Source organism: Colletotrichum lupini, chromosome 1, assembly GCF_023278565.1.
Source record: "Colletotrichum lupini chromosome 1, complete sequence".
Taxonomy (NCBI): domain Eukaryota; kingdom Fungi; phylum Ascomycota; class Sordariomycetes; order Glomerellales; family Glomerellaceae; genus Colletotrichum; species Colletotrichum lupini.
In genome coordinates, this window is record NC_064672.1 from 6,022,161 (window position 1) to 6,161,032 (window position 138,872).

At 43.7% G+C, this 138,872-nt stretch overlaps 34 protein-coding genes and 3 non-coding genes across 37 annotated transcripts; 19 read left to right on the forward strand and 18 right to left on the reverse strand.

The window, feature by feature from the left end:
- Nucleotides 1-2,073: 2,073 nt before the first annotated feature.
- On the forward strand, nt 2,074-4,637 carry CLUP02_01795 (OPT family small oligopeptide transporter; the record flags this gene model as incomplete). Its single annotated transcript, XM_049280832.1, has 4 exons — nt 2,074-2,343; nt 2,400-4,317; nt 4,374-4,498; nt 4,554-4,637. 4 exons carry the CDS (start codon nt 2,074-2,076, stop codon nt 4,635-4,637), a joined length of 2,397 nt encoding a protein of 798 aa, XP_049136789.1.
- A 788-nt stretch (nt 4,638-5,425) lies between these two features.
- Nucleotides 5,426-9,382, forward strand: CLUP02_01796 (uncharacterized protein; the record flags this gene model as incomplete). The annotated part of the gene is made up of 11 exons (XM_049280833.1): nt 5,426-6,372; nt 6,681-6,729; nt 7,161-7,320; nt 7,533-7,551; nt 7,647-7,738; nt 7,817-7,962; nt 8,276-8,291; nt 8,359-8,548; nt 8,616-8,982; nt 9,052-9,095; nt 9,157-9,382. The coding sequence occupies 11 exons, from the start codon at nt 5,426-5,428 to the stop codon at nt 9,380-9,382; spliced, it is 2,256 nt and encodes a 751-aa protein (XP_049136790.1).
- CLUP02_tRNA022 lies at nt 7,485-7,631 on the reverse strand. The gene has a single exon. It is a non-coding gene; the product is annotated as a tRNA-Ile (tRNA).
- Nucleotides 9,383-10,832: 1,450 nt separating the features above from the next.
- On the forward strand, nt 10,833-11,254 carry CLUP02_01797 (uncharacterized protein; the record flags this gene model as incomplete). Its single annotated transcript, XM_049280834.1, has 2 exons — nt 10,833-11,062; nt 11,143-11,254. The coding sequence occupies 2 exons, from the start codon at nt 10,833-10,835 to the stop codon at nt 11,252-11,254; spliced, it is 342 nt and encodes a 113-aa protein (XP_049136791.1).
- Nucleotides 11,255-15,503: 4,249 nt separating this feature from the next.
- CLUP02_tRNA021 lies at nt 15,504-15,581 on the reverse strand. Its single transcript has one exon. It is a non-coding gene; the product is annotated as a tRNA-OTHER (tRNA).
- A 2,874-nt stretch (nt 15,582-18,455) lies between these two features.
- Nucleotides 18,456-19,136, reverse strand: CLUP02_01798 (uncharacterized protein; the record flags this gene model as incomplete). The annotated part of the gene is made up of 1 exon (XM_049280835.1): nt 18,456-19,136. One exon carries the CDS (start codon nt 19,134-19,136, stop codon nt 18,456-18,458), a length of 681 nt encoding a protein of 226 aa, XP_049136792.1.
- Nucleotides 19,137-20,904: 1,768 nt separating this feature from the next.
- On the forward strand, nt 20,905-22,414 carry CLUP02_01799 (uncharacterized protein; the record flags this gene model as incomplete). The annotated part of the gene is made up of 3 exons (XM_049280836.1): nt 20,905-21,325; nt 21,386-21,597; nt 21,659-22,414. The coding sequence occupies 3 exons, from the start codon at nt 20,905-20,907 to the stop codon at nt 22,412-22,414; spliced, it is 1,389 nt and encodes a 462-aa protein (XP_049136793.1).
- A 1,493-nt stretch (nt 22,415-23,907) lies between these two features.
- On the reverse strand, nt 23,908-25,221 carry CLUP02_01800 (dioxygenase; the record flags this gene model as incomplete). The annotated part of the gene is made up of 5 exons (XM_049280837.1): nt 23,908-24,087; nt 24,143-24,223; nt 24,283-24,395; nt 24,454-24,692; nt 24,746-25,221. 5 exons carry the CDS (start codon nt 25,219-25,221, stop codon nt 23,908-23,910), a joined length of 1,089 nt encoding a protein of 362 aa, XP_049136794.1.
- Nucleotides 25,222-25,843: 622 nt separating this feature from the next.
- On the reverse strand, nt 25,844-27,701 carry CLUP02_01801 (CoA-transferase family III; the record flags this gene model as incomplete). The annotated part of the gene is made up of 4 exons (XM_049280838.1): nt 25,844-26,392; nt 26,445-26,939; nt 26,989-27,287; nt 27,347-27,701. The coding sequence occupies 4 exons, from the start codon at nt 27,699-27,701 to the stop codon at nt 25,844-25,846; spliced, it is 1,698 nt and encodes a 565-aa protein (XP_049136795.1).
- A 1,513-nt stretch (nt 27,702-29,214) lies between these two features.
- Nucleotides 29,215-31,476, forward strand: CLUP02_01802 (fungal specific transcription factor domain-containing protein; the record flags this gene model as incomplete). Its single annotated transcript, XM_049280839.1, has 1 exon — nt 29,215-31,476. One exon carries the CDS (start codon nt 29,215-29,217, stop codon nt 31,474-31,476), a length of 2,262 nt encoding a protein of 753 aa, XP_049136796.1.
- A 368-nt stretch (nt 31,477-31,844) lies between these two features.
- Nucleotides 31,845-32,650, reverse strand: CLUP02_01803 (uncharacterized protein; the record flags this gene model as incomplete). Its single annotated transcript, XM_049280840.1, has 2 exons — nt 31,845-32,236; nt 32,293-32,650. The coding sequence occupies 2 exons, from the start codon at nt 32,648-32,650 to the stop codon at nt 31,845-31,847; spliced, it is 750 nt and encodes a 249-aa protein (XP_049136797.1).
- A 1,032-nt stretch (nt 32,651-33,682) lies between these two features.
- CLUP02_01804 (mannitol 1-phosphate dehydrogenase) lies at nt 33,683-35,038 on the forward strand (the record flags this gene model as incomplete). Its single annotated transcript, XM_049280841.1, has 2 exons — nt 33,683-34,427; nt 34,485-35,038. 2 exons carry the CDS (start codon nt 33,683-33,685, stop codon nt 35,036-35,038), a joined length of 1,299 nt encoding a protein of 432 aa, XP_049136798.1.
- A 188-nt stretch (nt 35,039-35,226) lies between these two features.
- Nucleotides 35,227-37,351, reverse strand: CLUP02_01805 (uncharacterized protein; the record flags this gene model as incomplete). The annotated part of the gene is made up of 10 exons (XM_049280842.1): nt 35,227-35,763; nt 35,834-35,956; nt 36,020-36,366; nt 36,421-36,541; nt 36,598-36,632; nt 36,691-36,881; nt 36,940-37,015; nt 37,068-37,116; nt 37,173-37,193; nt 37,253-37,351. 10 exons carry the CDS (start codon nt 37,349-37,351, stop codon nt 35,227-35,229), a joined length of 1,599 nt encoding a protein of 532 aa, XP_049136799.1.
- Nucleotides 37,352-38,289: 938 nt separating this feature from the next.
- Nucleotides 38,290-40,279, forward strand: CLUP02_01806 (cytochrome P450; the record flags this gene model as incomplete). The annotated part of the gene is made up of 6 exons (XM_049280843.1): nt 38,290-38,771; nt 38,833-39,014; nt 39,067-39,173; nt 39,384-39,773; nt 39,839-40,017; nt 40,069-40,279. The coding sequence occupies 6 exons, from the start codon at nt 38,290-38,292 to the stop codon at nt 40,277-40,279; spliced, it is 1,551 nt and encodes a 516-aa protein (XP_049136800.1).
- A 1,415-nt stretch (nt 40,280-41,694) lies between these two features.
- CLUP02_01807 (taurine catabolism dioxygenase TauD) lies at nt 41,695-43,754 on the reverse strand (the record flags this gene model as incomplete). The annotated part of the gene is made up of 3 exons (XM_049280844.1): nt 41,695-42,166; nt 42,245-42,891; nt 42,948-43,754. 3 exons carry the CDS (start codon nt 43,752-43,754, stop codon nt 41,695-41,697), a joined length of 1,926 nt encoding a protein of 641 aa, XP_049136801.1.
- Nucleotides 43,755-45,132: 1,378 nt separating this feature from the next.
- CLUP02_01808 (FAD monooxygenase) lies at nt 45,133-47,989 on the forward strand (the record flags this gene model as incomplete). The annotated part of the gene is made up of 7 exons (XM_049280845.1): nt 45,133-45,271; nt 45,817-45,879; nt 45,941-46,006; nt 46,064-46,183; nt 46,243-46,797; nt 46,896-47,231; nt 47,547-47,989. 7 exons carry the CDS (start codon nt 45,133-45,135, stop codon nt 47,987-47,989), a joined length of 1,722 nt encoding a protein of 573 aa, XP_049136802.1.
- A 1,917-nt stretch (nt 47,990-49,906) lies between these two features.
- On the forward strand, nt 49,907-51,740 carry CLUP02_01809 (major facilitator superfamily transporter; the record flags this gene model as incomplete). The annotated part of the gene is made up of 3 exons (XM_049280846.1): nt 49,907-50,372; nt 50,529-50,904; nt 50,993-51,740. 3 exons carry the CDS (start codon nt 49,907-49,909, stop codon nt 51,738-51,740), a joined length of 1,590 nt encoding a protein of 529 aa, XP_049136803.1.
- Nucleotides 51,741-52,012: 272 nt separating this feature from the next.
- Nucleotides 52,013-54,375, reverse strand: CLUP02_01810 (uncharacterized protein; the record flags this gene model as incomplete). Its single annotated transcript, XM_049280847.1, has 12 exons — nt 52,013-52,060; nt 52,124-52,193; nt 52,339-52,507; nt 52,650-52,776; nt 52,830-52,908; nt 53,055-53,136; nt 53,240-53,292; nt 53,353-53,637; nt 53,695-53,756; nt 53,783-54,094; nt 54,201-54,271; nt 54,336-54,375. 12 exons carry the CDS (start codon nt 54,373-54,375, stop codon nt 52,013-52,015), a joined length of 1,398 nt encoding a protein of 465 aa, XP_049136804.1.
- CLUP02_tRNA020 lies at nt 52,543-52,635 on the reverse strand. Its single transcript has one exon. It is a non-coding gene; the product is annotated as a tRNA-Pro (tRNA).
- Nucleotides 54,376-55,743: 1,368 nt separating the features above from the next.
- Nucleotides 55,744-56,698, forward strand: CLUP02_01811 (uncharacterized protein; the record flags this gene model as incomplete). Its single annotated transcript, XM_049280848.1, has 2 exons — nt 55,744-55,879; nt 55,941-56,698. 2 exons carry the CDS (start codon nt 55,744-55,746, stop codon nt 56,696-56,698), a joined length of 894 nt encoding a protein of 297 aa, XP_049136805.1.
- A 968-nt stretch (nt 56,699-57,666) lies between these two features.
- Nucleotides 57,667-58,477, forward strand: CLUP02_01812 (uncharacterized protein; the record flags this gene model as incomplete). The annotated part of the gene is made up of 2 exons (XM_049280849.1): nt 57,667-57,780; nt 57,860-58,477. 2 exons carry the CDS (start codon nt 57,667-57,669, stop codon nt 58,475-58,477), a joined length of 732 nt encoding a protein of 243 aa, XP_049136806.1.
- A 181-nt stretch (nt 58,478-58,658) lies between these two features.
- CLUP02_01813 (uncharacterized protein) lies at nt 58,659-59,132 on the reverse strand (the record flags this gene model as incomplete). Its single annotated transcript, XM_049280850.1, has 4 exons — nt 58,659-58,729; nt 58,771-58,834; nt 58,884-59,041; nt 59,108-59,132. 4 exons carry the CDS (start codon nt 59,130-59,132, stop codon nt 58,659-58,661), a joined length of 318 nt encoding a protein of 105 aa, XP_049136807.1.
- A 36-nt stretch (nt 59,133-59,168) lies between these two features.
- CLUP02_01814 (uncharacterized protein) lies at nt 59,169-59,619 on the forward strand (the record flags this gene model as incomplete). The annotated part of the gene is made up of 2 exons (XM_049280851.1): nt 59,169-59,280; nt 59,360-59,619. The coding sequence occupies 2 exons, from the start codon at nt 59,169-59,171 to the stop codon at nt 59,617-59,619; spliced, it is 372 nt and encodes a 123-aa protein (XP_049136808.1).
- A 224-nt stretch (nt 59,620-59,843) lies between these two features.
- On the reverse strand, nt 59,844-61,805 carry CLUP02_01815 (aminotransferase class I and II; the record flags this gene model as incomplete). The annotated part of the gene is made up of 6 exons (XM_049280852.1): nt 59,844-60,238; nt 60,320-60,637; nt 60,701-60,870; nt 60,931-61,003; nt 61,067-61,326; nt 61,447-61,805. Coding segments are annotated over 6 exons (1,575 nt in total), but the record flags the coding sequence as incomplete, so codon positions are not given.
- An 814-nt stretch (nt 61,806-62,619) lies between these two features.
- CLUP02_01816 (uncharacterized protein) lies at nt 62,620-63,800 on the forward strand (the record flags this gene model as incomplete). Its single annotated transcript, XM_049280853.1, has 7 exons — nt 62,620-62,777; nt 62,819-62,982; nt 63,015-63,060; nt 63,110-63,209; nt 63,385-63,427; nt 63,490-63,575; nt 63,741-63,800. 7 exons carry the CDS (start codon nt 62,620-62,622, stop codon nt 63,798-63,800), a joined length of 657 nt encoding a protein of 218 aa, XP_049136810.1.
- Nucleotides 63,801-64,806: 1,006 nt separating this feature from the next.
- CLUP02_01817 (uncharacterized protein) lies at nt 64,807-66,303 on the forward strand (the record flags this gene model as incomplete). The annotated part of the gene is made up of 1 exon (XM_049280854.1): nt 64,807-66,303. One exon carries the CDS (start codon nt 64,807-64,809, stop codon nt 66,301-66,303), a length of 1,497 nt encoding a protein of 498 aa, XP_049136811.1.
- Nucleotides 66,304-67,072: 769 nt separating this feature from the next.
- CLUP02_01818 (FAD dependent oxidoreductase) lies at nt 67,073-69,195 on the reverse strand (the record flags this gene model as incomplete). Its single annotated transcript, XM_049280855.1, has 2 exons — nt 67,073-67,890; nt 67,971-69,195. 2 exons carry the CDS (start codon nt 69,193-69,195, stop codon nt 67,073-67,075), a joined length of 2,043 nt encoding a protein of 680 aa, XP_049136812.1.
- A 178-nt stretch (nt 69,196-69,373) lies between these two features.
- CLUP02_01819 (uncharacterized protein) lies at nt 69,374-70,078 on the reverse strand (the record flags this gene model as incomplete). The annotated part of the gene is made up of 1 exon (XM_049280856.1): nt 69,374-70,078. One exon carries the CDS (start codon nt 70,076-70,078, stop codon nt 69,374-69,376), a length of 705 nt encoding a protein of 234 aa, XP_049136813.1.
- Nucleotides 70,079-70,623: 545 nt separating this feature from the next.
- On the forward strand, nt 70,624-73,289 carry CLUP02_01820 (uncharacterized protein; the record flags this gene model as incomplete). Its single annotated transcript, XM_049280857.1, has 10 exons — nt 70,624-70,670; nt 70,715-70,789; nt 70,851-70,934; nt 71,036-71,086; nt 71,132-71,424; nt 71,547-71,728; nt 71,834-72,479; nt 72,557-72,656; nt 72,756-73,146; nt 73,236-73,289. 10 exons carry the CDS (start codon nt 70,624-70,626, stop codon nt 73,287-73,289), a joined length of 1,923 nt encoding a protein of 640 aa, XP_049136814.1.
- A 1,588-nt stretch (nt 73,290-74,877) lies between these two features.
- CLUP02_01821 (MIP family channel protein) lies at nt 74,878-76,251 on the reverse strand (the record flags this gene model as incomplete). Its single annotated transcript, XM_049280858.1, has 3 exons — nt 74,878-75,051; nt 75,244-75,784; nt 75,941-76,251. The coding sequence occupies 3 exons, from the start codon at nt 76,249-76,251 to the stop codon at nt 74,878-74,880; spliced, it is 1,026 nt and encodes a 341-aa protein (XP_049136815.1).
- Nucleotides 76,252-81,079: 4,828 nt separating this feature from the next.
- On the forward strand, nt 81,080-82,793 carry CLUP02_01822 (glycerol kinase; the record flags this gene model as incomplete). Its single annotated transcript, XM_049280859.1, has 3 exons — nt 81,080-81,240; nt 81,321-82,479; nt 82,554-82,793. 3 exons carry the CDS (start codon nt 81,080-81,082, stop codon nt 82,791-82,793), a joined length of 1,560 nt encoding a protein of 519 aa, XP_049136816.1.
- Nucleotides 82,794-82,958: 165 nt separating this feature from the next.
- Nucleotides 82,959-83,655, reverse strand: CLUP02_01823 (uncharacterized protein; the record flags this gene model as incomplete). Its single annotated transcript, XM_049280860.1, has 3 exons — nt 82,959-83,090; nt 83,178-83,280; nt 83,342-83,655. 3 exons carry the CDS (start codon nt 83,653-83,655, stop codon nt 82,959-82,961), a joined length of 549 nt encoding a protein of 182 aa, XP_049136817.1.
- Nucleotides 83,656-83,751: 96 nt separating this feature from the next.
- On the forward strand, nt 83,752-86,989 carry CLUP02_01824 (uncharacterized protein; the record flags this gene model as incomplete). The annotated part of the gene is made up of 7 exons (XM_049280861.1): nt 83,752-83,898; nt 84,003-84,214; nt 84,356-84,505; nt 84,630-84,691; nt 84,733-84,889; nt 84,960-86,790; nt 86,897-86,989. 7 exons carry the CDS (start codon nt 83,752-83,754, stop codon nt 86,987-86,989), a joined length of 2,652 nt encoding a protein of 883 aa, XP_049136818.1.
- A 37-nt stretch (nt 86,990-87,026) lies between these two features.
- CLUP02_01825 (uncharacterized protein) lies at nt 87,027-87,462 on the forward strand (the record flags this gene model as incomplete). The annotated part of the gene is made up of 3 exons (XM_049280862.1): nt 87,027-87,057; nt 87,116-87,202; nt 87,263-87,462. The coding sequence occupies 3 exons, from the start codon at nt 87,027-87,029 to the stop codon at nt 87,460-87,462; spliced, it is 318 nt and encodes a 105-aa protein (XP_049136819.1).
- Nucleotides 87,463-87,627: 165 nt separating this feature from the next.
- On the forward strand, nt 87,628-88,827 carry CLUP02_01826 (gelsolin; the record flags this gene model as incomplete). Its single annotated transcript, XM_049280863.1, has 1 exon — nt 87,628-88,827. The coding sequence occupies one exon, from the start codon at nt 87,628-87,630 to the stop codon at nt 88,825-88,827; it is 1,200 nt and encodes a 399-aa protein (XP_049136820.1).
- A 1,064-nt stretch (nt 88,828-89,891) lies between these two features.
- On the reverse strand, nt 89,892-90,226 carry CLUP02_01827 (uncharacterized protein; the record flags this gene model as incomplete). Its single annotated transcript, XM_049280864.1, has 2 exons — nt 89,892-90,029; nt 90,137-90,226. The coding sequence occupies 2 exons, from the start codon at nt 90,224-90,226 to the stop codon at nt 89,892-89,894; spliced, it is 228 nt and encodes a 75-aa protein (XP_049136821.1).
- Nucleotides 90,227-90,300: 74 nt separating this feature from the next.
- CLUP02_01828 (uncharacterized protein) lies at nt 90,301-99,279 on the reverse strand (the record flags this gene model as incomplete). The annotated part of the gene is made up of 13 exons (XM_049280865.1): nt 90,301-90,487; nt 90,605-90,703; nt 90,780-90,906; nt 90,964-91,036; nt 91,103-91,293; nt 91,419-91,488; nt 91,539-92,060; nt 92,172-92,228; nt 92,323-92,474; nt 92,535-92,574; nt 92,685-92,802; nt 92,853-93,028; nt 99,271-99,279. The coding sequence occupies 13 exons, from the start codon at nt 99,277-99,279 to the stop codon at nt 90,301-90,303; spliced, it is 1,821 nt and encodes a 606-aa protein (XP_049136822.1).
- Between the last annotated feature and the right edge of the window lie 39,593 nt (nt 99,280-138,872).

Genomic DNA, 138,872 nt, shown 5'->3' on the forward strand with positions numbered 1-138,872 from the left:
ATCGTGTGGGGCGAAGGTCACCCATCAGGAAAGTCTCCAAGCGCAGTCGGACGAACCAACCCTCTCCAGCAGCTCGGATCCTAAGCGGCAGGCATCCTTCAACCGTGTCAACCCAGAAGGGCGCGCCTACGGAGCACAGAGGGACGTTTGTCACGCCTTCAGAGGGGCCATTTGCGGAGGGAACGAAGGGGTGGGAGGGGTCTCAGGAACTTTTTGTTCATCCACTTGTGTCCAGAATGCTCAACTTGTCAGTGCTTGTGTCATTAACCTGACAGCCTCGAAGCCAACTCGACGCAATGATTGGCCTTGCTGCCGACAAACCATGACATGGGTGGCATCATTTGCCGTCTCTTCCGACGTCCTTCCCGAAGAGTGCAGATTGTCGCTCTGTTCCCGCGTCTCTGAGTGGCCAGCAGAGTCGGAACTCGCTTCTCCAGCTACTCTCGCGTGCCTTTGCAGGGATTCAACTCGGGTGATTAACTGAGAAAGTCTTGGCCTCGAAGGCTTGAGGGGGGACAACCGCGCTAGACAGGCATCATCCTCGGACCCCAAGGTCCCTTTGCTATCGGCAGATCCACTGAAAGCAGGGCCCTTTTGCATTGAACGACTTTTTGTCGGAGGAGTGGCGACGCGGGTTGGCTAGCTCGCAGCCACCAACGCGTTGGTCTTGTTGCCCTTTTCCTCCTTTTGGCTCTAGCGGTCGAGCCTGGGGTACGACTTGCAGCTTCTGGCGATGCTTCCCACGCTTCCCCGACCTTGGCCACCCGTCTTGGACATTGCTTGAGTTGCTTGAGATGTGCTTGGCTGCCAATTTCTCTGCCACACCCGGCGACGCCATGCCCTCCCGCGGTGACTACCTGCTCTTCTCGTGCTTGGCGCCCAGCCCCCTTGGCGATCGATCAGCAAGGCGGCTCTTTGAATGGCCTGTTGAGGGCGGAACGACTCACCTCGATGCCCTCAGTCAGCTCTCCGGCTCCTGTCAGTCTGACAACCCCGACGTTGTGCGCCCCATGTCGTCAAATAAGTGTGCAACTTTGGCGGCTGGAAGATGGGAGGCGGCGGTGGCCGGCGGCACGACGGCGGAGGAGGGTAGCGGGATGGATCAATTGCCAACGCCCCAACGCCATTCCCGCTCAAACGGCGCTCAATGGCCCTGGCCTAACCATCGAATGACAAAAGGCCTCTTGGTCATTTCTGGGAGGCGGACAGACTCCGCGACCGCACCGTCGAACAGTACATGAGTACCTAATTTGCTCCAGTCACCGAGAGAGGCCTATCAGGGGGTGGAGAAGAGACGGGCGGAATGTGTCCACCCCCAGAGCACCCCACCACTCCCACAATCCAGCCCGTTCCTCCTCGAACTGCTAGGTAGTTCGTTGCCTGCAGTTCTTCGGGTGGTCCTCATCTGCGAGGATATCGAAGTATCGAACGCGGGTTGGCGGGTTGGTCGGTTGACTCTCTGTGCCGTGGTATCCTATCAAACGGCACGATCACACCTCTTACGAGCAACCAGAACCGTCCCTTCCCACCCTTCTAGACGGTGGCGAGGAAGGATAGACCCAACAAGAGTCCTCTCGAGACGAACGATTGGTGCATATCAGGGGCGATTTCGTTTATCGGTCACGTCAGTGCGTCTGTCAAGGACAAGCTACCGCCCGTTCCACGGCTCCAGGTGTGTGTACTCCATAGGAGACACACACACCCTCTCGTCCAAACAAGCTTCCGCTTGCATCCAGCGCAATATCTACATAGTAGCCTTTTCGTATCGCCCGATACTCCTCCAGGGGTTGGCCCGCTTCGCCCACGACTGACTCCATTAGGCAGGTCAATATCTCGGCCCACTGGTCGCCGATATGGCAACCGATCATGGAGTCCATCAACGAGGCCCTGGATGTGCGACGCATCTAAATACTACCCGACGCGCTCACCCTCGTCGTGCTCGATTTTGGTTTCTTCAGCCCACAAGCTCTACGACCAGAGATTCCCCCCTTTGAGTTCCATTCTTTTGAGAACTCAGGGTGCAACCCGAACGCAACACCAACCCGGTAACCAGTACCTGAAAGACTGCCAACCATGGCCTTCAGCAAGCGGAGGGGCAAGGTCGGAGAGCGGCCCATCGTGGTCGACGCCGTCTCGACCGGCGTCGATGCCAACGGTCTCGAGACCGTCAACCCCGAAGCCGAACTCAAGAAGTTCAAGAAGATTCACAAGTGGGATCCCTTTTTGGACATTGACAAGCTCGATGCCGCCGACGCCGCCGTCCAGTCTGGTGACTACGAGAAGGAGGCTGCCGTTGAGGCTGCTCTCCACGAGGACTCTCCCTACCCCGAGGTCCGCGCTTCGGTGAGTTTGTTCAACGTCCCGAGTCGAGCAACGGGCGTCATGACTAACAAGCTCAGGTTCAACCTTTTGACGATACCGAGCTGCCCATCAACACTATCCGCGCCTGGTCGATTGGTGCCCTCATGTGCACAATCATCGCCGCCTGCAACATTCTCCTCGGTCTCCGTCGCTCACCCATCATCATCACCTCCACCGTGGTGCAATTGATCTCCTACCCCCTCGGCTGCTTCTGCGCCAAGGTCATCCCGGAGATGAAGTTCAACCTCTTCGGTCACGAGCTCAACACCAACCCCGGTCCCTTCAACGTCAAGGAGCACACCATCATCACCATGATGACTGCTGCCGGTGCCACCGCCAGTTACGCCATTGATATTCTCCTCGCCCAGGAGATCTTCTACAAGCAATACTTTGGCTGGGGCTTCCAGATTCTGCTCATTATCTCGACCCAGGCCATGGGTCTTGGTATCGCCGGTATCCTGCGTCGCTACCTCGTCTGGCCCGCCGCCATGGTCTGGCCCGCGACCCTCATCACCACCACCGTCATGCACTCACTTCACGACCACTCATCCTCAGATCCCGCCCTTACCAACGGCTGGAGGATCGGTCGCTACAAGTTCTTCCTCATTGTGGCTGCCGCTACCTTTGTCTATGAGTGGATTCCTGAAGTGTTTGCTCAGTTCCTGCAGATCTTTACATTTGTCTGCTGGATCGCCCCCAACAACGTTGTCGTCAACCAGGTCTTTGGTGGTCAGACTGGTCTCGGTCTTATCCCCATCTCCTTTGACTGGAGTACCATTTCCGGTTTCTTGCTCTCTCCCCTGCAGACCCCGGCTTTCGCCATCGCCAACGTCGGTGCCGGTATCATCATCATGATGCTTGGCTGCATCGGTCTTGCTTGGGGCGGCCCCGAGTTCTACCGCTACCTCCCCATCAGCGCCAACTCCAACTTTGACCACTTTGCTCAGCCGTACAACACCAGTCGTATCTTGACTCCCGAGTTCACCTTCAACGAGACTGCCTACAAGGAGTACTCTCCTCTCATCTTGGGTCCTGCCTTCTCCCTGTCTTACGGCATGGGTTTCGCTGGTCTCATCAGCACCCTCGTTCACGTCGGTCTCTTCTACGGCCGCGACATCATCGACCGCACCAAGTCTGCCTCCAACGAAGAGGCTGATATTCACCTCAAGCTCATGCGCCGCTACAAGGAGGCTCCCGAGTGGTGGTTCGCGACCATGTTCGCTGTCAGCTTCGCCTTTGGTATGATCGCATCCCAGGTCTGGAACACTCACTTGACCTGGTGGGCCTACATCATTTGCATCATCATTGGTGCCTTCTTCATTCTTCCCGTCGGTATCATCCAGGCTGTCACCAACCAGCAGACCGGTCTCAACGTCATCACTGAGATGATTGTTGGTTACATGACGCCCGGCCGCCCCGTCGCCATGATGCTGTTCAAGTCTTGGGGTTACATGCTCTGCTACAACGGTCTCCAGTACGTGTCTGACATGAAGGTCGGCCACTACATGAAGATTCCTCCTCGCACCATGTTCGCTGCCCAGACCTTCGCCGTCGTTTGGCTGTCCCTTGTCCAGATTGCCTCTTACAACTTCCTCCGTGGTAACATTGACGGCGTCTGCACTTCCCATCAGGCCCAGGGTCTCACCTGCCCCAACGCTCGTACTTTCTACAATGCCAGTGTCATCTGGGGTGTCATCGGTCCCCGCCGCATGTTCGGTGCCGGCCAGCTGTACTCTTGGGTCAACTACTTCTGGCTCATCGGTGCCATCTGCCCCGTCATCCAGTTCTTCCTCGCTCGCCGCTACCCTCGCAGCATGCTCCGCTACGTCTTCTTCCCCGCTATCTTCGGTGCCGCTGGTATGATCCCTCCTGCCACCACCTGGTGGTTGGGCCAGTGGGTTATTGTTGGTCTCATCTTCAACTGGTGGGTTCGCAACCGCTTCTTCGGCTGGTGGAGTAAGTCTTTCCCCTGTGGAGTTCGTTCTCATGTCACTCACTAACCTGCTTCGCAGCCCGCTACAACTACGTTCTGTCTGGAGCCCTCGATATCGGCACCGCTCTTTGCATCGTCATCTCCGGACTTGCTCTGGGTCTTTCAAACACTGAGTTCCCCGAATGGTGGGGGAACACTATCGCGGTATTTCAGTCCCACTTTTATTCTAAATTGTCCAATCAGCTAACTGGTGATATAGAACAACAACCTGGACGCAAACGGCGCCGCTGTCACGAAGATCCTACCCGACGATGGATCCACCATTGGACCTACCCACTGGTAGTTTGGTAGGAAGCATATATGCGGGTGGAAGCATTGTGTTATGTACATACATTATGAGAACTATGTCGATTGAAGCTACAGTGATGCCTTGTAGCCTATTTTAATATACATTGTTACCAATGATAATCCATGATCGGTAGACTTCTATCATGCTGTAGATGAACATCTCCCGCAGAATCGGGCGGAGGCTTGTTGGATTCTCCCTGAGATATACACTGACTCTGAGTCGCAAACTCTCAAGTTGGACGGCCGCCACGAGTGACGACTGGGCGTAACCATTCAACGCATTGACCTGTCCCCTGGTTTTTCTCATTCTGTGATAACACCTGCGCTTTTCCAATGCCTCCAATTATAGAGAAAGCTGTAAGAAACATTATGCGGAGAGGTAGTTGTTTAATGTCAGCTGCTTAGGTCTGCATCAGTCTGGTCACTCCGGTCCTCGGTGGCGGCTATGAGATCATCGCAGCGATGGCCTTCGGCAACGAGGAGCAGAGAAGTTCCCGGCTCTTCATAATCTAGTGATAGGCTTGTTCATTCACCAAAAGCAGAAAACGAGTAAAGCTGGGCGAGAATGAAGTTGTGAAGCTGAGCCAGTGTGTCGACCTAGTTTCTGTCACAACTCACACGTGACGCGGGGTGTGTTCCATCATCATTACGTTTTATTGCACTTTTCGCCATATCCTCCGTTCTTATACTCAGCCGTAAGAATGCGGGGTACTCACAAAGGTTAACGTGGTCCAGCTTACCAACAACGCTTTCTCATAATAGCGACGGCTATTCACAATCAGTATGGAAAATCCAAGAGACGGCCGACCAAGCACAGTTATCGAAATCGCTCCTGATGGCGACCTCCTTCTGTTGGTTGGGCCAGACGAGACAAGAATGCGCGTTCATTGTATGTCATTGATGGCAGTATCGAAACCATTCTCCGTCATGCTCGGCCCAGACTGGAAGGAAGGCCGTGATAGGCACGATCAGGGTAAAGCTTCGGAACTATTGCTACCTGAAGACAATGTTGCTGCATTGAAAATCATCTGTTCCGTCATTCATCATAAGAATAGTGAGGTACCTCGAACTCTCGCTGTTGGCGATGTCCTCGCAGTCGCTGTCGCCGCGGACAAGTATGATTGTGGCAATGCTCTCAGATTTGCCGCCGAAAGCTGGCTTCGACCTTCTGGGAAATCAGCTAGCAATCTTATGCTTCTCACTGCCGCAGCATATCTCTTGCAGAGTGCGCAAGCTTTCAAGGAGATCACGAGAGCATTGATACTTGACCATGATGGTCCTTATCTCGATCTCTATTGGAAAGATGCCGAATCTCTCATGACATGGAGGATCTTCAGTAAGTATCATGAAGATCTTTCGAACCTACAACTAACAAGTAGCCGGGCAGGTCTGCTAGAAGAGCAGAGAGGGCTCGCAAGGCTGAGGCTAGCAGAAATACTTACTGCCGGGGTGAACGATGCGACTGGGCTGTGCGTTCACAAGTGCGGGTGGACGAGCAAATATGCATATGCATACATGAAGCTGTTGCAAAAGGAAGACCTTTGGCCAGCACGCCTATCTCATACTTCTATCACTAAGGCACTGGAGTTAGCACACAGGATGCCTGACCCGATCCCTGAGGAATCAAGCACTTCATGTGTTTATGAGTACAAACACACTGCTCCAGCCTACAGGCGAAACCGCAGCTCGAGTCTGGACACCTTTCAAAAAGGTATCGGACTTTGCCTACGGTGCGTTCGCTCAGGCAGCATAAGTTCTAGTTGTTACGAGCCCTCCCATAGCTACATATAGTAAAACCGAGCGTTGGAGACAAGTAGTGTTATGTTCAGATGATGGGACCCTCTCTATTGATATCTCTGGCTTAGCCACGAGAACTTCACCAATTTAGTTTGAAATGTAGCGTGCTGGGCAGGCAGAAAAGTACATTTTTTCATTGATGACTCATACTCTGTATTTATTTATGGCCTTGGTGTGATACGCGAGTCCCAAGTAAACCCATGATAATCCACTAGGAACATCTGACTTAATGGTGTCTGAGAAAACACGTCATGATGGCCGAGAGCGATGGTTGGGAGCTTGTCGTGATCGTGAGTAGCTTCTCAAATTGGTCCTTGAATAGGTCCCGAAGACCACTTCCCAGCTGAGGAATAACTCATTCTCGCCCTCTTCTGTGGTATTTTTGAAGCTAAAAGATGACGGACCGTCTTACGTATACTAGTATATGGCTTCTCGAACGACTCGCTTGATCCCGGGGTGGGAAAGAAGTGTCAGTAGGAAGAAGACCGCCGGCAAAGCCCGACAAGTAGCCACCCCATCGCTTCATAACCTATACTATACATTATACATAATCGATAAGGCCAGAAGAGTTGGGCCATCCGAGATAAGGTGTAAATAAGAATAATTTACCCAGTCAACTTTCCCTTAGCTCTATATCGAGGCATGAAATTTAATAAGCTTACGTGGACCACTGGGTGCTCCTATTATTATAGCCATGCTGGCGTCTGCACACGCCAAACAGGGCTGGCCAGGCGTGGGCCAATATGTGGCAGACATCATGTTGGACGGCCACATATGTCTAGTTGAAAAGGGTTGCCAGAGAACGTCTCTATCACCTTCTGGTCACGTGGGAAGGCGCATTCAGAAAATTCAGGAAGCTAGGCAGGCGCGAGGGTTTTATGGTGGGGGGTTTGGAAGCTGACTGATTGGACGTTTGGCAGAGGGTAGGCAGTTCTACTCACAGGAAGAGAATCCCTTAAGACTCAGTCGTTTCACGTCACGAGCCGTTTGGGTGGCCAAAAATAACTCTGATAAATAGAAAGGATAAAAACAAAACAAAAGTGAATGGACATGGTGGGAATCGAACCCACGCTTCCTCTCATTGTCTGCTCAGAACCTCATTACCGCAAGCGGTGTATAGTTTGAAAGAAGTGAGCGAGCTCGACTCCTCTAAGCATATAACGGAGACGCTCTACCACTGAGCCACACGTCCGTCTGTTTTTGTTAGAATGGAAGGCGCATTAGAAACTCAAGTACTGCCCAGCGCAAATTCCATCGCAGAAATTTACCTCGACACGGACCGTATTATTGCGGGTTATGGTGTGTACCTACTCATAATTGCGCCCCATTCCGGTATTTTGATTAGTATAAGTTAAGTTAAGATCTTTTCTGGAATAGGCGTGTACTTTCAAGAATCTCCTCTTTGGAAAAAGAGATATTTGAATGAGGTCAAATGGAGGGAAGGAACTGTCCGCAGTACTGCTCTACCTGATCAACCTTACAAATCGAGCAAGGTCGAGGAAATCATGCACTCGAGCTCACTTGTGCTATTTTTTTTAGATACAGCCTTTACTGTTTAAATATTGACTGCACCGACAAAGACCGAGTGAAGGTTTTCCGAAGCCATGATAAAATTGTGCTGACATACACCAAGAGGCACTAAGCACTTATAAGTAAGTAATACTCAGAGTCTGATCGTGGAGTCTTGGGCTGTGCCAATTAGTTTCCTCCTTCTGCATACGTACGCATTTCGATAAACGATCAGTGAGCATCGTACTGGCCGAAAGGCTTTGCCCTACTGACGTGTATAATTACGCTGATCAGTGCTTTGGATGACCCTACTTCGTGTAGTGATAGGTTCCATTACACACCAGTAAGTCGACAGAGAAGACATTTCCGAACGAGCAGTCAGCTCTTTTGTGTATCAAATTCTGTAACAGAGGCTCGTTTGCAGTATCACGATCGACTCCGTGCTACATATTCTCGATTGCGGAACCTATACGGAAACTTTGAGAGCGTGTTCCATCACGCGAGCTTACTTCCGCCAGTCGACCGCCACGAAAGGATCGCTTCAACAAGCCCTCATTCGCCAAATCGACCGCCAGACCGCTGGCCGCTAAAACGATATTAGTTCACAACGCTATAATTACGACTTCTTTGCGCCAGATATCCACTACTGAAGGCTCACTTCGACAAGCTCTCCTCCAGCGTCAATTGTGCTCGATTTCTTACGCATGCTTGCCGCGAAAAAAATACTTTCACTACCTTCTTTCACCATCTCCTTTCATGGGAAGCCAACCTCGCCGCAGAAAGAGCTTCTTTTTGTCATTGTCAGGGTTATTCCCTGCAGAAGAGCTCTTTCGACACGCTCTCTGCCGGCAGGCCCCTGGCCGCCACGGAAATCTCGCTTCGACAAGTCCCTAAGCCCACCAGAGCGTTGGTTCAGACCGCTGACTGATGAGACAGGGCGTCTCAGCACACCGACTCCCACTTTCTCATGCCAGAAACTCGCCGCGGAAGGATCTCGAAAATCCAACTTCCGCCAGATCTCTTCTAGGGCAACCGTACGGGTCGAACGAAGGTCCTGCCCACTGTGACTGTCCCCAATTGCTGCGTACTTGCGGTCAACATAGATCCTCAATTTTCCCTGCCTTTATGACTCTTTGACAAACGGCAAGTGCCTCGACAAACAGAAACGTATCAAAATTTCCGTCAGTACGACAAACGTGGTGGCCGAGTACCTCCACTTCCTCCAGCCACTTCGACGGCAAACCCCTCGGCCATTTCGACGGCAAGCTCCTCCTCGGCCACTTCGACGGCAAGCTACCTCCTCCAGTCAACTCGATGCAAATGACCTTATTCTACCGCTTCAATGGGCAAGAGCCAAGTCCCGCAAGCGTGATTGAGAAAGCAGCATACTATGGGCAAGTCTCCCAGCGAACATATACACCTCCCTTGCTTTGACGTGGACAGGAACGCACGGGTTTTCGTCGTTTGCCGAAGAATTTGGGCATTCGAAATGATACAAGTGGGAGGATCAGGATACGATTCGGAGAGGACCAGGACAATGGGATTATTGAGTTTTAGCACGGCAGTTACAGCGGAAACTATGCCAAATTTTGGGTAATTGGTATGGCACCTCTGGACAAGGAATCTTACTGAACCCGACAGCCGTACGAAATCACCAACTCACCCTAGTCCGCTGCCCTTTCTACCCACAATCGAGGCACTGCTGGTGTTGGATTACTGACGGCAGAGGAGGGAATCCGGAAAGTGGCCCGGGCTCGTGCCCTTTCCACTCACTTGCACGAAACAGAGAAATCGTGGGCTCTACCTGACAACTTCCTCCCGATTATTGACCTTTGTACTGGCCGAAAGGCATTACCCGATGTGCTTGCCAACACTCCCCTCTCCCTCACATAGCTGGCAGGGCTACAACACCGGTAAGTGACCACAGTGCGTTCTTCCTCATACTCTAACAAATCATCCAAGGCAATTCAGCTTCATCTCTCACACAAACGGTATCCAGACTCTCGTATCTTCCCGTTTCTTGAGATCTGCAGTCACGCTTGCCACGGGCCCCTGGCAAATCCGCCTCCACCCCAGTCTGACAGAAACCGGGATATCTCAACTTTCAGCAACCGATCAAAAGCTGGCGAAGGTGACACTGCCCACTGCAACTGTGTTTCCTACTACTTGATGAGTACATGGAGCGAAGCGTTGCTGCCATTGAGAACCCTACCCCAAGCGGAACTTGTGCCTCGAGCGACTCGTGATGCGCAGTCGAGGCTACGCTCAATTCACGATGCAGCTTCCTGCAGCTGAAGGCGAAGATGCCACCAGTCCTGAAGAGACAGGGTTGTTGGCAGCTGTCACAGAAACTCCACACCATTTCCGTCCTTTGCCCAAGTTGTCACATTTGCCTGGCAAGGTCGCCCGTGGCGAATACATTCTGGCACGCCCATGCCTGGTACATGATTGAGAACGTCGGTCGAGGTCTTTCGGCAAGTCTCAACGAGGGATCATGGAGTAGGTCACATTTCCTTTCCTATTGGCAATTGGATAGCTAACCGATACCGAGGTTCAGGTCCCAGCAAGACAACAGAGACGACCAATGATACCCTCGCAATGGAGTACAGACTGTCACAAGACCACCACCGATGACAACAAAGGCCCTTTCTATGGAACACTGCTTTGGCCCCGTCTTTGGTAGTACACAGTCTAGCGTCGCGTCACCATGTTGGCATTTACGATGTCGAGTCGTCGACCTGAGCAGAAATGCCGCCCCAAAATAGGCCAGAGATTCGGCGCCGTCGTGATTGGTGAGGCATCCCAAACAATGCGACTACCTTCATTGCATCACTTAATTCTAGAGGCGTTGAAATCCAGACTTTCCCTAAGAAGAGGACATCGGATGACACCTGCTTTTACACAGGAAATCGTGGGCCACGGCGATCGAGCCACATCCCTGGACAATTGGGGCGAGGCTGCTGAAGGGCGGCATGATGCCGACCGAACCAGATACAATCGCTCACGATACTGGAAAAGCTCGAGAATGGTGCAGTCAAGACAAAAGGAGCAGGCCGAGAGCCCAAGACTCACGAACCTAGACATGCTCTGTCTGAGATTGGAGATGCCGACCTCGTCAGTTCAACTCTCATCGGAGAGCCCCAGAGAGCCCTGTATCAAAATATAGCCGTCGCTGATGAAGCATCTCATGCCAGAGAACTGAAGACTCCGGACAACACGGCTCCCGAACAGCTATTACCTCAGGGACCTCAACCAGAAGATCCACTTGGTGCAACAAATCAACCAACAGTATCATGGGTGCCTTGATGAAGGAGCGTAATTTTTACATGGCTTCGGCCTCGTCTCTCGGAACTTGAAGCGCGTATCTGCAGTCGGTCTACAGCCGACTGAATGGGCCACAAGAGTGTCTACAGCAACTTCGTCGAATTGTGATCGCTTTCCATTGGAGCTTACGACAATTTTCGGTTGTCCTTAGGCAGGAAAGACGGCACGGAACGCCTTCATCTCTGCCATATCTTCTTCCCGGTGTCGCAATCTCAGGCACGACAACGAGAAGAAGATACGCAAGCCAGTCAAGATTCCTTATCTTCTCGATGTCAACTACCCCTGCGACGATGCAGCAGACAGAGTGTACTCAGCGCAGATGTTTACTATCTAATCAAACATACTTGGATCACCAGTTAGTGGTACTGTCCAAAGTGAGACGTCTAGAAGTATAGCCACAATTTCTAGTAGTAAAAAGCTAGATCTTAGTAAAATATATAAATAGTAGTAATAGTTAAATGCGAAGTAGACGGCCTAAGGTGGGCGTCTGAAACTAAGTTCTAATAATAAGCTAACGGGTTTTAATTACGTCTAGGGCGATGATATTCTGCCACTAGCTGCCGCTATTCTGCTACTAAGTATAGCTACGGCCGCTACACGACCGCCGGTCTCGGGTATATATATAAGCTAGGCTCTGCGTAGTTAGTATTTAAATAGGTTAGGCTAATCAGAGGCCGTTAATTAACTTATAGTTAATTAAATTATTTTAGTAAAAAGTATGGCAATCGATAAATTGGCCTAATTAACTACTCAATTAACTGCCCAATTAACTACCTAATTAACTACCTAATTAACTACCTAATTAACTATTAATTACTTTATATAGCCCATAGCCCGTAATTTAGCGACTTCCTCTACTTTAGCCTCGTCCTCTACTTTAGCCTCGTACTTATTAATAAGTTTATTTATTTTACTTTTTATTATAGGATTAATATCGTAAGTATAATCCTCGTTAGCTAGATCCTATAGTACGTTTAACTACGTAAAATTACTAATTAATTAAAATCGCAACTTTATAAGCGTTAGTAATTAAAGAGCCCCTATAAGATTAATTATATTGCCGTTAATTATATTAATTACCTCGTTAATAATAGCCCGCTAATACCCCCGCTATATCTTTATACTAAGCTCGTATATATTAAAATCGTATATAATCTCGAGGCCTTATCAAGTAGAAGTAGCCTTACTTAGCGCTAGAAATACTATTAATAGTAGTAGCGCTAGTACGAGTACTATTTTTATACGTTTAGTAGCTTTTTTATACTTAAACATAGAGGGCTCTTATTTAGAAAAAGTACTTAGATTAACCGCTAGCTTTTTTAACTTAAGTACCCTAGTACCCGTTATAATTATTATGATACCCGCTATAAAGCCCTATAGGTAACCTTTACTTCGGACTTATAGGGGATTAAGTAGGGGGGTAAAAGTACTATTATTAATAATAAGCTCTAAGCGTTACTAAAACTAATATAAGTAGATCTTTTTTAGTAATATTAAGGTACCGTCCTTAGTATATTACTAAAGGATGTAATAATAAAGTAGCTTATAAGTAGTTCGAATTAAGTAGGGTACGCACTCTCTTAATAGCTTCTTATATAAACCTAAATTTAGTTATTTACTTAGCGTACGGAGTTCTTATAAGAGGTACCTAAGGGTATCGTAATATATATATATACGGACCTTTTTTTAAAATAATCCCGTAATAGTACTTAATACCTTAGCCTAGCGACGGGTTTAATAAGTATTAATTATAGCCGCTTAACCTATTTAAAAAATAACTAATTTATTAAATACGGCTTTAAAGTCGCCCGTATAGTAATAAATTCGTACTTTAATACTTATATATAAGGATTCGATAATTAACGTAATTACGTAACTAAAATACCTAACTCGGTTAACCTAAGTAAGTACGATTTTTTTATACTACGGCTTAAGCTAAGTATTAATAATATAATTAACTACTACCGTAGGGTACTTAATAATCTTAAATTTAAATAATTAGTCGTAGTATATAGCTATTAATTCGCTATAAAAAAGATTACCCTAATCTATAAGGAATTATTAAAAGCGAGGGTTATGTATAACGACGCTAGTCTCGTCCCTCGTAGCTAGGCCGAAGTAGCGCCGGGTCTTAGCTAGTACGTTAAAGTTAACGTATTAGTAGTAAAGTACGTATAGTACTACTTTAAATTAAGTATTATTATTAAGGGCGTTAAGTAAAGTAGTCTCGCGATCTATATACGTAACTTATAGAAAGGGAATTTTATAGGCCTAGAGTAATACTAATAGCTAGTTAATAGCCTAACGGTAGTTAGCTTCCTTCTTACTAAATAAAAAATAGCTCGTAACTTAAAAAATATAACTATCGTTCGTAGCTCTATAGATATTAAATAGTAATATATTAAATCAATTAGTTTTATATATAGAATCTATTAATAGAACATCCGGATATTATTAAAATAGGGAAATCGTAATAATAAGTATAGTAAATAAACTTATAATATAGCCTGCGTTGTTGCGTTAAAAATAGTACTAATACTTCGTAAAATCGCGTAATTAGTTAAATAACTACTTAATAAGAGATCTACTACCTAATTCGTTACGGTAGTAAGTAGTTAATATATTAAGTATATCGTAGTTAACGATATTGCTATAATCGCTACTTTCTAATTAGAGGCTTAAAAAGATTTAGATAGGTCGAATACTCTTATTTTATTAGTTAACGATTTAGTCCTTTTTATTATATAATAGCGCGCGGTAATAACGCGTAAAAGCGTTAATATTATTAAATAAGTAGTTATAATAGTTACGGAAGGCGCTAACGACGGGATAGAAGAGCTAATTACCGCTCGAAAGGCTAGTAGCGATCTACTAATAGTAGTCTATAAATAAGGTTAAAGATCTATAACGCTTATTTAAATAGGTTAATTTTATAAAGCGTTACTATTTTCGATCGTAACGCGGGCTATGAGTATAATAATAAATAATAGTAATTAGCGCCCTAGCGGAGGGTTTATATTAAATAATTTAAACCGTAAAGCTAGCTTTATAAATAGCCTCGTTAAGTACTACTCTAGCCTTAGGTAGGCTAGAGAAGCACTAGCCGTAAAGTGAGTAGTCGTACTCTACGTAACTATAATTATCGTAATTAATAATATATTAATAAATAAAAAGATCGTTAACTTCGTAATTATTCTCTTTTTATAGTATATTAATATTAAAAATAGCTTTAATTAGTAGTAGCGGTAGTAGTAGTGATAGTAAGGTTAATAAAGTAGTAGTTATAGGTAGGTAAGTAGGTAGGTAGGTAAGTGGGTAGGTAAGTGGGTAGGTAAGTAGGTAGGTATAGGCAGCTGGGCTCCGTGGTCGGAGGCAGGAGCGGCCGCAGCCACACTTGGTGGCGGGATATCGGCAGGTGCTGGCAGAATATCATCGCCCTACGTCTATAATAGCGTGCTGGGGAACATGAGGACGCGTCGCTGACGTTGGTTGTTTTCGCCTATTGTGAATGTTTCGTTTGCAATATATGCTAGCTGCTTAGTGGACAGCGATGGTTTCAGCGATAGGAAGATACCAGGTGGGCTACTAAGATGCACGAGGTGCCGCAAGAACGGTCAGTGAGACGTTACGTTGCTCAAGAAAAGGTAATCAATGATGCACCGATGGGTTGTCTGATCATCGTTATCCAGGAAAATGGCACACTTGGTAGTCTTACGAGCTTCATGCGTGGCAGGAGTGACTTGTGTGGACACCAAGATGAGGGCGATGTTTAGTGACTCAGCTGAAGGACTCAGCCGCGAAAGATGATTCGGTTTTTTTTGATTTCATAGTTGGACTTACCTTGGCATTTCACTTTACGGGGATGTTTTTTGGAGAGCATTAAGAATGAAACAAACAATATTCTTCTGCAAAAGAGAACTCTATAACAATAAACTTAAAATATTAAACGTTGCTTCTTCTTCACAGGCCCTTCGAAGTCCTCCTCCTCGGCCTTAACCTCGATCTTCTCCTCAGCGCTTATACCCATTCAAATTAATTAAATAAATAAGTTAAATAAACAGTTAAATATAAGAATTTCAGTAAGTTAAATAATTAAATATCGTAAGGCCTTATATTTAACGTATTTAATTAAATATAAGGTCGCCCGGAAAAAAGAAAATCCGGGGCCGGGCTAATTAAAAATTAATATTCTTAACTATACCCTATAGAAGTTTATAATTAAGAATATAAATACCTAGAGCGGGATTCGAACCTGCGACTCCTTATTTATCATTATAAGTTCGGTATTATACTACTTAACTAAATAGATTATTAGTAATTATTATAAAAAAAAAAAAAGCCTAAGTATTATAGAGCCTTAAATTTAATATCTTACTATATTTAAAAATCTAAAAAACCTCTAGTACCCCCTTTTTTTAATATTAATAAAACTAACGAAGTTACGTACTACTATTTCTAACCCTTTACGATTATTATAATTATTATTAATATTAATTAAATTATATATTAATCGATTTGCTATATTATAATTAATTAATTAATAATAAGTTATGCGATCTTTAGTACTTAGCTACTATTTTAGATTACTTCGTAGTTATAGACCTTAATTAATACTAGCCTCGTATTATTAACTAATTTTAATAATTACGATAGCCTCTTCGCCCTTTTAAAAATAATTTAAAAAGGTAGGACTTTTATTAATAATAATTTAATATTATAAAAAGATATAAAATTAAGGAAGTTATAGATTTACTTAGAGGGGGTCTTTACTTAAGAGATTTATAATAAAAATATTCGAGACAAATTTTTCTAGTTTTATTATTATTATAACAAAATAGGTATTATTACTTATTTTAAAATAGTAGCTATAAGCTTAGTAATAGCTTATTTAAAGTTAAAATACTAAATAATAGATCTAAGCTCTAGCCAGTTATTATATTTATTAAAATCTTCTAAGTATAACTTTATATTAAAGAGACGGAAACTTACTTTTAGTATTATTACGAAGGGCTAAGTAATAAGAATTAAGGAATTAGTAATCGGGTATATTATTAATAGTAATAGCCTATTTATAACTTTTTATAATCCTTACCTCCGGGCCCTCCTCTATTAATTAGATTGTAGTATTATTAACGAACTTTTATTATTATATAAAAATATAAAAAAGGAGCTAAGTAGGATTTTTATTAAGAAAAAAGATATAATTAGGGTAAAAATCCGGAGGTTAATAACGAAAGTTTATTTATTATTTAATTTATAGACCTCGCTAATATAAAATACTATTATTACCGTTTTTATTTACTTTTTAAACTATACTAAGTAATAGATATAATATTTTATTATTTTACGACGATAGTATAGTACTTATAATAGGGCTAATATTACTTAGATTATAAAATCGGTAATAGACGACTAGGAATTAGGTAACTAAGTTAAAGTAGTTATTTACGATAATACTTTAAATAATAATACTTACCTAGGTTATTTATATCCTATATTATTTTATATTTATACTTGAGAAGATATTCTTAACTAGAGGATAAAGTATTACGGTTATATTCTTAACCTTATTAATAGGGCCTTTTTATTTAATAATAATAAAGAGGTATTTAAATAAGAATTAAATATATTAATTAATACTGAGTAATTTTAAAAAGATTTTAATTTTTAATATATAAAGGGCCTTATTAATAAGCTTTAGAACGTTATTAAATTTATTTACTTATTATTTTAACGATATAAGGCCTTCCTTAAGGTTAGTAATAAGACTAACGAGAATAATATATTTACTTTTTTTAAGGAGTCGTCATAAGAGCTTATATTAATACTTAATAACGATATAAAATAGAATTCGATATACTTTATAATATAGCGCTTTTTATAAAAGAGAAAGTAGATTTATACTTTTTTAATAATTAGTCGAGCTTATAAAGATCTAAAGTAACGGATCCTTATTAAGGACGTTTTTAATAATAACGATTAATAGCTACTAACTAAGCTAAAAATAGTACTTAAGCTACTTTATTTTTAAATAATAAAATATTAGGGCTAGGGTAAAGGAGACGGTTATAGCTATTTATAAAAAGTAATAATAAGTCTCGAGTACTTTATTAACTATCTCGAGGAGTAAAAAAAGTTATATAATAAATTTTTTAAAAAAGAGATAGATCTTATAGCTTTTTAAATCGTAGCGTTATAATTATAATTAACGTAAGTAATATTACTTTATTAGCAGTTAGCTCGTTATTAATTTATATCTTAACTTCTTTTTTAACCTCTAACTTTAAATAGTATTTTTTATTATATTTAATTCAAATATATACTTAGGGAGCGGGTAGAGCTACTTCTTAGTAATAATTTTAACTTGCGAGGATATTTTTAATTATTAGTTATTAATACTTAGTAGGTCTTTAATAAGTATTATATTAAGTTAAGTAACTCTTTACTCTATACTATAGTAATTATTTTTTACCCTAAGTAAGGATTAAAATAGTTAGAAAAGAGGTAAAATATGCCTAAGTAAAGCTATTAACTATTTAATATAAAAAAGGGACTTTATAATTATTAATAAAGATAGTATATAAACGAGATAATAAGTCTTCCTCTTCCTTATTATCTAAGTCCTCTTTTTTTATTACGATAATTATAAGCTACTTTTAATACTCTTATAATTTTAAAAAAATATTATAAAAGATTTATAATATTAGTAATAGTTAATATCTTGAATAATAAACGTAGTAATTAACTATGCGCCTAAGCTTAATTAATATTACTTATAAATTATCCCTTAGCTAGTCCTTAACTTAATTTAATAATAAATTAATTATTAACTAACCTATTTAACGTTAAATAAGCTTATACTTAATATTTTTACGATCTTTATAATAATAATAAACTATAAGAAAATATTTAGCCTTGCGAAGTTAATTTTAACTTTATAGCGATTATTAATAAGATCCTCTATACTAAAAGAGGTCTAATATCTTAAGAACTAGTTTTATAGCGGTATTATAAAAGTAAAAAGTTAAGTTTTTAATTAAAAAAGCTAATCGAGGTAAAGTCTATAAGTTAGTACTATAAGGACTTTTGCGATAGCTTTATTTAATTCCCGATTAAGAAATTAGTTAAATCTATTAATTAATTATTAAATAATTAAATATAGCGCGAGAAATGAGCTAAATAATCAAATACGAACCTTATATTTGATTTGTTTATATGGGTATAAGCGCTGCTTCTCCTCCTCTGCCTCCTCCGCCTCCACCTTCACCCCGCCAGTCTCTATGTCTACATCCTCATCTGCTTCTCTAAAGAAGCTACACGGAGATGCAGAATGTTCTTTCTTGATGCCGTGACTGCCATCATTCGCGGCTGTTTTGCCAGACATGGTCACCACCCTGCCACTCTTCCATAACAAAAGCCAGACCTGGTGTTGTTCACGCGCCGTGTTTCCCCTGGTCCCTGCGATGCCCTTCGAGATGTACTGCGGGGTTTTCGGCAATGTGAATTCCGGTAGAGCTGGGAGGTCCAGCTGAGGCTTGGTGCCGAAGGCCTTCGGGCTCATCTTCCCGACGACGTTGATGTCGCCAATGATAACGAGACCGCATCGCTGCCTCGTCAGGAGGATGTTGAGTTGGGACCATTTCTTTGTGAACCCGGGACCAGGATCTATGGCCTTGGTGCCCATCACAACAAAAATAATGTCGTTTTCCCGGCCCTGGTAACCATCAATGGTCGATGCGGGACTCATCGTGGCGAGTTCGGGGCAGTGCTTCTGCGTCAATTTGTTCAAGAGTTCCACGTTCGACCTGTAAGGCGATAAAATTACCATCTTCGAAGCGTCAATGGACTTCTCCTTGTTCGTCATGGTACAAAAGTAGAGTAGCAAAAGATATTTTACCAAAGAGGATATACGAACTGAATAGGTATGTGTAATCAATGTCTCTATGTTTAGTATCTTCATGTCTGGTACCTCTGTGCCTGGGATCTCTGTGCGTCATGGCTCTGTCCTTCTATATATTTTCCCGTAGCGTATTCTACTGTGTATAATACGTAAACCATGACGTAATCTTGGGGTGGCGGCGGCAAAGACGATCTGTCCTTACTATGTGTCAAGGTAGTTAGCATCCGGAAGACGCTCTATTGTCGATAGCGTGCAGAGATGACCTGAGTGCGACACCCTCCAGACAGGTAGGGTTCCGCCTGGCATTACTAGATCAACTTGAAAGAAAAAAAAAGAGCAAAAAAAGAACGGGTATCTCTTGCTGAATGTCGCTGGCCACGGTGCATTATTCATGCCACCATCAGTTACCGCGGAACAATCCGTCGCTGGATAAGATACATTCATCGTGCGTCGGGTCCATCCAGAAGCCATCCTCCTCGATTACCCTCAGAGGGGGACAGTTTGTGCCTTGATGGCATCGGGTCATGCACTCACGCAGAAACCTCTAAAAATTTGATACCTAGTCACTGGCTCGGAAATACAGAGGCTGGCTAGATTTCGCAATAAACTTCTTAGTGATGAGGATAATCTTTCAGTCGTCTTGCCGAAACCTGGCCCCCGAGATTGGTTAGCATTACAACCATACATGTACTTAGGAAACCGTCAACCACACCCTGGTGATTGCGACCGTGAGAAATCGTCGACTTCGCCCGTGGAAAACATGTTTTGCGACCGTCAAGTTGCGAGTCGACGAGGCGCGATTACATAAGTGCACTCGCCAGCAGCTAACAGTGGCACATAGTCAAAATAAGGTAGCCGGGCGTGCCGGGCTCATAGTAGAACACGAGTAAGCATTCAGAGCAAACAGTGCCCGCAGCTTATCATCGCTTTTACCACCAGGTCCGCACCGTAGACTCACGTGATTATAGGTTGTTCCTCACTACCTCAGGTGAGGTATGTTAGGGATTTAGAATTGTGCGGGAGATGGAGTAATTAGTAGGGTGGATAGAAGGGCAAGGCGGAGAAGGTGCGGTCTTATGTGCCGGAGGTGGTGAGGTTCCGGCTCAGGTTCCCTGTGGCCTCGACGGGCAGCACGCCGACGCTGGCGCTCAAGTGCGTGAGGTACGTAGTCTTCTCAGAGCACCAAGCTTTTTGCTCAGGGGGCTAATGTGGGTACGACCAAGGCCTCTGATTCGTCCCGTGTCCCGCTAGTCAAAATAAGGTATTGTGGGACCATGTCGGAAAAAGCCCACTCGACCACTTCACCTTACCCAGCTGGACTTCGCCTCGAGTCTTTCTTTTCCTCTTGATCTCTCCAACGCACACCGGTTACCGAAATTTTCGATCGCTTCCACGTCGTCAAGTTCGGGTCTAAGGGTATCTACAAAATTGTGAAGCTAACAGTCTACAGATATCGGATTCCTTCGTTTTTTGCCAAACCGGAGTCAGAGGATTTAGACGTTAGTCCTCGACTACGACTAAGCCCTGGCAATAGTTTTCTCTGAGAAACGAGGTGAACTCAAAGGGGTTCGTATCGGTACGACCAAGGCGGGGATCTGGTTAGGATAGTAGGTGGTGAAGTCGGAGGGGCACAGCGAGAAATACAGAGAAGTATTTGGTCTTGCGCCATCAGTAAGTCCCCCCTTCGTGGAATGCGTGGGCACATTTCTGACAATTTAGCTGCGAAGGAAACATGGCGAATGAGGACAGAGAGACCGAGAAATGGAAAGCCAAGTTTACGCCATTATTGCACGCATACTTGAGCCGAAAAAATCCCAGGACGCGACCTACCATCGAACAACTTGACAAACTCGAGTCGTTCCTGACGTCCGAAACAGAGCATGTTCAGCACTCTCATTACCTCGGAGATCTGGAACAGAAGCTACCTCTCATCAAAAAGATTTACGAGTCATTGCCGCAACCCAATCATCACAAGAATCTCGATACAGCTCGTTTTTGGAGCGGCCTTTGGGCTCTAGAGGTTCACTCTTTAAAGGACATTGAAGCAAGGTTTGAAGCAATCCGGTCCGAGAAGCGCAAGGTGCGAAAGCTTCAAGAGTACCTTAAAGCTCTTGACGATGCAGCAGCCAAATATCCAAAATTGCTCAGAATGTGTATGATCTTCTCACTCCAATTTGATCCACAAAAACTGATTAGATTCTCAGTCACAAAAGGGAAAGACCAGGAGAAGGATTCCGGCGGGGCACAGCTTGGTGAAGGGACGCCGGGCGACACTGCATCAACTGCGACAAGAAAACGCCCAGCTTCAACGTCTGAACCGTCGGCGACGCCGCAGAAAATACCCAAGAAGACGGCCAAGGAGACGCCCCAGAAGACGCCCCAGAAGACCCCCAAGAATACGCGCAACAAAGCAAAATCTGCCGAAGTGAGTATTGAATGTGACACAGGACTAGGTGCGAGCCATCACTGACTTTATTTCATTGCAGGCACTCAAGCGCGACAACGAACGATGTATTGTCACAAATATGGAAACACCTCAAGTCTGCCATATCATTCCCTTTGGTTTGTTGAACTGCGAAGAAGCGTTGTGGCCCTTGCTTGATGCAATGCAAGCCTGGTTTGGCAAGGAAGCAGTGATCAAAGCTCAGAGAATCCTGTGCGAAGAAGACGACGATAACATCATTGATGAGCCGGCCAACATGGTCTGCCTAAATCCCCACCTGCATAAGTGGTGGGCAGACGGCAGGTTCATGCTTAAGCCAAGAGGACCACCATACAAGGAGCCTGTGGGAGACGACGGCGTTGCGACGGACCTCAAGACTGCCAATCAGGCGAATCCTCGTCACTCTATGAGCACACGTCGCGCAGAAAAACAGCCGGCCGAGAGATTCCGATGGTGTCAGGAAATGACTTTTCATTGGCTTCGAAAGACAGGTTTCCACATGCCGGATCGTGCCGACTTCAACTGCAATCCCCGTGACGCGTTCCAGCCCATAGATCACAAGACACTTGGGGCAACGAGATTAGAGCCTTGGGAACTTGTGGTCGACGGACAGCTTATCAAGGTCTACGCCGATCGCGAAGCCGACCTGCCCAGCTACGATCTGTTGCAACTGCAGGCCAACCTTCTCACGGCATTCTCGCTCACAGCTGCCGCAGACCCGAAGCTTTACGAGTCTGACGACGAGGATATGGATGCGTTTTCTTATCAAAAGCAAAAGAAACGCCTACTAAAAGAATAATATTATAAATAATTAAAAGAGGTCCCCTGCGCCATTCATAGTCTACGAATTATACATAGTAGAATACTTTATGAAAAAGTAGTAAAAGGACAGAGGTAAAAAGTACAAGGACACTAAGCGCAGAGATACTAAGGGCAGAGCTGCTAAGGACAGAGATGCTAAGGATAGATTTAATAAGAATAGAGATATTAAGGATAGTAGATATATTAATTAATGCTATGTATATTATTATAAGAGGCAATACCTTAGATAACTTAGCCCCAACCCCTTCTACTTTGAGCTAGCTAGCTATATAGGCTTAACTTACTTATACTATATACGATTATATATACCTATTTACTCCTCGATAACGATAATCTTTCGCTCAATATAGTTTAAGATCTTGAAAGGTAAAGGGCTATATAGTTTATTATATTATCTAAGCTATAGTACTATCTATTTAATTTTTGTAATTCATAATAATTTAGTAATTTTCGGATTTATGATTATATAAGTATAATAAAAAAAGGTATAATATTCGATTTATTAAGAAATTAAAGTTCGAAGATTTAAATATAGCTTATAAAAGCTTGAAACTATTTGATTTATATATATTAAATTTATAATCATAAAGGCATTTTTTATAGATATATATATATTTTATATAGTTAATAAAATCTATTATTTAAGAAGCTTTTTTTATACAGGCCCGGACTAATTTATTAACTCCTTAAGAAGAGGAAAAGAAGTAAAGTAGTTAATCTTGCGTTTAAGATTAGGAACGAAGTAGGTACGTAACTTGATAGTAGCGATAAGTTAAGCTTGCTGCCACATGTATCCCATTGAGCACGAGTTAACGTCGGTACACCATTCATCAGAGTAATAAGTAGCTAGCAGTAAGATGATACAGCCCTATTCCCGCCATTCCCATCACACACGAATTCAAGAAGGACGTTAAATAAGAGAAAATATGGGGGCATGTATCCGAAGTTATTGTGCGCTTAATGGGACAGTTGTCCTAGAGCAGCGACTGCGTTGAAACGGTCAACATCCACTTGGCATCATGGAAATTGTTGATAATGTTATCCCCCTCGGCAAGATGTCTCCTTGCTGCCCCACGTTTATATAGTGGCTCCATAAAGGAGATGATACAGCTTTGAGATCAATGAACTGAGGCTCATAGCTCGGCGCAGCATTGGTAGTATCCGACAAGCTATCAAGAGCGGTGCAAGTACTGCCAGGAAAGGCCACCCATGATGCGGCAACTTGAGGCAAAAGAATTCCACCAGGAACTGCTTACGGCGGACTCGGCGTAAGGCATCCGAAGATCGTCCTCAGCGATTGCAGTCTCCGCAGTCCTCTAATTCTAGCTGATCGCTTAATGAGTTGAACACAACGGTTGGATTGCCGATCCCCACGAATGCGGAGCAGACTTCAGCAAAGGCATTTTCCCTGGTATTTATGCTTCAGCCTGCCATAACAATTAATGAACAAGATACAGTCTCCTCTCCAGCTTACTCGGCAGCCAACTTGATGTTGTACTCGAGCTCCTTGGCAGCCTTGGGGTCCCCTTTTCTCTCAACAAACTTCACAGTCAGACCATCCTTCACCGCAAACACAGAGTCGTCATCCAAGTACTTTGAGTCCTCGTCAAAGATTTGTGTTGTTACCGACTTGAAGCCTTCTGATTTGACCTGGAGAGTTGTTAGTACCCGCGTTGGGATGTGCGCATTCGAGCTGGTCACTTACGATGAGATGAATGTGAGCAGGTCTGAAGTGGTGGCGGTGAAGTAGGTCCAAAAGCTTTCCAGCGGGGCCATCACCCGGTACCTGAGAGGTGTGGTCAATAACCAAGAACAACTTCATCAATACATCCCGAGAAGACTCACTGGGTAGGGCGTGGGTCGCAGGCAGTAAAATCCATAACGTCCCTCCGCATCCGTCTTGAAGACTCCGCGGAGGTTGTGCTCGGGCTGATCGGCATCTTGCTGCTCGTACAGACCTGTGGCGGAACATCAGACGACATGTGCAAAAAGCTTAGCCTGATCTTCAAAACTTACCGTTTGTGGATGCTTGCCAGACATCGACTGAAGCATTCGCCAACGGTTTTCCGGTGTTGGAGCACGTCACTTGGCCGTACATGAAAGCAAGCTCGCCGTCCTCGGGGCACTTCACGGCGATTGTGCTGCCGTTGGGGCGGACAGGGGTGTCGGCCCGCCAGAAGGGGCCGAGAATGGCTGTTGCTGTGCCGGGTTGGCCGTTCTTTGTGGCCACTCTGTTGGTGATATCGTCGACGAGCCTGACAGTCTCATTAGCCTCACTGCAATTTGCATCGTTCATCATGAAACTCACGATTCGAGTCCGAGAACATCGCAAAGCAGCTGGCCCTCGTTGCGTCGGTCATTTGACATTTGGCCCGCCCAGTTAATCATGTTGACACCCATCATCCACTCATCTGTCGTAAGATCGACCTCGCGAGCAAAGTCATGGATGTGCTGGATGAATGAAGTGAGAATCTCACGGAGTCTGGGGTTCGTCTCCGATCCCATGGAGGCGATGACCTGCTTGGTGAAGTCCTGGCCGAGGCCTTGGTACTGGCCGTCTCCGTTCTGTAATGAGCCCATGGTGAAGAGACGTAAATGTGTGTTGTATGATGAGTTTCTGGTTAACTCTAGGGAGTATCGCTGATGATGTAGATAATGCTTTTCTCGGTGAGACGACGTGATCTTGAAAGATGAGCTAACTTCAACTACCCCGACTGCCAAAAGCGTCCCGCAGTTCGATGGAGGATACTTATTCCCAATCACAGCGCGTGCATTACCCGCCATTGCTTTGTAATTGCACGTGCGCTGTTACTGGGCGGGTACCACCGGCGCTGGGCTTCTACGCTCCCGGAAACCGCCCCCCGGGTCCGGGAAACACACGCAACTCTCTTTTCGGGTACGGGGGAGAGATCCGACGCGAGGGGTGTGTCTGCCGAGACTCACAAACATACTCATAGAACAAAGAACATGCCATGTTTGAACTCATTATGCACCTATTCCGGTCGGCTTGCCCCGGGGACCCCGCAGTTTGATGGCTCCAGGCTTCGTTTTGGCGGAGTCACGCGCGCGGGAAGGATCATTGGCTTCGGCTTCGGGCTGTGAGATGTGACTCTGCTGTACCCCTAAATCCGTGCGGATTTACTCCAATGATACGATGGTCATCATATCTATCATTCAGTAATATCTCGTGATAGTAGACGTGAGATGAGTGTTCACAGCCGCTCACGATGTGTACGCGAAGCCCAACTTCACAGTCTTAAAGCGCTGGATCCATGGGCCAGTTCGCGTGGTTCAGCTTTGTAACGAGCGTACTACGAACAGCTTGAGAGTTTGGGGCAACTTTGATGGTCACTGAAACTCATTATTCAAAAGTCTAGATGAGGTTTTATTCTATTTTGACATTGATTCACGCCTTCTTAACCCCATTTGTCTGCGCAACAATGCGGTGATCCTCCTCTGGGCCAAAATCCCAGCTCGCCTCATCTGAGCCGTTCGGCCTGCTAGCCCTCTTGAACCCAATCTCAACGCCCTCAATCTCAACCACGGGGCTCACAGCCTCAACCTCTGCCTTGTAGCGCCTCGCGTACCACTTCTCGCGAACGTTGGGTGAGCTGAACAGTTCTGGCGCATACCCCTTCATTGCCTTGAGCGCCGTGCCAGAAATCTGATCGACGCTGTGACTGTGCCGCAACGCAAGGAAATCGTCGCCCGCGAGCTTGCGCAGTTTCTCCTGGACGTCCTCTGGGTATTTTCCGGCCTTGATAAGAAGGAGATCATACTGCAACAGCGATGCCTTGCCGTGCCATGAACCACCCTTCGTCGCTCTGTTATAGAGACCCGTGAGAGCGGCGATGGCGCCCATGCATCCCGTTCCGTAGTCGGAAATGGGGAACGGAGGGACGACGGGCTCGTCAAGCCCCATGAACTGACCCTGCGCCCACGCCACGCCACTCACCTATAACCCAGTCAGCGATTTGCAGTCTCAAAATAAAAATGTGTTGACTTACACAATCGGCAATTTGCTGCCAGCCGGGCCGCTGGCACCACTCCCCTTGGTATCCAAAGCAGTTTTCATTCACGTACACGAACCCCTTTCCGCGCTCCTTGGCCAGCTTTGTGAGGGCAGTAGCACCGTACCCCAGCTTCTCTAGGGCACCAGGGCGGTAGCCATCCAGCACAACATCCGCCTCGGCCAGCAGCGCCTCAAAGTGCTTTCTCCCCTCCTCAGTCTTGAGGTCGAGATCCGCGGCATGCTTGCCCATGTTGCCATCTACTTGGAAGAACGGGACATCGCTTAGGTTCGGGCTGGTAATCTTCAGAACGTCTGCGCCGTACTCTGCGAGGATGCGTCCTATGACGGGCCCTGCGATGATGCGGCACAGCTCGAGCACCTTGATACCCGACAGTACCCGCTTGTCAGATGTAGTCGGCAAAGGTGATGGTGGTGTTGAAGTCTCAAGATTGTCCACGCTCCACGGAGGAAGTGCGGTGTTAGTTTTGCCCTGTAAGCTGATCAGCAGTGATATCGCAAACTCAACAAGCGAGACTTACATGAGGCGTCTTGATAAAATCCTCATGCTTGAGAACAGGCACTCCAGCTTGGCGCTTATCGGCGTTCATCCGCTCAAGTTCATCGACCGAAAATTGCTTCACATGAGACTCTATCGCCTCAACAATAGCACTATGATCTTTCAAGTCTGGCCTAAATGGCTCGAGACCGATCATGCCAAGCGTTGTCGATGCTTCAAGAGAGCCATGAATGTGGTAGTACTCACCCGGCTGCTTTGTCTCATACAAATTCGCCGACATGCGGCGATAAGGATCTGACTGTGCCTGAAGCAAATCCGTATCTAAGGGCACAAGTCAGAAAACTTCATGTTGCTTTCAAAATTGCAACAACATAACTCACCTTTTAAAAACTGCTTCACTTCTTTATCGAGTTTGCCATATCCTCCAACAGTTGCCAAATACGCCTGAATCAGGAACGCGGTGCTTTTCTCCAAGCTCACAGACACCTTCTTGCCGGAGGCGACGCCATCCTTGGTGGCTGCAAGGGCCCCTGCTACACCACCTTCAATAGCCTTCAGAGCTGAGGCCAACTCCGTTTCTCTGAAAGGAATCGGGAAATAGGGCAAGTCGCGGGTCGCCGAAAACTGCACAGCCTTTGAGATCTTTTCTGCCTCTGCTGGTATCTGGACGGAACTCAGGACGAGATCCAAGATTTGTTTCGTCTCAGCGACGGATGAGTATTTTGAGTCCGCCATTGTTGCTCGCTTGCTATTGTGAAAACAAGGCCGTTCGAAACGATTCTCAGTTGGCTCGCGCGTACAAGGCCTGGATTGAGTAAAGAGTAATCCAGAGAGTACAGCGTAACCAAACCGTTGAAACTACTGTTGATTGTGTGCAGCTATCAGAGTTACGATAATCGTCAATTACGAAAAAAGGATCATTATTTCTTCCGACTTTCAGCTCTGCGATTGCGCATCGTGCCCATATCCGCTCTGCAGTTCCCGTAGCTCTCGATCTGACTCCCCGATCCGATTCGGCGATTCGCGAGAGGTCGGAAGCAGCTGCGTTACAGCAGTGGACAACGAAACGTCGGACCCGCATCGGGAATCGGGCGGAAGGGTACATGTGTGCTGTCCCAGTGTCCAGCAGTAGCAACTCTAGAACCACTTCCAACAGACCCGGCTCCCGATGGATTCGGAAATGGGCGCAGCTACTGCGGGTCTAGCTTGAGGGGCTGGCAACTTAGGTGGCGCTTCCTGGGGCCGCGCTCAGGCTTGGGACAATGAAATGGAACCGTTTCCTCTCGGTCTTGGGGCGATCGTCGGATAAGGGCATCGGTGGGCTCGAGGTCATGTCGGGTAAGGGACAAGCTTTGAGTGTTTTATTGGTTAAAGATAGGTGCGTTTGACATTACAGTTTAATTGAAATGGTGTCCTCGGAAGGTGGCACTTATGCTAGTCGCTGCTGGCTTTTAGTCAGTTGTTTCCAAGCCAGTTTCACTGTCATATTTCTATGCTGGCCCTCTCTCGGTGTTACCAGCAGTGCCTTCCTTGCAGAGCTGACGTGGTAACGCAACGGTGGAGGGTAGTAACGATGATCCAGTCCGCATTGGATATCAATTGCATCGTCTTCGAGTCTTTCGAGTGAAGGCATGAGTTGAATAATGGCTCAAAATGCCGTCGGACTTGTAAGCGGTGGATATGTCGCGTGGGTTGACGGAATGGATGCGGGACACTGTTGGATGCCGAGCCAAGCGGTCGACGATCCAACCCAACAACCCGTTTCTTCAAGCAACCAACCACAGCCAATGGTAGTTACTGCAGAAGTAAGACCCCGACCATTATTGGCTACGCCACCGTGGGATTGACGACTCTTGAGTTCTGACTTGTTCCCCATTTCTCTTTGAACCTCCAAAAACCTCGGCATCCTTTGAGGCGCGGGATGGTTGAACTGCGCCGCAGCGGGCAGCAAAATCTGGGGAAACATTTGTGAGCTAGGGCCCCCTTGGAAAAGTGCTCCCCCGCAAAAGAAGCGAGAGAGCGCGCGCGCAAGCAAAGGGGGAAAGGGAAAGCCAAGAGCTCTGCCCCGGACCATCCTTTGCCTCAGTTGGCCGCCGCCGCCGTAGTCCTGTCTGGCCCCCCAGCCCCGAGGTTCAACGTCTCCTATCTTGCCACGCACTCGTCTCTAGTTGAATTGAGACAGCTTTGAGGCTGTCACTTTTTTCATATCGTATCTTCAATCAGATTGAACGTCGAAGGCGAGCAGACGATGCCTACGAAAAGAGTTCGTCAGAGCGAGCGGCGTAGATGCGTCAAGGCTTGCGGGAATTGCAAGCGGCGCAAGGAACGCTGCGATGGTCAACAACCCTGTCGGAGGTGCGTGATCCGCAGAGTCGAAGCCGACTGCACCTTCATCGGCCCGCCGACGAACTTTGCCGCTGCGGAGGACTCGTCATCCGTGAGAAGTCCTGATCGCCCGCAGGTTCATGTTCCTCCTGCTCCTCCTCACCGAGGCAGTCCTCCCGGTCACGGTCAGGATCTCTTCAGCTCTTATGGGCCGACTGCCTCCTTTCATGAAGCTGTCATTTCACCGAGTCATCACCATCAGCACCGGCGCGCGTCGTCGTCAATCAGCCACCTCTCACAGAGCACTGCGGTACCAAAGGTATCGCGACTCATCGCAGATGGCAAGGGACGGTTCATGTTCATCGGCGACGCCGCCAATCTGGCCTTCTTGAAAGTGATACGCCGGCTTGTGCGCGATCGCGTCGGCCTGTGCCCCTTCACTGATGATCCCTTACGGCATATCATGGTCGAGGCGACTCCTGAAGGCCGCCCAAAATGGATCATCACGAATCCCGCCGATATCCCCTCCAAGCCTAGCACTGAGCAGGCAAGATATCTGCTGCGGTGGTATCTCCGTGCAACAAACTGTATTCTCGATGTTTTTAATGAGTCTGAAATCCTCAAGGACCTCGAACATTGGCTGCGTGGAGAGCCCATGAGTCAAGATGAAGAGGCCATGAACTGTATCTTCTTTCTGATATTCGGCATCGGCGCACAACGATGCCCGGATGATCGGGATGCCGATGCAGAGAAGTATTTCAACTATGGTCGATTCCTGGCAGTCTCGTATGCCATGGAGAACCCAACAAACAACACGGTGCGCAGTTACATCCTCATCACCGTCTACCTCCTCGGTGCATCGCGACGCAACTCAGCCTTCATGCACCTGGGCGTCGCTACCCGTGCCGCCTACGCGCTGGGGATTCACCGGCGAGACGTCCCGGCGCTTTTCTCAACACAAGAGCAAGACACCCGGGATCGACTGTGGAAAGCCCTCCGGGTTCTGGATCTATTCTTGGCCGCCTCATTAGGTCGGCCGTTGGCGACTTCCGAGACCCGAGATACATCAGCAAGCGAGAACTACTCTGCCTCACTGGATCTTTGCGCGATCTTCGAATCGATCTTGAACGACGTCTACGCCAAGCGTATGGTGTCTACAGAAACACTCGAGCGTATCAGCGAACAGCACCGTCGATGGGCCGCGAAGTTCAGTGATGGTCTCGCGGCTGACGGGATGAAACCCAGCAAGTATGTTGACGCCGATGACGGTGAGAGATATCCGAACATAGGGCTTTACCACATGAAAGAAGCATACTACTGGAGTATCATGCTGTTATCACGGCCTTTTCTCATCGACTTTGTCTCGAGAAACATTGCGCGCACCCGGACGACGTCCATGTGGGCCGAGGAAACGCCCTTGTCATCACCGTCCGACCAACTTCTGGTCCATGCCTGCGTGGACTCTGCAATACGGACAATCGACCTCCTCTCAACCCTCATCCCGGACAAAAACGTAGCTAAACGACATCCCTTTGTCATCAACTCTGTCTTTGTCTCCGCCCTGGTCCTCGGCCTGGCCGTCTTTGGTGACCTAGACAGCACATTCCCGTTAGACCATGGCTTGAACGACGCGCAAGCGCTACTGAAGAAGTTCAGCAAGCACGATCCTGTTGCAAGCAGAGAGCTCGCCATCGTCGAACATCTCCAGAGCGCATGTGTCCTGTACCGAGAACGGAGGGCACGCCGGAAAATGGAGTGCCAGGGTATGCTCATCGGCGAGCTCTTTGGGAGTGTCCACGAAGGCGGCCCGTTATCGAATGAAGCTTCAAAATTCGGCTCGAATGCTGTTCAGCGAGACATCCGATACTTTGGCAACCATCGACACTTGAGCACATCAGAAGCGGGGGAGATCAACAGCCTGGACCAGAGTGTCTCACTGACGACCGGGAGCACCGATGGGCCACAAATGTTGGGTAGCGAAACTGGTCGAGGAACAAACGTGATCCAGGCACTTACTCCGTCGACCGATATACTACTTCCAATGTCACCACGGACGCTGCTCTTCGACTCTTATGGGCAAGATATGCCTTTCTTCCCAACGATGGACGCGAGCATGGCGCACCTGGGCTACACGGATGAGATGATGCTTGCCGATGCAGGGACTTTGATGGAACCGCCGTGTTAGTCTTGAAGGGAAGATGCGTGTTTTGAAGTAGACTATGTACAACCTATTAGCGACTAAATGACCAAAATACCAAGCGATGAACCACAACAGATGCCTACAAACAAGCAGATGGGACTTGTATGTGATGATGTATCGTTCAGTAAGCTCGATCACCCATGCACTGTCAAGCCCAGCGAATCACACACATAGCGCTCACGAGAATTGGACCAACGTGACTATACTTGTTTGAATTCATTAGATCTAGGTCTCCTCCAAACAAGAGCCGAGCTTCCGTTCCTGCGATATACTGCAGCCCAAGTTCGAGACCCTGCATATTACTTGCATGACGTATCTTCAAGAAAACCTAAAGAACCCCCACCCGTGGTACCTCAGAAAGTCTCGCCTGCTGATCTCCTACAGGCAGCAATGACCTCATCCGGCTTGCTCAAGAACGGAGAGTGACTCGCTTGAATCGTCTCCACGGTTACGTCTACACCAGCGGTGTCAATCATCTGCTGTTGGCCTTGATGAGGAATCGCGTTGTCGAGTTCACACTTGATGTAGGTTACTGGTATATCCTTGTACGCAGGATACGTGAGCTTGCTGTAGAATGTCTGGTAGCTGTGGTGCTTGAGTCCTGCGATTGCCTCCTTGATGGCGGCTTCGTCCATGTCGTTGTAGAAGATCTCTTCTGGGCGTGCGGGGTCGACCTTTGTCTTGTCGTCGGACACGATGAACCAAGGAAGAGGGTTGCCTTGAAGCATGTCGAATAGTGAGACTCCTGGAGGTGTTTTGTTAGTCACATGATCCTCTCAATATCTTTTGGCCAGAACCTACCTTCTGGAACCATAAAGGCCGCGCAGAATACCAGTCTTACAACGCCACCAGTCTTGCCCTCCTTCCCCCGAGCTGCCTTGCCCAGCCCACGGCAAGCTTCGCAGCCTACGATACCGCCATAGCTATGCATGAAGAGCACAACGTCTTCGCCAGCATCTACGCTCTTCTCAATCTCTTGTCGAATGGCCGCGACATCGGGCTGGAAGTCTGACAGCGGAGGCTCCGCACCATAGCACGGGAGCTGAACAGACTTGGTGGGATATCCGAGAGCCTCGAGCTTCGAAGTCACCGGCTCGAACTTGGTCGCGCAGTGCCACGCGCCGGGAACGAAGATGAAGGTAGGCTTGGTGGCAGTCATTTCGATAGCGAGAAAGTCTGGTGTACCCTTTAGCGTCGAAGAAAATGTTGGTGTAAACTGTCTTGATCGATTGACAGAAGCAGTGGGACCATTTGAATCATTTTTAAACTCTTTCCCCACGGGGAGGATCTCAACTCCGCGAGATGAGATCCAGGGACCAGAAGCAAATTACCCCAGACCAACGGCATGATGACTTCGGACCGGAGTCCGGGGTAGAGGCAGCATGACCTGGCTATTTGGTACTATTTTGGACACTAAAGCGCGTTGGCAGCTGTGGCGCCTGGGATAGACGGTGTTAGTGCTCAGTGGCTTTGAGCCCCCAGCCCCCAATGAGGGGATCTAGACTGCACAACAAACGACTTTAAAGTTTCGGGGATTCACATTATTGAAAGATAGTGAAATATGCGATCTACAATTCGTCCCATTCGTTTTCCCCTCTTCAGTGCCGAGATGATACTCCGCAGTCCACCTATGCACATGTGGCACGCTTGCGCCGCCACCCGAAGCTGACCTTCGGCATATGGTCCATTGTTTGAAGCCCCATTCCCGACGCCTGAACCCGTGATCCGATAGGCTACACCCCGTGCCTTGGGGGGAATTTGAGCTGCTGGGACCTTTAAGCCGAATGAATTTGCCCATCCGATGGGCCACCGATGCAGTGCTTCCGTTGTCGTTCGGGCACTTCGGCACTGGCGTAACGTGGGTCGCGGCCGGGGTCCGGGGGGAATAGGGTCAGCCAGAATCATCGAGAGCGTCATAGGTCCCAGCCGAGCAGCCGGTCTAGGAAGTAAGGGGCAGTTAGCCTTGGTAATTTGTCTGCTTTGTCGGCCCTTATTTCCTAGCACCAGCGATATATTCTTGCGTATTTCTTCATCGCTGTGATCTACGTGCAAGTCTACAGACTAAACACGGAGATCTGTTCCGCAAAGCTACAAGAAGTCGTTTCACGTAGTCTGAACTGCCCACCACCTCGAATTACCACATTTAGACTTTGCCCTTCGTTATCACAAGAAATTTTCTGCCTCAATCGACATGGCACCACCAGAAGAGTTTTGCCAGACGCCAAACAAGCCCTTCAATGTGGCTGTTGTGGGTGGTGGTATTGCGGGCTTGACCTTGACCCTTCAACTCCTCCAGAACAGAATACCGACGACGCTATACGAACAGGCGCCAAAGTTCGGTGAGATCGGTGCAGGCGTGTCTTTCGGTCCCAATGCGCTAAGGGCTATGTCCTTGATCTCACCCCACGTGCGGCAAGCTTTCGAGAACCAGGCAACACACAACGAATCAGAAGACCACCAGGACGTATGGTTCGACTTCAGGTACGGCCAGACTTGTAACGACAAGAACAAAGAGGGAGACCTGATCTATCGGCAAAAATGCGAAACCGGTCAGACTGGTATTCACAGGGCACACTTCTTGGACGAGTTGGTCAAATTACTGCCCGACGGAGTTGCCGTATTCGGCAAGAGGGCAGAAAAGTACGAGAATGACGGGAAAAGCGTTCTGCTCACTTTCCAAGATGGCACGACCGCTCGCCACGATGCTGTCATCGCCTGTGACGGTATCAAGTCTAGATTGAGGAGTTTGATGCTCGGCGAGGATCACCCGGCATCCAAAGCTGTTTTCTCTGGAAAGTATGCCTATCGAGGTCTTATCCCCATGGAGGAGGCGGAGAAGCTTCTGGGCGAGGAATTGGCAAAGAACGCCCAGATGTACTTCGGCAGAAATGGCCACATCTTGACCTTTTCTGTCGCAAAGGGTAAAATCATGAACGGTGAGCCAATTATTCTTCCACCTTCAGTCTTGTGACAATGGCTAATCAGGAATTTAGTGGTGGCCTTCGCCAGTGCTAAGGAGTGGAAGTCGGACAAGTGGGTTGTCTCTGTAGAGAAGGATGACATGATCCGCGACTTCGAAGGCTGGGGCGAGAAGTCCAGACAAATTATCCAGCTTATGCAGAAGCCAGACGTATGGGCACTATTTGAGCACCCGCCCAGTCCGACGTACTTCGAGGGGCGACTCTGCCTACTGGGAGACGCCGCTCACGCATCCACGCCTCACAAGGGATCCGGCGCGGGCATGGCGATTGAAGATGCGTACATCCTCGGCAACCTGCTGGGCTCCATCTCTGATGCTAGTCAACTTGAGGCAGCTTTCTCGACGTATGACAAGACGCGAAGAGAGAGATCCCAGCAACTTGTCGTCGACAGCCACGAGACTGGTCAGCTGTACGACTTGGAGTTCAGCGAGGACTCTGAGTGGGTTGCTGACAATCTATCAAAGCGAATGGAGTGGATTTGGAAGTACGACTTGACTGATGAGTTGGAGAGAGGGAAGAGAGAGTTGACGAAGGAAGGGTCCGCTGAGACAAGGGCGCAGCTTTGAGCATGGCGTTCAGGGGTAAGGCTTCATTAGCGAGTAGAGCGAAAATGTAGTTATCGGCTATTCCACCGTCCATATTATTTTCGATTACAATGCCTAAGTATCTTAACTAATTAGAGATTTCTGTTGAATTACAATTATCCGGTGAGCAAGTGTTTGCTACCATCTTCTCGCAGACAGCACTCTGCTGCCTACTCTTCAACCGGACGTTCTCCCGCAAGCAACGTCTCCTGGATTCTTTGAGACGGTAGCCATCTTTCTGCAGGAATGAACCACCAAGAAAGAATAGCGAAGATTGTGACGATGCCCATGATGACCGGGGCATAGTTGAGTGTCGATGCCTCAACCGGAAAAGCATAGGGCGAGAACAGCACAGCAACGACCCAGCCGTTCCACAAGACAGCAATTGCCTGGAAAGGCTTGCTCAGGCGTCCGAGACTCCAAGCAGGCTTCGGGAATTGCTTTGGTGTCAGGAAAAGGCGACAAAGGCAGATCAGACCGTAAGCTGCGGCTGAAGGAACACCCGCAGCCGAGACGAGGGAAGTAAAGGCCACTGATGACGGAAGAATCGTGCAGGTGATGACAGAGGCCACACCCCAGACGACCAAGACGGCGTTTCGGGGTTGGCCATCGACAACTTTGGCAACCCAAGGAGACCAAGGGAGAACTCCGTCTCGTGCCACGGCGAACACCAGACGCGACGCCGCCAGAATTGCAATCGCAGTGTTCTAAGCGAGGGTCAGCACGTTATTCAATAGACACGGGAATAAGGTACGAGAAAAGACAAAGATGACTTACAAACCACAGTGCGACAATGCAAACGATGTTCATGAAAATGTGGCCTCCCTCTCCGAGAATGGCTGCATACAATGGTACAAATGGCTGGGCGCCGCCAAAAGAGAAAAGGGTGTCCGCATCAGGCTGTGTCAAATTCCATTAGCAGGGTTCGTTCCTGCGCTGCATTTGAGAAGAGCATAAACTTACGACGCAGAACAGAAATAATATCACGACAACAAAGCCGCCAATCCCGCTGACCACGGTACTCCAAAAGATGCCGCGAGCGGCAGCGACGCTTGCATTCTTGGTCTCCTCCGCAACGTGCCCCGACGCGTCGAATCCGATGAGAATACCGGCAGTAGCGAGATACGAGAGACACCAATTCCAACCGGCCGGAGCGCCGGTCCCGTTGTAGGTGGTCATGAAAGCATCATGGGCAGATCGGAAGCCGTACTCGCTCTTGCTTGTCGCGACCGGTAGCCAGACCATGTTTAGAACAAAGTCCAGCAACACGAACCCGGTCGACAAGTAGAAGATCCATTTAAAGTAGCGGGCTGTGCTTTTGTTAGCTTGTCAATGATGGCACATAGGAGTCTAGGTGGTCTCACGAGGCAGGAGGTTCCAGATGGCAGCCAAGGCCAGCATGACCTCTGTAGTGATCCATTGAACAGCGCGAAATTTGACGCTTGAGGAGTCAGAAGGGAAGTCGAGATTGAAGACAACAATCTCCTGTTGCAAAGTCAGAGACTGTTACAGAGAAGTCAGTTCTTTGTGCCATCACTTACCGAAAGCATGTAGTTCACAGCGGCTTGTGTGTTGCCTGAGAGGGATCAGTGACTCAGATTGGGAAGATGCCTCAGAAGTTGTTGTCAACTTACTCGCACAAAAAGTTGTCCATGCTGTGGTACTCCACCATGCGACGATGAAGCCGAAGAATCTGCCAAATCGGGGTCCGCCAGCTTCAGCAGCCCATAGGTAGATGGATCCCGCCAAGGGTAGAGAGGAGCAGATCTCTGCAACGACTGCGGCGGTGATGAAGGTAAAGACGCAAGTTACGATGAAACTCGTCCTATCTGAATGTAAGACGTTGCAAATGCACATCGGTGAGTGCAGACACTAGCACCTACCAGTAAGCCAGGTTACCTCCAGCAGCAATGCCGGTAGAGAATGTCACTCGGACTCCACCAATGAAGTAGAGGGCAGCTAAACGAGATCAGAAATGACGAAGAGAACCAGCAGACTGGATACGGCGTACCGAACGTTGTCGCAAAGTTGTGGAACGTATTGAATGTCCGGTGCAGCACCTAGAAGAATGAGTTATTTGTGTGAGATGGGCTGACTTTTGAAATCGTCTGCTCACCGGCTTGTAGCCTAGGTTTTCCTGCCGATTCTGCGGTTAGCTGACTGAAATGCAATGCTTTCATGCTGTGTGTTGCTCACCAAGACCCGGGCATCTTTTGAAGACTCATCTTCTGCGTCGCTCTGGAAGGTGTTCGCGTTCTTGGCGACGCCTTCGTCTTGGCGCTCAGTCGCAGCCATGTTGATGATGTTCTCGATGTTGGTCCAAGCTGAGCGAATTAGCGACGTCGGAGCGAACAAATGCGGATGGAGGGGACGTCGTCTTATGGGAGATGGAGTATTCGGGCCGCCCAGGGGCCGTTGAAAAATCTAATTAGTGGGACGGAAATGTTCGGCTTTTGCGTGTGAAGAAATACGAATCTTCCAATGATTGCCGCATGTGCCAATGGCTGACTTACTTAGTCGCGTGATGTGGGACTGAATGACGGCATCGGTAAATCGTACGAAATAGCCTTAGCAGCAACTTGGTGACACCAAACGAGATGAGTCTTTAGACAGGTCGATGAACAGATAATTTGCTATTAGATGTAGTATAATGTGTGCTTTGAACAACATTACACCCGGACTTGTGGTTTCAAGTCCTCTGCTTGCTCCATGATATAATACTCTACACTACTAACACATCGCACAATGGGGCGCTGAGTAAGTACATGTAGCATCAGGCCGGGTTTGACAAACGTTGAGAGACGATCACAACCATCCACACACTGAGGGACTGATATACTCCGCCTTTGGCAATGATAGCATCTTTCTCTCTTCACTTACCGCCATATTTCTCTCTTTTTCTTCGGAGGTTGAGATTAGATTGGGATGTCGCCGCGCTCCGCGTGCCCCTGCCAATCAGGTCAACGTAAGCAACCCCGGGTTGACTGCCAGTTGGGGGATGGTACGATAGGTTTCGGGCATCAGGTCCATCACGCAATCGGCACTCAAAGAACGTGACGCATTGGATCACAGGACACGGTCAGTCTTGAGTAGTTCTTCGACGTTCTAGATGCTCAGGGTTCAGTATTCACCGTAGATATGAAATTGAGAAAATTGGGCGAACTTCATTGGCGCCGACATCTTGTGACTCTCACTTCGAAACTCTCTTGGGAAACTGAAGGTTCAATGCTAGAATGGCGATCCTCGTTCTGACTTCGCTGGTTGCTCTATGCATTGTGGTGGTGACAGCGTTCAAGGTATTTATCATCTCAAAGGGCTCAAATCTTCAACTTGAACGGACGATTGACACTCTCCAGACCGTCACCAAAGCTCACGCATCTCCCCTATCTCGTATTCCTAATGCTGGATGGGGAGCAGACTATTCGAGGTTGATCTGGGCTTTTCGTCAAGAACACCGAGGCAACGTCACCCTTGAACTTCCAAGATTGCATGAGACCCTAGGTAGCTCCGTTTTCCCCCTCAAACCATTGACACGGGTGGCAACTGATCCTATTGTCCTCCTAGGACCTCTTATCCGAATTGGTCCCAATGAGCTATCGTTCTACTCCATCGACATCTACGATACAGTCCATAAAGTCAATAGCGGATTTGCGAAAGATCCCCGAAACTACGGAGAATTCGTCCAAGATGAACATCCCGCACTCTTCTCTATCACGTTCGTTACAACCCTTCTGAAAGAAACGTAGCCTTTCTGTTTATGTCCTAACAGCCCGTAGAGATCCTCAAGAGCATTCCAAGAGGCGGAGAATTCTTGGTCAACTCTTCAGCCGCAGCAATATTGAGAAGCTTGAAGGGTTAATGCTTCATCATATTGATAATTTTGTCTCGGCAGTCGAAAGAAGAAGCGTCTCTTTTGACATAGGCCCTGCCTGCCGTGCTCTTGAGGCAGATATCATATGTGAGACGCCACGGTATGACCCGGCTCTGCGTTCGTCAGCTGACTTCTCAAGCGGATTTCTCATTCGGTGAAGCCTTGTCGGCCGTGTCTGCCTGGTCAAAAGGAGAAGAAGTTGCTCTTATATCAAAGAACGATGAAAAAGCGACATTTTTACCTCTGGTACGTCTTAGGGTCTTGGAACTTGTGAAGTCTAGACAAAGCTGACCATGTAGATGATGAACTTCCCGCTTCTGTACTCAATCTGGGTGAGAGTAGAAGACTTCTTGTGTCATATGGAAGGCTTGCGTACATCCTCTAAAAAGGGACTACGGCAATACGACGAGGTTCGTTCAAAAGATACGAAACTTGTTAGCGTACTAATTCGAGAAGTGGACGCACAAAGCTTGGGTCCGAAACAAAGATCCAGGCCGAAAGTCACAATTTCCCAATCTGCTCAACGTCATGGTTTCAGCTGGCGTGCCGACTCAGACTGCCCTATCAGAGGCCAAGGAGAACCTGGGACCTGGGACCGACACCACCTCTGCATCCCTCGCCCATATCCTCTATGCCCTTTCCTGGAACCCGACTTATCAGCAGAAGTTGTATAAAGACCTAGCATCCCGCGGATTTCCCACGGATTTCAATACTTTAGAAAACATCCCTCGCTTGAGAGCTTGTGTCAAAGAAGGCATTCGTTGGGCTGGTGCATCTGTGGCGATGTTGCCCCGTGTGGTTCCCAAGGGTGGTGTTGAGCTATGTGGAAATTTTGTTCCCGAAGGCGTAAGTCACCACAGTGGCATGTTTAGTGATTCATTACCATCTCTAACGGTCAATGTGTTCCACAGACTATTGTAACTTCATCACCGGTCTGGTACCTCAGAGACAAGTATGCGTACCCGAATCCAGAGTTGTTTAATCCCTATCGCTGGATAGATGATTACGGCTTGAACACTACAGAGGATGTACTACGAGACAAGTTTTACATTGCATTCTCTAAAGGCGCAAACACTTGTATCGCAAATCAGTAAGTGCCGTGACCCCAAATGGGCATACAGTCACTGACAAGAAACCTCAGCTTTTCGTACCTAGAATTGTACATGAGTGTCGCGAAGATGGTCGCAAACTTTGAAATCAGTCCTGCCACTGAACGACATAGACCTGCGCAGGTTGCAGGACTAAATAATGCAGACTGGCAACCAGTGCAACTTCCAAAGAGAAAGGAATGGGTTTCAGCCGTAGTCACGGAACCCCTGCTGATCAAGACTGTGCCACGAAGACACGTTTAGCTGGCTTCGAGTGTAGTGTGGGGAGTATTCCGGCTCCATTTCGTTGTTGGGGCGGATAGATAGGAATAAAACATGTCCGTTACCTGTATCCGTACGCGTCCTCGATGTTCGTATAATCGCTAGCCCGAAGAGGTATGTGTTCCTTAGCCAATGTTTGCTCAGGGGGGGCAACAGGTGTTGGTTGTGCTGCGGGTTTGCAGGTTTGCGTGGCAGGGCCCCGGCCCCAACATGTTCTTTGAACCCTGGCTCGTCACATTGCATGCAGCATTGTACCTTATCATATTCACAATCTGCAAGCATCTTGTGGCTCCAGAGTCGAAGAAAAACCTTTGCCGCGGCCGGGGTTTCGGCAACCTAGTGTCTTGGCTTCGGACAGCGGTTTACGGCCCGTCCCCGGCAATATCTCGTTGGGCGGCTGAATCTCCGAACCTTACACATGCTTACGCACTGCTATACTTGACCTGCTTTCTATTCGAGGGCACGAAAAGTGGGCTTGACAAAGTCTCTAGAGCCTAGACTTTATGGGTTTACGGTAGTACGGTGAACTGTACAGCCTGGCCAACAATGGATCCACAAGCGAGTAGTAGCAAACTCATGTAGGTGGGTTATGGTGACTACAGCTATCCGCAATAATGCATCTCACCCATGAACCGGCATGTTTCACCATATGAGGACGTGTCTTCCTAAAATTTCCGAATGTTTTCCAGAGTAAACGCTTGACATCTGCCCACATGCCGGAAGTGCCTAGGAGGACGGCTGGTATTCTCCGCCATTGCAACTACGGCATAGCCGTGGCGTGATCTACTTACCAGCGACAACATAACAGACGTGACATTTGGCTTCTTGCACAGTATTATGATGCAACCCAATGACAAGTTCTTCTTGTCGTATCAGCGTCTCAGATGCATGGTCATCGTAACTTCGAATATGAAGTCCCAGAAGAACATCGCACACCTCAAAGCTTCTCCGAGAGGATCCAGTCCCAGAGTTTGATTCCGAGTCGAGATCGTCAGACTTTAAGGATGTCTTGGTCAAGATATCAAGTATGCATCATGCTCAAGTGACGTGATTAATGATGGCCTTTAGAGTCTGGTTGATGATTTTCCTTTTAAAATCACCAATCATTTGTCTGTTGTTCACGTCCGTACCGTGGTAACATGAAACTAAGATCACGCCACGTAGTATTATACGGCAATCAAATTTGCCTCTGGATCTCATCCAGCCACTGACATCGGTACTTGACACACTCTTTGTAATTTATCAGACAAAATTCGATTCAATCGCTTCAGACTAAAATGTATCTATGCCGAGCTTAATCAGAACAGAGAGGGAATCCTAAACTAACACCACTAATGCCAATTTTCCAAACTTTTCCTTGCATATCAAAACAGTCCCAAGATCAAACAATTCGTTCCTTAATCAAAGTGAATGCGCCACATCTCTCTGGGAGAGCCAGCCGTGAAATCACTGCGGGTGTGCATGGCCAGGATGTTATCGCTGACCAGCAGATCACCCTGTTGCCAGGAGAAGTAGAGGGTGTTTCTTCTGTCGTGGAGGAGGGAGTCAATGATGTTGCAGATCTCGGTGCTCTCGCTCTCGCTCACGCCCTCGATGACCACGTCAGTGGCGTTAAAGGCAGTCTTGGACTGGGGCCAAGGCTCGTGATATCGGATGCAGGGCTCTCCGGTCGTGGGGTGGTCGACGACGAGAGGAAGGCCACCCATCTTGGTAGAGTCGAAGGAGCTAGTCTGGACGCTCCAGGTGAGCTCTCTCAGTCTATCCACAGACAGGTGAGGAGGCAGGTTCTGGAAGAGAAGTCTGGAGGGCGTGAAGAGGGTGAAGCCGGTGTCACTCGGTGAGGGTGTGATGGAGGTGAAAAACTGGAACCTGTTTTCGGTGTGTTAGGGAAAGAAGCTCATGAAGGTTTTCGCTTGACAAGTTCGCCACAGCGGGGATGTAACTTACTTGGGAGGGTTGGGAAGAAGCTTCTCAGTTCCGTCCGCCTGGGGCACTTTGTGGGTCTTGAACAGCCCATCGAAGTGGAATGGCATCCACTCGGCTGACAGAACGTTGTTCAGACCACGGGTATCGGCACCCTGGTCCTTCACCTCCAGGACGAGACCAAACTTCCATGGCAAGGGAGTGCCGAACTCCTCCGACTTCTTGACGAACAAGTCGCGATCCTTGGTCTTGGTGAATCCTCTCATGACAACGGGTGAGTTGACCTCGGACAAAGCGCGGACCTTTTTGGCCTCAACGTCGTGGATGGAGAGCTTCTTGGAGCCGGGGGCCGGGCGGATGAGGAGACCGCAGGGGTACATGGGCTCAAAGACGACGTCCGACTTCCACTGCATCAATTCGCTCTTCTCGCGGAAGTAGCTAGGTCTTCCCTCCTCGTAGACGAGCTCGTACTTGGGGTCGTTCTCGAAGTCGGCGCGGGGGCCAGTGGTAATGGCGCCGCTCAGGTCGAAGGCGATCGAGCAGTGCCAGGGAGTGGTGTAGTAGGAAGAGGTGGGAAGAGGGCTGATGGAGATCTTGTTCTCGCCGGTGGAGGGGTGAATGGAGAGGCGGATGTGGTCGCGGAAGTTCTCACGGACGGCGCGAGCAAAGGCCTGTGTTTGGAAACTTAATAGTTGAAAAAAGCTGTTGATATCATGTTGCAACTTACATCACCACGCTGCAGCATCTGCTTGGAGATGTACTCGATGCCAGTCTTGAACTTGGTCTTGGATCGGTCCTCTCCGACGGGGTAGACATGGCGCAAATCGGTCTCGAGGAACTTGATGTATCCGCGATATGTCAGGCAGGTATCTTCGTTCTTGGAGATCTCGGTGGAGGGGTCGTAGTCAGATCGGCCAAAGGTGTTAAGAAGGGCGCGGCGGAAGTTGGTAGCGTTCGCAACATATGTGATCTCCTCAAGCTTGTTAGGGAGGTGAGGAAGGTGAACAAGATCCTGAAGGCGCGAAAAGTCGATGTTGAGCAGGTTCTTCTCGGCAGCAATGTCGCGGAGGGTCTCTCCATATGACCAAACCTCCTTGTCGGGAACACCGAGAAGGTCGTTGTACACAAGACCGTCAGAAATGATGGTCAACTTCGCGCCGGGCTCGTAGATGTCCTTGATTGCAGAGCAGAGACCGTTGAGGTTGGCGAGAGAGAACTCCTCAGCCTTATCCGGCAGACGGCTGAGGACCTTGTCCTTTGTGTTGGGCGACTTGAAAGGGAAAGCAGGAAGGCACATGCGGATGGGGCTCTGTGTCTTGACTTTTCTGTAGATCTGGGAGAGGAAGCCCAGTCTGCCCTCAAGCTGGGCAGGGCATGTTTCGTGTGGGCGTCTAAGGCGGTAGCGGCAGATGATGTCGAGAATGTCGGCTGCTTTTGAGAGGGCTTCGTCGTCCATCATCTGAGGTGCCACCTTTGAGATGAGCTGAACCTCTGGTGACGGTTGGCGAACCGGTGTTTCTACAAGAGAAGGCATGTCGTTGAATGTGGCTGAAGTAGAGGCGAAGAGGACTGAAAAGGTATGAAGAGGTTAGGGTAATGGAGGCTTGATTAACAAGATAAACGACGATCAAAGTAAGTTTAAGGCTGGCAGATGCAGCTGGGTCTTAATGCAATTTGAGCCTGGTCTAGTAGAGAAAAACCTTCCAAAGTCTCGGGAGACGCAACCGGCTTATATCCAGCTTCCTTTCGTAGCATAGCCTGCCAACGTTGCATCTGCATACAGACTTGCTCGGAGATGACGATCACAGGGAAAGGGTAATGGCAAGGAGCAGCGGGCCAAGTCGCGGCACTGGCCGTGATGGGCTCGGAGCTGCGTCAGGTCACATCTGGCCATCCCCCATATCAAGGCCCATAACGGTCTTATTCCGGTCCTCTTCATCCACAATTCCCGTGGTTGTTCGATACACAATGTCGCCACTAGGGGTCAATAGCAAAACGTCTAGAAGGATGGTAAGATGGTAAGGATTTGCCCACGGAATCAATATGCACCCGGCATCGTGGCCCTGTCGAAGGATGTCATACCATGCATGACCTTCTTTTCTTTTCTTTTTTTCGTACTCTACGTAGCATACGGAGTACTCTTGATTGTTTTTCCTAATCTTCACCCGGCTTCCATCGTCGATTGAGTCAGTGCCGCCACCCCACTACCCAGGAACGGCCCCATCAGGATCAGGAAACTCATGCGCTCCATCGGACATGGACCAAGTTTGAAGGGCTGACAGCTAAACGACCCACGTCACGGTGGACACCTGCCTGACATAGCCGGCTGAAGACTCGAAGGAGGAATCAAGTGTGTGGCCACTGGCCAGTGCAAGATCTAAGTTGCAGCCGCGCGGGAGTCGTCAAGGGAAGGTGAAAAGATCCTGGTTTGGATCCTCTGGGAGGCGTACCAGTGTGGGGAGGGTACCACTTGTGTGAAAACAGACAAAGAATCGAGCCACCAACGTCAGGCTAGGCTATTGACAGTCTGGTTCATCCCAGGTCAAGCCGCGGCAGATGGATGGCTGAACCGTTGAACATAGTCGTAGACCCCGACTAGTAGGGGGCCAGATTCCGCACCGGCAGGATCCTCCCGCGGCTGTGGGGACAGGGGCCCCCCGAGGAGAGCAAAAACGCGCCTTTCCCGATCGGCTTTCTGGACCGTGACACGATGCCTGGGATGGCATGGCGAAAGATTGGGAGTACCACGGCGCAGATTCCTCACTTGGGCAGGTCTAGCCAGATAGCCGGGATTACAGCTGCATTGCTACATTGGCATGTCGTGGCATGTCACATTAAGATCGTCGGAACAACATTCAGGTTTGTAAGGTCGATTGCTCTTTGCGGAGTGCATCCACAGTCGTGTGTGGTCGATGCGTAGCATTCGATTCCAGGTCAGGAAGAACCCCGGCGCGCTCCGATATCAGACGATTATCCGCGGTATTGCTTCGAGCATCGGTCACACCGGAGGGGGCTCGGCTCAAGGCACGGCGCACTCTTCGGCCGTCGACCGTAAGTAGTCCCGGACTTGGCCTTGGTTCATTGATGTCAGGCCTCGCCGGTCAGGCCTCGTCGGTTAAGGGATAGCTTAGGGGGGCATAAAGAGGGGGACCAAGCAACAAAGGAGCAGCTCAGGCATATATAGAGCGCTGGTAGTACACCTCGAGGGAAGGGCAGATTTCAGTAATTCCTCTTTTAGACCCTAACAGCAGTTGGCCTCTGTGAGCTTCTTCCCTGTGTCGTACACCTATTGACAATTGATGTCAGATATCAAGTAAGCCACCCATCGAACAATACCTGCTGGTTCCGCGTAAGACAATGCCTATGCCCCTGATCCGATCGATTTAGTAATCGGTAGTCGTTCGACCTGCATTTCAGATTTTTTTCTTCCGAACTCATCGTACTCGGGCAATCCTACCAATAACTATACTTATCTTGGACATTGACGACTTACACGGAGCTGAACCCTTGCGACCAACATCACTGCATCAACTTTAACCTTTGTCATTCACTCTCACAACCTCTCTTGACACCACGCGCAAGTAACATTCAGTCAGTAATCATGGGCTCTATTCCTCGCGAGACTCTTGAAACCGAGGTCGATCTGGCCATCATTGGCGGTGAGTATTCCTGCCGACTTACACAGATGAGTAGACAATGAAATCTGACTCAAGGGTGCAGGCGGGCCAACTGGTCTTCTCACCGGCTACCTCGCAGAGCAGCTTGGTGTGAAGGTATGCATTATTGGTAAGTTGGCGAAGATAAGCTCTTCAAGTTAAGCTTCAGTGTTAACACGCAAAACAGACAGCAAGAATGCGCCTCTTGAATTGGGCAGAGCCGATGCACTCAACGCTCGTACCCAACAAGCTCTTGAAGTCGTTGGCATCCTTGACGACCTTATCTCACAAGGCATCACCTGCAATAGTAGGCTCTGAACCACCTTCCTGATTTGATGAGAACGCAAAAGCTGACACAATTTGCAGCGAGTTCAACCTTTGCGGATGGTGAATTCAAGTCGCGCCAAAGCCAATGGTGGACTGGTCTTGAGCACTGCTTCCGCAAGAACTTCCTGATGATTGGCCAGCCCGCTGTCGAGAAGGTCCTTGCAGAGAGACTCAAGACGCCCGTCTGCTTTGGCGAAGTCGTCACTTCTATCTCAGAGGACAAGAACGGCGTGGTGACGACAACAAACAAGGGGCGAGTGATCCGCAGCAAGTATGCGGTGGGAGCCGATGGCGCTCGCTCCACAGTCCGCAACACGCTGGGAATCACCTTCACCGGGACCAAGCCCGAGATGATCTGGGCCGTTTTGGACACTTTCATTGACACGTCGTTCCCCGTCTGCTCCGAGATCATTACGTTTCAGCTAAACGGCCAGAGCCGAGTCTCGTGGATCCCCCGGGAGCGTGGCATGGCCAGATTCTACATCCTGCTTGATGGCGAGATCACGCAGGAGAAGGCCGAGAATTCCATCCGCGAGCACATGGCTCCTCACCGAGTGGACTTCAAGAAGACGGAGTGGTTCAGCACGTTTGATGGTAAGCGGCACCCTGGCACAGCGAGCCGGCGGCATAGCCCGCTCTTGCAACATGCCATCCAAATGCTGTTACATGAAGATAGCTGACACTGCATACAGTCAAGGAGCGTATTGCATCGACATTCGTCTCTCAGAACGGAGGCGGCCGCATTATCTTGGCAGGTGATGCAGCGCACGTTCACTCGGTGAACGGTGGCCAAGGCCTCAACACCGGTATTGCCGACGCGTTTGCGCTATCATGGAGGCTGGCACAAGCCATCACAAACGACAAGCTCAGCCCTGACGCGGCTGATAAGCTGATCAGGAGCTACGACATTGAGCGGCGCACCGTTGCCCAGGGCGTCATCGACGTTGCAGCGAAGCTTGTCAGAGACACAGTTCGAACGGCAAAGGAGTACGTCTCCACAATCGAGAAAAACGCTGGGTACATCACAGGTAAGCTTGTCTTGCATGTTTATTGCGCTGTATTCTCCTAGCTTCCCCCCCCCTCCTAAGTCCCCGAGCCGGAGTCCTCTTAGGGCTGCGCTTCTGTTCTCCTAAACTCTGTTTGAGTGTCTGGCCCCCTTCATGGATGGGACATGGAGACCACTGCAGATTCGGGAAGTCCTTCCAGAATCCCTAGACCACCCTACCATGCGACAATCCCTCTACTCCACGTTTCTCCACGCTCCCGAAACCTAGCAGTCTTCAAGCATGCTGCGTAGCGGCAAGAATCTTCGGCTAATCTTCTTTCACCAACTAATACCTTAGGCATGGGCGTGTCTTACGATGGCACTGGCTCCCCCCTGATCCAAGAGGCCCCCAGCCAGGGCATCTGGACCGCCGGCCGGCGCTGTCCGGATGTCTTCCTGACGCCAGCATCCGGAGAAGAGCCGAAGCGCTTGTATGATCTTGTCGCTGGCAAGTATGGCAAGCATTTGGTGCTGAAGATTGGACGACAGTCGAATGGTCCCGCCTTGGGAGATGGTCTCCAGGATTTGGCCAGACTCTTCACCGTCGCCCCCCACAATGCGGAGACTCCTCGTACGACCGCTGTGAATGAAGATTCTTCATCGCCAGAAACGTCCTTCTCAGCCGAGTGGGCGAAGGACGATGACGACTTCACCGTTGTCGTCAGACCCGACATGTACATTGGCTACGTCGGTCTCGGAGGAGATGGGTGGAAGGATTACCTGTCGTACCTGACTCAGTAACGGGTGTGACAAGCAAGTTTTTTGCGACGATGATGTTTTTGTTTTTAGACAAGATGATGTACCATTACCGGATTTACTGGAGCGAACGCCCAAAACGGGCAAACGAAATTCTTTTTAGAGAGACCCCTGATAGCTCAATTTACGGATAGACAAAAACCCACGTTTAGTATTCACACACCTCTCGCAATGTGATTGATCATCGTCAGCCAATTGGGATGGGCACGGTGATCTAAACTCCCTTGTTGGCCCCCGTTACGGTGCACATGGAGCTGTCATATGCAGATAATATATCACATCGTGCCCACACATCGTCGCTTTCCTCTGTGCGAATTACGGATACGTTGTCATTTATCGTTCGCCCCCAACGTGACGCTGCGCGTCGATTCAATCGCTTGCTTGTTCAGGGGACTCGTAACCGAAACCGAAGAGCCGAAAAGACCGAGGAAGACCTATCGGCTCTTGATAGCTGATAACGCGAAAGGGCCCAGCATTATTAGGTTGTGCTTCTTCAGCACACAATCTGCAACTTTATTTGGAGTTGCTGCGGCCTTACTGCGACCTGCCACATTGATCTCCAGACAATCGCTACGGGACCCCATTCCGAGTCCCGACGACCGCCACGTTCCGTCGGCTCGGAACTGGCACTGCAGAAAGCGCGGAACCGAACCGAAGACAAGCTTGAACCAAGTCGAACCAACATCAGGTTACAGACCAGGAATGTGGGATACTCCGTAGTTTCCCTGAATAAACACGTCATCATCCTGAGACTCCCCCCACGCCGACGGTTTTTCCGGTTGTCATGCAAAAGGCAGATATTTTCATGTTTTCTTCATCCCACCGGTGCGCGCGCCGGCAACTAGGGCGGCAACTAGCGGGATTTTGCGGTTTGTTTCTCAGGGCTCTTAGCTAATAAACTGCTAAGTCAGCGTTGTTGACAATTCAGTCCCCGATTTTCGATCACCGCGCCAAGACGTACATAAGGAGGGCCTCGGCATCTTTTTTATCTATGAACAGGAGCCTCGGACTGATTTTGTCTGCAGTTCGGCGTTCAGATAGCAGACAACGACGCCAAAAAGCTGATAAGACGCTACCAAACGACGGACCATGGCCGAACAGGCCAGAAAGACTCAAAGAAGCATTTTCTCATTCACCGCCCAGTGTAACCTAACCATAATCGCACAAGAATTATCAATCGTCAACTCCACTACTCCGAAGTTTCGACGAGGTTCAAATGCCTCAAAGCCGTTGGCATTCGCAGATTCCAGAAGAGGTCCGAGACGTTGGAGGATTCTCGCAATGTGACATGATGAAGCCCCCCTCGTTGCGGACACATTTGACTAGGGGAGTCCGCCTCATAAATGCCAAAAATGATGTGTAGCTTGCGAGTTCATCATTGTACGAGTGAAATGTTCAGTAATAGACTACTCTGACACTTTTTGTTTTCCGTCTACCGCAGCCTGCAACGTTGATCCCTATCCGCTCTGGCCGATCCGACTTCCTCATTGGGCCTCGAACCACCATAATCCTCAAGCTTTCTGACTCTTCAGACCGCGTCAAGACTTGTCTGGTCTCCGAGACGTTGGAAGTTTCCCGAACAATAACAGCCAGGGCCACTGTGCCTGACTTACACCTTATTTTACTCGCGGCCCCTCGCCTCAGGTTATTTACATCCCACCTGGAAACGGTAAGGTTACCGCTATACTTTCCCCCAAGTCATCGCAACAACGACATACTTGGAGGTCCATCTGGTCTCTGTAACGTGGCCTGCGACCGCGGGCGGCGCAACCCGAGCTGCGGCGAGGCCCAGGCGGCTTTTTGGGGGGTCCGTGGAGGGCTCCGTCTATTGTACTTAAACAAAATGGAAGGCTAATTTTCCATTGTTGCTCGTTCTTTTGCTCAGGTGGGAGAACTGGATAGATGTCAGAAAGGCCTGCTGAGCAAGCTCTTTACCTATCGTTAATTCATTCATTTCGTCGTCGTCGCTGGATGATCTCTCGCTCTGTTAATCAAGCCGGCCTTGACAACGAATCAGTACGACCAACGCCACAGCCGCAGTCAAGTCCACCAATCGAGGAAAGGACCGCACGACATACCATCCCGGTAGTTGCATCACCGCCGCCTGCAGCGCTAGCAATAACCGCGGTCGATACTACCCAACCTATTCGTATTGAGAGAACCATGGAGTACACATCCGATAAAGAAAAGCCCTACGGGCCGGGCGAAGACCCAATGCAGAAGCTCGATGAAGAGAGCGGTAGCGATGGTATTGATGAGTTCAAGTCACCGCCGCCGTCGCCCACTAAGCCGACGGGGCCCCCGAATGGAGGCTTGAAAGCCTGGATGCAAGTTCTTGGCTCGTTTTTCATTTATTTCAACACGTGGGGTAAGTCATAAGTCGGACCATCCGCCCATACAGTAATTTCAAGTCCTGTGCACTGCCTTTTTGGGGCAAATGAAATCCCGCGGGCTCCCGCATAGCCTGCATCAATTTGGGGATTAAGCCAAGCAATGAGCGCGTTCAGAACTAACAGTATTCCAGGACTTGTTGCCAGTTTCGGTACCTTCCAGGTCTACTATGAGGGTCACCTCCTGAAGGAACACAGCTCTTTCGCTATTTCCACAATTGGCTCGTTGCAAAGTTTCTTGATGGTGTTTCTGGGCCTCTTTGCCGGCCCCATCTTTGATTTGGGATACGCCAAGCAACTTCTCTGGGTGGGAACCACATTGATCGTCACCGGGTCTATCCTCCAGAGTCTCAGCCACAATCTTTGGCAACTCTTGTTAACACAAGGTCTCTGTGTCGGCATTGGACAGGGAAGTTTAGCTGTGCTGGGAGTTGCTATCTTATCGCCGTGGTTCACGACTAAGCTACCCATGGCAACCGGCATTGCAGCGGCTGGAAGCGGTGTTGGCGGGTAAGTCTTCCCTCACCAAAAATCTCCGGCTCAGAAAGTATCCCGCCGGCTAAGGCTGGCCATCCGTACTAACATCGTGTTCTCATAGCCTGGTATTGCCGATTCTTTTCAGATCGATACAGCCAGAAATTGGCTTCCGCTGGACTGTGCGCACCATGGCGCTGATCGCGCTCACAACCCTTAGCATTTCCATCGTGACCATGGAACCGCCTAAACCTTCAGCTTTCAGAAGACCCTTGATTGACCGCACTGCCTTCAAAGACGCCCCGTATCTACTTTTCGTGGCCGCCTGCTGCCTCGTGTTCCTTGGCATGTACACTCCGTTCGTCTACATTCCGGGATACGCGTTGGCAAGGCATGCTGTCAGCACAGAGATCGACAAGTATCTGCTTGCGATCCTCAACGGCGCATCCATTGTCGGCCGCACCGTACCAATCTTATTCACCGCTCAACTCGGTCGAATGAACATGCTCATCGTCGCAGTAGCGGCCTTATCCATCTCGGCATTCTGTCTCTCGGCAGTCACCCACACTCCTGCGTTGTTGGTGACGGTCATCTTTTACGGAACCAGCAGCGGAGCATTCTTCTCTCTGCAGCCGGCTACATTTTCTCTTCTCACGGAGGACAAGAAGTACATCGGAACCAGACTTGGTATGGCTTATGCCGTAATGTCTGTTGCTCTGTTGCTAGGTTCTCCCGTTGGCGGCGCACTCGTACGCTCTGTAGGCTACATTAGCGCCTGGATCTGGGCAGGAGTGACCCTCGGGCTGGGTAGCATCACAATCGCATGTTCGCGAGGCATGGCAACTAAGTGGGATTGGAAGAAAACGCTTTAGTTGCCCCAAGTTTTGCATAACCAGACTTGTCTAATAACATAGAGATGATACCCTGATAGATTTCTGTAGACTAGCTTAGCCTAGATGACTCACCGCTTAATGCTTACATGATGTTGATGCCACCAATCCGGATGTATTTTGCTTCGTCTCAAGTGCGATGTTGATCGAGTCCAGTTGAGCCAGCTCTTACCAGCTGATCCTTCATCCCCTGGGCTACAATAGTTCTACAGTAGTAATGTAATTATGAAGTAATAAACGCTCTCTGCGCACTCCTAGTGGTCAATAGATTCCCAGGCAGATGCCCAAGTAGTCGGCTTCGACTGAGGTACCATTTCCCACACTCAGTGCAAACTTGGCTCTCCCGTACATAGTGAGACACTGACTAGTAACCATCCCAGCTCGGATGAAAATTGCATACGCGGCACGCATAGAACCAGTCGTGCCAGGAACCATCTGGGGCGACATCTCACGCGTCCAATTAAGCATATTCGAGCCTTTTCTTTTATGTAAGTAGCGTATTGTCTTGGCACACACTCAGCCTCTTGGCCCCTATTCTCTTAGTCACTTTGTCTCGCTCCATCTACTCGGCATTGTCTACTTCAGCATGGATAAAGTAAACAGAACGGAGCACCCGATGAGTCGGATTCTCCAGCCAACGCCAAGAAATTGATAGGTGTTCCACACGTAGTTTCCCATGGCAAGCACAAACCTTCCGTATCCTTGGTAGAGAACCATCGGCCCTACTTCAAAAAGGACCCTGAGCTCCACTACGGATTCAGTGGAGATCAGGCAAAAGGGTTAGGGCCCTGGCCAGGATTCGAACCTGGGGCCTCTTCCAAGTGGATGTGTTTAATGACAACCCTAAGGAAGAATCATACCGCTAGACCACCAGGGCGTTGGCAAACTCACGATAGTCGGTAAGTTGCTGGGAGGAGCGGCCGTTGCTTCGTCTCTTCATCCACAGCGAGCATTGCATCAAGGGCTCGACATGTCGTGTTGCTTCATCCAGAGTGCGCACGGACCCTGAAGTGACGGACTAGAACAATGGTGTTGATGTAGCTCTGTTTCTTATGTACACTGGAACAGCACATGCTTGTTCCAGCGGTGCTTGTTGTGGGAAGTGCTGTGAGAAGTAGCAACTCGTGCGGATAGACCAAAGTTCATGGCGCTTTGGAGCCTCATTTCACCCGTGGGAGCATTCGATTATGCCTCAATGCTGTTTCTGGTATTTCAAGCATGCCAAAAGTAAGTAATATGGAGTAGTTGCGAATAATTCTTTGACTAGATAGCTATTATTGTGTTCGGGGATCATACGAGACTGTGGTCTCGTGGGTGACTTGAATTCGAGCGGCCGTTGACGGCGTGACTCGACCATCGTTTCTATTCGCAAATGAGACTGACTAACGCCATTGAAGTCACTTCATTAGCCGCATGATCTATTCCGCTACAGGTCCTTCGGTGCTGATTTGATTCAGATTCGATAACTGTCTCCCGCTCACTGAAAATATCCGTGCGGTACCTCCTTCCAGACCATAACTCAGCTTCGTCATCGCTACATTTTGCTTTTACCGAACTCTTTTCTGGAAGATCATCATGTGACTATAATTCATACGACTCGGACTGCATGTTGTGTCTTTTTCTGTTATTCTCGATGACAGTGGAGTATGGCAATGACTTCTTTCCGCTCTTGTCAGCAGATCCGGTGATATGTGAAGAAATGAAGCTTGGCAGATATCGGACAAAGAAAGGCTTCAACCCAGGGACCGAGGCGCACACAATGCCGGCATTCGCCTCGAGGAAGGACCAGTTGAATTGTTCGGCTACATCCCAGCTGTAACCAGCACTCTTCAACAGTGATGGAAGGATGATCGTCCGTTTGATCGCCGATGCACAAACACTACGAGCAGTTAGGACCGGAGTGATACTTTGACGGAATAAGATATAGATAGAAAACAAGGAGGCAAAGGCTCTCACAATATCCCAGTGGCGAACATTAGAATGACAGAAACCTTCTGCCTTCGAGCCATTCAAAGTGGAATGACAATTTTCAGCGGAAGCAGAAGTATGACGACGTCCATAATGATGTTTGCGATGCTGAGGATCATAAAAAAAGTCTCTTTGTCGACGCAGTGGGCAGTCTGCAGTGCCTCTGTGTCCCATGATGCGTAGATTGGACGACAACCGAAGATGCTCAGCAGTTGATAGGCCACAGAATAAGCGATGACAATTCCGATGAGACTGGTGACGATGATTCGAAAGCTTCGATCGGGATACAACCGTAGGTAGAGGAACAAGAGGGAAAGTTTCGCCAGTACAACACTGAGAGAATACGTCACGGTGGTACATGTGCCGTACTAGTGTCAATTCGAGTCAGCTTTCCGAAGCATGCCTTGCGTAGATATCCACTCAGTAGCTCGTATCTGACTCAAAATAATGATTAGTGGGCAATAGTTAACTTACAATGAGAAACCCGGGGTTATAATCTGCGTAAGTCACCTGCCAGAAATGCGATGCAACGCCTAGATCAATCACTACCTTAAGTCGGTGAGAAACAGGACAGGTAGAATAGTAAGGAAGGAATGAATGCGAACTTACTTTCCATTCCTGTAGCCAAGAAGGCAAGGCTCATGACCATTGAAGTGATAATCAAGTCTGTTTTCTAAGTGTTAGTAGTTCTCTCAGATCATCATGATGTAGACGACATCTGCGCCCGTCGCCATGGCGGAAATTTCGAAATGCTGACGCTCTCAGGAACGGTGTTCGAGAGATGATGAACGCAAAAGACCAGCTCGTGCAAGCTGCATTGATATACTGGGTTCCTGAAACTTTTGAAGGATGTCATGTGCGGAACAATCCCAAAGAGTTGTTGGTTCTAACATCTGAGATTGATCAGACGTTGAGCCATGTCTTCGTGGTTATCACACTTGGCAATGGGCATCCTTTTTCCAACCACAACTCTCCTCGGAAATGCTTCCTAACGGAGGCTCTCATATTCATCAAAGATGTCATGGATCACTTCGTTGGTTCACGTGCAAGGATGTAGCCCACTGCATATGCATGTTTGCCATGCCAGGGGGAGTCTTCAGCAAACAAATCTTTTCGCTGGCGAAGGATTTCGGCCAAGAATATCTTTCGATTTCCCCCAACAACCGAGTCCTTGGGCCACTCAGATTCTTTGTGTTTCGGGAGGTTTTCTCCGTGCGGGCCGCTAAGCATGTAAAATAGATGTTCAATTCCAAGTTATCGATGAGTGGCGAACCCGACTTCGCAGTCTGAAGTCGATGTACGAAGACAGGTAATCTTAACATCCGAACATAGGCTTATGTCTATGTGTACTTAATCTATGAACCAACGTCTGTAAGATAACTTCCTGAAAGACGAACATCCTCGGCGTGAAGTACACTGGTAGCATCCGGTGCGCAAAGTGCGGGTAACACTAGGATCTCGAGCCCACTTGGTGTTTCGTTATCTCGCTTGAACGAATCCTACATTGAACATCAGGGTGAAGTGCTTGGATTCCTCAATATCTAGCTGTGCTGGTGTTGCCAACGGTGACGCTCGTCTATAAATCACATATGATCTCTCATTCGTGCACCAAAGTTCGGCCGCAAAATGAGATCTTGGCTCATTGGAGGCGGCCCGCAGGCCGATACGTGGAGCCAAGGCATTAGAAATTAGGATCCCAGCCGCGGAGACGATGGCTTCCCTTCGAAGCCACAAGATGCTTGTCATATGTGGATATGATACGATCCAATGTGACAAGCTGGGGTTGAAGGACTTATTGGAACCGGGGTTCTCGGTTCACAACCAACGCCGGTTTCGTCTTGAGAAAGTACACATAGGATTGTCGATCCTATGTCTACGTTTGATTGCTCCTGAAAACACGAAATCTCTTTCTTCCTTATCGAGAAGGTTTCTCTAGTATCCGGGTCTAGCTGATTTCTATCTCACCTACCATACTCTCTTTGGCGTATTGCGAACTTCTACATGAAACCATCTCACAATGTCTCAGATGCAAAGTGAGAAAGAGAAGCATCCAGAACTTTTCAAACCGGATTTGAACATTGACAGGCGGCAATGCAAGCGTGTCGTACCTCTTGAAGTCTTGGCTTTGGGGATGTCCAAGACGGGCACGTCGTGTAAGTAACTTCTAAGCATGTTCAGGCCTTTGGGTTCATCAATCATTCTAACGTGATGCAGCTATGCAACGAGCACTAATAATCCTCGGCTACAACGATGTCTATTATAGATTTACCATGGTCTCAAACATTTGCGAAGTCGAAATGTGGATGGAGGGCATGCACGCGAAGCAGAACCCCAAGTCAGGCCAGCAACCGTTCGGTCGCACAGAATTCGACCAGCTCCTTGGTCACTGCGGGGCCGTTTGCGATATGCCAGCTAACTTCTTCGGTCCCGAGCTGGTGGCGGCATACCCTGATTCCAAAGTGGTCCTTGTCGAGCGCGACATTGAATCCTGGTACAAGAGCTTCGACGAGAGTATCGTCACCGTCGCCTTCAACCCTGTCTGGCGATTTTTATCGTGGCTGCGAGCCAAGTATGTGGCTGAGATTGACGACATCACTTTCACGTGGTTGAAGTACACCTTTGGTGCAGAGACAAGGAAAGAAGTCCCAGAGAAGGCTCGCGATGGGTATCGAAATCACTACGCGACTATTCGAAGAGAGACACCCCCTGATCGGTTGCTCAACTTGCACTTAAAAGATGGATGGGAACGATTGTGTGCCTTCTTGGGAAAGCCTATTCCTGATGTTCCGTTCCCCCATGTCAATGCTCACGAGGCATACCACGAGAAGCTTCAGATAATCATCAGGAAAGGGGCGGTTGCATTCGCAAGGAAGGCGTTATGGGTTGTGGTTCCTGGGCTGATAGGTGTAGCGGCGTATTATCTCGGGTCGAGGGAGGGGTTGCTAGCAAGCATCGCAGGAATCAGCAAGTGAACAGTAGGTAATACAAGTAAACTCCAAACCTTCAAATGATTCTGGTGAAGATTATAGAGTCCTTTAGCTTTGCCTGCCGATATTCGATGTATGATTGTTACGGCCTGCCTCGTGGGTCTTCATGGGGTCACTCAAGTGAGAGGCTTGTATCATTCTCAGAGTGAAAAAAGAACTGACGGGACAGCAGAATACGGAGAAAGCTGATTGGAACTTTCGAGTCAAACATTGAATGACCAACAGATGAATTGGGTGAGACTGCTTTGAGGCCTTGACTGAAATTCCTCCTCCTGCCTCCTGTGATGCTGCAGCCTGCAACGCTGAAGCAGAGAAACACAATGAAGTCTAACATCAGTAAAGCACTCTCAAATGCCAAACGTGATGGCCCGTAATTGATATTTCAGTCCAAGCTGGCGTTCACGGAAATAGTCTTTTAGTATCTTGGCTGACTTGCCTTGATCTGCCGGCAGTTCGCTGTTGCCTTCGACGTCTTCAGTGATTTTCACCCACTTCTTGCCGTCAAGAACGGCAGGACGATCGTTCTTTCTCGTTCACATTAGAATTTTCGCCCACTCATATGAGTTTTTCATTTGCCTCTACTTAAGTTTCGCTCACTTTCTTTCTCATCCTCGCTCTCACTCCGTCTGCCACACCGCTCTCAATTTCATTCCCATTCTTGTACCTGCCTTTGACTTCTCCCGCCTCCTCACTACCTTCCAACATCTGCAACCCATCTGCCACAGGTCCTCCCATAAAAAGGATCTTCACTCTCCCGCTGGTCTGCAAATTTCATTCTCATACATCTATCTCATTCCTCTTCTTCCAGAATTCATACTTCTACCCACCCACTCCTCCTCCGTCACACTTCGGCACACCACAGCTTTCACACTCTTGCATATTTACTTGCAAGTTCTCGCCTCTCGTCACAAATCATTCAATCCTCATCACACTCTCATCAATACTAACTCATCATGTCTTCCGCCGGCTCTTCCTCCGAGGCTGCTACTGCCCCTAAGTCCGCCCTTACCGAACGCGAGCTCGAGATCCTCAAGCACGCTTGGAGCTCCTTGAAGAGCGCTCCCGAGGTAAGATCTACCCTCACTTTAAAATCTTCGCTATCTACCTCACGCATTGGACAGCGCTAATAACATTTCTATCTTCCAGGTTGACTACGCCAAGCTCGCTGCGGCCTGCGGCATGACCAACCCGCGCTCCGCCTCCAACGCCTGGAGCGGCATCAAGAAGAAACTCTTCTCCGATCTCCCCGCTCAGTCCAGCGACAGCGCCGGCAGTAGCCCCGCCAAGCGCAAGACTGCCACTCCGTCCAAGAGAAAGGCCGCTACCGCCGCCGCTGCTACCACTAGCTCTGACGACGCCGACGAGCTCGCCGCTGCCGGTGGCGCCAACCTGAACTCGGACGGCGAGGAGAAGCTCGTCATCGAGACGCCCGCCAAGAAGAAGCGCGCCACCCCGGCCAAGAAGAAGGCCGCTGCTACTCCCAAGGCCGCCGCCAAGACCACCGAGAGCGACGAGAACGCCGACGAGGAGGCCGAGCCCGAGACGCCTGTCAAGAAGGTTCCCGCCGCCAAGCGCAAGACCCCTGCCAAGACCAAGAAGGCTGCTGTTGCTGCTGCTGCTCCCGAGAAAGCGGCTTCCGAGAACGAGGAGGCTGCTGATGGCGAGGACGCTCCTGCCGCTGATGTCGCCAAGCTTGAGGTCAAGGATGAGGCTGCCAATGGCGACGTCGAGATGTCGGGCGCCGCGAACACTGGCGAGATCTAAAGGATCTTACGGCTATTTCCTTGCCCGGTTGCGGTATCTTGCTCTTCACTTTCGACCCCTTACGATTCTTTTCTACTAGCATTTGGGGTTCCTTCTGGTAATGACAGTTTGGAGGCCTTTTTGTAGCTTGGGCTGGCGTTTAGGATGATGCGGAGGTAATAAGAATTGGCATCGGCTGGGTCTAGATCATGGTTTGGTTGAGACGACAAGGTCTCGTGATACCCTCATAGGTTTTCGGATAGCTTGATACACCTGAAGACACAGATCAGTAGTTACATCAAGCATCATGGCACATGCTTTACCCTTGAATTGTTGCACTCGTGATATTGTTCCACCTGCGGTATTATCTCGTAAGCCCTGATGATGCCCATGGTGTGGGCGAGGACCTGGGCATATAGAAAAACACAGCTTGCGACCGCGCTGCTTCATCTACCAAAATCATGTAGCTTTCTGACTCGCGTGACTCCTCAATTGTGTGATGCTTGAAGCCGGAGCCCGACCTGGCGCTTGCATCGTCCCGTCCGCCCTGTGCCAAAGGGATACCAAAGGGATGAGCCACCATCCCTTCACGAACGTTGCGACCGGCATATGAGCCTCAGACAAACCGACGCCTTGCAGAAACTTTTCAACAGTCGTCAATCATAATCTCCGACATCACGAAGAGAGGAAAGAAAAAGAGGCCAAAGCAAACATGTCTCGTCTCGCCCTCATCGCGACCATCATCTCCACCCTCACCAGCGCCGCCTTCGCCGTAGTATGCACCCAAGCCGAAACCTACTGCGGCTCCCGCCTCCTCAAACTCGGTTGGTATCCCTTTATCAAATCTTCTAATCTCTATGGTTAGAATCATTCAAGAAGCCTCTATTCTAACTTCAAGCTTAGATACAAACAACCGTAAGGCGATTGAAGGCGCCCTGGCATCGGGCAGGCAGTCCATCGACGACACGCACGTCAATCAGTCCGTCTTCTGGTGCGCGCCGGCAGGCGTCCCCGTACCGGGCGACTCGGGTCTCCTCTTTGTGACTTACTGCGGTCCCGAGAACGTCTGCCAGGAAGGCGGAGCGCTCGGGGGCGTCGGGGATGCTTGCGCGGCGTCTACGGGTGGTGGGCTTAACCATCGGCGCCATCACCATCACCATTGAACACTTGGGATTTGTTCCTTGACGCGTGATGAGGCAAAGATGAATGTTTCATGTCAACTACAAGCGGGGTGATAAGGAATGTGTTTGAGGGAGAAACTATATGGCTCGGATTTTGTCTATTCACTCTTTGAAGAGGGTAGAAGAACATGGGAAATTATGACAGGCATGGTACATACTCGTGTCACCGCGATCTGTATCCTCTATGAACATACTCGCATCTTCATCTATTCCTTGATATACTTCTTCAACCCACGAAGACGCTCCTTGGCCGTCTCGAGCACCTCGTCCTCTTTGCAGACCGCGAAACGGATGTAATCCGCCGCAATGTGCGCATTCTCATCCGTGTAGAACTCGGTGGGCGGGATAGCGGCGACGCCCACCTCCTGGATGAGGAACCACGCGAGCTTGAAGTCGCGCGGACGGCTGGCGACGTGGGGCGGGAACGGGTAGTCCTCGGGCAGCTTAACCTTGGCCATGTTGACGAGGACGAAGTAGCCGCCCTCGGGCTCCGAGTAGGGCATGCCGAGCTCCTTCCACACCTCGTTGAAGCGGTCCATCTTGCCCTTCATGTCCTTGATCGTCTCGTCCCAGAAACCTTCCTTCTCGGCTTGCTCGAAACCTGTCGGACGCGGGGTTAGTCACAATGAGATCCAAGGTTGCTAGGGAAAAGCAACAGGTAGAGAGAGAGGGGGCAACATACCGACAGCGCAAGCTTCTTGCAGAGGCGAGACGGAAGAGTAGCAGATACGAGTATGCGCCGCAGAAACATGCTGGATAAGTTCGGCAGGACCCATAAGCCAGCCCACGCGCCATCCGGTAGCGTAGAAGTTCTTGCCCGCGGAGCCGACGGTGATGGTGAGGCGCTCGACCTCGGGGGAGAGCGTGGCTATTCTCGTGAAGGGGACATAGTACAGGCGGTCGTAGACCTCGTCGGAGAGAATGATAATCTCGTTCTTGACGCATAGGTCGCCAATCTTCTGGAGCTCGTTCTTGGAGAAGACCTTGCCGACGGGGTTGTCTGTGTCAACATGTCAGCAAAACACGCCCTGTATTTGGAGCTGCAAGGGAAGTGGCGACGAACGTGGTGTGTTGAGGACAATCATCTTGGTCTTTGGTGTGATGGCGCGCTCGAGCTCGTCAAAGTCGATAGTCCAGTTGGCGGCGGATGATGTCGCCGTGGCGCCGTCTGTGGGAGGATGCAGGGGAACGTAGGTGATCTTGCCGCCGGGCATCTCAATGTTGCTGATGTACCTTTCCAAGGAGTCAGCATGCCTGGGACGTATCATGAACAGCACTCGCGGTCTGGCTTACTGGTCGAAGAAGGGCTCAAAGACAATGACCTCATCACCGGGCTCAATAAAGGCCATGAAAGCACTCAGCATGCCTAGTCACCAGTCAGTCCATACTCTAAGATCATCTCACTCCTCTCAAGGCCTTCTCATCTCACCCTCGTTTGCGCCAGTAGTGATGGTGACCTCGGTCTCGGGGTCCAGCTTGCGGCCCCAGTGAGGAGAGTAGGCGTCCGCAATGGCCTTCTTGAGTCTTGGGCGACCCTTGGTAGGGCTGTACTGGTTGCACTCGACGCGATCCAGCGCTTGCTTGGCGGCGTTGAGAATGAAGTCGGGAGGGTTGTAGCCAAAGAACCCCTGTCCCATGTTCACGATGGGCTGCTTGGGTGAAGCGGCAGCGGCCTCGTTGATGATGGACCTAGTCTCACGGTTAGCATCTTGCACTCAATTGCTCATCATCGACCAACAGAGATTTGTCAGAAGTAGCGCTGGCGCATACTTTTCTGTCTCTCACGACGACCGGGATCTCAATACACACCAGACATCCTGTCGCCGGCCGGCGACGCGGGCCGCGGGCTTGAGCTTGCTGCTGAGAGACATTGCGGTGGACTGGAAACCTCGTCTGGCGGTACTGGTGCTGATGATGCGCGACCGGAAGAGAGGGAGGACGAGGGAGGTCATGAAGAGGGCAATGGGATGAGAAGAGGAGTCGGAGCGGCACGGCGAAGAGGGTTGTGAGTCGGCCTCCTCGATTAACCTATCCGTAGTACTCCAGAACGAAGCTCCGAAAATTGGAAGACGCTGATTTGCTTCACGGCAGCTCGAGACCCATTTCCCGTCTGGAGCGTTTGAATGGCGTAATCGGCCGTCCCGATGTTCGGTGCTGCAGTCCACGCCCTGTGGCGGGGTGAGCCGGCCAAATGCGCTTTTTGGCGGGGTAAATATTTCTTATGTAATCTGACTGAGCCGAGCCGGGGATTCTCCGGTGCAGTTGGAGTTTTACCCCTCGGTTCTTGCTCACTAAATTACCCCCAACTTCCTTCATTGTCAGGCAAAGAAACCTGCAGACTCCAATAATAATGAAGTTTACGAGAGACTTTAGGCAGCAAAATTCAACATCTTTTGGCTGGAGAGGAAGAGGGTTCTGTTGATTGGGATCACTCGGACTTCAAGGTACGAAAAACCCGAATTCATAGAGGAATGCTTCTCGCTGATGACAACACACCTAAGGCAGGGTACATTGATGCAAGGTATTCGGGCCCTAGATCCGAACTTCGGGTGTCAGCCTCCTTTCACAGCCGCAGATACCATAGTATTAGATGGTTTACAACTCCTAAGCCCCTTTTGGTGCTGTATCCCTAAATTCAAATGCCTTCACTGGACATGTTGGCTTGCACGGATCAGTCATGACACGAGGTATTTGCACCGATCCTAGTTGAGAATTCGGAAGCCAGGTGCCTCGAAGCCTTTTAGAACTGGCCGTTTTCACACTTCAAATTCGTACTAACGTATCAGAGGCCATGAAACCCCACTGAAAAATCAGTTTAAGACAGGAATGGCGGTGTAATACAAGAGTTCAGTCGTGCTTGAATAACAGCTGACGCCAGCGCCAGCAAAATCCTCTTCGTGGTCGGCTTATATAACACCATGTGTGGCTATGTGCTCTTCAATATATCCGAATAAGATGGCTTACTAGACGCCGTTTGACATAATGATGTCTATTCTTGTAGCGCTAATGTCGCTTTGCTGCCTCCGCGGTCCATCTATCTCCCTCGCCGGCATCTTCATGACTATAAGTAGACGACACTGGCTCCTCTCCCTACCTACTCAACTCCCTATGCATATACTCTTAATCACACTTGTAACCTCGTACTCCTTTTCATACTACCTAAGCCCTTGCACTACCAAAGACTCACGACGCGCTTCCCCACTCTTGCCTCGACCACCTCCCTCGCCACTTTCGTCATTGCCAACTCGGTGGATCTCGAAGTCAGAGACAACTGGGCCAAGGTCGTCTCCTTCAGTGACGATCTTTGCAACTCAGACCAAAGCACCTTCGAGGTGACCGGCAGCGGTGCGTACCGATGCATACCTGTCACCAACAAGCCATCCATTTCACCAACAAGCGATCCATCAAAGTTCTTCAGAAGAGGTATGTCTATTGACCGCTTCCAACTCAGAAGAAATCTAATCTCCTGCAGTGACTGTACGATAAAGACGTTCAGCGGGTCAAACTGCGGTGGCAGCCACTTTAATCTTCCCGATGGCGACCTTGACTGCCATTCCGTCTTGCATGCGTCTGTTGAGATCTCGTGTTGAAGTCTAGGGAAAGAATTTGCTCAGTGATGAGAGTTTGATATTTCACGGAATGTGAAGATAGTAATGAGATATCTGAGGCTAAGGATATAAAAGAGAGGAAAAAGACCAAAAAAGGGTGACCACCCCGAATCGAAATGCTGTCGTATGAAAACCTCAGGAGACTTCACTGATACTCTACCGATCAAGCACTTCGAGTAGCGGTCCGTGGCATGTGAGGTACTGTTGGTCCCTATAGCACCTTCGTGCGTTGAGGATGAGTGAGCCCCCTTGCGGCCGCCTTCGACCTTTGCGGCCGACCTCTATGGTCAATCTTTCTGGCTAGCGCTGCGTGTGACTAACTACGATCCTGTACTGTGTCATGCTGTTTGAATCTTGATCGTTCTTTGAAGTTGAGCACATACGATAAGTAGCGCTTGTTTGGATATAGGTCATAACATGGCTAAGTATGAAGCGTATTCCTGACCTAATGATCTTACATTTGAGTGATTGCCAGAGAGCTGGTCTGCTGACCAGTCAACCTCTCTCACGACCATACCAGAGGAAGAGGATGAAACAGGAGGAACAAATGGATAAGATGGCGGAAAAATGAATGACGGGCTCTTTGAAAAACTTCATAATATGCACCGTATCTCTTCTTGTAATCATTCAATGCGGACCTCCGCTTGGAATACAAAGGGAATGTCAAGACTTCAAGATCAGTCTTCCCAAGTCAGAGATTTTTTGCATAACTTGTCTTTCGGTATTGTCATTCCCGTGGTAAAACGTTGAGCAAATTCAGTTACCGTATTGAATCCTTGCGCCTTATGACTTTCTCGACGCCAAGATGACTTGCGAAATTTCTGGACAGCTACGAACTGAAGTGCAGAGTTCGTATACTCATGTCTATCTACCTACGTGACATCCGAGGTACTCGTTGTTTGATAGTAATTTGCTTGTAAGTCAAGGATTCGGCCTCCACTCAAGCTGCCGTATTCCGACTACGCAAAGCAACCCAGTTCTAATTGGTCAATCGTCCAACTGAGACTAACAAGCTGGGCGGAAAGAGGCACATTCGTCCCGTGCCAGCTAAGCTTTTTGGAGCATTAGCGCGACAGGCTACATCCCCCAATCTCCCAGCTCTGGAACGTCCTTCCACTTTGTACACGAATAGCAGGGCCCAAAAAAAGTTGCACCTTCCACACACACACCTCAGCAGTCCACACTCACCCACCTTCCGAACCAAACAAGCAAGGAAGCTGCATGGCACTTTCCCCCTGTTGCGACTTGCGTGTCTGAGAATCGCCCATTCCAGGCAGTCTCTTCAGGCATTTCTTTCCTTCCAGCAAGAGAAACGCAACGCGGCTGAAGGAACGTACCCTCCCATTCGTCACACACGCGCGGCACAGGTGTCGCCTCACACAACCATGATCCCCAACTTAATCTCATCGACTCCCGCCTGCCCTGCGGCGCAGCAGCTTCCCTCTCCCTCCCTCACAATGCCGTCGTCGTATTCCACGAGCCTTACCTTCGCCGAGCTCGACTGCATTCCTCTCCTCCTTCCGCCTGCGATGCGCTGATTCACAGCTCTCTGAATCTGAAGATGATCGCTATCAATTCCCGTTTGCGAACGATACTCCCCCTCGCTGCTCTCTTCGCCCTAATCCTCGTTCTTGTTCGATTCCATGAAAGCATTATAAATCTCGATTCACTGTATAACCTCGCGAAGCACACGAAGACACCGCTGCCATCTTCGAGTGGCAAGGACAACAAGCAGTCGCTCTCCTCCGAGACCCCAGTATACAAGCCGGCACCGACCTACACCTCGCCCCCGGTAATCGATCCCTTCCCCCTCCTCGCCAACACCGACTCGCCGCCCCCCTCGGTCCCTGCGCATAACGTCCCCCGCGACGACATACACAAAGACTACGGTCTCGATGCGCAACCGCCGCTCTTCATCGGCTTCACCCGCCAGTGGCCCATCCTTCTCCAATGCGTTGTTAGCTACATCACAGCAGGCTGGCCGCCCTCCAGCATCCATGTCCTCGAGAACACGGGCGTCCAGTTCGCCAACGCCCAGGGCAAGCTCTCCCTTCAGAACCAGTTCTACCTGAACCATACGACGCTCAAACGGCTAGGAGTCAACGTCATCCAAGCGCCCGCCCTGCTCTCCTTCTCGCAGATGCAGAACATGTTCCTGCACGAGGCGCACAAGAACAACTGGCCCTACTACTTTTACTCTCACCAGGACGTTCTCGTCTTCTCCTTTGAGGACGGCAAGGACGACACTCACCGCCCCGGCGACCGAACATGGGAATTCTACGATGAGGAGGAGCAAAATGAGATCATGAACCCGCCCGCGGCAGGACAGCAGGGTTACCGCACCATATACGAGAACTGCCTGCGCGATCTTGATACCACGCTGAGACGTAAAGAGAAATGGGGGTTCCGGTGGTACCAATATGACCACTTGACCCTGGTGAACCGTGCCGCGATGGACGCCATTGGCGGTTGGGACTCGCTGATCCCGTACTACGCGACCGACTGCGACATGAACGCGCGCCTGGCCATGGACGGCTGGACGATGAAACACCGTCGGGCGGGTATCATCAATGATATCTCGACGCACCTCCAGGATCTTTCTGTCTTGTACCGGATTCCGGGGACGGTCCCGAAAATGGTCGACCCAAATCCCCCACCCCCGCCTCCGCCCCCGCCGCCGGCCGAGAAGAAGCCCGAGAACGAGAAGATACAGGGCGACAAGCGAGACGACGAGACCGCGGCGAATGCTACCCTCGTAGACGACAAGGCAGAGTCATTCCGCGCCGTGGTCCAGACGGGCCTGGAAATGACAAACTTCAAGTACAGAGACAGCGACCACAACCGCAACTCGTGGCAGAAAAGCCAGCACGGCGGCGAGGGCGAACCGTATTACTACGACGCCGCTGGGTTCGCAGAGGCTTTTGAGGTGCTCGTCGCTGCCGGGCGCCGGGTCTTTGAGCTGAAGTGGGGGCGCGGCGGGTGCGATATCGCCGAGGGGTTCGGGTTGAAGATTACGGACCAGTGGCGCGTATTGCCTCCGGAGAAGAAGGATGGATGAGGATGGGGGTGTGTGTGGTTGAATGGGCATTTTTTGCGCGAGTCACGGCGATGACGTCGTTTTTTTGGGGGATGCGATGTCACTCGTTGGTTTCATGGAGTCGATCACCACGGACCTGAGTCAGTGGCCCAAAGAGCTGGGAAGGAAGTCTGGCGACACAACGTGAATATATTGGAAGGCGTAATAGATTTAGACAAGCACCTGTGAAGCACCATTTCATCGGTTCTCAATAAGGCAAATGAAAGCAATCAGCATGTAATGATATCTTGATATTCAATGGCCAAAGCCATCTATGCGGATAATTTCTGTAAACGCACTGCAAAGTCCCAGCTCCCGTGACCGGAGAGAGAAACTCTTCTGGCGTTTGATGCCATAAGCTACTAATGAACTAGGTAAAAAAGGAAAATGAAAAAACCCAGAAAAAAAGGTTGGATGGGAAACACAGATGAGAAGAATCGTACACACAGTCGGTGCTGCTCTCAAAATGCCCAATCCCCCCTTTGCCCCCAAAAGTACGCCAATATCCCCGTTCTATCTAGGTATCCCAGGGTTTTCGTTTCGGAAATCCAAGTAAAAAAAAGGATTTCAATCACAACACACGCAACGGAGCTTAGCTATCCATCGGCTCCGGTTGGGTTTCAACTTTTTCTTCGGGCCAAAATGCTCTCGCTCTCACTCCTCTTCGTCTCCCTTACACACGTATCGTCAAAAAAACACAAGGAAATAGTAAGGCAAGAGGAACAGTCATCCTTGATGAGAAGGGACTGCTCTATGCCTCGGTAATATTTCTCGCCAGGGCACCACCAGCCTGGATCTCGTTGGGCGCAAACTTGATACCGCTAGCCGAGGCCGCGATCTGCGACTTGGGCGCGTACGCCGACGTGGCGGTGCCGCTGCGGAGGACCTCGTCGCGCGTGACGCCGAACTTCTCGGGGGACAGGCCCATGGAGCGGAGGAAGTGCACCGTTTCGGTCCACTCCTGGTCCTTGCGCTTGGCGTCCCAGCCGAGTTCCTCGGCCATGACGTCGATCACGCGCGGCAGGGCACGGAGCGCGGACTCAGCGTCGAGGAAAGCGAGGCGGGTGCGGCGGGAAATAAGGTCCGTTGCCGTGAGGGCGGCCTCGGCGCGGACGCCGTGGCGGATCTCACCCTCGACGAAGGGGAAGTTGGGGATGATGCGCTCGCGGTCGGCGGGGGTGGTGGCGACGGACCAGGCGCGGTCGCCGTAGTTGTGGGCGAGGTGGTGGGCGACGTCGGCGTCGAGGGCGAAGTGGGTGATGAGGTGGCCGGGGAGGTGCTTTGAGAAGCCGTGGGCGCCGACGAGGGGGATCTTGGTGGTGATGCAGGCGCCGGTCGTGGTGAAGAGTGCGAGGCCTGCGCCGGAGATGTCGGGGAGGGAGACGGGCTTGGGGGCGAGGTTGAAGGTCTTGATGGCTTCGTCGACGGCGTCTTCGGCCATTTGGCGGTAGGTTGTCCACTTGCCGCCGGCGCAGGTGAGGAGGCCGGAGGAGGAGACGGTGACGAGGTGGGAGCGGACGAGGGATTCGGTGTTCTTTGCGTTGGGGTCCTTGACCAGGGGGCGGATTCCTTGCATGAGATGTTAGTTTCTTGGTCCTGGCCTGAGAGCGATATCGGAGGGAGGGGGAGTGAATGAGAGGAAAACTTACCAGACCAGGCAGAGAGAACATCGGCACGAGAGAGAGCGGACTCGGGGGTAATCAGCTTGTTGACCTCCTTGAGAATGAACTTGATGTCGTCCTCGCGGGCAATGGGCTCGCGCTCGACGGGGGCAGCGTTATCCGTGGTTCCAGCCAGAGTGTATCCTTGCCAGGGGAGAACAAAAATGACACGACCGTCCGAGGTAGCAGCATCCAAAAGACCGATTCCGTTGGGGCAGATGTCGCCAGGCAGCATGATGTGCGCACCAGAGGCAGGGGCGACGATGGGCTTGCGGTCCGGGTTGTCCATGCACTCGATTGCGTCGGCAAAAGGGCCGGTAGCGTTGATGACGCCCTTTGCGCGGACGGTGAAGGGGGCGCTGCCGGGGTTCTTGACGTCGCGGACTTGGGCGCCCGTGATCTTGCCGGTGGAGGAGTTCTTTTCCAGAGAGGTGACTTCGACATGGTTGAGGACGGTGGCGCCGTAGAAGGCGGCGGTGAGGGCGAGAGAGACGTTCATGCGGGAGTCGTTGTGCTGGCCGTCATAGTAGACGAGGGCACCGACCATGTTATCCTTTCTGAGCTTGGGGAAGGCCTCCATGGCCTTCTTGGTGGAGACGTAGTAGGAGCTCTCGAGACCCTGGGAACCGGCGAGGAGATCGTAGGCCTTTGTGCCGGCCCAGAAGTAAGGAGTCTGCCACCACTTCTGGATGGGCAGGAGAATAGGCAGGGAAGAGGACAGGTGGGGGGCGACGTTGAGGAAGGTCTTGCGCTCGTGAAGGGCCTCCATGACGAGCTCGAGCTGGGAGTAGTCGAGGTTCCAGACGGCCTTTTCGAGGTAGCGGACACCGCCGTGAACGAGCTTGGTGCTCTTGGACGAGGTTCCAGCAGAGAAGTCGTCGCGCTCGACGAGGGCGACCTTGAGGCCGCGGGTGACGGCGTCGAGAGCGATGCCGGTTCCCGTGGCGCCGCCGCCGATGACAAGGAGGTCGTATTCTTGGGCATCGGAGTTGTGAGCGCGCAGGTCGGCCAGCTGTGAGGCGCGGTCCTTTGCCGCGGGGAATGAAGGCGGGACGATCTTGCCCTGGTCATCGCGCTTGAGCTCGACGAGGGCCTTGTCGAAGTTGTGAGCGCCGCGGCCACTGAGGAAGGTTGAGTAGGCGACGACACCACCAGTTGCCGCGGCGGCAGCGATGGCGACGGGCCTTCTCAGGCTTGAGAAACGAGACGCCATGCTGGCGGGTGTTTTCTGTGTGTGTTTTCTTGTGATCTCTTCACTCGGTGAGGTTTAGACCGAGTCCGAGAAGGACGGGACGATGACGGTGGAAGGCGCGTCTGGTATAGGTGACCAGTCCGGGCGTGTAGGGTGTGGGATGCCCTTTTGGTGAATGCTTTCCCTCAATGGTGATGTGTTAGGAGGGGGAGGGGTTCACAGGTTGATGATCCTGGGAAGAATCAGGAAGGTGAAGGTAGGGGAAGAGAAGTAAGAATAAGAGAGGTAGGAAGAGGAAGAAAAGGCTCAAGGGCTTAAGAGGGACCGAAGGGGTTGAGGATTGTCGATCGGTAGATGACCCAAGTGAGTGGGTAGATTCCGGGTGGCAGAAGAGCAGGAAGCTGTGCTTGTCCGGGCTGGGCCGCCTCACCCGCGAAGTATGGACTGTTATTCGTGGAATGACACCCCGAGCTCGAGAAGGAATGGTCCCGTTTGGCGCGAGCAAAAATCTTCCGTTGGACTGACTGGGCAGGGCGGAAGGGCAGAGGATGTGGGTATCAGAGATGGGAGAGAGGGCGACCTGATGTGAGGAAAATAAAAAAACAATAACGAAACTTGAGCCCGGCAGAAAGAGGCTAAAAGTAGATCGGGGGTGGAGGGGGGTACGAAGATACCTTGTGATGACGGAGATCGGGGGATGGATGGACGGACGGGGGGTCAGACGGAGAGAGAGACATGCAGCTTTGGCCGGTAGCGATGGATGGAACACACGGACAAAGCGATGAGGATGCCAGCTCAGACACAGCTCTTGCTTGGTGTTCGCAAGGTATCGCTCGCCATTGCCAATTGGACCTTGACCCCCACGTGGTCGCAGGCGCGTCTGCGGTATGGCAGCATGGCTCATCTTGAGACTTTTTTTTGCTGATAGCTTGTCTGTCCTGACCACCATGCCTGCGTTTGCTACTTTGTGCTACCTTAGCCTGGCTATGCCACACCACTGCATGCTATCATCTATCGCAGCTTCATCAGCCATGTAGCTACACAGTAGGTACGTTGTGGTGAATGGTGGCAATGGCAGTGGTGAAGGGCAGTGGTGAAGGGCAAACGGTCTCCGGAAGCAGCAGCAGCAATGCACTCGAGTCGGGGTCTGACATCATGGGTACCGAGCTCACTCCGAGCTAGCAATTAGCAAGTAGAAACAGCACCCCAACACTGGCTGAGTGACTGAGCAGAGTCAGGACATGCAGCGAACCGGAGTGAGTGAGAGACGGGAAAAGACCCGCTTCTCGTTCGTCATGTCGGTAACGGCGCAGGATCCAGTATGGAGAAATGAATGGGGAAAAGGCACGCAAATCTGGAGGTGGGAAAGAGTCGTCGGTGCCATCCCATCCGTATGCGTACCTTAGATGGATCCGTAATTGTATGGTGTTTCCAGTCAGAGCCTCAAATATGCCACCAGGGGTCTGTCTGCACCTCGGTGTTGACTGGCCGAGACGGTGACATGTTTTCGGTATTCTCTCGGTGCTGATCATATATGGAGCATTGTACCCCTGTCTCGGTGGTCTCGGTTGACATCGCCGACCACTGAAGAAGAATTGGAGAAGGCGCGGCCCAGGTTCCCAGAGAAAGGAAGGAAGGGTCCCGCTAAGAACTGGAAAGTGCTGGTGGGGTCACAGATTTGGAGACATTCCGTCAGCTGGAGGGAAGGCTCCACTGGACCTTGAGGTTCGCCATGATCGGCGGAATCCTCCGGCCGAAAAGTACGTCCTCTTCCACTTTAGCCCCTGCTTCCAGCCCTGACCCCCTTTTCCCGTGCCACACGTGCCTTCTCCTCTTTTCGGTTTCCCACCACCACCACCAGTCTCCACTTTAGCAGTGCCAGACGGCGACACTGCGGCCTCGACTCTCGCTCGTCCTCGGTGTTGCATTCCCGTCACTCACCACATCCACATCGCAGACCTGGACCACCACCACCGTCCAATACTACTGGGCAAGGACTCCATAGTCCAATCCAATCACGCTCACTGCAGAATCAGCAGCAAGGCACAGTCACTCGCCTGCTGGATCTCGAGACACGCATTGCAGATGCCCTGCGGATGCCTCACTCAGTCACCCAGTCACCCAGTAGTAACAATCACCACTGCCAAACGGCGACTACACGGCGACCACCAATCGGCCCGGCGAATGGCCCGCGACTGATTTCTCCTTGTCGACTCCTCCCAACGTCTCCATCAGTGTCCATCGTGGGATGTTTGCCCACACAGCGCCACGCCATACTGCCGCTAACTACCCTTATCCTTTGCAATCCTCACATGTCGGCCCTTATACAGGGGCCTGATTACTATGGATCTCGCCTCACTTCTCAACTTGAGGCCCGATTGTGAGGCTTGCCCAACAGCCCAAGGGCTCAAGGGGCATCAACCAGCCAAACAATTTCTTCCAGGGCGGATTTCTGCTTCATCTTAAGAACCAGATGCCGTCCTCTTCTGTCCATCCATCGTACTGCGGACCGTTTTTGGTTCCCGGCTACGGGAGGCTGCATCACACAGACGCCGTGCCATTTTGGTGACCGAATTATCGGGATTCACAGCCAACAAACGCCGTACAGTCGAACCTCTCTTCGTTCCCTTTTTTTTTTAACCTACATATCATCGACTAGCCCACCCACCATGGCATCGCTTACACCCGACACGATATACTGCCACCACTCGCCAAGCTATCCAAGTCAGCAAAACCTGCCTCCAGTCTGCCGACTCTTCCCTCCAGACCCAGCAATTTCCGCAACTCTTTACCATCATCGATCACGCGCAAAACCCCTACGCAGTGCAGCGGCCGACGTCCGAGCTTGACTGACAAGTCACTCTACCTCTGCCATGTACCTCGACCTACTCTTGTATGGGTACTTGGGGAGTGTCCGGACACGAGCCCCTCCTGGGATACGACTGCGGTAGGGACACCGTTGTCGCACCCGCACCGCACCCGCACGCCGCAGGGCACACGCCCGCCGTCCACTCCTCCGTGGCCGCTACCAAGTTTCTTCGCTGCACATCCCTCGGCCGTCACGGCCACGCCGCAGTGCCACGCCGAACATTCCGCGCCGCCCCCTGCAACTCGCGTGCGAAAAAGTGGGAGGAAGCAAGTTGAGGTGGCACACGGGTTGAATTGCTGCCAATCCACAACCACTTCGCAACTCGGCTCCCCTACCCACGCAAACGGTCACGATACAGTCAGTTTTCTTGCTGCGCTGCCAGATGATGCGATGGGCCAGCTTTGGTCCGCCAACCTGTCCAAGTGCTGCGTATCAGGTCCCTGTCTACGACAGCCACACAACCCAGCTCGAAATAGTCCTTCACCCCCCCAGTTGACTTACACCCAAACGCAGGTCAATCCATCACCATGTCCTCGTTTGATGACCTTGATTTGCGTCTAGATTTTGAAACTCGCAGGTTGCAGCTGCGCCCCTCGGCACGTTCGCAGCCAGAGTACCAATCTTAGCACTACGACAAGTATCGCACCCAGATTTCGTCGACTCGCGCCACCGAACCCTCTAGCCAATCTGAGTAAGATGGACCAGGTCCCAGGGTGCAACTCGACAGCGACGTTTCCTGCACGTCCACTAGCTCTTGGCTGTTTCTACCCCGCGCTTCCAGACGAAGCACCAGCCAGACACAACCTTATCTCACGACGGGCAACGTTCGCCGGGCCACTGAAAAAGGGCCATCGATCGGAGACAGCTGTATTACGAGTCAGCTTCGCTCAGAGTTTGAAGCCATCGGCCTCTCATCGATGAAAGCACGATCTCCAAGTTACTATACGCAACGGGAACAATACGGGCCATCGTCAGACACACTTACACGCAACGTCCGTTGCGCACTGCTCCGCCTCGCATCGCAACCTTGCTACAGCTCTGCAAACGGGAAACTCATGCCGGCGATTGGACATTCGAGCCATCCAGACAAGACAGTCATCCGAGTTCCTCGCCATGCGGCCAATGCTTGACATCACTTCCCGTCGCCACCCCATCCAATCCGCGCCCTCTCCCGCCTTGACGTGGATGGTAGTTCAGGCGACAACAGACCACTCTCCTCAACTTTGCCATCTTCAACGTAAGCTAAGCGCACGGTTCTTGCGAATCGCTAGTTGCCACAAGAAACTTGAACAACACACAATGGGCCATCCGAAGTCCTCATAATGCACCCTCTTGGTGGCTGAAAGAGGATTCCATGGCATTGGCGAGCTGGAAGCATGGGCAACGTGATACCTAAGCTTGCACAGTAGGTTGCTGACTACCATCCCTCTGCTGGTCTCCCGTCTCTTGGCCAGGAAGGTGAGCAACAGAGGTCAAGAGTCGGCTACAGACGGAGCGGGTGCAAGATGCCCATGGGGACCACCCATTTCCCCAAGCTGGGGTCGAGACGGAGCATGACCGGGGCTCCAGTCGGTCTTGATACTGCAATTGCTACCCGAGTCTACGAACTATTGGATTCCAGACATTCCAAAAGAGAATGTGCAACCGCGGACCCAGACATTCGGGGTCGCTGTCAGGGTCAATCTCAACCTTTGAGGCCTCTGAGAGGTCAGAGGCGGGGCTACATTCACGATTCACCACACCAAAACCCCAGTCTCCCCAACAAGATGCAAGCCCACGCCATCATGGATTACATGCAAAGTGCGAGCATCTTGTTGGTCTGGATTCTTTTGGACTGGTGGTGGTTCAGCTTTGCTGCACTGGAGATTCGGAAGCGATTCCAGTTCCCAGCGGCGTGGGCAGGTCCCTTCCCGCTAGCCAAGTTGGCGGCGTTAGGCCCCCGTAATTTGGGCCCATGTCTCTGAGCAAAAACCCCCGACTTGACGGAAGAATTGTTCACCTGGCCCGCCCTCGGGGCAATCGTGCCAATCTTCCAGCGAAGGTGGCTTTTTTCTCGTTTCCAAGGGTCTCCTTCACGAACATACTAATTGCTGGCCATGGGCGCACATCGTAGTTGAGAAAGAGGATTGTCTTTGCCTCTTGATGGCACTCTTTTCTCTCGTGTATTGCGTAGTCACCAAGGGGAAACATTCTTTGAACTCTGAAAATGACTTTGTGATTTGAAGACAAGACACCGCTAATCCGACCCACCACGCCAATAACCAAGCAACATCACCAGCACCTCAGCACCCAACAGGACAACAGGCAAGGCAACAAAAAACAAGAAACAGGAACGACGGAATACAGCTGCAAACAAGCTCATGATAAACGATATTTTTCGCCCGTGTTCGCTTTTTTGGGGTGTTTGGACCGTAAGACAGACCCATCCTTTTTGTGTTTCTTTTTGTTTTTCCCCTTCTGTTTTCCCTCAACTTGAGAAACGCATAATTGCGTTGGATCAAGTCGAGAGGTTGTCTCGCTGAAGGCAGGAGGGGGATCTTCAAGTCGATCGCTCGCCCGTCTCAGTCTCTCCATCTCTCTCTTCTCTCGTTATCCGAAACCCGTGGTATCATTGTCTGCCAGTTTCTTTGCCTTTCTCACTCTCGCACACTCATAAGAGATCGTCGTGGAGGTCGTCGTCGTTCTCATGAAGATGGACCGAATCCTCACGATAAGATCCCGGTGTCAATCTCATCATCACTCATCAAGATGAAAACAACATCTCTCTCTCTCTCTCTCACTTTCTCATCATCAAAAACGCACAAATCGGACACTACGTGAAGCGAGGACACTGTCTACACCTTCTCCAAGCGGTTCTTGTAGGTGTTAGACCAGACGTCCCTGCGCGGGCGGAAGAGTCGGGTGAGGCCAAAGTAGGGCGTGTTGATGGGGCTCTCGCCGGTGAAGATGAAGACGTCGTACAGAAAGCCGCCAAAGAGGGTGCCGAAGAAGGGGGCGACCATGGGGATCTATGGAGATGAAATGTTAGTCACGAGACTTCGGGTTAGGATGTGAGGTGAAGGATTCGCCACTCGGAAGGACGACGTCGAGGGCCACAAGACTAGCGCATACAGCGACGACGACGACGAAAAACCCCGAGCCCCATCAGAAGATAGGGGGGAGACCGAGGCAGGCAGGAAAGGAATTTTCTTGCTGCTTACCCAGAAATAGTATCCACCGGCGGACCACACTTCAGACCCGTATCCGAGAATGTACGAAACCAGGCGGGGACCAAAGTCACGAGCCAGGTTGATGGCGTAGCCAGTCTCCCAACCGAAGCAAGCACCGATGCCGAAAATGAGGAAGAAGAGGGCCAAGGGCATAAAGGGGCCCGCAGCTCCGTTGGTGGGATCGGCGAGGGCGAAAATGGAGAACATGAGAATGGTGGAGGCGACGATTTCCGAAAAGAACATGCCCGTCCGCGTCATGAAGGCGGCCGGGTACGTGCAAAAGATGCCGGCGGTCGAGTTGGCGCCGCCGACGGTGCGGATGCCCGGGCCGCCCTCAAAGGCGTCGATGGCACTGATGTAGTTTCCGTACACGATGAAGGCGCCGGCCATGGCGCCCAAGAGCTGGCCCATGAAGTAGACGGGGAACTTGCGCCACGGGTGGCCGCGGTACACGCAGTTGGCGAGTGTCACTGCCGGGTTGAGATGACCACCGGATTTCTTGCCCACGTAGACACCGAGCATAACTGCCAATCTATGAAGCAATGAGTCAGTTGATTCATTCTCTTCTCTTCTCTCGTTTCTGTGTTCGACTTCCGCCGAGACTCTCGTTTCATTCAAGATTGCGCAAGCCGAAAAAGCCACGCACTCGTGAAGTGAAGTCGGAACACTGGGAAGGATCGAAACTTACCCCCAACCCCAAGAGATACTCTGGTAATCACCCTTGGTGCTGTTGCTAAGAACGACCTGGGCAACGACACCGTCGCCAAAGAGGATCATAATCATGGTTCCAAAGAACTCGGAGAAACCCTCCTGGCAGTTCTCACGGATACGCGACCACCACAGCTGCTCCTCCTCATGGTGAGGAGGGAGCATGCTGCCAACGGCGTGCTCCTCGTGGGTCTCCTCGCCTCCCATGTCGTGTTTATAAGTTGGAATATGCTGCTTGCCGACGGACGACGACTCTGACACCGATTCCGCTGTATGGACAGTGATGACCATTAGAACCTCGATACGATAACGTTTACGATTTCTCTCGAAGGGACGAAGGGGCTCGAGGGTGGTGAGATGGATGGATGGATGAGGAGTGAGAAGGACTTTGAGAAGGAGAGGAGATGGAGAAGGAGAGAAGATAAGAAACGCGGGGACGGTGAGATGAAGATGAGATGAAGAGATGGACGAAGGTCTGGCCAAGGTATCATCCCACGTCCATCCCATGGGGAAGCAGCATCTTCTTATGGTCCCCACGGGCTCGTGGTGTTCCCACGGGGCTGGACACCGTTGCAACCAATCCACCGGGTTTGGCAATCATTCTTTGGGGAAAAGAGGAGAGAGGGATGGTTGGATGGACACATTGAGATGGGGCGGGGTGTTGATACTGGGGGAGTGAGGAGTGGGCAGTGGAAGTGGGAGGGGGTTAAGGTCTGGGGGGGCGTATACGGTATCGCCAAACGGAAATCATGGACGCTTACCCATCTTTGGTCACTTTGCAGATAAGTTGTATGCTTGATTTGACTCTTCTTCTTCTTTTTTTTTCCTTCGGTCTCCCTTCAGCGGGTTAGGGGTGTTGCGAATGTGGATCTGTTGTACCGAGATCACTGATCAAGTAGACTGATTTTCTTCCGGGATCCCACGACGCTTAGGATCACCACGACCTGCGCGCGGCGGTGACTGATACGAGATTGGTTCGAAATCCTTGAAATGGCTTCCACAATTCCGGATATCTGGGATCACCGACAGTTCGGGTCCTTGGATGAACAGCCTCGGTGATACGAAAAGGAAAAAAACGAAGAGCAAAAGTTCGACAACTGTTCCTAAACGGGATTCGTGCGTTACGGGTCTCGCGGAGAGATGGAGATTGGCACGCGGGATGAGGATACCGAGGGGACTTGACGATGGACGACGCTATGGGATGGGTTGGTCAAGCGGAGGAGTGAGAAAAAATCGAACGATGTGGGCGGGTGAGATGAAAGTCGCTCAGTTTGTGCGTGTGTCCAGTTCGGTCAAGTGTGTGTATGTGAGAGGGAGAAAAAAGAGAGAGAAAGAAGGAAGATGGCACGAAGGTGGGACAAGGGGATATGATGCAGTTCGGTGGCTCACACCGAAGTTGAAGCGATTTGGCGGCCGAGATGGACGAGACGTTGTCGCCGGACGGCGGCCGAGGCTTTGATGAAGAGGAATTCTGGACCTATGCTGGCTTTGGTGTACTTGGGTGGTGCTTCTCACTCCCGTCTTTCGTCTTGGCCTTGTCCACCCCGCTCATTAAGGAGGGACCCCCTTCTCCGGGTTTGCGCCAAGGCAGATGTGGTGTGCGCGCCGAACGGATCAGGAAGAGGATGTACGGATACTATCTGCGGCTTCGTGGGTAAGGAGACAGGACGCACAAGGTTGCGCAATGTAGAGGTACGGAAACGACGAATCTACTCCACTCGCGCCACTAATAGGCTTCACTTCCCGGCAAGGAGAATGTGTGTGTGAGAGAAATGCGCGCCAGGGCCCAGGAGAAGGACTAATGCCCTTTGCAACCTCGCATGGGATGAAATATGTGGTTCCTCAGAGGTAAGCTTCTGGGGCAGGTTCCCACGTGTGGAGAGGGGCGACGGATGCCAATGGTGACTGTACGGAGTACAGATACTCTGTGAGAGAGGGCGGAGTTGTTGTACAAGTTGCTGTACGAGTGAAGAGGCGCGCGTGAGGTTGAAGGATGTGGGATTGAGTACGTAGTAAGAGGCACGAGGGTAAAAAAGAAGAGGGGACTTCTTTCTTTGGCCTGTTGCAAGGAGGCTGGAGTGATCGCGTGGTGGACTGGACGGGTGGACTTGAGGTAAGTTTTCGGTGCGTCTTCCGAACCAAGGACCCAGTTTGAATGAATCCTTCCTAATCGTCGTCAAAAGTATAGAGACGGGTGTGACGGGGAAAGCGAATAGAAAAAGTTGAATACGCGGGGCCAAGTCGTCGTATGCAGCAACTCAATTCTCTTGCTTGTTTCCAGTCAGTCAGCTTTTCCCTAAACTTTGTCCAGTTACAAACCAGAATCTGGGGGAGATCGGGGGTGAGACCTACGCTTGCTACGGTACGACTACCTTGCAAAGGAAGAATGTACTGGAAGTCTCATGACCTGCCAGTGCCACAGCTTGTCGTCCTTGCTCCCTGGTTTGCCGATTGATTAAAGCCGAGTTTGAACTCTGACTGATCAGATCGGAAGATTGCCTCTTCCATGATGCATCCCTGAAGCCATCTGGGGCTCGGGCGATGGACGCCAAGGGTCCATTGAGAGGTGGTGGAGCCGCTCCATCGTCCACGGACCAAATCTGACAGTGACGAGCGCGGGCGAGCCACACCACACCAAAACTATGTAACCAGCCGCGGCAAAAACGTCATACACGAAGGGTACGCCTATCATCATTGGCGTGTGATGGTGCGCGCGGCGTTCCGTGGTGTCGACCGAAGGCAGAGAAGAGACGGACTACTTCCCGTTGAAACCCATTTGCGGCTCATTTTTTTCTCCCCTGTCTCTCATTATCTCTCGTTCATCGCCGGCCAAGGTTCAAGCGTTTCTTCCAATGACGTTAGCCGTCCACAACCAAATGGGGAAAAGGCGACAAGCAAGAGAGAAAAACTCTACACGGCGTGCCGAGGCCACCATGAGCCCTCTTCTCTCCTCGGTAGTACTGGCAGGCCGCAGATGTCTTTCCGTTGGTCCCATCTCTGCCATCCCTCCAGCCCCTAGGCAAACCAATTCCGTCCAAAAGCTCCAAATGATCCCAAGCAAGCCGGGCCCGGCGTTGTTCTTGGTCTGCTTCGTAACGGGACTTTCGCCTCTTTCCCCGCAGTTGGTTACTCGAAATTGGACAAATGAGATGAAAGGTGGGAGGGCGGGTGCAACGTAGTGGAGGGGAACCAGGTCAGCGATGTGAACAATGGTTTGTCGGTCTTGTCCCGTTTTTGACAAGACGATGAGCGCGATGGTCGGGCAGGGGGTGTCAATGGTGTTCTTTCGAAACGCATGCAGGTCGGCAAATGGTTTGGAGCCATTGCCTATGGGTTCATGGCCCATGGGGGAAGATGTTTCTGCCATTGCTGGATAGGCAATACCTAGCCATTCGGCATGGCCCAGAAAGAGAAGAGTCTCTTGACTCTTTGGACCACGTATCCGCAAGAGTCCAGACTCTTGATCGGAATGACTGGCAGATTAGTCTGTTGGTTCGTTCGTTCGTTCGGCCACTGCTTCTAGCGTTGGCGTTGGAATCTCGTCGCAATTGTCGCCTGTGGTTGGTCGGTCGCCCGCGGCGCCGAATCCCATTTGCCGCTGAATATGGCCTTTAAGACAACGAACATGGACATGCCCTGGTGCCCTCGTTGGAATGGGGTCGCAAAGATCCCCCCGGCCCGGCGTCCTTGCCTTTTCCATGCTGAAAATGTGTCACCTGTTCGTGTGCGCAAAATAGCATCAGCAGCAACTAGCAGCAGAACCAGTAGCAAACACCAAAGGAGAAAAAAGACCCAGCCAGCAAACCAGAGGCGCAGGCACCGCACGCGGGCGCGGAGGTGGCCGCTGCATCCTCCTCCCGTCCCAGCTCTAGCCCATGTAGGCAAGGCCACCAGCCCATCTACATTTCTGCTCGACCAGTGACCTGCATGCCTGCCAAGGTGCTTGGTCTAGTTCGTAGAGAAACTCGACGACTCAAGGTAGCTTGCCGTCTTTGCTCGTAGTCGACCCCGCTTTCTGGGGCGAGCCTCGGGCCACCGGTGCTTCATAAAGAGATAAAAGCCCGGCATACGGCCGGACCCACCGATGCCTCCGTGGGAGCTCGCCGACGCAGACCGAAACTGCTGCTGTTGCAGTGCGACCTGGAATGACATCAGCCCCATCACGAGGTGATCCGGCCCCCGTCCTCCTCCACTTTTGCTCGCTGCTCACGGCCGACGTTGCTTGCCAATGTCGAACAATGACCGAAGTAACTCGGGGCTACCACCCCGAAACATTGCTTCCCCAAATTTCTCGCATGCTTACTCCCGAGTCCGTACGCATACCTATCAAGTTACCAACAACTTACCAAACAACCTAAATGGCTAGTATGCCAGTCAGCTGTCAAGGTAGTAGTCAGTCTACTATGGATACCCGTGTAGACCAACAAGTACCTACACGCCCATGGTATCTATACGTATAGCCTCGTTCGATACCGAAGCAGTGGTACGCAGACAGATAGACTGACAGACCGACCGGTTGCTTACATCTCTCGTTCCGGCTTCTCGCGTGGAGGATTCGCCGGCCTGTCAGATTCTTTAGACTGCTTCCAACGCAACCCCGTTCGATCCGTTCGCATTTCCCCAGTGGGGATTGGTCTTGGATCCGGGGACCCCCCTCCTTTGACAGTCCAGCGGTTTTTTTTTCTCTTGACCCAAGCCCAGCTCCTTGGTGCTCATCTCGTGACATCTCCACACGATCTGGGGATGGGGTAAGAGAGATGCATGGAAATGAGGGGTAGCTCTCGAAGAAAGCTGTTTGTTCCCCATGGAGGGAGCTAACCCGACACGCCGCGTGCCCTTTTGCGTTGCGTTTCCGAGAACTGGAGCTGGCTGCTTGCTGCTGGCTGCTGAAGAGCTGAGAGTTTCCCACATGCGCGGCACCTACAAATATTTTTGTCAGCCCGTGAAACTTTAGGCTTTTGTCGTGTGTCTCTCTCACTCCCTTCTCCTCATCCCGTCCAGCAAGATACCCAACATCGTCCGTCCCTTTCTCTTCTCTGCCGCTGCCGCGCCACGCCGTTGCCGTCTTTGAATGCTATCGTCTCTTCTCCCCAGTCGATTGAAACAAACTTCAGACAAAATGTCTCCCACTTCCGTAAACGGGGGTGCTGGCTCCAAGATCTCCTTTGTTGGTGCCATTGACCAGGGCACCACGAGCACCCGCTTCCTCATCTTCAACCCCCACGGTGAGGTCGTTGCTACTCACCAGCTCGAGTTCAAGCAGATCTACCCTAACCCAGGGTAAGTCGTTCTTCCTATGCGACCACCACTGGCGCATGAAAAGTGTTGCGCAGAGTGAGAAATTAATCCCATTGCGACAGCTGGCACGAGCATGACCCCGAGGAGCTCGTTGCTTCCGTCGAGACGTGCATTGACGGCGCCGTCCAGGCTTTCGAGACTCAGGGCCACTCCCGCGAGCAGATCAAGGCTGTCGGCATCACCAACCAGAGAGAGACCACCGTCCTTTGGGATACGACCACCGGCAAGGCTCTGTACAATGCCATTGTCTGGACCGACACCCGCACCAAGGATCTCGTTCGCCGTCTGAAGCAGCGTCTCGGCGCAAGCGAGCTTACCCAGCGATGCGGTCTTCCCCTCTCCACATATCCCTCCGTCGGCAAGCTCCTTTGGTTTCTGGAGAACAGCCCTGAGGTCAAGGATGCTTACGAGCGTGGTGTTCTGGCCTTTGGTACCATTGACACCTGGTTGGTCTACAAGCTGAACGGCGGTACTGCCCGCGACGTTTACGTCTCGGATCCCTCCAACGCCTCCCGTACCATGTTCATGAACATTCACACTCTGAAATATGATGAGGACCTCATTGATTGGTTCAGAATCGACCCCAAGAAGGTCAAGCTGGCAAAGATTGTCCGTTCTTCCGACCCCGAGGCGTATGGTACGCTCCACAACACCGTTCTTAGCGGTACCAAGATCACCGGTTGCTTGGGTGATCAGTCCGCTGCTCTGGTCGGTCAGAAGGGCTTCACGGCTGGTCTCGCAAAGAACACGTATGGCACGGGTTGCTTCTTGCTCTACAATATCGGGCCCAAGCCCGTCATTTCATCCCACGGTCTCTTGACCACTGTCGCTTTCGACTTCGGCCCTGGCAAGACCATGTACGCTCTCGAGGGTTCTATTGCTGTTGCTGGATCCAGTGTCAAGTTCCTGGTCGACAACTTTGGCTTCATGGAGTCTTCCTCCAAGCTCAGCGCACTCGCCGAGACGGTTGAGGACAACGGTGGTTGCACCTTCGTCACTGCCTTCAGTGGACTCTTTGCGCCTTACTGGATCGATGATGCCCGTGGTACCATCTTCGGTATCACCGCCTACACCCAGCGTGGCCACATCGCCCGCGCCACCCTTGAGGCCACCTGCTTCCAGACCAAAGCCATTTTGGACTCCATGGAGAAGGACAGCGGTGCAGCCCTGACTGAGCTCGCCGTTGACGGTGGCATGTGCAACTCCGATCTCGTCATGCAGGTAAGAATAGAACCCCCGGACCTTTTCCGAGCCTCGGGCGGAGAAATCAAGCTGACCCATGTACTCCGTAATAGACCCAGTCCGACATCATTGGCATCCCTGTCAACCGCCCAGGCATGCGCGAGACCACTGCCCTCGGCGCGGCCATCGCGGCAGGCTTCGCTGCAGGCGTCTGGAAGAGCTTTGACGAACTGAAGGACGTCAACCTTGAGGGCCGCACCATCTTCAAGCCCCAGATCTCCGAAGAAGATGCCTCTGAGCGCTTCGGCCGTTGGGAGAAGGCTGTCCAGATGAGCAAGGGCTGGTCGAGCTGAGCGGGTTTTGCTTGGGAGTTCTTCACGTGATAATGTCTTCTTTTTTTTTCGTTTCGATATACCACAGTCTGTTGTTTGGGAGGTCCATTCACAATGGGCGCACGCACATGCGATCCGGCGCCGTTTGGAGAGAAAAATCCAATCTGTATCATAGGTAGCACGGCATTATGACGCATTTTGCCTCTGTCGGAAACTCGATTTTGTGCGCCAGAAGCTGGTTCGTTTGCCCTGTTCACCGATGCAAGTCTTTGTAAGAGCGCCAAGTCGACGGCTCCAGGGAAAGCCGCGGTTGCATTGCTGTCTCGACCCGTCCCCACGTGCGCATGTTCCTTGTAAAATCCGGATGATCGGAGTGTAAATCGTCGTCCATGACCCCGTTCAAACTGAGTCGTGAAGCAGGCAGGAGCGGAATGCAGTGACTTCATCGCGATCCTCAGCCTGCTGCGCGGCCTTGTTCCGGGGGGGTATTGGCAAAAAAGACCCTCCTCTTGTTATGGGCGTTGTTAGTTGTAGGCTTGTAGCCTACCTGTCAGCCACCCGGTGACTACTGCTTCTGGGGCCTGTGGAAGAAGACATCGTCGAAGCCACTGCCGTTTACCCCCACCTTTGACGGTTGCATCGCCCCATGGATGATCCTCGCGGTAGCAGGCTTGACAGGGGAACCATAAGGAGCGGGGGAGAGAGAGTTCGGAGTGGCCGGGGTGCGGCGCTGTTTGCCGTATGGAAGGGGGGTTTTCGGCAGCAAACTTGGAGAAGAAATTGAGGGGAACTGTCTAACAGAGGCGGCGCGGTTCCTGCATGTCTTGCGGTAGTCTGTATTCGCACCGTTGTTCCGTCGTAGTGACCAGCGTGCCAGTGTCATGCCTGGTGGCTTCGGAGATGGCTCTGGTTATCGTAATCGCCCCCAAGGGTTCATCATTGGGCGCAACGATCTCCCCTCATCCGTTCCGTCCATCCCATGCCACGGGCGGATGCTGTGTGTAACGAGTTTCCGGGAAAACGAGCATGCCGGGCGCAAGTGGTTGGTTGGTTGGTGCGCATTGGCGGCACGGAGGAGTCTTCATTTCTGGTACTGTACACGGTTCCGTCGTCTTCCGCAGTCTTTGTATGTAATATGTACACTCTTTCTGTCACGGTATTAGTTGGCAGCGCAGACAGACAGGACGGTCAGACCGCGTAAAGTAAGGGACAGTGACAGATTTGCGCAAGAGATCCAACTCTTATTGTGGACGAGAGTGGGCCGACGACTGGATCTCTCTTTTTTTTCTGCCCTCCGTGCCAGCCATCTCTTCAAATGGCTTGTCGGGAGAGAACACCGAAGGACCCCGTCCCCCTCTCACACTTGGTCAGACTCAGACACTTGAGCGCTTGCTGACAAAGTCCCTCATCGCGGCCTTGGCTTCCCGAGTCTTTTCCACCTAGTCGACTAGTCAGTTCTTTTTGCCTCTCGCTGAAGACTCGGTGCTTGTCTTCCATCTCTCTCCACTTGTTCCTTCGACTTGCAGACTGCACTCTGCGGGTTCGAGCACAACACAAACTGGGTGGACTGACTGACACTGCAGCGCCTGCAGAGCTGACACCAGCACTGTTCGGTACACACACAGACGGTACAGAGACTCTCTCCTGGATTCGGCTGTCCACGTTTCGCCCATCGACCCGGCCAACCAACGCGGACAAGGCCGGATATGCCCCATGCGCCCCAAGGTGCTGCGGTGCAATCCTTCACTCCCTCCAGCATCCCGGCCGGCTGAGGCAATTCGCTAGCCTGCCTTTTACTGCTTGCTGCACGCCCGCTCATGAGTGAAATGACCACTTCCTGACATCAAATTCGGCCAGGCTCCTCACGGCTCCATCCAAAAAGGGTCCTGATAAGAGCAACACCTTCGCAACCCATCAAAGTAAAAACGGGAAATGTGGAGTTCCCACGACCATGGGACAGATATGCTAGACACGAATGCACGTCCGCAACAAATGGCCGAGGAGGAAGCGAACTCGGTGTTCAGCCACGACGAGGGCTCAAGTGGTGAAGACACGACAAACAATGGCTCGGCCGGTGCACCGAGGAAGCGTAAGAGGGAGAAGCACCAAAAGACATCGTATGTTGTGCGCTTCTGATTGTGTGGCCCCCCAAATGAGATGCATGGCCATCGACTGACGCGAATCCAGATGCGAACTATGCAAGGCGAGGAAGGTCAAGTGCGATCGTGCAGAGCCCGCATGTTCTTGGTGTGCCCGTCACAACCGAACATGCGTCTATCTAGAAAGGCAGAAGCCGGGTAGCCGTATCGGTTTCAGTCTCGAACTTGAAGCCAAGGTTAACAGGCTCGATGCTCTCTTGCAGGCTCTTGGTCGTCGTGTAGAAGATCACATCGCCCATGATCACGTCGCCACATCACAGGCTCATTCGCCATCCATCAGCAATCAGGCGCCATCACAAATCGAGGGATTCCGTCCTGATGGAAATGCGAATGGCGTCAGTCCGGCTCCGGGCCTTCCAAGAGGGCCACCAACCACGAATGGGAGAACACCAGCCTTCTCGAGCCCTTTCTGGCAGGGCGGTGACGCCCAAGAGACGTTACAGAATGGTGACCGGACTTCAGTTCAGGCTCTCTTGAACCTATCCGCAGGCGAGTCTTTCAGCCAAGCAGGCGCATCGCCGAGCGTCAACGGGCCTCGAAAAGATGCACACTCAGTCCCGACTGTCTCTGAGTTCCCGCCTCACGACATGCTGTACACGCTTGTCGACCTATACTTCAAACACTGCAACACGTGGTGTCCGATCTTGGACCGCAAAACGACCTTCGGTGCCTTTTTTGGTTCGACGTCCCTCAACGAAGCCGATCGTGTTTTGTTACATGCTATAGTAGCAACGACACTAAGGTTCATGAAAGACCCGCGGCTGTCGCCCGACATGCGGTCACACTACCATGCAGTGTCGAAACATAGGGTGCAGATATATGCGATGGAGAACGTGAGCATTGCCGCGTTGAGGGCTTTGGTGATACTCTGCCTGGACGAGTTGGGAACCTCAAATGGGCCGCGCGGTTGGAACATGCTCGCGTTGCTCTCGCAGAATGTGAGACAACTGGAACTCTGTGAAGAGAGCAGCGTGTATCTCACGGCCGAGGCAGAGGAGACGCCGCACACGGGCTCGATCCGTCGGGTGGCGATGGGCCGACCAGAATCTTGGATTGAAGATGAGGGCCGTCGACGGCTTTGCTGGATGGTTTATCTCCTCGATCGATACGCGACGATAGCGACAACGACGCTCGACTTCATGCTCGACGACAAAAAGATGAAGCGCGGTTTGCCGTGTTCATACGACCTCTTTTCGAGAAACGTTCCCGTTGAGACGAAGTCATGGAGTCCGTCATCCGACCAAACCGGCAGCCCGACCATCAATAAACCCGAAAACCTCGGCAGTTTCTCGTACCACTGCGAGATCCTGCGTATACTGAGCAAGGTCCACGACTTTCTCAAAACACCCATCGACGTAACATCGTCGTCGGAAATGGCGGTTTGGCGGAACACATATAGATCGCTGGACGGTGCGCTCGACAGCTGGTTGCAGAGCTTGCCCAGCGAGTACAGCAGAATTTCGGCTCTGTGCCACTCAGATCCCGCGAGCCGCGTCGCCAACTGGTTCATGCTGCATAGCGCATATGTCACGTCTGTGGTGCGTCTGCATTCCTCGGCTGCGTACCCCACTGTGAGATCTCACATCTTCGTCCCATCGCACTATGCCATGCAGAGGTGCTTGTCTGCCGTGCAAAGTCTCGGCGATATTGCGCAGGACGTCTTTGAGGCCAACGGCCTGGATCTCTTGGGGCCGCCATTCGCCTTTTCGTTATGGGTAGCCGCTAGGTTGCTGCTTATCCACGCTGCGACTGTTGGGTGTCCCGTTGATCCCAAGATTGACTTTTTCATCGAAACGCTTCGCCATGTTGGACAGTACTGGGAGGTCGCAAACAATTACGCCAAAATTCTTGCTCGGGTGGTACAGCGAGGGCGACAGGGCGACATGAGCTTTACCGCGATGAGGAAGTGAGTAATCCCATATGATGTCTTACCGCCCCCGGACCGTACTAACAGCAATGCCTCAGGAGTGCCCACGATCTGGTAACCTTGACATCCTCCACACGACGCTCTGGCATGGAGCCGACATCGACTCAAGTGACTTCGTTGAGCGAACTTGACAACATTGACGTTTTCGACTTTTTTAATTATCCCAAGATGTCTGAGCCGAGCTCGCGGGCGACCAATGGTCAGACGAATTTACTACAGCCACAAGTGATGAGCGGGTTAGGCGGCGATTCCATGAGGACGACCGGGGTACCAGATCCAGAGTCGGATTGGCTGGGCTTCAGCACTCCCTTTAACTGAGGCTGGGGCTGAGGTCGACGCTGCGGGTTGCTTTTCCCTGTTTTATTCCCTTGACATATCGAAATATTGTTTCCACTTTTAGACAGCAAATATCATGAAAGCTGGGCCGGCGCTGGAGGCTTTGAGGAACCTGGTTGAGGCGTTCGTGGGGCGTTGTAGTACTTCTTCATTGATGGATCTCGTGTGGCTTCGCGATACAGCCGCAAGGAAAGCTGGCAGATCGACCCAATTGAAACTGCTGATCCCCGCACAAGCTGAGGAGCTTCGATCCACTGTGACTGGCTGAGCCACAGACAGCGTCCGTGTGTGCCATGACGTTCGTTGAAACGCTGTTCCTGGTTCTCCCCCATCCTCTTCAATCTCGATTCTTCTTCCGACTTTGGCAAGCGTATCAATTGTGAAAACGACTAAACCAATCTCTTCGGACATTTCGAGCAAATTTGAATCAATCATGGCGCCGAACCAAGGCCTTGTGCATCCGACTGAGTACGACATCAAGGACAGCAATGTCGAGCTCATTGGCACGGACATTGACCACCAAGTGAAGTACAACTCTGCTGCTACCGAGCCAGCTTGGAATGAAGGCGAAGTTGGTCAAGCCGCTGGGCTTCATGTCTGGCGTATCGAGGAGTTCGAGGTCAAGCCATGGCCTAAGGAGAAGTATGGTCAGTTTATGGATGGCGACAGCTACATCGTCCTCAACTCGTACAAGGTTGGGAGCAAAGATGACGCCGAGAAGCTTGGGCATGACATCTTCTTCTGGCTCGGTGCCCACACATCGCAGGACGAGGCCGGTACCGCTGCGTATAAGACGGTCGAGCTCGATGAGTTTCTGCACGGGGCCGCGACGCAGCATCGTGAGCTACAGTCGGCGCCGTCTGATGAGTTCCTAGAGCTCTTCCCTCGCATCCAAATTCGCTCTGGAGGGGTAAGATCTGGCTTCCGTCATGTCGAAGACGAGGAGCCCAAGGAGGAGATTCTCACTCTGTTGCGCATCTTCAAGAACCCGTCAGTCGGTGCCAACGGCGTTGTTGTACACGAAGTCGAGCCAACGTGGAAAAGCTTGGACGAGGACGACGTGTTCGTGCTCGACACAGGCGACAAGATTTGGCAGTGGCAGGGCAAGAGCTGCAGCCCGATGGAGAAGGCCAAGGCTGCTCAGGTTGTCAACGACATGACGCTGGCGAAGCACATCGACGTCGAGGTTCTGGCCCAAGAAGAATCGAGATCTCGCGTTATCGTCACCCTTCTCGGAGGTGACGATGACACGCCTCAGTCTGGCTTCCACTGCCCCAGACCAGTTCGATCAGCATCCAAGGCACACGCCGGCGAGCGACCTCAGAAGCTTTTTCGCCTCAGCGATGCTTCCGGGGAGCTCAGATTCGACCTCGTCAAGGATGGCAGCAAGGCTGCTCTCTCGGACTTTGAAGAGCAAGACGTGTTCCTCTTGGATGACGCGGGCCGAGCCGTTTGGGTGTGGGAAGGACAGGGTGCAAGCCGGGGAGAGAAGGCCAACTGGCTCAGAGTTGCCCAGGCGTATGTTCGCCAATTGCAGGGGGGCTCTGAGGCCGATGAGGCTCATCTCACACCTGTCGCCAAGGTGACTCAGGGCAACGAGAGCAGGGCGTTCTTGAAGGCCGTGGCAGTTTGATGGGTACTGCATCGCATAAATACGAAAAGGAAGGGCTCGTGGGTCTCTGGCTAGCCGCTAGGTTCAGGATGTAGATGATCTCGAATAAGGGTCTTCCGTTGATCGTGTACTGTCCAGCCAATTGAAGTGGCCATTACCTCGGGTATACTCTGGTGATTCTTCTGCGAACATGTGATGTTGATGCTGGAACGAACAAGACCAACTGTCTACAAGAGATGGGCAATGACAATTGATGCAATGCGCAGTTTGAACAGAGGTGTCGTCAACGGAGATGGGATTGGAGGGGCAGCGGAGGACGGAGCTTGTGATCCGGGAAAGGCCAGGCAAGGCAGGAAGTCACGCGTCGTCGTGCCTGCTTCCAAGCCTGACATGTGCCTGCCTCGTTCCTGCCAGATAGAGGGCGATCGGCCATCGTCAGCAGGAACACCACAAACAGCAAGCGCTAACGCAGCTCCGGGCAGGAACAAGATGGAAAATGCATTTTTTTCCAGCTTCCATGGCACCGACACCTCCAGGCACTCTCCTTCCCCCCGTTGAATGCCGGCAGAGCCTGCTCTTTCCCATGCACTTGGAGCGGCAGTCGTCTTTCCTTGGCAGGGGATCCTGAGATGAGCTGCGATCCAGTGCTACTTGGATGGGCCTGATGATGGTTTTTGTCGTCCATGCCAGTAAGCTAGCGATTATGAGTACTAGCAGGCTAACATCGGTAGAAAGACGCCGCGAGTACTTTGATATGGAGCACGTAGACGGCTGGCGGGGATAGTCACATGCGGTAGCTGTAGCAGAATTGGAAGAATAAACGAATACTCAATTACAGAAGCAGACCAAAGTCGTCCGACTATGGAATCTATGGTATCTTTCCCTTCCCATGAACGCCTCTCGACTATTATCCGCCCGCGATTAGTTCTCCGTCATTTCGGCGTCTTTTCTGTAGCCACGGGCGGTCAACGCCAACGCGACGAAGAATGGACTCTGACCCTGCCGTACCACATCCACCCTCTGCCAGTCACACACGTTTTCCGTTCCGCCTTGCGTTTCCCATATGCCCGACGAGGTCAATCGTCTTACTTTCCGCCGTACTGGCTCATAATTCTTGCGATATTCTCCGCGGCTCTAGCCTGGTGGCGCGTCTCACTGGCCGCAACGTCCTCGCTTCGGAATGCGGCGCCATACGCGGTAGGTTCGTCGGACGCTGGTTGGTTCTGGTACATCGAAGTTCGTCGTTGGGCGAGCTCTTTCTTAGATTCCTTTGACGAGTGCTTGTGTGATCCCTTCGAGGAGGAATGGCTAGAACCCGTTGGATTAGTACATCAGCCTGACGCGCATCTTCTCCCATCACACCCATCGCCCGGGGCCGGATCATGTACCCGCTGTAAGCTGACTGTCCAGAATGCGCCATGTTTGCCTGTGGGAAGGATGGGCAGTGTGCGCAAAGTTGTGGGCGTAAATCGTGAATGACTGATCTTCAAAGAATCAGGTAGCTAGCTGTTCGTGAGGTTCCGAATCTGACCGTTGGTGTGTGAAGTGTGCAGGTTCCTCAGGATCCAACTTGGCAGGTTTAAATACGGCCAGCGTGCAGAGCGCGCGAACCATTGCTTTCCAAATTCGAGGTTTGAAGGAGACATAATACACTTCCGACCCTTGCATGGCTGAGCTTGGTCTAGGGGAACAGCGAGTGTCTTTGCAATGTGTTGCGTCAGGTGGAATGCGGCCGTTCAACGAATAGAAGGCTCAAACGGCTACCCGACACCAAAGTCGATGGAGTCGGCTCAATTACAATGCCGCAGTATGGGCAGTAACGTTGAGGGACGGCGTGCCATTCGAATCGAGGGAGCAGGTCTCCGGCAGGGGGGCGAGGTTGCCGAAGGATTCAATCCTGTGGTCCAATCGTTGTCTTGTTCCTGTTAGTCCTTTTCAGCCTGGTAAGGCGTCCCAGTCTGTTCCGCCCCCACCCCAAGCACACAATGGGCCCCACAGGTTGGTTGAATGTTCTCAAGCAGTGTGCCGGTGTTCCTGAAAAGACAGTGAAGTCGGAATTGAGTCGTTGTGGTTCCGATGAGTTGCAGCTCATACATCGTGCTGTCTGTGAAGTAAGTAGATAGCAGTGGTTTTGATAGCATCCTCAACCTCAAGCACGGATGCTCAAGCCCTCTGGTGCGATGAGCGTGAGCACTGAATGCTTTCCAAGAGGTTTGGTAATGTCAAGTAACTGACATGAGGTGTATCTTTCGCTTGAAAGAACCATCAACATTGGTCGCCCAAGCCGCGTGGACACCTTTGAAGATCTTTCGCATTGTAAGTTGTCTGCAACGAAGCTGGAGCATTGCCAAGGCCGGTCCAGACCAAGTTGATCGTAACTTGCAATGACGAAATCCGTTCGTCCGGCTAAATCAGCCAGATAGGAGACTGATGCGCAAAACCAAAGGCCATCGAGTGTGCTGGACTTGACTTCAAGCTCTTCGATCTCTCAGGCGTCCCACTGGACGACCGAAAGTCCCGTGCATGAGCCTGTAAGTCGCAGGTATGCGGGATGAAAGATGCTTCCTATTCGAGATTAATCACTGATTACGGTTATTGGCTGTGATGTGAACGAAGACCTGCCAACTTTGGCAAGCGGGCGTTGGGACTGTGTGACTTGAGAGGGATTGGGAGGGGAGGCTCCTGAGGTGAGCTCATGCAAATAGAAGTGGAAAAAGCTCCACGGGCAGCACAGATTGGATGTAAGCGCTATCCAATGCGATGAGCCGACTCTCGTTGATGTGGCGCATAAATCTGCCTTGCCGAGAGTGAATGAGATCCAATCGTCGATGAGGTGGTGATGAGAAAGATGTGTTGAGAAAAGGGGGGCGCTTCCAGGTTCCAGATGATGCAACGTGACGCAGGCAAGAGGCCTCCGCGCGGGGCTTGCAGCTGGTCGCCAGCCGCCTCGTTTGCTGCCTCACGGTGTCTTGTTCAAGGCATCCATGGTTCGCAATCTGAGAAAGGCGTCCGAATTGCCTCGTTCGAAGAAAGTTGTCCGCCGATGGGTCGCCCAAAACATTGGTCGCCTCGCGATTTCGGTGGCTGCCTGGCCATGTGTTGCCGGATGCTCTCAGGTGGTCTTGCTGAACCGGAAATATCGAGCTTGACGAAGCGAGAAGATTGTGGTGAAAGTCGTAAAACTGTTCGAAGACCAGTTTGACCAGAATCGGCAGGAAATCTGTTTGTAGGTCTTGTCCAAAGTATGGCGTTCGCTAGAATATGGTCGATTTGGCGAATTGGAATTGGGGGCCGAAAGAGTTCATTCAGAGCGCAAATCGAGAGGGAGGGGGACGGGAATGGGCAGACGTATATGTAGGGCTGACCCAAAAGCATGGAGTAATGCCAAAGACGAAAGAATCCAGGTTGCCGGGAAAGAAGTCCTAGAGCAAGATTCCGTAGACGTGGGATGGGATTCTCGAGGACTTAAATGAAGATGGCATCAGGACTTTACGTCTCATCAGCGCGAGAGTTCACATCCGGTTGGCTACGGCGGCGCGCAGGTATCCCTGGTGTGATGTGCTCCGCCACAACGGCCATTTCTATTGGCTCAAGTACGGGAATCCTCCAGGCAGCAGGGCTTTCCCTTTCAAAACCGTCCAATGAAGGCACGAAGCGTACCCTCAGCCCTATACACTTGTCGCACACCAACCAATCAGTCAGCGAGTGATACCCTGGCCCGCGAGCACTGAGGTTTGAGCACCTCTCTCTCCCGTTACCTCTGCAACTCTGCATGACAATGTGGCTGGCTGCATTTACCCCATTGATTGCACCTGGTAAATTCGCTGGCACGGTATAGCTTGATATAAGGCAAGGCAAGGTAAGTCGAAGCAAGGTACCTTGGAAAGTACGACCGAGCAGCAGTCCGGCCCCCCGATAACCATGCCGAGATCTTTGGGGGCCACGCTTTGCCTGAAAGGGCATGGATAAACAGGTACTCGAAGGGAAGATATACATCTGACTGTCATGAGCGGGGTGTTTATAAGATTATAGAAGATCGAAAAAACAAGCCATTGTCTTCTTTAGTCGAGTAAGGTCTTGAAAATGTCATGTTGATCAAAGTGCTTGTAGGTAGAAGCCCGGTGGTGGCCGACGCCCCATAATAATATCGGCCCCACTCAAGTGCCGAAAGTGGATTGCCCGCGCCGGCCTCGCCAACTGCAGTAAGACGGTAGGCACCTGACTGTGTTCTTCAGGTCCGGTGGGCCCCAAGCTTACATAAGATCAGACACTGAAGGCACCTGAGGTGCCTTATGCTAAGGTTCCCAAGGGATTCTAGGCACAACAATCAAGAGCAACCTAAGCCTGCAGTGTTCCCTCCTGAAGCTTTCCCCTTGATACGCGCGTGTCCTTGGGTTCACCCTTCTAAGCGTCTCGAGCTCTACATCTGACATCACCTTTCAGGGAAAACACATGGGCGCCTAGGCATTTATTCTTTTATCAGCGCGTAAGGTAGCTGGAGTAGACAATCTTAACGTGAATCTATCCGCCTTTTCAAACTAGCAAGTTACAGCATAGCCAGACAAACGTAAGGCGATGAGAATGCAGAAGTCAAAGTTAGAGCTCCCGGGGTTGGGGAGTCGCTACTCATCTACCAACCACTCATCTTGTGGTGGTCTAAACCTGTAGTCTAGCACCTAAAGCTACTGTCCGTCCCCTACACCTTTTCCACGCCCTGATAAACGCCTTGTTTGCATATGTCACGAGTTATAGCACGCAGCAATGGGCATACGGAGTGTAGTAAAAGTAGCTTAACTATTAAAGTAGAAATAGATAAAAGCAAAAGGTCTATATATACGATATTTAAAATAGATACGTAATTTAATACGTAACGGGTACTTTATAAAGTACGATTACTATTCTTATTACGTAATATACTCCCTAATTATTACTATTAGGGAGCTATTATACTTAAAATAGAATTTCTAAATAGCTTTATAAAGGCTTAATTTAGTTAAATATAAATAAAGAAAAAATAAGTATAAGGGATATACGTTTTTTAAACTACGTTTATTATAAATATATCCTTTTATTTAAAATAAATAGAATCCTAACCCGGAATAGTATATATTTTACTACTTTTAGTATATAAATTATTAAGAGCGAGGCTACTTAGTTACTTTATATATATCTAAATTCTTATAGTATTACTTAGTTATTATTTTTCTTTTCTTTTTTAATTTTTTATAATTATTATAAGTACTCCTATTTATTACGCGCGCGCGCTTATACTATCGAATTATTTACTAATTTTATTTTATATATAAATATTTAATATATTTAGAAATAATAATCAGTTTTATACAATTTTTATAATACCTCTTTTATATATATTATATAGTTTATTAAGAATTTAAATAAGTAATAATATTAATAAGCCCCTTTAAGTCGTTACTTTTTTTTATAACTTCTTATTTATTTATTAAAGCCTAGCTACCGAGCTCTTTTTTCTTAGTTAAGAAGATATTAAAGTTATTAATTAAAATATTAAGAACTTTATTAAGTTCGAGGCTCTTTTTAATAATTATAATAAGGGTAATAATAAAGTAAATAATAATAATAAGAGCTTTAAAAAGCTTTTACTTATCCCCTCTTTAAAATCTAAAAATAAAAATAAGACTAGTTTAAATAATAAGCCCTTTAAAAAAAGTATATTATATACTTATTATTTTAAGAGTTTATATTTAATATTATTTTAAGGTTTAAAAAATATAAAACTAGCTTTTTTTTAAAAAGTAATAAAAAATAAAAAAGAACGCCGAGAGGCTAAAGTATCACGGCGCTGGGCACTGGGCCCCTTGGCGCCTAGGCCTCAGGCACCCAACGGACCCCCTATGGGTCACGTGACTACTAGACCGCTAGGCCCAAAAGCCCAGCGCCCCAGATTCCGCCTACTGGTCTACTTTTTCCCTCTTTATATTAAGTTACGTTTATTAAGTTAATATAGTAGCGTTCCGACCTACCTCGAGTTCCCTTTTATAACACTACTTAACGTTTATTATAATTCCTTTTTTAGAAACGGAACGATAATATTTTAACCTATTTAATCCGCTATAATAAATAGTTACCTTTATTAAAAAAAAGCGCGACGCTAAGTAATAGCTAACTAATTAACTACGCAGAGTAATTAATACCCCCTAAATATATACCCCCTTTACTAGACGTTATAGTCCGAGATAAGAGCCGAGGAGGGTAAATATCTCTTTATACTAATGATTTCTAGTAGGGTCGCTACTTATATAAGTAGCGCTAGAGCGTTATAAGCGTTAATAAGAATATTAAACTCCCTATATTTAACCCTAAGGTCGACCTCTCTAACTAGCCCGTAAAGTAACTCCTACCCTCTATTACGTAGGCCGATCGACTTAAGTACTTCCGTTACGTTAATAACGAGCTCGCGTCCCTTATTTAGATTCGTAACGAGGGTCTCTTTAGTAATACTAAATAGTACGATACTAACCTTAAGTTTATTTAGGACCTATACGATTAAGATAAGGGCGTTACCCTTTAGGCCTAGGTTGAGAGCTAACTAAAGATGCGTATCGCTTAGTACTACTTTAAATAAGTACTTATTTCTATAGTCGGCTAGCTAAGTAATAGTACCGAGCGGCTTTATAAAATAACTAAGGAAAATATTAAAGTTATACGTACTATTATTATAGAGCTTTAGAATATTAAGAAGTAGTTAGACCGCGCCTTTTATATTAATACTACGCTTAGCGAGCGCGTTAAGTAGCTAAAAAACGGCTCTATAGCTAATATTAATAATAGCGAGCGTAGAGGCGATACTTATTATATACTAAAGTAGTACCTTATTAAACTCGAGGTATAGGGTAGTCGCAAGAATATACTAGCCTCGGTATACTAGCCCTCTTATAGATTTAAAATACCCGACGTCCCTATTTTTATAAGTAATAACGACGATAAGGGGCTAAAGTTCTCTTACTAGCTTTAGTATATTATAAAGCGCCTCGAGAACGCGAACTTTAGTACTAATAGATACTACTTAGAGTACGTTATTAATAAGGTCGGCGGTACTGCGGTAAAGTTTATTTACCTTATACTAACTTCTAATAAGATTATTATAATAAACTAGCTACTATATAAGCTTAAATTAGCCTATACTAACCCTATTACGGTAGACGACGCTAGTTAGAAGCTAGACGCCCTCTTTATTACCCTTAAGGACGTTTATTAAAAGCGCTCTATTTTTATAGAGCTTACCCGCGTTAGTAAGCTCCTTAAGTCCTAGTAAAAGTACTGCTTTTATAATAAGCTCTTAATTTACTTTTAGAACTAAGCTATTTCGAAATACTTAGATAAGGACGCGACCTTTTAAAAGTATACTAAGTATGTTACTTAGCTCGCTAATATAATATAACCCTTATTAACTAGTAATAGGGCCCCTAAGAGCACTATACCTACCCGTACCGCCCTTATTAAAAGAGGAGGTAGAGGTAGTAATACTACTAAATAGAATACCTATAACCGAACTATAGGCCGCGAGACTATCCCTAAGGCTCTATATTAAAAGCTTAAGGATAGCGGTACTTACTTTGTCTATAATAAGCCTAGCTACGTCTCCCGGGACTATCTTAAGAAGCTAGATACTACTATAATAGCTATAGACGCTACTAATAAGTAGTACGTCTTAGACTTAGAAAACTAAGCCCCTTAGTATAAGTAACCTCCTAGCTAGGGAATAAGTATAAAGACAGAAGATTAGTAATTTATTTAGTAAACTTATAAGATCTTATAGGGGGGCAGCCTCTCGAGATCGAGCTTATAATAGTATTTAATAAATATAGAATTTACTTAAAAACCTTACTTAATATATGAGCTAATAGGTACGGATTTATAAATAACTACATAACCTTATTATTATAAGAATTCTACGCAGCCTTATTTAGTAAATTACTATGCCCTATCCCTACTATTAGATTTAATAGCGAGCGATTAAAAGACGCTAGTATAATATAAATTACTAATTTATATATTAATTACCGGGTCCTCTTAAAAATACCCCTACTCTAACTTAATATAGGGCGCTATAACCTAATCCTAGGGTAGAAGTAGTTCGAGTATTATAGAGTTAACTTAAATATATACCGTAGGCACCTAATATAGCCCGAGGATCTACTATTATAAGATACCCCCTTTACTATTATTAGGGATATAAAGGACCTATATACTCCTAAGGTTATTAACATATAATATTAAATCGATACCGAGCGATAGTAGGAAATATTTAAGATAGATATAGTACAGTATAATAAATAACTATAAAAGAAGCGGGCACTACCTAAACCTACTAAAATACTTTATTAACTATAGGGCTCGCGAGACTAATATATATAGCGGTTTAATAATACTAAAAATACTTGGAAAATGAATCGCGCGCTTATTAGTACGCTATCGACCTTTTTAAAAAAGACTAAACCCGTATAGACCTCTACTTAGCGTAAGGGAGCTAATACTACCCTTAATATTACCTTTATTAGCGCCCTAGCGTTTAAGACTAACCTAAAGCACGAGGACGTCGAACTAGGCTCTATATTATTATATAAGCTAGATTATATAATTAAGGATAAGTAAGTAGGATAAGAGGACCCCCTAAAAGGCGATAATTAAGAGACCCGAGACCTTATTACTACGAAGCTTCTAGAGGTACTAAAGCCTTAGACCGACGTTTTTAATAAAATAGCGAGCGATATGCTAGTATTATACCGTAGCTACGACTATAAAATAGAGCTCGTAGAGGGAGGCCGAGAGAAGCTTACCTACTACCCCCTTTATAAATAATTAGTACCTAAGCTAGAAATAACTAGAGCCTACTTTCTAGAGCACCTTAATAAAGGATTTATCGAGCTTAGTAACGCGCCCTTTATATTACTTATACTATTTATTAAAAAACACGACGGTAGCTTACGATTCTATATTAACTTTAGGAAACTAAACGAGATTATAAAGAAAGATCGGTACCCTCTACTTCTAATTAATAAGACGCTAACGCGGCTAAGCTGAGCTAAGGTATTTACTAAACTCAATATTAAATAAGCTTTTTACTATATCCGCCTCGACCCTACTTTAAAAGACCTCACGACTTTTTATACTTATTACGGGGTATATAAATATAAAGTACTACCCTTTAGCCTCTATAATAGGCTAGCCACGTACTAGTAATATATAAACGACGTATTAATAGAGTACTTAGACGATTTTTATACTACGTATATAGACAATATCCTAATCTTTTTAAACGACCCCTTATAGTACTACGAGCACGTTATAAGGGTATTAGATTGCTTACGAAAAGCTAGATTATAGACTAATATTAAGAAGTATAAATTTAGCGTTATTACTACGAAATACTTAGGTTTCGTCGTTAGTATTAATAGTATATAACCCGACGAAAATAAGGTCTCTATTATAAGAAACTAGAAGCCGCTTATATTACTTAAGGGTATCTAATTATTCCTTAGTTTTTATAATTTTTATAAGAGGTTTATAAAGGACTACGGGCGCCTAGCTAGATTACTAACAAAGCTAATTAGTAAAGGCGTGCCCTTTTAATTCGATACTAATTACGATACTACGTTCGAAGTACTAAAACTAGCCCTTATAACGGTACTTATACTCCGCTATTTTAAGCTTAAGCTACTTATATACCTAGAGACTAACGCGTTAGACTTAGTATACGCTAGAGCCCTAGTTTAATAGTAAATAAATAATAGCCTATAATACCCCGTAGCGTTCTATTTAAAAACTATAAACGGCGCGGAGCTTAATTATACTATATATAATAAAGAGATATTAATAATAGTAGTTTACTTAGAGGAGTAGCGCGCGGAACTAGTTAGCTACTACTAGAAGTTCGATATTATTATAAACTACTAGCCGCTCTTATTCTTTATAACGAAGCGTCTCCTTAACTTATAATAGGCCCGCTAAGCTAGCGCCCTAGCCGACTTTAATTTTTAGATTTAGTATTACTTAGGATAGGAAAATGTGCTCGCCGACGCTCTATTAAGAAAGAACGAGGATATTAGGACTTAATAAGTACTAAAAGAGGCTAACCGAACCTAGGTCCTATTACTACTAGAGCTATTATTACTAGATATTACTACTAAGCTACGAGCGCTATTAAAAAACGCGGCGCAGTAGCCCGAGCTCGTAGTTAGAGCCCTTATGCCGGAGGACGAGCTTTAGGGGTACTTACTAATTAAAAAGGTGCTAAAGCTTAACTATAACTTAATAATAGTATCGCTTATTTTAATATAAGCGCTAGTAGCCGAGGGCCGCGAGCGTTAGAAGATTTAGGATAATAAATTACTTATAATAAACGGTAAGCTCGTTATGCCCGAGGAGGATAATTTATATACTATAGTTATCTAAGAGGTATATAAATAGAGGCTCCTAGCGCACCCGGGGCATAATAAAGTAGTTAAGATAATTAAGTAACGGTACTACTAGCCTGGCCTTATAGTAAATATCTACTAGTATATTAAAAACTACTATACGTGCCGTTGCTCTTAAAAACCCTATAACAGGCCCCCGGGGGAGCTGAGGCCTCTACTTATACTTAACTACCCGTAGTAATATATTTCGATAGACTTTATAACGGTGCCCCCCGACTAGAAGGGCTACGATATAATATACGTTATAGTTAATAAACTAGGTAAAAGAGCTATGTTAGTACCCTATTATAAAACTACTACTGCGCGGGATATAAATAGGATATTTTATAAACGAGTATTACTAATCTTTAGGCTACCCGAGATTATTATTTCTAACCGCGGTCCTTAGTTTATATTAGATTTCTAGGGGGAGCTATATAGGCTTTATAGCGTTAAGCTATAGTTATTAATAATAAACTACCCGTAAATAGATAGTTAGATAGAGATCTTAAACTAATATATCCTCTAATAGCTACGACCCTTAGTTAACTACTACTAAGATAACTAAAATAATATACTACCCGTAATAGACTTTACCTACGCAGCCCAACTTAGTAAAACTACGGGACTATTACTTTATAAGGTTAAATTTAGCCACTAGTTTTAACTATTTTTTAACTAGGCTACTAGAACCCGACGCTTTAACTTAACTAGAGAGAGGCTTAACCGTACTAAGGCTTAGAGAATAGCCCAAGGTATTTACGAGGCCTAGGAGATTACTAAAGGTAATATAGGAGTTGCCTAAACGAGATATTAAAAATACGCTAATTACTACCGACGGCTTAATAACCTAAAGATTAGCGATAGGGTGTTTATAAACATATCTTATTAAAAAACATAAGACGCTAATAAACTACGATAGCCCTAGGCTAGCCCCTAGTTTATTACTAGCGCTAGCTTAAGTAGTATATAGATTATAGAACTATCTATAGGGAGCAAAGCCTACCCGGTTTTCTACCTAAGTAAGCTAAAAAAGGCTATAGAGGACCCCCTACTTAGATAATACTAAGACCCCCGGCCGCCGATCCTCTATAGCTCGGACGAGCCCGAGTATAAGGTCTCGTAAGTAGTTAAATCGTAAGTATAATACGGTAAGTTATAATACTAGGCTAATTAAAAAGGGTATAATAAGGACCCTATATAGTACGACGTAGAGAGCTTTTACTATACGCCGGCGGCCCTATAGGCGTTTTATAAGTAATACCTAACGGCTATAGGATTACTAAAAAACCTCGTATTATAAATAGAGGTAGCGGCTAGTAATAGCCCGGCCCTACTACGGGCCGACGATAACGTAGTAGCTGCCCTTATTATAGGCTTATAAGAGGAAATTATAAAGGGTTAGAATAGGGAATTAAGCGCTATAAATAGCGCCTTTTGCGCCGGAGGGGGGGGTAATGTTATGGCACTAGGTACTAGGCCCCTTAGTGCCTAGGCCTTAGGTACCTAACGGACCCCCTATGGGTTACGTGACTGCTAGACTGCTAGGCCTAAAAGCCTAGCGCCCTAGATTCTACCTACTAGTCTACTTTTTCCTTCTTTATGTTGAGTTACGTTTATTAGGTTAATATAGTAGCGTTCCGACCTGCCTCGAGTTCCCTTTTGTGACAAAAGTACCCCCCGTAATAAGTATAGTTCTTTTTATTATTTTAAGCCTATTTAATATATACTTAGTTTTTAAAAAGCTTAAGAAAGAGGCTCTTAAAAAATAAGAGATTTAATACTTATTTTATTTTAAAATAGCCTTTTAGTATATTAATTTTAAGGATAATAATTATTATTTTATAAAAAATAATAGTTAATATACGTACTATTTTAATAGCTATTCGGCCGAGGGGTATATTAATATACCGGTCGTCTTATAATTAATAACTTAGGCCTTTATTAAGGTTATTATAAATAGTACTCCCTTTTTTATAAATATATTATCCTTTTTTATTATTAAAAAGCGTATTTTTAATTATAATTTTAATAAAATATTACTAAGCTCCGTAGTATTATTTATTAAATAAATAATAATTAAAAAATATATAAAAACTATATTAGTTTTTATATAAAGGACTTTTTTAATACGTACCCCTAGTCCTTTTTTATACTTATTATAATTATTTATAACTAACTTTTTATTATACTACTTACTTTTATACCCTAAATCGTTAACTTAATAGTCGTTTTAGCTCTTATATTCCTCGCTACCCTTATTACTTTTAGTTTTATAAACTTTAAAATATATAAAACGCGTTTTTTAGTATATATATTAACCCTCTTTTTTAATAATACTATATTCTTAGTAATTACGTACTTTATATAGTGGTTTTTTTTTCCGGCTTTATAGGCACAAAAGATCGACCTTAACGGGATTACGCTTTTAAGGGAAATTATATAATATAGTATACTTTTTAACTATATAATACGCGCAATATATCCTAAGCACGCGCTTAACGTAATATAATAATTTTAATACGAAAACCGCTATTTAATTCGGGATAAGTAAGCTACCTTTTTTAGTAATAGTGCTAGCTAAAAAAGTCGATAGTAGAGGTCGGCCGTAATAGTTAGCCGCAATAGTCGGCCGCTATAATCGGCCGTAATAGTTAGAGGCGGCCTTCCTTAACTATAGAGGTTCTAAACTTTAATAATAACGTAGAGGTTTCCAGAGAAAGGGCTAAATAGGCTAATATTTACTACTCTTTAGAGCTCATAAAGATTCTTTCTATCCTCATCGCTTCTAATATCGCCTAAAGCTACTCTCTATTTAAACTAAATAAATCTACTGAACAAATCCACTAAATAAATCTACTAAATAAATCTACTAAACAAACCTATTAATATATAAACCACTACTCTACTCCTAGTATATAGTTAGTAATTAGTGGGCTAAAGATGCCCGTCGATAAGTCTGCCCCTCTCGGGCTGGGCGCCCTCTTCGGCTAGCTCGACGCTATAGCTATTGTAACTAATATAGGTATGCTTAAGAAGTGGCAAAGTACCTTCTAGTAGTGCGGAATTTAGCTAGGTAATATTATAAGTATTATAAATAGCCGGGCCGGTACGGATACTAAGATCCGGTATATTAATACCGGCCTAGCTATAATAGTTACGATAAATAGGCTAGAAGTATATAGAGTTAAGGTAATAAGCCGGCGCCTTAAATAGCTCTTACGGGACCCCCTAGGTAACGATAATACTTATATAAAAAAATAGATTATACTAGACCTAGCTGCCCACGCGGGCTAGTATTAAGAGGTCTTATGCGCGTTAGAGTAAGTAAAGCTTACCCTATAGGCAGCTAGAACTTAGGAGGACTTTACGTAGCAGAAGGTTAGGAGCTATTTTAATTAGTAATTAGGTATAGAGCGTAATATACCTAGTTTTCCTTAATACGTAATATACGGTACGGCCCCGGCGGATTGCTCCGTCGGGGGGATTACGTACTTTATAAACTAAGAGTTTAAATAATAAATATAAGCTTAGGTTTTATTTTTATATATATATACCTTATAAAATAAGGTTATTTTAAGAGTTTAGGCCTTTAAGTTATAAAAGGTTTTTATTTTATTTATTTTAAGCCTCTAAACTATACTCTAAGTTCTATTTATTATCTATATTTAAGTATTAAGTTTTTTTGAATATAATTTAAATTAATTAATTTTAACTATTTTAGTTATTTATAATAACTTCTTACGTATTATAAAAGTTAAGAAATATATAAAAATATTCGAACTTAGTTTATAAAAGGTTTTTAATAAGTCTATTTATTAATATATTTTTTATTAATATATAAATAACTTCGAAACTATTTCTAATATACTCTTATTTTAGCTATATATTTTATACATTAATATAGCAAAGTTAAGTAGCTATTTTTTTTCTTTTCTTTTATAATAAATCGAATTATTTATTAATTATTATAATTAACTAACTATACTTTTCTTAAGTTAAGGGTAATATCCTTAAAAAAGCGCTTTAAAACTATAATCTCTTTTATAGTTTTTTTAAAATAAAAAAGCTTAGCTTTAGTAATTAACGTTATAACCGTTACTTAGCGTATTAATTTCTATTAAATTAAGCTATTAAAAAGCAATATTATATATCCTTAAAATAATTATCGTATTACTTCGTTATTTATAAAACTAATATTTCTAGTTAAAAATAATAATTACGTACTTAATATACTACTATAATAAAGTATAAAATATCCTATTATATAGAAATATTAAATATAGTAATTAATTATTTTAATATAAGTTATGCTTAGGTTAGTTAAGAACCGTAATAATTATAAGTAAATAAAAGTAACGTCTAGTCTAATTATAATAGCTATATAAAGCATATTCCTAACTTTTTTTTAATAGCTCTTTATTTCCTCTTTTATTACTTACCTCTTGTTTAGTTTAAACTCTTTTTAAAAAAAAGGGGTAGCTAAATATAATAAATTTATAAAATTAAAGTACTTAATAACTTACTTAATATATACGTCGTAAATAAAGTAAACTTTATAAGTAGTACGGTCTTATAAAATCCGTACTCTAAGGAAGTAATTAATTAGTTTATTTTTTTTAAAGTTAATATATTGTTTTATATTATTAACGATCCCTTAAGCTATTTTTTAGTCGTTTTAATAATATAAAATAATAAAGTCGTTAACGTAAAATATTAATATTATTTTTTTATTTATAGTTTAATAAATATAGATCTCTTCGTAGCTATATATTATATTTATATTACGAAGTATAAAAATAAAAGTTTAGAACTAGAGAATTAGCGAGTTTTAAAGGCTATTTAGAGCGTATTAGAGCTTATTTATTTTATTAATAACTTTATATCCCTTTAAAAGTTTAATAATTATTAGCTTTTTATTCTTAAGAAGTGCGTTAAGAAATATATTAATAATATTATATTAGTCTACTTTAAGGTCGAATTAAGTAGCTATTATTATTATAAGCCTAAAGGCCTTTATAACGAGTATTAAAGCGTACGTATTTTATAAAAAGTTAAGTAATTATATATCCCCTCTTATATATATACGTACTTTTATCTTACTAACCTCGTTATTAATATCGTATTTATAAATATATATTTACTTTAATAAAAATAAGATCTTTTATTTAGGATTACGGTCGACCTCTTTTTATATACTAATATCCCTTAGCTTTTTTATTTTTATATTTATAATATCCCTAAATAGCTTTTATAATTATAATAAAAGATATTTAATATTACTAAACTTTTTTAATAAGCTTTAAAAATTAATTTTAATAAGTTATAGTTTTTAAACTCTTCCGGAGCGCTCTAAATAAGTCTTATAAACTATTCCTTTTACTATTTAATAAAATATTATATATTTTATATTACTTTTCTCTATAGCTTTTTACTAATTAAGTATAAAAATAAAAAAAAAGTAGTTTTAGAAACGGTTATAATAATTACCGTTTTTTATATTTAAATATAAAAGCGTCGTAAAAATATTATTATTAAAGCGTTGTAAAGATTTACGGGCCCGGTTTAAATATTTAAAACCTAACGGAGCTTTATTTAATACTTAATAAAGCGGTTTTTATAAGCTCTATTTTTATATAATAATAAAGGTTTATTATAAGGGTTCTTTATTAATATTAACTTTAGTATTAAGAATTACTTCTTTATAATTAATACTTTATTTATTACGTACTTTAGCGTTTTATTAAGAGCCGTTAAAAATTAAAAGCTCGAGAACCTTTATAATATATATAAACGCTTATAAAGAGGATTATAAACTACGTATGTCACGGCAGTGGGCACCAGGGCCCTGTGGGCCCTGTGGCTCAGCCTCAGGCTGCGAGGCTGAGCTCCCAGTGGTCACGTGACGAGCTGGACCGCTGGGTCCAAAGGGCTAGCCTGCTAGCTTCTGCCTATTATTCTGTTTTTCCCTCTTTACGTTAAGTCTTTAGTTAATTAGGTTAATATAGTAGCGTTCCGACCTACCTCGAGTTCCCTTTCGTAACACTACTTAACGTTACTTAATTAACTATTCTCCGGAGATAGAACGATAATATCTTAATTAATTAACTACTAGCTACCCCTACTAAGAAAGCGCATAAGAGAGCTAAGTAATAGCTAGTCGAATTAATTGCGCACAAATAGCGTAATCGATACCCCCTAAATATATACCCCCTCTACTAAATATAATAATTAGAGAACATAACTAAGGAGGCCAGGTCTCCCTTTATACTAATAACTTCTAATAAAGTCGCTACCTCTACGAGTCCCAATAGAGCGTTATAGGCCTTAATAAAGGCGCTAAGCTCCTAGTTATCGACCTAAAGGTCGCGCTATCTAACTAGCTAATAGAGCGCTTCTTACCCTCTACTACCTAGGCTAATTACTTAGTATACCTTAGTAACGTAGCTAACTAGCTTACCTTGCCTATTTATATCCGCAACGATATCTTTTTTAAGAAGAATACTAAGTAGTATATCGACCTCGACCTTATCTAAGAGCTATACTTTAAAGACGACGGAAAGACCCTGCTTAAGTGGATCGAATAGTAGTTAAAGATGCGCATCGCTTAGTACTAATTAAAATAGGTCCTAGCGTCCGTTATTAGCTAGCTAAGTAATAGTACTAAGCGCCTATACGTAATAACTTACGAAAACCTCGACTTTATATATATTATTACTATAGAGCTCCGTATTATAAAAGAAGCCCTTACCCGAGCCTATACTAATAATACGGCTATAACTAAAAGGCTAGAGTAATTAGAGAACGGCTCCTAAGCTAGCTCTATTTAAGATATTACTACCTTTAGCGCGCTAGAGTAGTGGCTAATATACCTAGAGACGTAGGGTAGCCGCGAGACTACTTTAGCCTTATCCTATCCCGTTACCCACGGCTCTTAAAAAATGCCTAACGTACCTACTTTTATAAGTAATAACACTAGCCTTAAGTTCGACTACTAGCTCTAGCGTATTACGAAGCGCTTAGAGAACGCTAACTATAGTACGAATAAGTACTACTTAGAATATATTATTAATAAAATTAGAGGTAGCGCTGCGGAGTTTATATACTTATTACTAACCTCTAATAAGATTATTACGGCCGAGTAGCTACTCTACGAGCTTAAGTCGGTTTATACTAGCCCGACTACTATAGACGACGCTAGCTATAAGCTAGACGTACTTATAATTATACTTAAAGACGTCCACTAGAAGCGCTTTATATTTACTAAGCTCGCGCGTATTAGTAAATTTCTAAAGTCCTAGTAGAAGCGCCGTTTTTATAATAAGTTACTTATATATTTTTATAACTAGGCTGTGTCGAAGTACTTAGATAATACGACTACTTTCTAGAAGTATACTAAGTACGTTACCTAGCTAGCTAACGTAATATAGCCCCTTTTTATAGAGGACTGCGCGGTTAAGGCTTCTAGCTAGACTCGCTAGACCTCGGGTAGAAGTAATAAAAGTAATAGAAATAATAGAAGTACTAGAGGTACTAAATAGGACCGAGGTTACACCTCTATTTATAAGACGATCCCTAAAGCCCTATATTAGAAGCTTAAGGATAGTAGTGCTTATTTCGTTTATAATAATACTAGATATATCTCTAAGGACTGCCCTAAGAAGCCGAAGACTATTATAGCTACTATTAACGCTACCGCGGGCCCTGCTAAGATAGAGTTAGGTTTAGAAAACTAGACCCCCTAGCAGAAGTAAACTCCTAGCTAAGGGATACGTATAAAAAGGACGGAAGATTAGTAATTAATTTAGTAAACTTATAGGATCTCGTAGGGGGTTAGCCCCTTAAAATAGAGCTTATATTAGTATTTAATAAATATAGAATTTGCCTAAGAGCCTTACTTAACACAGGAGCTAATAGGTATAGATTTATAAATAACTACGTAACCCCTTTATTATAATAGTTCTGCGCAGCCCTATTTTATAAATTATTATACCTAATCCCTACTACCGGGTTTAATAGAGAGCGATTAGACAATACTAGCGTAATATAGACCGCTAACCTATATATTAATTAACGGGTCCTTTTAAAAGTACCCCTCTTTTAGCTTAATACGGGCCGCTACGACTTAATCCTAGGGCGAAAGTAGTTTAAATATTACGGGGTAAACCCTAATGTTCGCTACCGACGGCTAATATAGCCTAAGGACCTACTACTATAAGAAATACCTACTATTATCGTTAGGGATATCGAGGACCTATGTACCCCGGAAGTTATCGACATATAATACTAAATCGATACCGGCCGCTAGCAGGACCTATTTGAGATAGATATAGCCCGCTATAACTAAAAGCTCTAGTAGTAGCGGGCGAAGGGTACGCTAATTAGGATATTATTACGCCCGCTAAAAATAATAGCCCGTTAGATATAGCGGTTAAACGAGGCTAAGGATGCGAGGAAAATAGAACGCGCCCTTAAAAGTACTACTATTACCCCCATAAAGAGGGTTAGATAGCGGAAACTATACTTAATAGTGTTATAAATAGATATTACCTTTATTAACGCTCCCGTATTTAAAAAGAACCTAAGGCAGAACGACGTTAAAATAAGCTCTATATTACTCTATAAGCTAGACTGTATTATAAAAGATAAGAAGGAGGAGGCGGACCCCTTATATAACGACGACTAAGTTACTTATAACTTTATAGTAACTAACTTACTAGAGTACCTATAGCCCTAGACCGACGTCTTTAGTAAAGCGGCTAGCGATATACTTACGCCTTATAGGCCGTATAACTATAAAATTAAGCTCCTAAATAGTAGTAGAGAGAAGCTAACTTACTACCCTCTATATAAGTAGTTAGTACCGGAGCTAGAGGCTATAAGAGCTTATTTACTAGAGCACTTATAGAAAGGATTTATCGAGCTAAGTAATGCTCCTTTTGCGTTACTAACGCTATTTATAAAAAAGTACGATAGTAGTCTGCGCTTTTGTATTAATTTTTATAAGCTAAATAAGGTTATAAAAAAAGACCGCTACTTATTATTACTTATTAATAAGACCCTCGCGCGGCTAAGTAGGGCGAAGGTGTTTACTAAACTAGATATTAAGTAGGCCTTCTACCGCATTTACCTCGACCTAGCCTCCGAGGACTTAATAACGTTTAGAACCTGCTACGGGGTATATAAGTATAAGGTAGTACCCTTCGGGCTCTATAACGGGCCTACTACGTACTAACGATATATAAATAAGATATTAATAGAGTACTTAGATAACTTCTATACGGCGTATATAGATAATATCCTAATCTTTTTAAATAACCCCCTCTAGTATTAAGAGTACGTTATTAAAGTGCTAGACCGCTTATAGAAAGTAGGCTTATAGGCGGATATTAAGAAGTATAAATTTAGTATTACTTTTATAAAGTACCTAGGCTTCGTAGTTTTTATAAAAGGTATATAGCTTAATAAGGAGAAAGTCTTTATAGTTAGAGATTAGAAGCTACTTATATTACTTAAGAGTATCTAGTCTTTCCTCGGGTTCTATAACTTCTATAAGAGATTTATAAGGGATTACGGTTACTTAGCTAGGCCCCTTACGAGACTAATGGGTAAGGGAGTTCTTTTTAATTTTAGTACCGACTACGAGACGGCCTTTAAGGCTATAAAGCTAGTGCTAACGTTAGTGCTAATCCTTTACTATTTTAAGCTAGAGCTACTAACGCGGCTAGAAACCGACGCTTTTAACTTAGTATATACCGGAGCGCTACTATAGTAATAAGAGGATAATGGGTTATAGTACTTAGTAGCCTTTTATTTAAAAACAATAAGTGGCGCAGAGCTTAACTATGCTATTTATAATAAAGAAATACTAGTAATAGTACTATACTTAGAGGAATAGCGCGCGGAGCTTATGAGCTACGAGTATAAGTTCGACGTTATTATAGACTATTAGCTACTACTATTCTTTATAACTAAGCGCCTACTTAACTTATAATAAGCCCGCTAAGCTAGTACGCTAGTAGACTTTAACTTTTAGATCTATTACCGCCCGGGGAAGGAGAACGTACTAGCTAACGCCCTATTACGGAAGATAGAGGACATCCGTACCTAATAAGTACTAAAAAAGGCCAATAGGACCTAAGTCCTCTTACTACTAGGACTATTATCCCTCGATATTATAGCGGAGCTACGGGCGTTATTAGGCGCCGTAGTTAATTAACTATAGCTTATAGTTAGCTCGCTCTTATTAGAAAACGAGCTCTAGGGGTATTTATTAATAAAGAAGATTTTAAAGCTTAATAAAGACCTTATTATAGCGTCCCTCGCGCTAATGCGAGCGCTAGTAGCTAAAGGGCGCGAGCGCTAGTCTATTTAAAACGACGGATTATTAATAATAGACGGGAAGCTCGTAATACCCGAGGAAAATAACTTTCGTATTATAATTATCCGCGAGGTCTACGAGTAGAAGCTCCTCGCCTACTTAGGGCGTAATAAGGTCGTAAAAATAATTAAGTAGCGATATTACTAGCCGGGCCTAATAATAGATACTTACTAGTACGTACAGAACTCCTATACTTACTACCGATTATAAAAGCCGCGCGATAAGCCCCCGGGGGAGCTAAGGCTACTTCTAATACCTAACTACCCGTAGTAATATATTTTTATTAACTTTATAACTATCCCTACTAATTAGAAAGGATTCGATAATATTTAAGTAGTAGTAGACCGCCTAGGCAAGAGGGCGATATCTATTCCTTATTATAAAACCACTATAGCAAAAGATATAAGCCGAATGTTCTACGAACGGGTACTACCTATCTTCGGCCTATTAGAGACTATTATATTAGACCGAGGCCCCTAATTTATCTCCGACTTCTAGAGGGAACTCTATAAGATCTACGGGGTTAAGCTATAGCTATCGACGGCCGACTACCCCTAAATAGATAGCTAAATAGAGGTACTAAACTAGTATATCCTATAGCGGTTAAGACTACTAGTTAACTAATACTAAGATAACTAGAGTAATATACTACCCGCGGTCGACTTTGCCTATATTACCTAGCTTAGTAAGACTATAGGGCTATTGCTATATAAAGTAGAATTCGGTTATTAGCCACGGCTCTTTTTTAACTAGTCTAAACAAACCCGCTAATTCGGCTTTATAAAAGAAAAGCTAAACCGTACTAACGCGCAACGTATAGCCTAGGGGATATACGAGGCCTAGGAGACTACTAAGAGTAATATAAAGGTCGCTTAGGTACGATATAAGAGGTATGCTAACCGCCGCTAGCGCCCGGACGACTTAAAGCTAAGAGACCGGGTCTTTATTAATACCTTATATTAAAAGTCCGCCGATATAAATAAACTATAGTAGCCGTAGGCTAGGCTATAGCTTATCGTTAGTACCGGATAGGGGGGTATATAAATTATAGAACTACTAGCGGGTAGCTAGGTATACCCGGTCTTTTACCTAAATAAGCTAAAAAAGGCTACTAACGACCTATTACCTAAGTAGAACTAAGACCCGCTACTATTAATTACTAACGATAATAGTAAACTAGAGTACGAGGTCTTAGAGGTCGTTAAATTACGCTTATATAGGGGAAAACTATAGTACTAGGCGGATTAGAAGGGGTACGATACGGATTTAACTTAGTATAACGTAAAGAGCTTTAGATATATACCGGCGGCGCTCTAGGCGTTCTATTACTAATACTTAATTACTAAGGGCCTATTATAAAACCTAGATATATAAATAAAAGCCGCCGCGGTTAGTAATTCGCTATTACTGAGGGAGGATAATAATATAATAATAGTAATTACGGCTATAGATTTGCTAGAATAAGGGGTAATTTAGAGGTTTATTTTTTTAGTACTACGGATAGCGCCCTTTAGTATAGAAGGGGGGGTAATATTATAGTAGTAAGTACTAGGGCCCTATGGGCCCTATAGCTTAGCCTTAGGCTACGAGGCTAAGCTCTTAGTAGTTACGTGACGAGCTAGACCGCTAGGTCTAAAGGGCCAGCCTACTAGCTTCTACTTACTATTCTATTTTTCCCTCTTCACGTTAAGTCTTTAGTTAATTAGGTTAATATAGCAGCGTTCCGACCTACCTCGAGTTCCCTTTCGTAATACGTAGAGCTATTTATAATTTAATTATTATATCCCCTTTTTTACCCCTACTCCCGAGCTTATATAAAGGGGTTATTTTAAAAATTAATAATAATAATAAAACTATATTAGCCTTTTTAACCTTATTAACCGTACTTTAAAATACGTTTATTAGTTACTTAGTATTCTAAATAATTAAAAATTTAATAATAATACTATTTTTAATTATAAAGTTATTTTAAGTATTAGTATTTTTAAAGTTTAGATCTACTTCTCTAAGTATTTGAACTAGCTTATTATTAGTATTAAAGAGTTTTTATATTTCTTAAATTACTAAATTTATTTACTTACTTATAATAGCTTATTCCTTATATATAGGATTATAAAAAACTTTTTTATTAAACTTAATATTTTTTATAATAAATACTTACTTAAGCGCAGGTATTTAGACCTTATATAAGTTATACGTTTTTAATATATATTTAATTAAGTATTTTATATACTTATAAAGAAATATTTTAAACTCTTTTTAATATATACCCCTCTTATAATCCTTATAAAGAGGGTATACTTAGTAACTATATACGTAAAAGTTATTAAAATACGGGGTAACTAGTTTAGAATCCCGTACTTAGTAACCCGTTTATTATTAATATTAATACTGCTTTTACTAGTTAATTTTTATGATAATAAGTAAATCTCTTTTATTAACCTCCCGTAGGGTAATATTATAAATAAAAACTACTATTAATACTATCTCGTTTTATAAATTCGTAGGGAGGTTTATAAAAAGGCGTATTTTACGAGCTTTAGTAATTATAAATTAACTTATTTTTTTAGCGTTATTTATAAGTTCTTTTATATATAAAAATAGAAGTTCTATTCTAATTCCTAGCTCGCTATATTACGTTTTATATATATATTTAACGTTTATAATTAAAAGGGCGGTCTTATTATTATTTTTAAAAAAGTAAATTAAAGTCCCTTTTCAATAATAAATTACTACTTCGAGGCTCTATCGTACGAAAAATACTTCCTTTTCTATTTTAATTTTTAAAAAGAACCCCCTAAGTTACTTATTATATTTATTAAAAGCTATAAGTATATATTATTATTTATTAAGAAATAGTTCGAAATAAAAGAGATCTTAATATATACGGTACTATAGCTATAAGGCTTTTTTTAAAAGTAGTCCTTTTAAAACTATTATCTTAGCTTTAGATAATATATATATTTTATATTTAACTTATAATAAAAGCTTAATATATATACTTCGAGTCTTATATAGTAATTAACAAAGAATATTAAGTCCGAAATAACTTATTTCAAAATACTAAAAGAGCGCGTTATTAAACCTCTTATAAGTATATTAATATAAATAACAGAATTTTTTATAACTAATTAGTAATATAATATTAACTAGGCTCTATAAAATACGCTTAGGGTTTATAAAAAAAGGATAGGATTAGAGGAGCTTATATTTAAAAAAAACTAAATTCTTTTTTAAATAAGCTACTTTTTAATAATACTTTTATAAAGCATTCCCTATTATAAAATATAATCTAGACCGTAGTATTAAAGTGCGCTTTTATTTAGTAAAGTTTTTAAAATTATATTAATATAAAATCCCTTAATATAAGCAACGTTTTAAAGCTTTAGATTATAAGTTCTTTTTCCCTTAGGTTTATTTAAAATACTTTTTATAATATAAGTATTACGTATAATAATAAGTAATATAGTAATTCCTAATTTAACGTAGTTTTTATTACTTAATAGTACGTAACTCTTAGGTTTAAGCAGGTTCTTATTATTAATTAAATATATTATTCTATAACTATTTATTATTATATTTTAAAAAAGGGGGTAAGTACTACTTATAGGGGTACTAAAGATTACGTTTATTTTTAAGTCTTAACTCTTTATAAATATAGTAACTATATAGCCCTCGTCCTAGTTTATTAATAAGCTTATTATAAATTAGTTAAAGGATCTTTTTAAAAACCTAAGTTTTTTAAAGGTTCTATTATTCCTTAGCTAACTAACTTTTTTAAGCTTATTATAGAGTAATTTTTACTTATTTAATTTAATAATAGCGAGGACTTCCTTTATATAGCTCCTTAGTATTCGTATTAATAACTTATTAATATTTTAGTTTATAAGTATTTATTTTAATTTTTAATATACTATAGGGTACTATAAGTATATATAATTATAAAAGTATATAACGTTGCCCTTATTATTTATATTATTAACTAAATTAGAGTATTTAATAAAAATAAAATAAGCCCCTCTTTAATTTAAAAGTCGTTTAGTATATACGTCCTAGGTTACTAAACTAAATATATATATAATCTCCTCGAGGGTCCTTATATATATTTTAAAGGCTATTAATGTACTAAAAATGTCATATATACGTTAATTTTATATAAAGTTAAGTCTAAACTTAACTATAATTAAAAAGTTAAGTACGGCGATCTTTTTATTAATTTTTAAAATATTATACGTTTTAGCTTAGAAATAAGTAAACTACTACTCTTTATATTAATATTAAGAGTTAATTCCGGTCCTCGCTTTATTAAGGGCTTATTAATATTCCTCTCGAACCGTATTCTTTATTATTAATTTAGGGGGTATAAATTCCTATTTTAAATATTTAATAATTCGCTATATATTAAACTTAGTGCCGTTCTTAATAACTTTTTAAAATACGTATTTGTATAATATAACGTTAACTAATTTTACTAATTACTAAGCAAGGACTTTAATATATATATTAATAATATTACGTTCGTAAGCTATAAGTTACCTATATTTAGCATCGAGCTCCTATTATTTTTAAATACTCTTAAGTATATAAATCTTTTTTATAAATACGGTATAAAAATAAATTTATTTATATAAAATAAGTAGTATAACTAGTTTTATAAAAAAGAACTTAGCTTAGTTCTATAAGTTACTTATATTTAAAAAAGTTAAAAGGTTTATATTAGGAATTATATTTAAAAGCTATTAGTAAAGGATTTCTTAGTTTCTTTAATTATTTTTAAACGCTTTATAATAAGCTTAGTAAGCTCGTAGTTTCTTTTATTACGGGTTATAACTAATTATTTAAATTTAAAAAGTAATAGAGAAGTCGCTACTTCCGCTCCGAGTCTAGTAGCATACCTATTTAAGTATAGCGTCCTCGCTGCTCTATACTTATATACTACCGAATTACGCTTATAAATACTTTATTACGCTAGTTTATAAAAATACTACCTCGTACCGTTTATAACTTCTTTTACTATACCGCTACTTCTTAGCCCCTCCGTTTACTTTGTATTTAAAATATAAATACTAATATAATAAACCGACTATCTTTATTACTTAACCTCGTCTCGTCGCTCCTTATTTCCCCTCCCGCTATAGATATATCTTAGAGTATAGCTAAACTAGGCATACTCTCTTTACTTTAACTCGTTTAAATTTACTATATACGTCTAATAATTAAGACTATATACTAAGTATATATAGAGAATAATAAGTAAGCATTCGGTAAGTATATAGTAATATCTTAATAACTTAGTATCCTAAATAAGCTAATAATATCTATATTAACCCGAATACTTATTATATAATAATATAAATAATTAAATATAAAGCCTCTTAATATTACTTAAGTAGCCGTAATTACCGCCCCTATTCGGCTATTAATACGCCCTGCTTAACCTTTATTAACCTTTTTAAATATATTTCCTATTTAGTATAATATACTAATTACGGGTCTTAGGGATATATTAATAACTATATATTATATATATCCGGTTCCTTAACGCTTTAGGCTTTCTTTACGTATACTTTATACTATACTTTAGTTATTATATTTTTTTAAATATACTACTTAAATTAAAAAGAGTACGGCCTATATAGAGATGCCCCTTTTTTAAATCTTTATACTTACTTCTCTCGCTAAATAAGAGTTATATAATTATATTACTAATCGGCAACTCCGAGTCTTATAAAGGATTATAAAGGGAAGCTTAAACTTCGGATTATATTTTTATACTTAGTATTCTTAATAAATAAGCTAAAGAATAATAAGTTAAAGTTAAGAGGGGCTAAAGAAGCGGTAAGTATAACCTTAGATCCCTTTTATAAAATCATAAAAAATTATTAGTACTCTAATAAATAGACTAACTTTATTAAAATAGATAACCCTATATACTAGCTAGAATATATAAATATATTATAAAGAGAAAACGTCTTTAAATTCCGCTCTAAGTATACTCTTTATTCTACTATTTACACTTATAATTTATTAAATTCTCTTTAGTTACATTAGTTAACTTAGATAATATCTACTTTTATTAACTACTAATATTAGTAGTTAATTACTAAGTATTTAAAAATAAAGAAAACCGAAGTATTAATAAACGTCTCTCTATTATAAGGGAAGTCCCGATATAATTTGCGACTATATCTAGCACGTTTTATAGAGTAATAAGCCCTATTATTAACCTTATTAATCTTATTTCTAAAGTCCGTATAGGACTAGTCGGTAATATTTTTAAAAATAGAGATAGTACTTTTAGTAGTATTATTAGCGACGTCGGACTTAATAGACTTTCTTCTATCCTAGTTAATAAGCTTATAATATTAAACACGATAGTTAAGAGCATAGTAGCTAGGATATTAGTAGCCTACTTTTTAATTAGAGTATTAAATATTATAACTTTTTAACCTCTTATACTTACTAAAGCTTTAGATAACTTATTACTAAAGTTAGGCTTTATTAGTAAAATTAAACCTTATATAGCTAGCTCTAGGTAAATTAATAATTACGCCGTATTTATACTAAAAATAACCTTAGAAACGTAGAGCGAGAACGCTACTTCCCTTTTTAAGCGGGAGTAGTAAATCGATTTATTAAGTAGTCTACCGAGGAGCGCCCTTTTAGCCTAGTTAGAATCTTATTAGTCGCCCAGGACTAGTAATAAGTAAACCTTATAGAGCTTTAGTAATATTATAGCTATTTCTAAAATATCTAGCTTTATAATATAGTCTACTAAAGATAGCTCGATATTTTAGGTATTATTACCGTCTATTTTAATACTATTTAAGTAAAAAAGATATAGCGTTATACTTATTAATATCGGTCGACCCGTCCCCGGCTAAACTACCCCTAAAACTATAAAAATCTCCGTTATTAACTAATATTTAAGTAGCTTAATAACTAAAACTAAGCCTAAGTCCGCTACTAAACCCTTTTTAACTAGTTAAGTATTATTAACTACGCTTTAAAGGGTCGATAATTTTAAAAACGCAGCTCTAATCTCCTTAATAACTCCTCTATTTCTAACCCCTTTAACCTCATTTTTTTTATTTCTAGCTTACTTAACTCCTACTCTTTACTAGTCTTATAGGGTTAAGGCTCTTATTAATAACTATATAAAGATTAAGTCTAATATAAAAAATAACGTTAATAAACGCCTAGATATATCTCTAAATAAAAATAGACTATTCGGTAAGTAGAACTATTACTTAGACTTATCCGGCTAGCTCGGTTATAAACGACATAATACCTACTTATATAAGGATTCTATTTAAGATATAAGAGTATCTAAACGGTTTCGTAAATTATAAAAAATATTAAATTATATATTAAAATTTAAAAAATAGTTATAGTAAATTATAGAGTATATAAAGGAGATTAATAGTATAAGCCCTCCGTAATTAAAGAACGTATTATATAAGAATATTCTTATAACTTTTAATAAATGTTCTATACCCGACGTACCGTTAGCTAATTTTATTTTTAAGTGCGTTATTAAAGCTAAAAAAGTAACTATTTTAATATAATTTAAGGACGCGAGTATTTACTATCGATGCCGAAACTTATTATAAGTTCTCTAGCCTTTAAGTCCTTTATTACTTAAAGCGGGCCTTTTATAATTACTAAAGAAGTATAAACCGCGCTTTTTAAAAGCCGAAGATCGACTTTTATACTACTTAAAAAAGAAAAAAAACCTTTTATAAAAGGGTATTTACCGCGAGTTTTCTTACTAATTCTAGGGTTAAAATATATAAATATTATAAGTTTATTATAATACGAAGCTAAATTATTAAATTAAATCTAGGTTTTACCTCTTTATTATTCTTTTAAGTATTCTAAAACTCTTATAATATCCGCCCGCTATAATTCGTAAACGTTATTATAAGTAGTAAATAGCGTGCGCTATATTTAAAATAATTTATAATTAAGCTAAAAGTCTTTAAGAATAGTTATTTATATTTACTAGCTAGTATTAAAACTAAATAAGTATACTATTATATAAGCTTATAAAAGCTTTAAAATATAAAAAAATTAATAAGGATATTAAGACGTACTGCCTACCGTAACTAGAATACCTATGTTTATTTTTAATAATAACCGTTTAATTACTTATTAGATCTTATACTTACGAAAAGACAATTTATAGCTTATCTTATTACCTATTTAAATAGTATCCGCTCTATTACTTAGTACTTCTCTTTAAGCTTACTTATTACTTATTAACTAGAGTAGTAAATACTAAGGATCTTTTATACCGCTTACTAGCTTTATAGCGTCGTTATAAGCTTTATTCTATTATAATACTTAACGGCTCTATTATTATACTAAGAGGCTCGACTATTAATACTAAACCTTATTTTATTTATATATATATACTACTTAGTCTACTATTATCTTCTAAGGTCGACGAAAAGCTAAAGTAAGTAATTTCTAAATTATTACTATAGATAGGTAGAAAAAAGTACTTTTCGGGGTTCGAAGATATTAGACTACCCTAGGACATTCGTTACGGTACTTATTTCGCCCTAAGCGATCTAACTTATACTTAACTAAAAGTATAAATAAGGCTAATAAGGGTATCCTTATATAAGGGGATTATATACTTATTATATAAATATAGGGTTTCTTCTTATAGCTATTTATTCGTTATACTTATTAATATATATAGAATGACCCCTACCTATTTAACTACTACTTAATAAAAGCTATAATAAGGTTAATTAGTTTTGACGAGGTTCGAGCAAGGTACGCTACGTGTTTAAAGACTAGTTTATTTAATTAGCTATTTTTATATTAATAGCTACCCCCGAATAGCGGGGTTCGGCTAGCTACTGACGCGCTCCGGCTATTAATCTATAGTACCTAGAGTCCTTAATATAAAGCCTTAACTAGCTATTTCTAAAGTTCCTATATTACTCTCTAGCCTTATTTATCCTTAGTAATTACTAAGTCTATTTAGTAGCTCTTTACTTATTTATATATAAATACGTTTAGGCTTTTTTAATATCTAGTTCTTTATATAATAGTTCTAACTACCTTAGTCTCCCTTAATACTTAGCTTTGTGCGGTTATTACTTAATTATATACTACTTTAGGGTATTAGTCTATTTAAATCGGACTATTTTACTAACTACTTTACGCTTTTTTAGTATAATTTAGAAAATATGTCTTCTTAGAAGCGCTTCGATTCTCTAGCGCTAGAGCCTTTAAGAACTATTATATAATAGTATAATTTGCTTTGTTATTTATTATCCTCTTTAATAAAAGTAGTGGGCGTTAGTAGTAAGTAAGGTAGGCTTTCAGCGATAAGGGCGATCCTTAGGGCATATTAGTGTTAATTCTAGATATTTCGGATCGGGATCTATCTAAGTTAATCTCGGTATCTAAAAGAACTAGTAATTTAACGCACCGCTACTTCGTTAGTACGTCCCTTCCCTATATTACGTAGGAGTTAGCTATATAAAAGACTATAAAAAGCGCTTAGTACGGCTAGGGGAAATAGGTATATTATAATTTCCTTAAGCCCTAGGCTTTATATATCTATCTTATATATGATTAATATAGTGCGTGTTTACTCTCGTATATAACTATTTAAGAGCAGCCTGTGTATTTTAGTAGGGTAGCTTAGTCTTTATATTATTAAGGTATTTATAATTCTTTTAACCGTGTTAAATAGTATAATTAGCCCTATAGATTTTGTGCGTTATATAGTTCCTTTATTTAGCTTTTTAAAACCTTCTTAAAGTGTTTTAGATAATAGCCGAGTTAGAGGATATGCGCACGAGGTATAGTATAATTAATTTATTAGGCCTATACTAGTACACTCGTTATAACGATTATCACACTATACTTTAGGGATACTACGGTCTCCTATAAGCATAACTAAGTTTACTAAGAATATACTAGTATACGGGGTCTTTAATCCACTATAAAGATAGTTAGTATATCCTAATAGCTACTTATTCCTTATTTTTATTAACATATTTTATTAACCCCTGCTTAATAGTCGTGCCCTAATAGCATTTTCTCCCTATCTAAAATACTAGTTTAGTAATACTATTAGGATCCGGGGCCTTTAGCTATATTAGCTACCTTAATAAATTAAGCTTATTAAGCGTTATTATAGAAGAATAGTAATATACGTAGCTAAGTGCATTTCTAATTTAGAAATATTACGTAAAGAGCACGGAACTTATTAGCGTGCCGTTTATAAGGAGATATATAAGGGCTTATAATATGCGTAATATAAAATAAAGTATAGTAGAAGGGCAATAAGTAAGAGAGGAATAACTATATTATTAAGAATTATTAAAAAACTACTAGTAAGTTAGGCGGTTAGGTATGCTATAGAGCAGTAACTAAGACGATAATTTATTTTTAATAGGTAGTAAATAGATTAGTAAGTCCTTTAGGGTAGTAGGCTAAATAAGGGTTTATTATAAAAAGGTTAGATAAAGGCTACTTAGGGGTTAAGCCTCTTAGCTAAGAAGTAAAGAGGGCGTAGGTAGCTAGAGTATAGCTCCGAGGGTAATTCGGTAAGTAGTATAAAAAGCCCTTTATAAGTACTCGCTCGACCCGTAAGTAGTAAATAAGCGCTAGGCTTAGTACTAGGTAGTAAGACTAGTTAACTCGGGTATTTTATAAATAAACAGTAAGATTTTTAATAGAGTCGCTACTTAAATAATATAATTTTAAAAAAGTAATATTAAGCTAAGAGCAGGGCTATATAAAGATTTATATTTTAAATAAGAAAGTAATAAATAGTAATAATAGGGTTCTTACGCGTTTATATAAAAAGGTAATATAGACTTTCGGATTAAGTACGGACGTTCTATTTAGTTAAGTGGGCAGTACAGAGCCCGACTTATTATAAGCTATTTTTAATAAGCAGGGGACCTAATTACTTACTTCTTAGTAGTCGGTCTCGGTATTATATTAAGGAGCATAACTTAAAAATAGAATAAAAGTAGGCCGGGGATATAAGTACTACTATGCGGCACTTAATAAGAAATAACCTATTCTAAACGCGAGGTCCGTAATAGATTTATTAGTAATGAAATTCTAAAGGCTTATATCTAGAAGTATAAGCTCGATATATAAGTCACGTTATTTATAGTAAAATTTTTTATATAGATACGATAAATTTTAATATCCTATTAGCCGCTACTAAACCGTTAGTATAAACCTAAATTATGTTTTAAGGGCTTCGGGTCTAATATCTTAAACCCGTTACGATCGAAGCCCTTAAGTTTAGTATTTTATTAGTATATTATTATACTAATAATACTTTATATATTATTTTTAAGATAGTTATCGGCTTTTTATAGGCTATATATATACGGGAGACTATATATGTTCGCTAAGGATTTAGAATACTATTTTAGCGTTATTGCCTATATTTTTAATAAAAAGTAAAGAAACGATAGCGTAGAGGCGGGGTTAGTTTTAATACTAATCTCCGCTATAGGCCTATATTACCTAGCCTAGCTCGAATAGTAAATAGCTATTACGATTTTAGCTAAGGTTCAAAATATAATATAGTTAGGAGCACGTTAGTATATAATAATAGATTTTAAATTATAAATTAAGTTCTATATATTACGAGATCGCGTGCTAAAGTAGTATTAAGAGTCTTAGTAAAGCCTTAACCCCTTTTCTTATAGTAGCGCGCCGCTAGTATAGTGCGATTTTAGTTTTCTCTTCTTTATATTATGCTTTATATAGACGTATTTAGACCCGATACTACGGGTTATTATAATCTATTTATTATATATATTAACTATTAACCTAACTCTTTAGAGCTATAACGCTCATATTATAACTACTATAGTATAGTCTTATATCTAAATAATCTTATCCGGGGTTAATAGGCCTATTATTATAATAGTATTAAACTCGCTAAATATTTTTTTAAGAGTAATCTAAATAAATGCTTATAGAGGCTAGTATAGTATAGCTAGGTTATCGTAATATATACTTTTTCTGAGTTACGTAGCCGATATACTACGGTTCGCTAATATAATAACTTAGGTTTTAGTTTTTAACTAAACGGTTTACTTTTTATTTTATAAGCTTAGCGGGGATATTAATATATAAATCTAAGTAATTTCGTTCTATTAATATATAATAAGGCTATATATATCTTAGCTAAATTATATTATAATTAAGCTTACTAAGTATTATATACTTAAAAGCTAAAAGCGTACTTAATTAACCCCCCCGGCCCGCTCCGCAAGACTTATTTAACCTTACGTTTATATAAACGCTAGCCTAGTATAATAAGTATCCGTTTAACCCTAGTCTACTACCCCCGATAAGTAAATATAAACTATTCATTAGTATTTAAAAAGTATTAGATAAAAAATAGAGCTATATACGGCTTAGATAGGGTAAATATATATATATAACCGTAGATAGTAGCGTAAGTTACTAAGTACGTAGATTTAAAAGTATAATAATAATATCAGGAGGCCGGCTTAGTAATATACTTAAAGAGAATATATAAATCTAGGACCGGCTCCGGTTTATTTAGTAAGTATATATAAAAGGGAATTTAAACTAGGTTTTTATACTTAACGTCTAGCGTTATGAAGCGTTATAATTAATTCGATAATTAATAATAAGAGACGTTCTGAGAGTAGCTACGTTGGCTGTGCTGCGACTCTACTTTCTCGAGATAAACTAGTGCCTCGACTGTATGTTTACCTGTGAGACAAAATGGGCTCTTATGGGAGGATTGGATAAACCTGTTATGAGATTAGTGCTAGGCGTTAATAATTTAGATATAGGTTATCGACGGCCTCTTATAATAATCGTAGCATACGTCCGTAAGTAACGTAACGATTTGCCTTATTACTATATATTTTATAAACTATATCGATATTCGGGTACTAAACTAACTAAAGTATCTTTATTTATTACGTAAATAATTACGAAAAGTAGTAAATATTTACAACGTAACTAGGTATCCCTTTTTTTTAGTAATAAAAATAAAATCGGCGTCTTTTAGCGCTTACCTATAGACGTAGTATACTCTTATAAGTATTTTATAGCAATATTATCTCGATTAATATTAGTAGCTCCTTTAGAGCTTTTGTTATGTCTTATTTTAACGATTTTTAGGAGTTCTAGTTGGCAGGGGTTTTTAGAGTAAGGTCGAGGGCTCTCTTTATAAAGATTACTTATATTTTTTAGTAATGTTTTTTATATTAGCTAATGCTATACGAATATTAGTTATTAGCGTAGAATAAAAGGTTATTTACCTCGGCCGTGCTATTATAGTATTTAGTTATTAAATAGAGAGCTAGCTACGTTAATAGCGCGAGGTCTAGTTTAGATATTACGATAGTATACTAAGATAATAGGCCCCCTAGAAACATAGGCTCTAAAGCTAGTTTTCGAACTTATAACATAGAGGTATATAATTCTAAGCTAATCCTCGCTACGAGTAGGATACCCTATATAACTAGACTAAGAAGTACTTTTATAAGGGTTTAAATACTATCTTTTAGTTAGATATATATATTTAACTAGTTTAGTATTACGAAGAGATTATTATTATAAAGTTATTAAATATAAACGGAGTTAGTACTTAATTAAGTAAATAATACTATATATTAACTCTTTATTCTTTAAATTGCTTAGTAAGAATAAAAGGACCCCGTACTCGTACTTAGTAACTAGTATAGTTAGCTTATTTTTAAGGGTTAGCTATTTATTAAATACGCTTTTTAGCGGCTTTTTCTTAAGCTTTAGCCCCTAACTAGCCTACTTTCTAACTAATAAAGCGCTAAGGAAAAGCCTTTTAATAAATTAGTTAACTAGAGACTAAAAAGCGCTATTTAGATTTACTACTTTAATTATTATCTTATCTAGGTCTCTCGCCCTATTATATAAATAGACTATCTAAGTATAATAATAGCGCTTAATAATAATAAAAAAGTAAATACTTAAACTAACTATAGCTACTTACTCTTTAAGGGAATTAAGTCGTTTTAATATAAACGGGCTATCTAAGTTACCTTCTGGTTCGCTAGGTAGGACCTATTGCGTCTTATTAATAATACTCTAATTACGAGCCCTCGATACTTTATAGCTATCCTATAAGCATATAAGAGTCTCTAGGCTACTAGTTTTCTCTACTTTAGGAATAGTTACTAAGATACGTCTAGCTCTACTATTTATCCTATACTTTATAAGGGTAGTAGCGCTATTAGCCTCTACGGATTTACGTATTAATAACGCGCTTTTAAAAGCTTATAAATTAGCTTTAATAAAAGTAATTTGCGAGCGGCTAAGTATATATCTATCTAATTCTAAGCCTATTTTATTATTATATATATAAAGAAGTATAGCCGAGCTAGCTTATATCGGTTTTAAAGTAGCCTCGATACTAAATATAACCCGGGGCTAGTAAATATATCTCGAAATTATAGCTATAAACTTATCTCAAGACGAAATATCTCGGTCGAAAAAGGAACTAACCGTATTAAAATTATAATTAAAACGATAATAGAAGCTATATAACTTTTTTACTATTAATATATATACTAAGTAGTTGCTACGAAATAAAGACTAAGTTTATAAGAGTAGGTATCTTAGAAAAAGTAAAATGGCCTTCTTAATAATAAGTATAGTAATACGAAGCAACTTTAAATACTTAACTTACTAATATAAAGTTATTAATTATAATAACTAGCTATTATAGTATTACGTATATATTACTCCCTTTTTTATAAATATATTAACGTTTAAAAAGTCTAATACTATTATAATAGGCCTTAGTAAACCTTTAGCAATAGCTATAGTAGTTTATTTATAAATAAAATATAGGGTCGGGATGGTATTAAGTAGTACAAGTTACGGCGCTTTATTAAAATCTACTTAATACTTTATTTAGCTTTAATAACGGCTATTACTTACTACTAAGCGTAGTAAACTATATAAATTAACTTTAATCTAGCTTATATGGGATTAAGTTTAGAAAGATAATGCGTATTACGAAGAGGAAGTAATATATATTCGTTATTATTAATATAATCCCTTACTAGTGTTTGGCCTTTATTATAGACTAAAGTAGGCTTAGTAAATACTATGCTATATAAGTAATATATAATTAAAGAACGTAATTAAAGCGAATAAAAGCTTATGTTTTAGAGTAAGTACTTATTATATAATTCGTGCATTATAACTAGCCTTTTATTATTCTAACTATAATAATATAAAGAGAGGTAATACGTTTTATAATAGGCCTACCTTATTATAAACTAAAATTACGCACTGCTTAAGTAACTAATACGGACTTATAATTTATTATAATAGCTTATAAATAGAGCTTAATAGTACGTTAACTACTTACTATAAATATTTCTAAGAGTCCGGTTTCCTCGCTAGCTATCGTATACCTAAGTATCTACGTTCTTAGCTCGGAACCGTAATTAAAATTTAAGTTAGTAAATTATAATCCCTTTTGCGGGCTTTATTATATATTTTATATTTAGGATTTTAGGTTATATAGTTAGCGGGGACTCCGCTCCTAAGTAATAAATAAATAAGGCTAGGCTACTAAAAGCTAAATAACTAAGGATTAAGCGTAATACCCACTTCGCTTTATATATTATTTATATTATTTATTCTTTAAGTTACTTATTTAAAATTCTATTCCCGCTATTATACATAGTTCTTAAGTAATAAATCGTAATAAGCGCTTAGAGGTAGCGTTACTAATAAGTATAACGCGTTAAAGCGCCCTTTTATTATAAGCGTTAACATAGCCCTTACCTCGTACCTAGATCCGGTATATATACTATTAAGAGCTATCTCGGTCGGTGCTACTTAAAATATTATCTATATCCCTGCGTACTTACGTACGCTTTTTTACTTAGTTACTTATATAATTATTTATTAAAAATATAGTTTTAAGTTAGAGAGCATAGGTCTAGACCCCTCTATTTAGTACGGAAATATATCTATAACTTAAATTATAGCTAGTAACTTATAATTTATAAGGTAGATTACGCTAATATATTATATTATAGCTAAGTAGTTACCCGAGGTTAGTATGCGGATATAGAGAGGGATAGATAGGTATAACATAATAATACTATATTATAGCCTTTATAAACTATATATAAACGTTTATAGTATTACTACTTAGGCCTTAAGCGTAAACTCTTAGTTCTAACTAGTTATAATTAGTAATATTTAATAAAACTATATAAAGCGCTACTTAGTTTAAAGTATCTTTTACTTAGCTAAGGAAAAAATAGCTAATAAAAGCCTAAAATCTGCCCTATAACTCCCTTAATAAGTACTTAATAACCTACCTCCTCCTAATATAAGTACTTATTAAAGTATATTTTAATAATACTATACTATAGCGCTTATAACTAAACTATTTTAATTATTATAAATAGTTATTTTTATTATTACTCTTATTATTATTATTGTAATAACGACGCCTATTTCCTTTTCTTTTCTTAATAAATACCGGTTATAGTACCTCTTTTATAACAAATATATAAATTTATAAAATTCTTAAAATAAGTATTTAAATACTAAACTCGCTTCTATTTAATATTTTATTAATAACGTTAAGTAGGAGTTAAAAGCTAATATTAAAAAGCTTAGAGATAACGTTACGGTCTAAATATAATACTTTAAAACGGAAATAAGTTAATCTTAAGCGTTTACGTAAAATAATATTTTGAAAAATCTAACCTTTTTTATTTAACTTATTATTATATATTACTCTAGACGCGGTATTCTTAAGCTTAATTCTAAACGTTTTTTTTAGAACGCGAACGATTTTTATTTTTTAAAAAATTTATAAACTAAATAATACCGGTCTACGCTCGCTTATTTTATTAATTTTTATAATATTTAACTTAGAAATATTAGTTATTTTCCTAAAAAAGAAAGTAATAATAATAATAATAACGGTAACGAAATTATTCTTAAATACCCTAAACTCGTTATAAAAAAGTTAGAAAATATACTTAGCTTAAATAAAAATAAAATAATTAAGTTTAAAAAGAGAGTTTTATAAATAGTATTATTGTTACGAAGGTAACTTTGTTTACCTTATTATTCGCCTTATTATCAATATTACGTAAGCAAACTATATACCATATTAATCTACGATTTCTGTAGATTATTATAGGTATTGATTATGTAAGCAATACTGCTTATATAAGCTTACGTGAGCAATGGAAAGTACTGGAAGGTAACTGAATAATCTGGAATTTACTCGAGGCGGAATTACGTACTACGATTACGCATTCACTTACGTATACGCTTATTAATTATATCATAATTAATAAGCAATGGAATATTCCAGTAGGAGGTTTTTATGCCTATATGTAGGCGTGTATTTACCTACCTAGACCTTTCGTTAAGCAAGCAACTTCTCATATAGTAATTCAACTATATTACTCTCTTTACTACAAAAACCTCTTTTATATACGCTTATATCCCCTATATTCATATATTCTTGCTTCTATATGAATATTCACTTTTTATATTCTTTATAAGAATATCCCGCATTACCTCGTTAAAGCTATACGTGCTAGAATTATAAATATTATTAAAACTTATTAAACGCTCCTAAATATCCTAGCCTAAAGCTAGACCTATTTTTAGCCTATATTTATAAAAACTCGAACTACGTATTATTTTTAAATAAGAAGTATATTTTTATAATCCCGAATACTAAAAGAGTATTTTTTTTAAAAACTTAACTAATATATATATTAAATAGGGAATATATTTAATACTTTTTCTATAACGGGTATAATTATAACAATTTTTCAAAATAGTACGTATATCCGAGCTACTTAACTTTAAATTAAAGTAATTAAAGTTTATATTTAAAAATACTAAGACTAAGTTAATAAATATTAATGATAATATATATATATTTACGAACTTATTAAAACGGTAATTTTAAAAAATATAGTAATTAAAACTAATAGTTTATTAACTAAGTAAATTCCCCCCCCCTCCCTTTTTTAAAAAGTAATATACGATTATTAATTAAATACTTTTTAAACTTAAACGTTAAATAGAAATAGTTAAGTATATATAGGGTTTAAGTATATAAAAAAAGGGTTATAAGTAGGTTTAGGACGTATATAATAAGAGTTAGAGAGTAACTAAGCTATTTTTTTTAATAATAATAGCTTAGTTCTTAGTTTTTTAATACTGCGGTTATTTTTAAATATATATATTATTATTCAATATTTAAGCTTTCTTATATTATATTACTAACGAAATAAAAGGCTTTAGTACTAAATAGGATACTTATTAGCTCGACCTAGCTTTTAAAAGTTTACTTTTTAAGTTTAATAATTAGGCGCTTATATAGTAACTATACTAAGTATAGAGTAGAATAATATTAAGATTTTAATATTTAGACGGCTTAAATCTCTTATTATTATAAAATGATTTCTTTAGACTCGACGTTTAGTACGAGATAAGTACTAAAGTATAGGATATAACCTATTATTATAACTTAGGACTAGCTATATTACGAAATATATAAAAACTATTTAAAACGTAAGTAATAGCTTATTGCTCTTATTTAGAGGATTATAATCGTATCCCTTAAGTACATTCCTAGCGTCCGGGAATATACGGGCCGAGAGGGGTTTAAAAAAGGGTCCGGGTTTACTTAGTCTAAAATAAAGCCTTTATACCGGTTCTAGTTAGTATAATAATAAGTTAGGTTATAATTATAAAAGCATTTTAGCCTATACCGCGTAAGTATTCTATTTAAATCGTCTTATTATTTACTCTTACGATACTCCCCTAGAGAAATAAGGTCGAGTATATTTATACTTAGGGTAATAGATAGTAATTAAGGGCTTAATAAGTATAATTAGCTAGCCTTATTAATAAGCTACCCTACTTAAACCCCGTTTTATTAATTAAGATTAATAAATTAGTTAAATATTATATTAACTTAGTATAATAGCGCTAACTTAACTAGTTAAATAGTAGTAATAGTCTTATTTTACTTAGTTTAAGTATAGTGTTTATTAACTAAGTTATATATACGGAGGCGCTAGGTTAAATAAATATAACTTATACTAAATTCGTTATATTATAGTTTATAATTTAAAAGAGTAGTTTTATTTCTTCTATTTTTCGTTTATTAAAAATTATTTATACTTAGTAAGGAGATTAAATATATTATAAGTCGAGTCCGTAAGAATATTAGATATAGACTAAGCTTTATAACGGCTTTTAATCTCGTTATATATAGTACTAATAAAATCGTACTCTCTATTTTAATAACTTAAAATTATATACTTAAACTCTTTATCTTCGTCCGTTAAAAAATACTTATAATTAATAAAACTTCGAACTTTATTAGGGGTATTAAGCTTGCTTAACGGAATATAGCCGAAACGAATTATATAAATATATAACGCGAAGGCAAATTACTTACTAATCGGTCCGGCGTACCGAACGTCGAGTCTAGAGAAATTATCTTATAGTAATAAGAGATTTAAGCTATCTAAATATTAAAGTCTTAATATTATTTTACTTTATACTTAGTATAGTTATTATATAAGCGCCTAACTATTAAACCTAAAATGTAAACTTTTAAAAACTAAGTCGAGTTAGTAAATATCCTATCTAATACCGGAGCCTTTTATTTTATTAGTAGTACGATATAAAGAAGCTTAAATATTAAATAATAATATATATATTTAAAAATAACCGTAGTATTAAAAAGCCGGGAACTAAGCTATTATTATTAAAAAAAATAGCTCGGTTACTCTCTAACTCTTATTATATATATCCTAAACTTATTTATAACCCTCTTTTTATATATTTAAACCCTATACGTACCTAACTATTTCTATTTAATACTTAAACTTAAAAAGTATTTAATTAATAATTGTATATTACTTTTTAAAGGGGGGGGGGGGGAATTTACTTAGCTAATAAGCTACTAGTTTTAATTACCGTGTTTTCTAAGATTACCGTTTTAATAAGTTTATAAATATATACATATTATTATTAATATTTATTAACTTAGTCTCGGTACTCTTAGATATAGACTTTAGTCGCTCTAGTTTAAAGTTAAATAGCTCGGATATACGTACTATTCTAAAAAATTATTATAATTATACCCGTTATAAAAAAAGCGTTAAACGTGTTCCCTATTTAATATATACGTTAATTAAGCTTTTAAAAAAAACACTCTTTAGGTATTCGAGATTATAAAAGTATACTTCTTATTTAAAAATAATACGTAGTTCGAGTTTTTATTAATATAAGCTAGGAATAGGTCTAGCTTTAAGCTAAGATATTTAAGAGCGTTTAATAAGTTTTAATAGCGCTCGTAATACTATTTATAAAGCTCTCTTTTTAAACTTACTTATTTTATTTTTATTTAGGCTAAGTATATTTTTTAACTTTTCTATAATAAATTTAGGGTATTTAAAAATAATTTCGTTACTATTATTATTATTACTATTACTTTCTTTTTTAAGAAAATAATTAGTATTTCTAAGTTAAATATTATAAAAGTTAGTAAAGTAAATAAGCATAAACCGGTACTATTTAATTTATAAATCCTTTAAAAAATAAAAATCGTTCGCGTTTTAAAAAAAAGTTTAGAATTAGGCTTAAGAATACCGCGTCTAGGGTAATATATAATAATAAGTTAAATAAAAAGGGTTCAATTTTTTAAAATACTATTTTATATAAATATTTAAAACCGGCTTATCTTAGCTTTAAAGTATTATATTTAAACTATAACGTTATCTCTAAGCTTTTTAATATTAGTTTTTAACTCCTACTTAACGTTATTAATAAAATATTAAATAGAAGCGAGTTTAGTATTTAAATACTTATTTTAAGAATTTTATAAATTTATATATTTGTTATAAAAGAGGTACTATAACCGGTATTTATTAAGAAAAGAAAAGGAAATAGGCGTCGTTATTACAATAATAATAATAAGAGTAATAATAAAAATAACTATTTATAATAATTAAAATAGTTTAGTTATAAGCGCTATAGTATAGTATTATTAAAATATACTTTAATAAGTACTTATATTAGGAGGAGGTAGGTTATTAAGTACTTATTAAGGGAGTTATAGGGTAGATTTTAGGCTTTTATTAGCTATTTTCTTTTTAACTAAGTAGAAAATACTTCGAGCTAAGTAGCGCTTTATATAGTTTTATTAAATATCGCTAATTATAACTAGTTAAAACTAAGAATTTATACTTAAGGCCTAAGTAATAATATTATAAACGTTTATATATAGTATATAAAGGCTACGATTTAGTATTATTATATAATATCTATCTTATCCCTTCTTTTTTTAAGTATAGTCCTTAAGTAGTAATATATTATAATACCGAGGTAGCGTCTATACTATAGTTAGGTAATATGCCCTAAAGAGATCTTAGTTCGTATTAGAACGCTAGCTATGGGTAACTATCTATTTATAATACGTATCTCCTCCTCTATTATAGCCCGAATCCGCCCCGTATTAAGCTTATTACTTATTTTATTAATTTTTAATATATTAACTATATAAAATAAGGGATTACTACGGCTTAGTAGCGTTGCGTATTACTTAGTATAGCTACTTATAAGTTATAATTTTACTTATTTAAGCCGCTTCGCGCGACGTTTATATATAATATATTTAAGCTATTTTATATTATAACTAATATTATAATTACTTTAAAGTTCTCGTTCGTCTTAGCGCTTTTATTCTCTATACGTTTATTTATTACTTATAGCTCTTTTTTAATAACTTATAGCTCGCTCTTAACCGTTTATAGCTCCGCAGTGATTATATAAAGCTCTATTTTAATATTCTTATTCTATATTTTTAACTTCTTTTATATCTCGAACGTAATCTTAATTACTACGTATAGCTCTTTAATTTATTTACTTATTATTAAGAGTAGCTCTTTATTATCGTTCTTAATAGGCTTCGCACGTTCTTTAACTAGGGTTACGGCTCGAGTAGTTACTTACTAACTACTATTAATAATCTCGATTACTTAGTTAATTAAACTTTTAGTTATCTTTTAGTTTATTTAGTTTAAGTATAATTTTATAAATAGTTTTTGCGCCCTTTATAATAATAAGTCCTCGTTACTCGTTACTATTACCTCTTTTATAATAATAACAGATATTAAATTTAGCTTAAGATTTATTATATTAGGATGTATATAGAGTTATTACGCGGTAGATTATATTAATATTAATACTACGTAGCGCGTTTTAATATTTTTTAATAGCGCTTAACTTAACGACGCTAAATAATTCTATATATAAATAAATATCGAAAATTTAAGCTATAAACCTAACTCTACTATAGTTCGTTATGTTCTTTATAATAAATACTTAAGTAGGAATATTTTATCCTTACGGACCCGATTTAGCTTTAACTATATTTACGAGGATAGGTTTATAATAGCCGTACGATAGCTTCGCGCCCGTTTTAGGTAGCTAATAATAATAGTATCCGGCCCTCCTTATCCGCTACCTCGGTATTAGTACTATAGTCGAGGAGAAGCCGCACGACGGTCTCGTACCCGTTCTTAACAACTTATAATAATAACGTTCTACCCTATTTATCTACTACCTCGGTATTAGCGCTATAATTAAGGAGTAGTTATATAATAGCCTCGTCCCCCTTTTTAATAGCTTATAATAGAGACGTTTTACCTTATTTATCTGTTACTTTAATATTAGTATTACGGTCGAGGAGTAGCCGCACGATAGCCTTATGCCCGTATAAAATAGTTAATAATAGTGGCATCTTACTATATAAATCTTTAGTATTAATATTAGTAACTTAGTCTATACTTTCTATAATACTTCTTAACGCCCCTACGACTCTATACTTTAATATTATGTATATTAAACTAGTCCCTTTTAGTAAATAGTTATTAGAACGCTCTTTTAATATTTTATAAATATATACTTATTATTTTATTAGAGGGTTTAATAGTCCTATAAAATAGCTTATAAGATCCTTTTATAAAATACTTCTAGTATTACTTTGCTTTATATATACTACTTATAAGGTCGTAATATAGTATAAAAAAGGAAAGCTATTACGCATATAGTTTATTAATTAACGGGTTTCTTTTATTAATAAGTAGTATATAGTAGCTATTTAGTACGGATATATATACACGGGTAAAGCGTTCGTCGTTCTCTATATTCTAGATAACCTTAATAATATATATTATTTTATATACGTACTTAACTTAGATATTTAAAACGATAATAAGAACGGGCTTTATAGTATAGTTATTATATAAATCTTTACCTTTATATTTTAGGCCCTCCGTGCGGAACTACCTCCTTTATTTTAATATAACGTTATTACGGCTCTTAGTACTTAGGTAGTAAAATACGACAACATATTAAAAAGGATCCCTAAAACGGTGCGCAAGGGTAAGGAACTACGTACCTTTTTTTATTAATTTTAATATTAATAAGGATTTAAGCGCTCGCCGATTCGGACTCGCTCTTAATATAAGTAAGCTAATAATAATATAAAGTATTAAAGTAATAGTAGTAATAACGAAGGAGTAATACCTCCTTCCCTAACTCTAACGTAATTATTTATATTAACATAAAAGCTATTACTAAGTTAATAAGGGTAGGTTCGGATAAAATATAACTATAATATAGTAAACGAGATTAGTAGTATAGTTAACTAAAATAATAGAATATATAAGATCGTCCGTTTTATACTCCGTAATGCCTCTTAAGAGTTTATTAATATATAAACACTACTAGAATTTCTAGGACTATAGATATTAGTACTTTAGTTAACTCGAGTTTTTTTAACTTATTCGTATTTAGCTCGCTAAAAACTGCGGCTATAATACTAATACCGTACCGCTGTACTTATCTAGCTCGATTAGTTTACTCTTAAGAGTCTCGGCCTAGCCCGCTTATAATATAATAACGAAGTATATAAGGGAGGATATTAAATAAGTAATAGAAAGGCGGTTTTATAAAAGAATTAGAATCCGTTATAAAACGTGTTTTAAAGTATATAAAATAGCACGCTTAGAGGCTACTATTTATACCGCTAAGATAATATAATATATTTTAAGAATAACTAAGAGTTAGGCTAATATTAAAAGAAATAGACTAAGGAGGAACTAAAGTAAAGAGATTATTATAAACTAATTATTTTAAAACTATAAATCTCCCCGTCTTAGCGCTCTTTCTTTTTTAGTACGGGATACTTATCCCTTTACCTTAGTTAAAGTACTTAAGGGCGAGTTTTTATTTATTAAAAGAAAGGAAAAAATATTAATAGGACTAAATTCTAGCTTTAGTATAAGGGCTATAAATTAACTTACTAATCTCTAGACTTCTTTATTATTATTTTCTTAGTTATTTAAGTTAAATAGCTCCTCTTTTAATTATTAAAATATAATATTAAATATCTTTTTAATTACGTTAATATTTATAAGCTAAAACTCGATCTTTTTATTAACGTAGTTAGATTAGATTAAAGTTTTATTAAGATACTCTATAGAGTTTATTATTATAATAAGGACGCGCCCTTTTTATAATACGATATTATTAAGAATATTAAGGAGCCTAGATAGCGAAATAGCCCCGAGCGACTTTAATAACTTTTATAAATCTTTTAATCAGGAGTTAAAATTATTAATATTAGATATATATAATTAGGTTATACTAATAGTATTAATATCCTTAAGTAGGATAATATAGCGTTAAAGAAGCTCCCTAAATAAGGTACTAAGTTATTTATTATTTATAATAATAAGGCTAAGAATATAGATATTTAGTCCGAAATAACTAGTAATAGATATATTAAGACTAGATTTTCTAGTTCTAGGACGGCCGAATAGTAAGTAGCCTCTTTAGTATAGTAGCCCGTAGCTCGCGTACTAAGACTAAGCTTTAGGGTTAAAAAACGAGTAAATATTTTTAAAGAGCGTCTATTTAAGCTATTTATTTATAATAATAATATTAATCAGTCTAAGGTCTTAAGTAGTAGTTCGTTTTTAATTATTATTATAGTTCTTAAAGATCGAAGTTTTGTTTTTAAAATATTTTAGATATTTAACGCGATATTCTTTTATAAGGTCCCTTAGAACTTATAAAGAGCGCTTAACGTACGAAATTATTATTATATTATATAGAAATAATAATGCTCTATTTTGCGTATATTATAAAGTAAAATAGTACCCCTAATATTAGAAATATAGCGGTTCTCCTTAAGGTATAAACTAAAGGTTCTTTTTAGCCGTAATATTAGGGTAGAGCTAGGCTATGCTTTTTCCTCGTTTACTTTTTATAATAATAAGCAAGGAGCTAGTATTTTAGGAAAAGGCTTAGCTAAAAACCTACGTATTTAATATATCATATACCTCGTTAGGATCGTAAATATCGGCTTTTAAAGCTAAAAAATATTAAATATATATTACGGGTTTAAAAAGGGTTACTAATTAAGGTAAGTATTAACGAATTCTCTTATAGTTTTATATAAGAACTTGTAAATAAATTATTAATATTTCGTAAATATATAATAAACCGGCGTAGCTATTTATAGTTTTGTTAAGAAGTTATTAGAGTATTATAATAAGGCTAATAAAACTAAGGAAGAAGATGTTTATAACGGAGAGATAGGGAGGAGGAGGATATATAACATATAAAGAGTATTTTATATATTATATTCGATAATATTAGCTATTACTTATAGGAGTTTAAGTAGGGAACCTCAATAGATTTTTTATATTTAAATAAGTACTAATATAAATCGTAGTTACATTGTTAATTCTTTAATAATAGGAGATTTAAATTTATATTCGTGAGGCTGTGATTAATTTATTTATGGTAGAGATTCTATATTATATTAATATATCTTAATATAAGCCTTAGTAAGTACTTATCTAAAGTTAATGCTTATTATAAATATATACTAGTAGATTAAAGAGCAATGTTAGCTAAATCATAAAATAATACTTTTATAAATCTATTATTACGAAACCGTGATATATAGTATTATAATAGAACCTAGGATACCCTGCTTAGGTAAAACTTGCCGTATAAATATATATATAGTTTATTACGCCCTAGCTAAGCTATTAGGGCTTAGATAATTATCTATATATATAATTTCTACCTTCGCTACGTATAGCTCTTTAATTTACTTATATATCGTTAGGAGTAGACTTTTTTCGTCGTTCTTAACGGGCTTTATGCATTCTTTAGCTAGGGTTATAGCTCGAGTAGTAGTTACCCGCTAGCTATTGCTAGTAGTTTCGGTTAGTTACTTGTTTAATTATATTTTTAGTAATCTCTTAGTACGTCTAGTTTAGTTATAATTTTATAAAAGGTTTTTATACTCTTCGTAATACTAAGTCCTCGTTACTTATTACTATTACCTCCCTTATAATAATAATAAACGTCGAATTTAGCTCGAGGTCTATTACGTCGGGACGTGCGTTAGGTCGCTACGCGGCGGGTCGTATTAGTACTACGTTAAGCATTTCGAAACGTTTTAATAGGCGCTTAGTTTAGTAACGTTAATTAATTCTCTAAGTAATAAAGTGGTTTCTTTTTAAGACCTTACTTTCTATAAGTACTCGCCGTATATAATTATTACTTAGTTAACTACATAGCCGGGCTAGGATTGCCCTATAAGGAATAAATACTACTCGTTTATATAGATCTACTATAGGCCTAGTAAATTACTCTGGGTAATATAACTATACTTATCCCTATCTATTATACTATTACTAACTATACTAAAGATCTGTTATATTATAATAAATATAATAAAGTGGGTCCTTATTTCGTATCTTTAGTATAGATTAGTAACTCTATCCTTTCTTTTTAAGCTCGTTATTAAATCGGCGCTAAGGAACGCTAACGAAATTACGTATTATATTAAAATAACTTATTTTTATAATATAGCCTAAGCCGACGTTAGGCGCTAAATTACCTTAATATAACCTATATCTAGTTCACTATATCCCCTCCTTTCGTTATTTTAAATAATATAGCTTTAACTTTTACTATATAGTTAATACCTACTTTACGGAGCTCGATTATTAAGCGGGGATATTTTATTTTTAAGGACCTATCTCTTAGTAAATATATTAAATAAATAGAAAATAATACGACGCCCTTCGTATCGGCCTCTAGCCTTTAATTTACTAAAACTAACGTCCTTCGTTACTCTATAAGTTATTACGGTCACTATATATCCTACTAAGCTAACTAACTTAAATTGTTTAACCTCTTCTCGAATCCCTCTTTAAAATATTAAGTCTAGGACTTTATAGGTCCTTAGGCCCCTTACCCTTCGATTACGTATTTAATAATAACCTAAGATATAAGGTAAAAATTATTATAGTTATATTATAGAGCTTAGGTTCTAAATTTATATACTAAGCTAGTTCGTATTGTTACTAGCTTAAACTTATTCAAGTAATAAACTCTCTATTATAAATTACCTGTGCACGCTTATAATCTAAAAATAGTACGCTAGTTAAGATAATATTTAAAAAGGGTAGCTTATAGGTTTAGCTTATGCCCGTATTATATTTTATTAATAAGATATATAGCGCTATAATTAATACGAGGACTATATTTTAAATTATTATTAGTATAGCTATTACGTTTATATTTAAGAAAGAGGATATAGCTAAACTATAAAGACTAATATAATTACTACGATCTCTTAAATACTACGTAACGAGTATAGAAAGTCGAATATTCCGGATTAATATAATATATACTAAAGAGGGCTAATCTTATATACTAATTATTAATCAGAACTAATTACTTAAGTAGTCTACTATATTAATAAGAACCTTAATACTTATAGTACCTTTATTTATAATATACTTTTATAACTATTACTTAATAATAATAAAAAGGCATAAGAGGACTATAATCCGTTCTTAAATAATACTAGTTAAAGTTATTACTCTAATTTATATTAAGGAGGAATTATAGTACTATAAAAAATTAGAGCTTAGATTCGTCCGGGGAGCAAACCGAATTACCCTTTTAATAATAAATAGTCTATATTAAGTAGAAGTTTAGTACTATAAATATATATATTAAAAACTAAATAGTTTTTAAATTAGCTCGAAATAGTTAGTAGAGGTATTAGATATATAGATATAAATAGACTACTCTATTTAGGATATTCTATTTTTAAATTAGAATTTAATAGTATTAGGGATTTGAGCGTAGCTTATTATACTAGTTATTAATGCTATAAGTAGTACGTAGTCTCTTATACGTATATTCTTAGTCTGCGCACTTTACCTCTACGTCTTATATATATTTATAAGAATCTTTTTTTTTAGGAGCCTTATTATTAAGGTCTAGTATCTTATTTAACTTTTTAGTTACTTACTAGTATAGCTAGGTAAAGCGCTCTTTTTTATACTAATCCCTTTATTATTCGTATAACGTAGCTTTTGCTTTATATATATATACTATATATTTACGCACTTAGACGAACGAATCTTAGTAAAAGACGTAGATTTCGTAATATAGAACGTCTAAACGTTACGTTAATACGTTTACTATCTAAGCTAGGAGTCCTTTTTACGTGTTTTATAGTATCGGATTTAAGCCTGCTTTGTTTTAAATACTTCTTTTTAATTATAAATAGGATGCGGATAAATAAGTCTATTAAGGTCGGTAATGTTATCCCGGTTAGTATCTTCGTTATTATTATCGTTAAAGTCCTAATTATTTTTATTAAGGCTATTATAATATACTTAGTTTTACTTATTAAGGGGAGGTAAATAGGCTTATACCTCTCGTAGCTTTATTATTAAGGCATGAGCCTTGCGCTAAAATAACGATTAGTACTTTATTATATAAAATATTATTTTATAAACTTAATAAGCGTTTATATAGTTACGTAAGGATTAGTGTTTATTAAAAACCGCGAAGTAAGTTTAATATTGAATTCTTTGAGAATTTTCGTTTATAATTCGAATATTACTAAACGAGATTTGAGGTAATAGAACTAAAAAGAAGTAAGATAATAGTAAATTAGAGAGGAGGTTTTAAATAGCTTTTAGTAATTAGTTAGGATATTAGGTCCGCTATCTTTTTATATATAAATATTAATACGTAACTTATATTTTTCTTATTAAGTACTCTATATTTAATATAGTTATTAATAATCCTTATCT